The sequence below is a fragment of the Capricornis sumatraensis genome, chromosome 3, assembly GCF_032405125.1.
Source record: "Capricornis sumatraensis isolate serow.1 chromosome 3, serow.2, whole genome shotgun sequence".
NCBI lineage: Eukaryota > Metazoa > Chordata > Mammalia > Artiodactyla > Bovidae > Capricornis > Capricornis sumatraensis.
In genome coordinates, this window is record NC_091071.1 from 38,474,564 (window position 1) to 38,602,118 (window position 127,555).

A 127,555-nucleotide genomic window follows, 5' to 3' on the forward strand; every position below is an offset into this window, starting at 1 on the left:
TCTGGCTGCCGGGTATCTGGACATTCTGCTTATTAGGGGTGGGGGGACGGTGGGGGATCTCAGGACAGGTGCAGGCGAGCTGCCCCCTGCTCAGAAGCTGAAGGTCTGGGACTTCCCTGGCGGCCTGGCGATTAGGATTCAGGGCTTTCACTGCCATGGCCCAGGTTCAGCCCCTGGTAAAGGCATTGAGATCCTGCAAGTCGCAGGGTGCAGCAAAAGAAAAAAAAAAGAGCACTGGAGATTCCCCTCTGCCCACCGAGGTCTACTTTGTAGTTAGATGGGACAAATCAACAAGGCTGTCTCTGGTTCTGAATTTTGAGACCAATATTTTAATATTTACTTATTTTTTAAAATTTTTTGCTGCATTGGGTGTTCATTGCTGCCCGCAGGCTTTCTGTAGTTGCTATGCCCTGGCTTCTCACTGCCTGCGGAGCACAGGCTCTTGGTGCTGTGGGCTTCAGTAGTTGCGGTACATGGGCTTAGTTGCCCCTCAGCATGTGGAATCTTCCTGGACCAGGGACTGAACCCATGTTCCCTGCGTTGGCAGGCAGATTCTTTCCCACTGGACCACCAAGGAAGCCCGCGATCCCAATGTTTTAAAAAACCTCTTTCAATGTAAATCGGCTCTGGCCTAACCCACAGGAAGCTGTGGGCTAAGCACTGATCTGGGATGGTCTGTGGGATTGCAGTGACTCCGCCCCTCCTAACCATGTTGGGAGGCCACTCACCTCCCTGAGCCTCAGCTTTCTCATCTCCTCATCTCACCAGGATGAAGGGCCAATGGACAGGGAAAGGGATTTTATTCAGGGACACTGCATAGTAGGTGAAGGTCCAGTGGCTGGGTCACCAGGTAATGGCAAGCTGAACTTCCTCGCCAGGCTGTCTAGGGTGGCATCTTGGCCAGGCCCAGCTTCCTGGTTCTCATTCAAGCTGGGTTCCCAGCCAGGAACATGGGTTCATAAGTGACCATGACTTCCAATCAAACCTTTTTCTGCTTACATAACATGAGTCAGTTTCTATTGCCTGCAACTAAGAACCTCCAACTGGTCTGAAGTGCTCATTTGTGAGGCTGGCTGAACATAAGGAAACTACAAGTGAAACCTGGTGGTGAGGGGCAGCTGGGTGTCCAGGGGAGGCCACAGCGATCTGAGCCTGCATTTGCTGGGTCTCGCAATGCCCCCGATGCAGGAGAGCATGTCCAGTGGGGAGCAGGGGCTGCAGGGTCCATGTATCTTCTTGGGGGAGGTAAACCATGAGTGTGCATTTGCACACTGGGTCTTGGACAAGGCACAGTCCAGCTCTCTTAACAGGACCTCAGACAGAGGTTTCCTGGGACGTCAGGGAGGAGCCCAGAGGCCTTCCAGATGCAATCCCCTCCCTGCACCCCACCAGCCATCCAGCTCACACCCTTCATCAAGCCCTACTGATTTTCCTTCCTAAATATCTCCCAGTTCCATCCACTTCCCTCCTTGTCTGTGGCCAGCCCTGCGGTCCTGCGCTTCAGACAAAGACCAAAGGACTTGACATGGTCCCCTCGACCTCCAGGATCTCATGCCTGGTGATCTGAGGTGGAGCTGAAGTAATAATGACATAAATAAAGTGAAAAATAAATGTAATGCGCTTGAATCAGCCCCAAACCATCCCTGACCTACTACCCCGTCCATGGAAAAATTGTCTTCCATGAAACTGGTCCCTGGTGCTAAAAAGGTTGGGGACCACTGGTCCACAGGGTTCAAGGCTGGATTCAAGGTTCTTTCCTTTTTTGCCACACCACGTGGCATGAAGGATCTTAGTTTCCCCACCAGGGATCAAACCTGTGCCCCCTGCAATAGAAGCGTGGTTAGTCCTAATCACTAAACCACCAGGGAATTCTCCCCCACCCTTACCTCTTTGGCCTCCACACATAGCAGCTCTCTCTGTTCTCTGATTACAGCACATTAATTTTTTCCTTTTTTTTCAATTGTGATAAAATACACATAACATTAAACTTAGCATTTAAGTACACAGTTCCCTGGTGACTCAGCTGGTAAAGAATCTCCCTGCAATGTGGGAGACTTGGGTTCAATCCCTGGGTTGGGAAGATCCCCTGGAGAAGGGAACGGCTACGCACTCCAGTATTCTTGCCTGGAGAATTCCATGGACTATATCGTTCATGGGGGTTGCAGAGTCGGACACGACTGAATGACTTTCACTTTCAGTGGCATTAAGTAACTTCACACTGTCATGTGACCATCATTACCATCATCCGTTTCTAGAACTTTTCTCGTCCTCCCAAATGTAACTCTGTCCCCAGTAAACAATCAAGTAACTCCTCATCCTTTCTTCTCCAGGCCCTGGCAACTATCCTTTTACTTTCTGTATCTGTCAGTTAGAGGATCGAGGTACTTCATACAGTATTTGTTCTTTTGTCACTGGCTTATTTCACTAAGCATAATAAAGTCCTCAAGGTTTATCCAGACGGTAGCATGTGTCAGAATTTCCTTATTTTTAAAAAATTAACGAATCAATTAATTTCTGGCTGTGCTGGGTCTGCAGTGCTTCACAAGCTTTGCTCTAGCTGCGGCGAGCAAGGGCTGCTCTCTGTCGCCGTGGGACGTGGGCGTCTCATCGGGGTGGCTTCTCTTGCTGTGGAGCGCACGCTCCAGGTCCCACAGCCTTCAGCAGCTGATGCACGTGGGCCCAGAAGGTGTGTCTCAGGGCTCTAGAGCACGGGCTCAGTAGTTGTGGTGCACAGGCTGAGCTGCTCTGTGGCATTTGGGGTTTTCTTGGATCAGGGATCGAACCTATATCTCCTGCATTGGCAGTGGATTCTTTACCGCAGAGCCACCAGGGAACACCCTCCTTCCTTCTTAAGGCTGAATAATATTCCACCGTATATGTAAGCCACACATTGCTTATCCACCCATCCCCTGATGGACAACAGACACTTGGGCTGTTTCCATATTTTGGCTATAGTGAATAACGCTGCTGTGACCATAGGTGTATTTGAAATGCCTGTTTAAGTTTCTGCTTTCAGTTCTCTTGGGTACATACCCAAAAATGGAGGTGCTGAATCATATAGTAATTGCACGCTTAGTTTTTTGAGGGACTGCCATACTGTGGTGCACCATCCGACATCCCCAGCAGCAATACACAAAGGTTCCGATTGCTCTACATCCACACCACAACATGCCATTTTCTGCTTTTCTGATTATAACCATTCTAATGCTGCTGCTGCTGCTGAGTTGCTTCAGTCATCCCTGACTCTTTGCGACCCCATGGACTGCAGCCTGCCAGGCTCCTCTGTCCATGGGATTCTCCAGGCAGGAATACTGGAGTGGGTTACCATTTCCTTCTCCAATGCGTGAAAATGAAAAGTGAAAGTGAAGTCGCTCAATCATGCCTGACTCGTAGCGACCCCATGGACTGCAGCCTTCCAGGCTCCTCCGTCCATGGGATTCTCCAGGCAGGAATACTGGAGTGGGTTGCCATGCTCTCCCTCCAGGGCATCTTCCCAACCTAGGGATCGAAAGTGCATCTCCTGTGTCTCCTGCACTGGCAAGCGGGTTCTTTACCACTAGAGCCACCCGGGAAGCCCATTCTAATACGTGAGAGGTAATACCTCATTGTGTTTTTGACTTTATTTCCCTAATGAGCAAACTCAGGGAGATAGTGAAGGACAGGGAAGCCTGGCATGCTGCTGTTCATGGGGTCACAGAGAGTCAGACAGGACTTGGCAACTGAACGACAACAATTAGGGATGTTGAGCATCTGTCCACGTGCATGTTGTTAGCCATCTGTATGCCTTCTTTTACAATATATTTTATTTATTTATTTGGCTGCGGCGGGTCTTAGTTGGGGCACTTAGGCTGTTTGTTGTGTCATGCGGGATCTTTCAAGCGGCGCAGACTTTCTAGTTCTGGTGCAAGGGCTCAGTAGCTGTGGCGCATGACTTAGCTGCTCTGCAGCCTGTGGGATCTTGCTGGGCCAGGGATCAAACCTTTGTCCCCTGCATTGGCAGGCGGACTCCAAACACTGGAAAATGAACTGGTATCTGAAAAGAAACAGACACTTGAACACCTTATTGCCAAATTCAGACTGAAATTGAAGAAAGTGGAGAAAACCACTAGACCATTCAGGTATGACCTAAATCAAAACACTTATGATTATACAGTGGAAGTGAGAAATAGATTTAAGGGACTAGATCTGATAGATAAGAGTACCTGATGAACTATGGTCTGAGGTTCATGACATTGTACAGGAGACAGGGATCAAGACCATCCCCATGGAAAAGAAATGCAAAAAAGCAAAATGGCTGTCTGGAGAGGCCTTACAAATAGCTGTGAAAAGAAGAGAAGCAAAAAGCAAAGGAGAAAAGGAAAGATATAAGCATCTGAATGCAGAGTTCCAAAGAATAGGAAGAAGAGATAAGAAAGCCTTCCTCAGTGATCAATGCAAACAAATAGAGGAAAACAACAGAATGGGAAAGACTAGAGATCTCTTCAAGAAAATTAGAGATACCAAGGGAACATTTTGTGCAAAGATGGGCTTGATAAAGGACAGAAATGGTATGGACCTAACAGAAGTAGAAGATATTAAGAAGAGGTGGCAAGAATACACGGAAGAACTGTACAAAAAAGATCTTCACGACCAAGATAATCACAATGGTATGATCACTCACCTAGAGCCAGATATCCTGGAATGTGAAGTCAAGTGGGCCTTAGAAAGCATCACTACGAACAAAGCTAGTGGAGGTGATGGAATTCCAGTTGAGCTCTTTCAAATCCTGAAAGATGATGCTGTGAAGGTGCTGCACTCAATATGCCAGCAAATTTGGAAAACTCAGCAGTGGCCACAGGACTGGAAAAGGTCAGTTTTCATTCCAATCCCAAAGAAAGGCAATCAAAGAATGCTCAAACTACCGCACAATTGCACTCATCTCACATGCTAGCAAAGTAATGCTCAAAATTCTCCAAGCCAGGCTTCAGCAATACGTGAACTGTGAACTTCCAGATGTTCAAGCTGGTTTTAGAAAAGGCAGAGGAACCAGAGATCAAATTGCCAACATCCGCTGGATCATGGAAAAAGCAAGAGTTCCAGAAAAACATCTATTTCCACTTTATTGACTATGCCAAAGCCTTTGACTGTGTGGATCACAATAAACTGAAAAATTCTGAAACAGATGGGAATACTAGACCACCTGACCTGCCTCTTGAGAAACCTATATGCAGGTCAGGAAGCAACAGAACTGGACATGGAACAACAGACTGGTTCCAAATAGGAAAAGGAGTATGTCAAGGCTGTATATTGTCACCCTGCTTATTTAACTTATATGCAGAGTACATCATGAGAAATGCTGGGCTGGAAGAAGCACAAGCTGGAATCAAGATTGCCGGGAGAAATATCAATAACCTCAGATATGCAGATGACACCACCCTTATGGCAGAAAGTGAAGAGGAACTCAAAAGCCTCTTGATGAAAGTGAAAGAGGAGAGTGAAAAAGTTGGCTTAAAGCTCAACATTCAGAAAACAAAGATCATGGCATCTGGTCCCATCACTTCATGGGAAATAGATGGGGAAACAGTGGAAACAGTGTCAGAGTTCATATTTTTGGGCTCCAAAATCACTGCAGATGGTTACTGCAGCCATGAAATTAAAAGACACTTACTCCTTGGAAGGAAATTTATGACCAACCTAGATAGTATATTGAAAAGCAGAGACATTACTTCGCCAACAAAGGTCCATCTAGTCAAGGCTATAGTTTTTACAATAGTCATTTATGGATGTGAGAGTTGGACTGTGAAGAAAGCTGAGCGCCGAAGAATTGACGCTTTTGAACTGTGGTGTTGGAGAAGACTCTTTAGAGTCCCTTGGACTGCAAGGAGATCCAACCAGTCCATTCTGAAGGCGATCAGTCCTGGGTGTTCTTTGGAAGGAATGATCCTGAAGCTGAAACTCCTGTAATTTGGCCACCTCATGCAAAGAGCTGACTTACTGGAAAAGACTCTGATGCTGGGAGGGATTGGGGGCAAGAGGAGAAGGGGGACGACAGAGGATGAGATGGCTGGATGGCATCACCGACTCGATGGACATGAGTTTGGGTGAACTCTGGGAGTTGGTGATGGACAGGGAGGCCTGGCGTGCTGCGATTCATGGGGTCGCAAAGAGTCGGACACGACTGAGCGACTGAACTGAACTGAACTGAGTCTGTAGTCTACCAGGCTCCTCCGTCCATGGCATCCTCTAGGCAAGAGTACTGGAGTGGGTTGCCATTTCTTCCTTCAAGTAAAACCAGCTCTTGTCCCCTTTAATCAAGCATCAGTAATTTGCTGTCATCTTCTTTAGGCTTCTATTCTTCCTCTCCCATCTCTCTGCATTGCCAGAGACCCAACCCTTGAGGAGAGGGACTGGGACACAGTGTGATAGAGGAGCCACTGGATCAGAAGGTTGGCAATCAGAGGACTGAAGTCTAGATCTGCCCTGTGAGCTTCCCTCGTCATAAAAATGAGCAGTCACTTCCTTGCACCAGGGCCTGTTCTCTGTGTCCTAGCTTGGGATCAGCACAGGGGATGAAGCAGGGAGTCAGATGTCCAGGTGAACTTGGGTGAGTCTTTAATTTCCCTCTGGGTTTGAGCCTTGATTTCCTCATCTGTCCAGTGGATGGGGTTGGGGGTGGGCAGTGGAAAGGCAATATAAAAGAAGGGTTACTAAAGGAGTCAAATGGTATTTATTAAATGCCTGGCATGGTTTTCGACAAATGGCCAGCTAGCTATTCGACAGATAGAGAAACTGAGGCCCAGAGTGCTAGTGGTAAAGAGTTTGCCTGCCAGTTCAAGAGACATAAGAGATATGAGTCGATCCCTGGGTCAGGAAGATCCCCTGGAGGGGGTAATGGCAATTTGCTCCATATTCTTGTCTGGGAAATTCCATGGACGGAGGAGCCTGATGGGGTATAGTCCATGGGGTGGCAAAGAGTGGGACACAACTGAGCATACACGCACACCCACTACCAGAGTAGGCAGTGGGTGCTTGCTAAACTGGATGATAGGTGCAAAGTGGATGACATGTGAAAGAGAGCTGTTAACTCCCATGGGCCGTATTAATGACAGAAATGCAACAAAATAGATGTCAACATTGAAATCATTCATGTGTCCATTTAGAATCTTTAGCAGTTAGGTTCAAAGGTCTGGCAATACCAAGTGTTCTCGAGGATGTGACCAGCAGAACCCTGATGCTCTGGGGGAGTGTATGTTGGCAGAAGGACTTTGGGAAACCTTGTGTCGGGATCTACAAAGCTGAACAAAGGAGCACCCTGTGACCCAGCCTCTCCCCCTCACTGGGCACCTGACAGTTATGCTCACGCCATGCACTGGAAAGCTTGTGACAGCACGATGAGAATAGCCAAAAATTCCCACCTGGGAATAACCTGGATGCCCATGAGCAGCAAAACAGACAAACTTCGGTCTGTTCATACAATGGACTATCACACGACTGTGAGAATGAACGCTGACAACTGTGTAGAGTACTATGGATGACTCATAGGTGCAAGACTGAGCCAAAGAAGCCACAGTCAAGAGCTCATACCACGAGAATCCATCTCTATAAAAATTACAGAAAGGAAGAAAGCTAATCTTTGCTGCTACAAATCAGGAGCATGGTGACCCCAGGGTGACCTCGTGCTTGGAAGGCAGTTCAAGTCAGGTCGCTGGGAGGTGGGCCCACGGGCATGCTTGGTTTGTGGAAGCACATCATGCTGCTCCTGTTCTTATCTGTGCCAAAGGGCTGGGAACCTGCAACAATTCAAACAAATCGATCACCCAACAGTGTGGGTCCCGCAGGGGTGGCGGGTTCCCCTCCTGTCCCATGCAAAGTGAGGGCCTGTGTCCAATGGCTTCCTTTCTCGCCCTTTCGTGCTGGCTCTCGTTACTTGTGGAGGGCGGCAAGGGTGCTGGGGGATCAGCCTAGAGCCACAGGAGCTGGCTCTGCCGGTCAGTGGCTCCGAAACTCTGAGCACACCACCTCTCTGCTCAACTTAGGTAAACTTGCACAGGATCCTTGAGAGGATGGAGGGAGGAATGTGCATAAAGAGCTTAGCCTGGGGACTTTCCTGGTGGTCTGGTGGCTAAGAATCCGCCTTGCAACGCAAGGAACATCAGTTCGATCCCTGGTCTGGGAAGAACCCACATGCCGTGCAGCAACAAAACCAGTGTGCCACAGCTACTCAGCCAGCACTCCTGAGTCAGAAAGCTGCAGCCTGCATGCCTAGAGCCCGTGCTCCACGACAAAAGAAGCACCACAATGAACAGTAGCCCCCATTCACCAAAACTGGAGAAATTTTGTGCACGAAGACCCACCACAGCCAAAAAATTTACCAAAAAAATAAATACATCTTAAAAAAAAAAAAAAAAGACTCTGATCTTCCAATGCAGGGGGCCCAGGTTCGATCCCTAGTCAGGCAACTAAGATCCCACAAGCCGTGTGTTGTGGCCAAAAGAGCTTAGTGCAAAGTACCTGGTGCAAAGGAAGTCCTCAGTGCTGTTAGTTGTGTCTCTGAGAATGATCACAAGATTGTATTTGAGGCTTTCAAGCCAGTGCGCATCAGCCTGGTGGGTGGAGGCGGGGTGGTAAGGAGGACGCGGAGGATTGTGGGAGGAGAGAGGCACCCACAGGGGCTCAGGCTCTGTTCCAACGAGCCGAACCCTCCAGGTAACCCTCCTTATCTGGAGTGTTAGATTACACAGCTGTACTCAATTCACTCCAGTTGCCTCCAACCTGTAACAGAAGATACAAAAACAGGTTGCTGCTGCTGCTGCTAAGTCGCTTCAGTCGTGTCCGACTCTGTGCGACCCCATAGACGGCAGCCCACCAGGCTCCCCCATCCCTGGGATTCTCCAGGCAAGAACACTGGAGTGGGTTGCCATTTCCTTCTCCAACGCATGAAAGTGAAAAGGGAAAGTGAAGTCGCTCAGTCGTGTCTGACTCTTAGCGACCCCATGGACTGCAGCCTACCAGGCTCCTCCGTCCATGGGATTTTCCAGGCGAGAGTACTGGAGTGGGGTGCCATCGCCTTATCCGACAAAAACAGGCAAGATGAATCTATTCATAGAAGCTTGGCTGGTGGCTTCCTCCTGCGGGGTGACAGTGAATGGACGAGGGGACAGGGAGCCTGCTGGGCTGGGGAGAAGAGGTCACGTTCTGTGTCTTGAGTGAGGTTCATGAAAATGCATCAAGCTCGATACTTAAGATGTTCACCTTTCCTTTGGGTCTCAATGTCAGAATCAGGCCCAATTTTAGCTCTGGCCTAAGAGAACTAAACAAAGAAGGCCAAACACTACCCTGGCCCCCTTGTTCTATAATGCGGGCTCCAAGTCAGGAAGGACAGGCCACAGAGGAAGCCACTTCCCCACGTGTGTCATCGTTTTGCCAGCAGAGGGTGCTAGTTCAGAGAGGATGGAGGCACTCTGATTTTCCCCACTATGGGCTATTTTCTGCACAACCTGGGAAGCAAACAGGAAAGTTATCTGGAAGCCCATGGGCCGCTCAGTTGAAGGCCAACAGGAGTTCATCTAGAGGCAGGATGACCTAACGGCAGGGGCTGAAAGCACCCGTTGGCCAAAGGCGTGCTGGCCCTAAGGCACTCCAGCTGCCCCAGTTCACTCCAGTTCAGTCGCTCAGCTGTGTCCAACTCTTTGCAAACCCATGGATTGAAGCACACCAGGCTTCCCTATCCATCACCAACTCCCAGAGCTTACTCAAACTCATGTCCATCGAGTTGGTGATGCCATCCAACCATCTCATCCTCTGTTGTCCCCTTCTCCTGCCTTCAATCTTTCCCAGCATCAGGGTCTTTTCAAATGAGCCAGTTCTTCACGTGAGGGGGCCAAAGTATTGGAGTATCAGCTTCAGAATTATCCTTCTGATGAAATTCAGGACTGAGTTCTTTTAGGATCCCAGCTGCCTCAGTTAGGGTAAAATCAGGACTAAAAATAAAGGGCAGATGGCTTCGAAGTTCAGGTGTGAGGTCGGTGGCAGGTAGAGAAGAAGGTAGGTTTGGGTGCGTTAGGGAGGAGGGAGTGGTCTGCAGAAAGTGAATGCGCCCCAGGAATGGGTGAGACAGGCAGATATCACGCAGGACAGCTAATGACAGCTCTTGCCACTTCCTGGGAGGGTCGGATGTAGCAACGTGTTAAGAATGAATAAATCTACACGGTGGGTATATCAGGATTCATGATTCTCGTCTTGTCACTTCTCTACGTGTCTGAATTTTTTTTCCTGGCTGAAAGCTTTTTTGCTGTTTGTTGGTTTAAGTGATCCTGTCCTCATTGCTCTTTCTTCGTATATTAAAAAAAATTTTATTTACTTATTTGGCTGCACTGGATCTTAATTGCACCATGTAAACTCTTTAGCTGAGGCATGTGGGATCTAGTTCCCTGACCAGGGACAGAACCCAGGTCCCCTGCACTGGGAGCACAGAGTCTTAGCCATTGGACCATCAGTGAAACCCTCTATTAGTTGACGGGTTGTTTCCATTCTTTTGTCTACAGTGAACATTCATGCTATGAGTATGAATGCTATGGACATTAGTGTATGGGTTTTCGTGTGGACATATTTTTCATTTCTCTTGGGTATATTCTTAGGGGTATAATTGCGAGTGACCCTATATTTAATCTTTTGATGAACATTTGCCTTTAGTTTTAAGTCAGATATAATTCAATCATCTCATTTATTCCTTGATTCCTTTAATAGCAAGGGGGAAATGGCAACTTCATTTTTGTGAGTGAAGGAATGGAGGCCCAGGGCATTGAAAGGACAGCAGATACTAACACTTCCATTTGTATAGAGTGTCAGTAAGTGCCAAGATCCATGCAAAGTGACCTAACTGCAGTAAGCCAGTCCATCCTCACAACAGCCCCATGAGGCTGGTCTTATATTCAATCCCATCTTGTGGTTGGGAAAATTAAGTACTTTGAACGAGGCCACACAGCCGTATGGTCCAAGACTTAAACCCAGTTCCATCTTAATAAACTTAGGCTTTCAGTGGTGCTCAAGGCGAAAGTGAAAGTGTTAGTTGCTCAGTTGTGTCAGACTCTGTGGTGCCATGAATTGTAGCCCGCCAGCCTTCTCTGTCCATGGAATTCTCCAGGGAAGAATACTGGAGTGGGTTGCCATTTCCTGCTCCAGGGTATCTTCCCGACCCAGGGATCGAACCTGGGTCTCCCTCTGCCGTTTGGTGGACTCTGGAGGATCAGCAAATCCCCACCAGCCTCTGGCATGGTAAGGTTTGCCTGTACTCTTCTACTGCGCAGGACACTCTGGACCACCCTTGACCTCCCTCCTCTCGGACCCTTCTGTCTCCACAATTCTTCCCTCTGGATCCATCCTAGAGCCCACTCCCTTCCTAATGGGTCTTCCTGCCTCCAGTCTCTGCCCCTTCCTCACTGCCAGAATGCTCTGTCTAAAGCACAGATCTGGTCACATCACTCAGCTTAAAATCCTCACCATTCCCCACTATGACCAAACAGGGTCAGTGCTACTTGCCATAGACTGGTCCAGAAGACCAGTCTTTCCTTGACCAGCACCCTCCCATTTAATATCCTATGCAGAACTGCTGGCATCTTCCCAGAGATTCTTGGCGTCACTTCTCCGGGACTTTGTGCGAGCAGTTCTCACTGCCTGAGCGCCCTTCCCCACTTCTTCCACCTGGGGATCTGTCACACATCTGTCAAGTCCCAACTTCAATGTCTATCTCCTCTCAGAAGCTCTCTCCACTGGAGTGCTTCCTCCCTGACTTCGCAAAGCACTTGGTCTTGCAGTCTTCAACACAAGCTACTATATTAGCATCCCTAGCTGGACTGTGCAGTTTGAGAACAGACTGGGCTATATTCCATTCTGTGTATTTCCAGGCCTGGAACAAGATCCTGCTTGGTTGAATGAGTAAATGAATAAATGTTTGATATCTACACTGTCTCATACAATAGCTACAAGCTGCATGTGGCTATTAAGCCTATGAGATGCAGCTGAACCAATCTGAGATGTGTAAAATAACTATAAAATACACTGGATTTTGAAGACTTGGTGTGAGAAAAATAAGAATGCAAAATATCTCACTGATAATTTTTTATGTTAATTAAATATTGAAACAATAATATTTTGCATTGTGTTGTGTGTGTGTGTGCTCAGTTGTGTCCAACTCTTTGTGACCCCATGGCCTGTAACCCACCAGGCTCCTCTGTCCATAGAATTTTCCAGGCAAGGATACTGGAGTGGGTTGCTATTTCCTCCTACTCCAGGGGATCTTCCTGACCCAGGGATGGAACCCGAATTTCTTGTGTCTCCTTCATTGGCAGGATTCTTTACCACTGAGCTACCTGGGAAGCCCAATATTTTGCATATATTAAGTTAAACAGAGTTAATCTCATCTGTTTCTTTTTACCTTTTAAACATAATTAGTAGAGACTTTTAAAACTACATGTGTGCTGGTCTCCCCACTTCCTAATTGCTTCTTGGTCTAAACCGTGCTCCGCACAGCAATCAGAATAATTTTTTTTAAGTCAATCAAATCATATTCAGTTGAGTTTCATTGTTAGTGGTATTTATGTTCTATAAAGCTGTTGCAACTCCCCAGCCATAAAAAGGAATGAAATAAATAATGCCATTTGCAGAAACATGGAGAGACCTAGGGATGGTCATATTAAGTAAGTTAGAAAAACAAATATCAGGGACTTCCCTGGTGGTCCAGTGTCTAAGACTCCCCATTCCCAATGCAGGGGGCCTGGGTTTGATCCCTGGTCAGGGAACTAGATCCTATGTGTTACAATGAAGATCGAAGATCCCACATGCCACACAAGACCTGGACAAATAAATTAATAAATATTTTTTTAAAAAAGAAAAACAAATATCATATGATATTACTTATATGTGGAATCTAAAATACGACACAAATTGGGAATTCCTTGGCGGTCCAGAGAATTAGGACTCCGTGCTTTCACTGCCAATGATGTGCATTCAATCCCTGGTCAGTGAACTAAGATCCAGCAAGTTGTGAGGCAGAGTCATAAACAAAAAATTTAAAAGTAAAATAAACATAGAAAACTCGCAGGCTCATGGTTACTAAAGGGGAAAGAGGGTGGGGAAGTATAAATTAGGAAGTTGGGATTAGCAGAAACAAAGTACTATATATCAGTTCATTTCAGTTCAGTTCAGTTGCTCAGTCGTGTCAGACTCTGCGACCCCATGAATCCCAGCACGCCAGGCCTCCCTGTCCATCACCAGCTCCCGGAGTTCACTCAAACTCACGTCCATCGAGTCAGTGATGCCATCCAGCTATCTCATCCTCTGTCATCCTCTTCTCCTCCTGCCCCCAATCCCTCCCAGCATCAGAGTCTTTTCCAATGAGTCAACTCTTTCCATGAGGTGGCCAAAGTACTGGAGTTTCAGCTTCAGCATCATTCCTTCCAAAGAAATCCCAGGGCTGATCTCCTTCAGAATGGACTGGTTGGATCTTGCAGTCCAAGGGACTCTCAAGAGTCTTCTCCAACACCACAGTTCAAAAGCATCAATTCTTCAGCACTCAGCTTTCTTCACAGTCCAACTCTCACATCCATACATGACCACTGGAAAAACCATAGCCATGACTAGATGGACCTTTGTTGGCAAAGTAATGTCTCTGTTTTCAATATGCTATCTAGATTTGGTCATAACTTTTCTTCCAAGGAGTAAGCGTCTTTTAATTTCATGGCTACAGTAACCATCTGCAGTGATTTTGGAGCCCAGAAAAATAAACTCTGACACTGTGTCCACTGTTTCCCCATCTATTTCCCATGAAGGGATAGGACCAGATGCCATGATCTTCGTTTTCTGAATGTTGAGCTTTAAGCCAACTTTTTCACTCTCCTCTTTCACTTTCATCAAGAGGCTTTTGAGTTCCTCTTCACTTTCTGCCATAAGGCTGGTGTCATCTGCATATCTGAGGTTATTGATATTTCTCCCGGCAATCTTGATTCCAGCTTGTGCTTCTTCCAGCCCAGTGTTTCTCATGATGTACTCTGCATATAAGTTAAATAAGCAGGGTGACAATATACAGCCTCGACATACTCCTTTTCCTATTTGGAACCAGTCTGTTGTTCCATGTCCAGTTCTAACTGTTGCTTCCTGACCTGCATATAGGTTTCTCAAGAGGTAGGTCAGGTGGTCTGGTATTTCCCATCTCTTTCAGAATTTTCCACAGTTTATTGTGATCCACACAGTCAAAGGCTTTGGCATAGTCAATAAGGCAGAAATAGATGTTTTTCTGGAACTCTCTTGCTTTTTCCATGATCCAGCGGATGTTGGAAATTTGATCTCTGGTTCCTCTGCCTTTTCTAAAACCAGCTTGAACACTCGGAAGTTCACAGTTCACGTATTGCTGAAGCCTGGCTTGGACAATTTTGAGCATTACTTTGCTAGCATGTGAGATGAGTGCAATTGTGCGGGAGTTTGAGCATTCTTTAGCATTGCCTTTCTTTGGGATTGGAATGAAAACTGACCTTTTCCAGTCCTGTGGCCATTGCTGAGTTTTCCAAATTTGCTGGCATATTGAGTGCAGCACTTTCACAGCATCATCTTTCAGGATTTGAAAGAGCTCAACTGGAATTCCATCACCTCCACTAGCTTTGTTCGTAGTGATGCTTTCTAAGGGCCACTTGACTTCACATTCCAGGATGTCTGGCTCTAGGTGAATGACCACACCATCGTGATTATCTTGGTCGTGAAGATCTTTTTTGTACAGTTCTTCTGTGTACTCTTGCCACCTTTTCTTAATATCTTCTGCTTCTGTTAGGAGGTCCATACCATTTCTATCCTTTATCGAGCCCATCTTTGCATGAAACGTTTCCTTGGTATCTCTAATTTTCTTGAAGAGATCTCTAGTCTTTCCCATTCTGTTGTTTTCCTCTATTTCTTTGCATTGATCGCTGAGGAAGGCTTTCTTATCTCTTCTTCCTATTCTTTGGAACTCTGCATTCAGATGCTTATATCTTTTCTTTTCTCCTTTGCTTTTCACTTCTCTTCTTTTCACAGCTATTTGTAAGGCCTCCCCAGACAGCCATTTTGCCTTTTTGCATTTCTTTTCCATGGGGATGGTCTTGATCCCTGTCTCCTGTACAATGTCACGAACCTCAGACCATAGTTCATCAGGTACTCTTATCTATCAGATCTAGTCCCTTAAATCTATTTCTCACTTTAGGTCATTCCTGAATGGTCTAGTGGTTTTCCCTACTTTCTTCAGTTTAAGTCTGAATTTGGCAATAAGGAGCTCATGATCTGAGCCACAGTCAGCTCCTGGTCTTGTTTTTGCTGACTGTATAGAGCTTCTCCATCTTTGGCTGCAAAGAATATAATCAATCTGATTTTGGTGTTGACCATCTGGTGATGTCCATGTGTAGAGTCTTCTCTTGTGTTGTTGGAAGAGGGTGTTTGCTATGACCAGTGCAGTCTCTTAGCAAAACTCTATTAAGCCTTTGCCCTGCTTCATTCTGTATTCCAGGGCCAAATTTGCCTGTTACTCCAGGTGTTTCTTGACTTCCTACTTTTGCATTCCAGTCCTCTATAATGAAAAGAACATCTTTTGGGGGTGTTTGTTAGTTCTAAGGTCTTGTAGGTCTTCATAGAACCATTCAACTTCAGCTTCTTCAGCATTACTGGTTGGGGCATAGACTTGTATTACTGTGATACTGAATGGTTTGCCTTGGAAACTAACAGAGATCATTCTGTTGTGTTTGAGATTGCATCCAAGTACTGTGTTTCGGACCTTTGTTGACCATGATGGCTACTCCATCTCTTCTAAGGGATTCCTGCCCGCAGTAGTAGATATAATGGTCATCCGAGTTAAATTCACCCATTCCAGTCCATTTTAGTTCGCTGATTCCTAGAATGTCGACATTCACTCTTGTTGTCTCCTGTTTGACCACTTCCAATTTGCCTTAATTCATGGATGTAACATTCTAGGTTCCTACGCAATATTGTTCTTTATAGCATCAGACCTTGCTTCTATCACCAGTCACATCCACAGTTGGGTATTGTTTTTACTTTGGCTCCATTCCTTCATTCTTTCTGGAGTTATTTCTCCACTGATCTCCAGTAGCATGTTGGGCACCTACTGACCTGGGGAGTTCCTCTTTCAGTATCCTATCATTTTGCCTTTTCATACTGTTCATGGGGTTCTCAAGACAAGAATACTGAAGTGGTTTGCCATTCCCTTCTCCCGTAGACCACATTCTGTCAGACCTCTCCACCATGACCCGCCGGTCTTGGGTGGCCCCACACGGCATGGCTTAGTTTCATTGAGTTACACAAGGCTGTGGTCCTAGTGTGATTAGATTGACTAGTTTTCTGTGATTATGGTTTCAGTCTTACTTGGGTTTCTCTAACCATGGGGTATCTCTTCATGGCTGCTCCAGCAAAGCGCAGCCGCTGCTCCTTACCTTGGACGATGGGTTATCTCCTCACCACTGCCCCTCCTGACCTTGAACGTGGAGTAGCTCCTCTAGGCCCTCCTGCGCAGCCACTCCTCCTCGGGCGTCGGGTAGCTCCTCCCTGCCGCCAACCCTGACCTCGGTTGTCGGGTAGCTCCTCTCGGAGTTCCTGAGCCGTCGCAGCCTGGCACTCTGGGCCGCTGCCCCTGATCTCGGACATAGGGTAGCTCCTCTCGGCTGCGCTTGTGTGCCATCGCAGCTGCCAGCGACGACGCACAAGTACTATATATAAAACATATAAATAACAAGGTCCTATGGTATAGCACAGGAGAAGGCAATGGCACCCCACTCCAGTACTCTTGTCTGGAAAATCCCATGGACAGAGGAGCCTGGAAGGCTGCAGTCCTTGGGGTCGATAAGGGTTGGACACGACTGAGCGACTTCACTTTCACTTTTCACTTTTATGCATTGGAGAAGGAAATGGCAACCCACTCCAGTGTTCTTGCCTGGAGAATCCCAGGGACGGAAGAGCCTTGTGGGCTGCCGTCTATGGGGTCACACAGAGTCGGACACGACTGAAGCGACTTAGCAGCATGGTATAGCATAGGGAACTATATTCAATATCTTATAGTAAACCATAATGGAAAAGAATATGAAAAAGAATATATTGTATAACTGAATCACTTTGCTGTACATCAGAAATGAAAACAACATTGTAAATCAACTATATTTCAATTTTTTAAAAAAGTGGTGGGAATTCCCTCACCAGGGAATTGTGGTTAGGATCAGTGCTTTCTCTGTCAGAGTCCCGGTTCAATCCCTGGTCAAGGAAGTAAGATTCTGCAAGCCATTCGGAGTGGGAAAAAAAGAAAAAAAGAAAGCAGGAACATTATCTGGGTATATTAAAAATGACCAAAGACTTAGATATTAACAATAAACTATATCTAAATCCCTAATTACCTGATTAAGAAAAAAGGAAAATAAAAATTATTCTTAAAAAAGTCACTGTAAATACTGAAGTAGTGAATACAGTAAGCCCCCTACATATGAAAATTCAAGTTTTGAACTTTCAAAGATGTGAATGTGTGTTTGCACGTTCAGTCATGTACGTCAGTTCACGTGTCTGGCAAATATTGTCACATGCCTGCATCCTCTACAAGTGGCTGTGCTTTACTGTACAGTACTGTGTGGCGCACAGTAGTACAGCATCTTTATCTCAAGCCCAGGATGTCCAAAAGCAAGTGCAAAAGTAGCAGTGATGTAGCTGTTACTGCTAAGAAGCACCAAGTGATAACAATCGAAGCAAAAGTGAAGATAATTGAGTGGAGCGACAAGAGGAAGAAGTAACTGAAGAACAGAAGAGGGTCACGATGCAGGAAATGGTATGGGGATTTTCTTATTTGAGGAAGCACTGTTAGGGTTTGAGGCACAGGACCTGAACACAGAAAGGTACACAAAGGTTGCAGCAGCCATTCAGAATGCAATCCAGTGCTACCTGACATCTGTGATGACAAAAAAAGTTACTACCCAGACATCACTGGATTGTGTTCTCAGGAGGGTAGATAGAATTGAATCCAGCAAGGAACCAGAACTTGTGCCATCTGTGTCAGGTGTGAGTGAAACTGCAGCTTGCCCTCCGTCTCCTATTGCTGATGATCCATCAGCTCTGCTATCTCCCACCCCCTCCTTTCTCCAGTCAGTTACTCTTCTTGCCTCTTCACTCGATGCCGGTCCCTGTATACCAGCTGTTAAATAGTATACTACAGTACTTTTCAAGCTACTGTCCTGTAAGATTAAAAATGTGTTCTTTATTTTTGTGTTTCTCATCTATTATTTGAATGTAAGTATTATAAACCTATTAGAGTACAGTACTGTATAGCCAATCGTGTCAGATTGGTACCTAGGCTAACTTTGTTGGACTTAAGGAACAAATTGGACTTACAAACTCATTCTCAGAATGAACTTGTTTGTATGTAGGGGAATTACTGTACTGAACCACTGCTCCCAGGGAAATGTAGGGTAAGATTCCTGTCAGCTACCTGTCACAATATTTGCATCAACTAATTAACACATAACCATGTTTTGAGTCTTTCTGTTTAAAAATACTTTATTTAATATATATTTCAGTCAATAACATTGACCTCAAGACCAACAACACTATAACTGATGTCTGCATAGCTGACCTAACATAAGTATTTTCTGTGTAAGATCTTCTGGTACTCAGAAAAACTGAACAGCACGTCAACACCATGCTCGGGGGCCATTTTAAACAGCAGAACCAATCAAAAGCACAAAAATGGGAATATGGCATTAACTATGCCCTCTAGAACTTCCCTGGCGGTCCAGTGGTTGGGACTCCACACTTCCAATGCAGGGGTACCAGTTGGATCCCTGGTCAGGGAACTAAGATCCCACATGCCTCACAGGGCCACACACACACAAAAATTAATTTTAAAAATGCCTACTAACACGCTGAACAATAACAAAACACTTAACGGTATGAGAGCTGAAAGAAGACGGTGTGTTGTCTCATTTAAGCTCTGCTTGGAATCTCTATATCACGCAACCACCATCGTTCCCACCTGGGTTTGTCCACATAACGCCTATGTGCCTATAAAATAAATACTTGTGGAATAAAGGAACAAACGTGCCTGGAAGGACAGCAGGTGCGTTTTGCTCTGGCAGATACGGGAGTTGGGGGGGCAGTGTAGGGACGGGGACTGGTGCACCGGGAGGTAAACCTCCCATGATTTTCCAGTCACCTCACCTGACAAAGTCACCTCATCTGACAACCCCCAGGTCCCGCTATGTGCCTCGCCTGGGCCGAAACGCTCGCGCTCGCCTGAGGCCCGCAGGGATAGTCACGTGCGGCCTTGAGGCCACGCCCCCGAGCTGACCTCACGGTCCCGCCCCTCGCAGTGACGCCGCGGGCCTCGGCCCTGCTCCAAAGCCTACCCGCCTCCTTCTGACAGACGCCCGACTACGAGCTTCGGAGGTGGTCGTTCTTGATATTGCGGCCGCCGCCGGTGCCGCGGCGACGGTGAGTCGCCCCGACCATTCTAGACGGCTTCCCGTGGAGTCCCTCGTGAGCAGGGCTGGGCGCTCGTGGCCCTCGCAGGGAGAGGGACGATCTCCGGCTGCGAAGCCCCCTCTCCGCCCCCGCCCGCGGCAGCCGCGCGGTGCACGCCGGGCACTGTGGTCCCCCCTGGCCCGCAGAGCGCGTCTCAAGGGCCTGGAACGGACTGCATCTCCCAGAGGCCTTTGGGCGGGAGGTGGGGTACGTTGTGCGCGTAAAGCCCCGCGGGGCTGAGGGTCTTGTCCTCCGAGACAGACAATCTGGACTCGGGCTGTCTCTGCGTTCTCTCGGCCTGGGGCGGCCGGCTTGTCGAGGTAAAGGGACCCCGGGGGCGGCGCAGCAGGCCAGTAGCCTCCTCCCAGGACGCCGATACGATCCAGAACGGCTTTGGGGTTTTGACGTCGTACCGTCGTTAGGCTGGCCGGCCACCCGCGGGACTGCGGTGACACCTTAGCCAGGCCCGGACGGGCGGCGGGCTCGAAGCATCACGGGCTGCCGGCCCGACCCTGGGGTCCCGCCATCATGCCTCCCACATCCTTGCAGGCAAGCTTGGGGAAGTACCACCCCCAGTTTTCTGCAGGGGCTGTTCCCTCAAGGAGAGGGGCTCGGGCGGAGGGTCTCGGTGACAAAGAAGCCTTTGCTGGGCTCCGTGGTGACCTTGGCAGGCCCTCCGGGCCTCGCGCGTCTCTGCCTCCCCCGCCCTCCCCGGCCCGCCTACATCTGTAAATCTCTGTGCCCGCTTTCGGCCACACATGCTAGAGCTAGGGGCGGGGAGGTAGGGGGATGGAGGCAGTGACCTGGCTTGGCTTTGGGCCCAGCCTCATGCCATTGAAGACGTTGTAGTTGAACTCACAGCATCATGCGAGTCCGGGTTTGGACCCTTGAGTTAAGGGTAGGCATGTTTTTGCTTTCTTATAAATGTTCCCAGGTATCCTCTCAAGAGGTGTCAGGTAAGGAGCAAGGGGCTGTAAGTTTCTCCACTGTGGGCCTAAAGTCCTCTGCGTCAGTCACTGGGGCCCTTGTTCAAAAGGCTGATTAGGGGGATCCACCCGCAGAGGTTCAGATACAGCAGTTATGAGATGTGCCCCAGGACTTTACTTAATAAGTTCCCCAGATAATTCTCGGGCTCCTTTGGGGTTGAGAACCTTTGTCTTAGAGTGAGGAGGGTGGAGGACCTTGAGGATAGTGTCTTCACCAGTTTTGTGTTTACCGTGGGCTGCTGGGCAGGGCAGTGCCTGGCAAGTGTGACCTCGCTTCTACTGCTTTGTTCCTTTCCCTCAGGGCTGATTCTAAGATAAGAGTTGGATGGGGAGAGGCCCACCAGCTCTGCCTTGGCAGATGTTTAATTTTGAAGAATTCCAAATGTACAGGAAAGTTGAAGAAATTTTACCGTGACCGCCCGTAGAACACCATCTAGAATGTCCAATATTTTATTATACTTTATCACCATTCTGACCATCCCGCCTCATCAGGGTGAGCTGAGGATATCTGTCTGTTTCCCTCCCAGATGGTTAAACATGCATAGCAATCAGTAGTCTAGAGTTCTTCCCCTTGTTTTTTAACTGTCCGCATACTTGAAAGTCCTTCTGTTTCCCATCGCTGAGGACCTGAGGAATCTGGATGGGCCTCTGGAACCAGGAAAGAACTTCATATGTGCTCTTGAAAAGATTTGAAAAAAACAACAGGCAGTGGTGATTCTAGAATCACCCTAAGGGCGAACGCATGAACTGTGTGAATGCTACTTCAGGGAACAGAACTGTTTTGAAGGGGAGCTAATGGAAGGTGTCCTTATGGCCAGGTTGTCCCTCAGATAGAGTTGTTAGGAACTGATGCAGGTGGTCAGCTTGGAAGCCATTCCTGCTTTCTTGCTCTGTTTGAACCTGCTGGTTCGGTGTGTTTCCTAATGCTCGAGGGGCACAGGGCTGCATAGCCCAGTTAAGCTATGAGTCCCTTGGGCCCAGGTACTTTATTCCACAGCCATCGACACTAATGCTAACCCTCCCTCTTCAGTGATCTGAGGGGAGAGAAGAGACAGGGCCTGGGAAAATTCATCTCCACTCTCAGAAACACTACTGAAAGGGCACAGACATAGTTCTACTCCTATAGGACACAGGGAGGCATGCCAGTTAAAGTCATGGCATCGTATTTTAATGTCTCTGCCCTAATGAGGAGGGAGGCAGCTGTGCCAGTGAGCAGCCAGCATGCCGTGGGAGCACCGCAAAGGACACTGGCCCTCAGTGGGGAGGAGAGAGGAGGAGAGCCAGGCTGGCAGTGGTGGCGCGAGGCTTACTGTGCTCCCACAAAGAGACTTGGAAGTGGAGTGCACAGCATGGAAATGGGCCAGTTTCTAGGATCCCCCAAACACCTGCAGTCTCCTCCCTGCATAGACTGGATCCTCCAAGACACATCTCCCCTGAAGGTGGTAGAGGCTGTGGTGCAACTTAGTGCTGCAGAGGGCAGGGGGCACCTGGCCGGGGACCTCTGGTAGGCAGAGCCTCTCCCCCTGGGAGGGGCCACCCACATGAGGAGATGCAGGATCCATCAGCTCCTGAACCTGTGGACCTACTCCCTCTCCTTCTCTGGGTCATCAGTCTCTGGTGACAATGCTGGGGTCCTGGGACCAGCACTGCGTGGACTCCATAGCCCACACTGGAGGCCTTTTTGTCACTTCTAAGCTGTGCAGCAAAGCATCTGCCTTTCCAGAGCTTCATTTTTCCAGAAAACATATCTTATCACTTTTTTCTGGTACTCCTGATCTGTGGGTGCTATGAGGTCTCACGTGGTCTATCCACTGGGTGGTCCAGACCATCCATCATGACACCCAAGGACGTGTCATGAGGGGCCAGGAAAAGCTGTGAACGTGCTGGGTCCATGTTGTGTCTGTTGACTAAAAAATAAGATGTACAACTTGAGAATTGTGAGTTAAGTTTTATTTGGGGCAGAATGAGGACTGAAGCCTGGGAGGCAGCATCTCAGATAGCTCTGAGAGACTGCTCCAAAGTGGCAGTGGGGGAAGGTCAATATATAAGGTTTTGGTGAAGGGGGAGTTCAACACCATGAAGCACTCAATTTACAAAAGGCTTTTTGTTGGCCATGAGAGTCTGATGTCACCAGGAGGGGATTCAGTGCTTCTCTAGATATGAGGAGATGCAAGGATTGAGGTCATAAAATCTGTCCCTAAAAACAAGCAACTATCTAAAGACCTGTCCCCCCAGATTCCCTGGAGCACAGAGTGCCTCACTCCGCCCTGAACTCCCTCAGGGGTTGTTGAAGGTCAGTAGCCATAGCAGCATGGGCTTCAGTCTCAGTGGAGGCAGATGGCAAAGGCCTTTGTTGGTCCCTCGTTGGCAATGGTCTTGGTAAGTGCCAGTTTGTAGTTGACATGTCTAGTGAGTTTTGATTCAGTCCAGACTCAAATTTGCTCTGTTGTCTGTGTTTCCTTCAAGGAGAAAACAGGCCAGGGAAAGTGGAAGTAGGTAGGGAAGGGTGGAAGAGTGGCCCTGGGTGGGGTTTGAGGAGAGTCCCAGCCCGTTATCACTTCAGGAGGAAGTAAAGAGGGTTGTCACAGCTGAAGTTAACAGTATGAGCAGCAGCCTTGCCTGCTGGGGAGGCAACAGGAGGGAGGTTCCATCTGCAGTGTGTGCTTTGTATGCGCCCTGTGCCCATCTGGTTGAACCCTCACCTGTGTGTGGTCATCGTACTCAGTGCCAGGGCTGCAGACCTAGCTCGAGCACCTCTGCGTCCCCCAGCCGAGGATGCAGCCAGAGGACCAAGTGACTTGCCCAGGGTTGGCACGTAATGGCAGAGCAGGGTCCCAAACCCAGCAGTCCTGAGATGGCAGGCCTGAAGGGAAATGGGGGCTCCCCTGTGAAAATGGCTCTGTGGACCTGACTGTGACTCAAAAAAAGCGTTTCTTTTCTTGTCTGAATATTTGACACACTCGTTGGAGAGCCAGCGTGGACCTTCTCGAGGGAGGCTGTGTTCTGGCCCTGTTGGGGGGGTTAGGTTGGTGGGAAGCCTTCCCTCACTGACTTGCTTGTTCAGCACCGCTGTGCCAGGGACCGAGTTGTTCCCCCGGGCAATGAGGTGTTCTCCAATGGGGCCCCGAGAGTGAGGGACAGGGGATCCCTCCACAAGGAGGTATAGGAGAAGCTCGATTTTCTGGAAAGAGGGTTTGGAGCCTGAGGGATGGGTCTTTGGTGGGGGCAGGGTTTGGTTTGTTTGCAAGAGAGTGCGCTACAGTCGGGTGTCTGGAGTGTAGTATGGTAAAGAGGTCTGGAACATACGGCCAAGTCCAGACTTTTCCCTTTGAACCTTGACCTTAAACCTTGACCAGCAGATAAGATCTGAGAGCTCTTTGAACCATGGTGTTCACTTGGCTTGTCTACAGATCAGGGTTTAGGGGCAGAGACAGCTCTGGGACACCTCCCAGACATCCATCTTGGGGCCTGGGGTGCTGCTCCCTGACGCAGGGCCCATGGGCTGCGGGCAGAGCTCCCACCTGGAGTATCAGTTTGTCAGCTGAAACTTGATGTGCTGCCTGGGGCCGTGGAGAGACTAACCCTCGGCACTACCCCTGCCTTCAGGAGCTGCCGGCCTGCCTGGGGCAGCTGGGCCCTTGACCACAGTTCTTTCCTCCTAGTGATTCTTAGTTCCAGTCCTGGATCCCCAGCCCACTTCCTTACAGGGCCTACCTAGGGCTCACCCGGTCCTCGAAGCCTTCCCAGGGCGCCCCCCCACCTCCCGCCAATAGACTGACCCTTCTCTCACCCACAGCACCTGCCGTCACAGGTCTCCTTGGGTTTTGCTGAGTATCTTTTGTAAGTTTTTCTCAAGCGCAAGCCTCGCCTCCATCTGCAGCTCCCTGAGGGCTGGGACCAGGGCAGTGAGTGGCCTCCATGGAGAGGCCTGTGAAGTGTTGGCTGAATTAAAGGGTAAAGAATGTTAAGTCTTTTCAAGTAGGTAGTCACTTGAAAGAAAGAATAAACTTGGGTAGTAATGGCTCTGCTGAATACAGTTGGCTAATCCCAGAACCAGAGGAATTCCGTGTTGTTCACGTGACCACTTCTCAGCTCTGGCACTTGGGGCAGGCCTTGGTTTCTAAGCTCAGGTCATCTGTCTATCTGCTCCTCCTGGAGAGCGTGGGGTCCCCACTGGGACCCATTTCTCTGTGGTCCCAGTCACACTGGCTGGGACCTGTGCCTACTAGAGGTGGGGTAGGGTTCAGGACTCGGGGACCCACGTTAGCATCCCAGACAGTGCAGGGATCCCTCCGCCTCACTCGCCTTGCGCGGGTGTATAGGCACGCTCCAGTCCTCTGGGTGGGACCGCTCTGGTGCTTAGTGTCTCAGTCGCGTCTGACTGTTTGCAACCCCATGGACTGTAGCTCGCCAGGCTCCTCTGTCCATGGGATTCTTCAGGCAAGTATACTGGGGTGGATTGCCATGCCTTCCTCCAGGGGATCTTCCCAACCCCGGGATCAAACCCAGGTCTCCCATATGGCAGGCAGGTTTCTTTACCAGCCCTGGGGGAGTCTCTCTCCTCACCTCAGTCCTGTCTTTTTGAAGATTCGCCTCAGAAAAGCCCTCCCTTCCCTGCTTGTCCTTCTACCGCGGCAGGCCTCACCAGCTGACCTACTAATGTATTTTACCAGTTTCTGTGTTTCATGGCCCCTCCCCCACTAGTTTGTGGACAGCTGTTTCCTCATCTTCAGGGCTTAGAAAAGAGCCTGATGAGTAGTCCAGGCCTGCCTTTGTGGGCTCTTAGTAATGTCTGAAGACCAGATGTATGTCAGCTGACACCTTGGACTTGGTGATCCCTAGAGACACTTCCTGCCTGAAAGGTGACCTCTAGATGCATGAATACACACATGGCCAAAAATAAGGCAACCCCAGATATAACATGGGTTCCCACTTCCTCAAAGAGGAGATCCAGAATAATTCTGTTCCAAATGGCTTGGGTCAACTCTTCAGGTCAGATGTCCATTTAGAGTGACAGGAATTTAGTTAAGCTTCCATGTACTATTTCATGGAGTGTAATTTCAAATGCCGGTTATATTTGCTCCCCACTGACGTTTCCCAGAGCGCTTTTCCCGCTCTCCCCTTCACCTCTGTGGACATCGTGTCCTTGTACTGGACACCAGCCCCTGGGGATTGTCAGTGCCGGTCATGTGGGCACCCCTTGTTGCATGTAGGGACGTTTCCTCTGGAGAGTGTGTCCCTGGACTGCTGTGTGTCAGCCTGTACACGCCTTCTTACCGCACTCCCTTTCAAAGGCTGTTTACCATTGGAATGGTAAGGTCCCACCCCGGGAATAATTACTAGTCTGCTGGCTTTGGGCTTTTTTCTTTTCACTGACTCCATCCCGGTGACCTCTAGAAGCATGCCATGCTGGACTGACCGAGGCAGACATTCTCCTCCCGGCAGTGCCTAGTGTGAGAAATGAGACTGCCTGCAACACAGGGACTTTTGTGATGCAGAGACGCTCCCTCCACGTGCTCCCGAGGGGTGCATATAGGACCTTAGAGCTCATGAGGGCAGAAAGGCAAAGCCTTCTCTCGGGAGTATAGAGATCCACTCCTCCCCGACGGAATTGGGGGACCTGGGCAAGGCCTGGCTGAGCTCCTCGCCTGGGCTGGTGAGCCCAGCAGGCGTTTGTGTCCAAAATAAGACTCTTATAGCCGGGGGACCTTGTAGTGGCCATGTGGCTGGGGTGCACTTCAGGGCCTAGAACCTTTTTCCTGGATTGGGCTGGGTGTCTTGATCTGAGGTAACCAATTAAACTAGAGTCAACTGCAAGGCTGTCCATTTTGCGTCAGCTCACCGTGGTGGTATAGTGGGGCACAGAGCTGCCTTCCATTTCGTGTCGGCTCAACAAAGGCAGAGGTAAGGACTTCGTCTTTTCAGGGTTCCACTCTGATTGCCTAAGCGTTGGTTCTTCAGACTCATCGCATTTCTAAAATTAGTCCGCTTTCTGGTTACCAAGCCCTGCCTGTCCAGCAGGTGCGGCTGTCCTGTTTATTCAGTCGTGGTTGCAGCTGCATCTGTTTTTGGCCCTAGCTTCTTGTTCTCTCCTGTCTGTACTTCCTCCTCTGTGCCAGCGGTAGAAGCAGAAACCAAGCTCCTGAGCCTGGTCCTGCTGGGGTCTCCAGCTCGTGTCTCGGGCAAGCCCTGTCTCAGTTTGCTCATGCATCTGTCTGTTGGGATTTTCTCATCCACCGCCTCTGCCAGGTGACCTGCTGGCTCTCCAGGAGGGGTATCCAAGGCTGGAACTAGCTGTAGCCCGCCAGGCTCCTCTGACTGGGGATTCTGCAGGCAGGAATACTGGAGTGGGTTGCCACGCCCTCCTCCAGGGGACCTTCCCCACCCAGGATCAAATGCACATCTCTTACGTCTTCTGCGTTGGGAGGCAGGTGCTTGGCCTCACTGTGCACCATGTGGGATCTTAGTTCCCAGACCATGGATCGAACTCGTGTTGCCTACATTGGGAGCGCAGAGTCTTAACCCTTGGGTTGCCAGGAAAGTCCCTTGGCAGGCGGATTCTTTACCGCCAGTGCCACCTGGAACTACCCTGGTGGTCTTCATGTCCCAGCTTCATGGGTCTGGATCCCCTCGGTTTTACTAGAGCAGTGTGAAGGGACTTGGCACAGAGAACTGACCGGTGTTACCAAATCCCTACAAAACTGACATAGAGACTCCAGCGCATGAGTAGGGGACAGCCCCTCCGTGCGTGTGCCTCGAGGACAAGTGCCTCGAAATGGACTGAATGTGGGAGAAGGTACAGGCAGTGGGGTTGTCCTCCAGAAAAGCTATGTGCACCCGCCCAATCTGCGTGGCCCAGGTGCCCGTGCCTCTGTCCTGTGGGGTCAGACTTGTTTGCCTCGGCTCCAGCCAGCTTCAGTGTGGCGGACACCCTGTGCTCGTTATTGTCGTCATCATGACGGTTCCTTGAAGTCTTACAGCTGTTTTAGCCCAGACCATTCTTGGAGTCCTGTCTGCCGTTTGATTTTCCTTCCGATGAAAAGCAACCAGCATAATCTCTCTTTTCTGTTTCATTGTATACTTCCTTTCCCACGCTCTGTTGAGTCTCCATAAATACAGCTGTTTGTATGTATGTAAACCATTGTCTGTGTTTGTGGAACACAGTACTGCCTGCTCTTCTCATCACGACCTCACTGACACAACCCTGTGGGTCTGGGGCGGCTGCTGCCATTTCACAGATGGGAAGACTGAGACTCTGAAGTATCAGGTGGCTAGACGCCTGGGCACTAGCAGGCGAGGTGTCTCCACTTTCAGCCTGACCTGTGCCATCAGGGCTCCAGCCTCCCCGGGGAAGGGCCCAGGCTGTGGTATTTGGGGCCATTGGCTTAGGCTGATGTATCAGTTCCATGGAGCTGTGATATTCATCCCAGAGGAGCGTGTGGGGCTGGTGAGAGGAGCACAGCCAGATGGGAAAACAGGATCTGCTTTCTGGTCCTTTCCGTGTCTTTAGCTCATTTTGAAGTGTTTAGAATTCCCAAGGCATCAGATACACCCATGTTCACGTGTAAAGATGAAGAAATGGTTCGCAGCCACCAGTGGTGCTGTCTGGGCTCCTGCCTCTAGCAGGAAGGACAGTGGAAAAGGGGCAGAGACCAGGACTTCCAGCCCACCGGTGCTGAACTTGTGGGCTAGAGGAAGCCAAGGCCTCCGAAAGTCCTTGTGGGAGCTTTTCAGGGAGGGACCTCTTGTTTACAAAGCCTCAGGCCCAGTGAGCACTGTTTATTGTTAATAGTACTTGTTTTCCTTCCTTGTTAAAATAATCAACTGGAAATGTACCAATCAGAATCAGTAGATTCTGGCTGCTGTGGGTTGAGAATTGCTGTAAACCAGCTTCTCTGTTTCCCTTAGATACTGAGGTTGGGTCTGGCTGCATTTACTCAGAAACCCAAAATAACTGGTGAAAACAAGTGAGCTTGTTTCTCACTGCAGGGTAGGGGAGGTGGTCAGCGCTGGGAGGGTGTCTCCATGGTCATCCGGGGCCCGGGCGCCTTCAGTTGTCCTCTGCACAGCTTCCATTCCCGAGGTCGTCTCGTGGTCAGCGTGGCTGTGGGGCTGTAGCCTTCAGCCTCCTGGCGGCAGGCAGGAGGAGGGCCCGAGGACACGGGGTCCCTCTCCAGGTGAGGTGGCTCCCTTTTGGCACCTTCCAAGAATGTCTGTCACCTGTGTGACTCATTGGCTAGAACCGAGTCATGTGGGCACCCGTTGTTAGAAGGGCTGAGAGCATCTTCACACAGGTACCACTGCCCTGGTCCTCCGGGGGCTCCCAGGTCTGAGCGCTGCAGGGAAGCCCCCGGCCCTGTGCCTCTGAGGCCGCCCTGAGACTCGACGGCTCCAGGCTGCTGTCTGGCTGTCCACCCCGGGCACAGCCTCCTTACTGAGGCCTGTGACTCTGTCCTGCTGCTGTCCCTGCCCTCCCCCTCAGCCTGCATTGACCCCACCTCCTCCCCCCGCCTGGCTCGTTTGGAGAGATGTCCCCTGACCCCTGGAACGGGTCTGTTTGCCTGTACTTTGACGGCGTACTTTCTCATGTACCACTGGTCTCGCTGTGTCCTTGGGGTTGGGGTTTGGGGTGTGTCTTTGACTCTGGTCTCCCCAACTCAGTTGTGAGCTTCTGGAAGGCAGGACCAAGCCTCTCACTCCCTGCCACTTCCCAGCCTGTGCCCAGCACGAAGTAGGTGCTACACAGCAGTCAGCACCAACAGACGCTGGTTATTCCCAAAAGAAGGACCGTCCACTCCACGGGCTTCTGTTAAGTGGCCATCACACAGACTGTCCTTCAGCCCGCCCCTGGGGACTTGCGAGGACAGGAGGGTTACGTGGCGTTGCCCAGGGAGCCAGTGGCCATCCCTGGTGAGCAGCCCTCGGGCAGAGGGATGCCTCCAAGAGGGTGGGGGGTGTGGGCGGTGGAGGTCAGGCCTCCAGGAAGTTCTGCTTGCTCACAGGGCCTGAGTGCTTCCGTCCTCTGGTGGACCCCGGGACCCCCCACCCTTCCCAGAGCAGTGGGCGCCTCCTTGGTTCAGCAGACAGGAGCTGAAGACAAGGCGAAAGGCTGCCTTTCTGTTTTCCCGGCAAAGCCCCAAGCCCTTCTGGCCAGCCGCCTAGAACCTGCTTCCTGGGGACAGAGGAGCCCCCCTGGGGCCAGCTGGCATCATGGTGCCATGGCTGCGGGAGCTGGGGGGTGAGTTCCTGGAGCAGCGGGCAGGCTGGCCCAGCTCTGGGAAACTCGGCCCTGCAGCTGCTGCCTCCAGGGCCCCAGGTGGACACCAGGGTCCAGGCCCAGTACCCTTCCCCAGGCACTGCAGCCATGGAGTGCCAGGGCAAATCCTGGGAAAGAGAGCTGGCCCTTCAGGAGGACTGCTGGGCTGTCTTCCTTTCCAGAAGGTGTCTCAGGGGCCCCCAGGTCGGCCTCCACTTGCCGGGCCTGGGTGACCTCTGCAGGCCGGGCGCTCAGGCCGGACTGGGTCACCGGTCCCCAAGATCCTGAGGGACCAGAGCCTGCTGTGGCAGAGGCGGCAGTGCCAGTGTTGTTTTCCTTCCTGTTGGATGTTGTTCATAATAATCAACCCCAATAACTGGGGCCATTTATTCAGTGTTCTCATGAGCGAGGCCGCAAGCTACTGCTCTGGGCAGTTTGCACACACTCTTTATTATAAAACTTGCTCCAGCCCTGAGTGGTAGGTGTGATTACCGACGAGGAAACAGGCTCAGTGAGGTCACACAACTGCAGAGTGGGAGAGCTGGGTCTGAACTAGTCTGGCGCGTGTGGCAGCACGTACATCCCTGGAGTGACAGCAGTCCGCTCGGAGGCCCCCTGGGACGGTCCCCTCTCTGTCCCTCTGGCTGTGGAGCCCTGACCTGCTCTGCCTGCAGGTACCCTCTTACCAGCTTGGGGCTCCTCTCGCCCAGCAGCTCTTGAAGAGTGACTTGCAGTCGCCTGGAGGCTTCCTGAGATCTTCCAGGGGCTGAAGGTCAGAACTGTGTTTATAAGGACACTCGGAGGTTATTAGTTATTCTGCCTGTTACCATCACGTTGGCATTTGAAGGGGTGGTACAGCAGCAGTGGGACTTAGCTCAAGGTGTGGTACCCGCTGTGCCAGTGATTGTCGTGGTTGTGTCCCTCCCTGCAGGCGTCACTGAAGAAAAAGCAATAAAAATGACTGAGTGTGTTAGCTGGACCCTTGGGTGCACGCTGTTAATGTTTTGTGTGGTGAAATGAGAGGAGGTGCGTGCAGCATGCTGGGTCCCTCAGGGAAAGCACGTGAGCAGCTGTTGGAGCTGTGAGCCCAGCTACTCAGCTGGCGTTCTCATGGAGCTCCACATTTACTTAAAATAAGAGCTGACACACAGACTATAGTTATTTGGACTTGGGGATTCAGGCGACAAAGAGCCTGCAAGGAAAACAACTGACCTTTTGTTTTTGTATGTGTTGCCAGTGATAAAATTTGAGCTTTCAAGTGAAAATGTTAAAATCTTGGAAAACTTGTTTTTGCTGCTGTGAGCTTGACAACTTCCCAGTAGTAAAGACTTTTCTGATGGGATTGGTGGTGATACTAACAATGTGATTTTTTTTTTTTTTTTTGAGAGGGGCATATCATATGAGATGCCTTGACATTGCCAGATCTACATAATCAGGCTCATAAATGTGGGCCAGAATTTTCCAAATGGCCCAGGCGTGCTCTTATAAAACCAGCCATGTGTGAAAGAGCCATTCCAAATACAAGGTAGCCCAGTGATGTTTTCAGTGTAAAAGGGAAAATTTTGTTGTGAAAGATTCGTATTCCATATTAAAGATAACTTTTAAGAACTGTCAAGTTTGGGTGTGGTGTTGAAGAATATCCACAATCAGCTGAAAAGACTATTCAGTCCCTCCCTCCTTTCCAGCTGCTTACTGTAGGAGGCTGGCTTTTCTCATACTTCATCCAAAACATCACAACAGATTGGATGGAGAAGCAGCAGATACAGGCATTCAGCTGTCCTCTCTTAAGCCAGACTTTCTCATTTTATAGAAGTATAGTTGATTGATAACACTGTGTTAATTTCTGCTGTACAGCAGTGATTCGGTTATACATACATATTCATTGTTTTCATATTCTTCTCTGGCTCTCACAGGCTGTTGAATATAGTCCCTCTGCTGTACAGTGGGCCCTTGTTGTTTATCCCTTCTGCAGAGTCTGCATCTGCTAATCCCGAGCTCTCAGTCCTTCCTGCCCCTCCCCTGCCCCGCTGGGCACCACAGGCTGCTCTCTGTCTGTACGTCTGCTTGTGCTTCATAGGTAAGTTCCTTTGTGTCACGTTTTAGATTCCTCGGTGGCTCAGCAGGTAAAGAATCCACCTGCAGTGCGGGAGACCTGGGTTCGATCCCTGGGTTGGGAAGATCCCCTGGAGAAGGGAAAGGCCACCCACTCCAGGATTCTGGCCTGGAGAACTCCGTGGACTGTATAGCCCATGGCGTCACAAAGAGTTTGGACACGACTGAGCGAGTCTCACTTAGATTCCACATGTAAGAGATGCCACATGGTGTCCATCTCTCTCACTTCCACACTTAGGGTGACCATGTCATTCCGTCCACCTTGCTGCACGTCGCACCACTTGGTTCTTTCTTGTGGCCGAGTAGTATTCCTTGTGCATATGCACCGCATCCTGTCCATCCATCTGTCGATGGACATTTAGGGTGTTTCCACGTCTTGACTGTTGTGAATAGTGCTGCTGTGAACATGGGGGAGCGTGCATCTTTTTGAATTAGAGTTTTGTCCAGAAAAGAAAGAAAGAGGCATTCCCTGGTGGCTCAGACTGTAAAGTGTCTGCCCCCAATGCAGGAGACCTGGGTTCAATCCCCAGATCCCCTGGAGAAGGAAATGGCAACCCACTCCAGTACTGCTGCCTAGAATTTCCATGGATGGAGGAACCTGGTGGGCTACAGTCCATGGGGTCCCAAAGAGTCAGACGCGACTGAGCGACTTCACTTTCTTTGTCCACATATATGTCTAGGAGTTGGATTGCTGGGTCATTTAGCAACTTTGTTTTTCACTTTTTGAGGACCCTGCCTGCTGTTCTGTAGGGCTGCTCCAATCTACATTCCCACCAGCAGTGTGGGAGGGTTCCCTTTTCTTCACATCCTTTCCAGTATTTGTTATTTGTAGACTTTTAAATGATGTTAAGCCAGACTTGTAAAGGGTTTGTGGAAATGTAAAACAATGCCAGTCTTATTAAATCTTGTTTTGGAAAGTAGTTAAGTTTTTGTTAACATGCAATGAGTTAATTTTTTTAATGAACAAATACTTCTAACAGTTCTTCATTTTTGGTTTCTAGTAAGGTAAGTATTGATAGGTATAACCTACAAAAACAAAATCTTTTTGGTGTCCTTAATAATTGAGGGTTAAGGGGTCCTGAGACCAAAAACCTTGAGAACGGCTGTTGTAGACGGCCCTGGCGGAGCTGATGTCAGAACGTCCTCCGTCTGGCCGCCGCCGTCCTCCCACTTGTCTCTGTCTCACCCCACACCCTTCCTCGTCCTCCAGGAACCTGCGTGTGTGTGCTCACGGGGCTCAGCCCCACGCTGCCCTCCCAGCCTTCCTCCAGAAGATGGTGTTGGTGTTTCCTCAGCAGGTGCTGTGTGGGGTGGGGACCCTGGAGGCAGGGTTGGCACCCTCCCCACACAGGGTGCGTGTCCTGACGGCTGAGACTACGGAGTGGAGTTTCCAGCAGGCGATGGAGCCAGGGAGGAGCGCATCCTGCTGGCCCGGGCCCAGGCCCTCCCGGCTTCCTCAGGGAGACCCCAGCCTGCCTCTGGCTGCTGCCAGTTGGCCAGGCCCTGGCCCTGGCTCAACAGCCGCGTGCTCTGCAGTGAACGAGGAGGAGCTGGAGCAGAGGACGCCAGGGCTGCCTCCCGGGGCCAGAAGTCTTGTGCTTTTAACTCCACGCAGGGGCGTGGGGAGACTGGGCTCTGTAGAAAGTGCCTGGCCCTGTGTCCCACCCCAGAGGCCCCCAGCACCTGCGGTTCTGGGGAAGGCGAGATGAGATATACCAGGAAACAGGTCCAGAGACAGACAGATTTGGAGATGGGCTCCATCCCACTGTGTGTGCGTGTGCTCAGTCGTGTCCAGCCCTTTTGGACCCCATGCGCTGTAGCCCGCCAAGCTCCTCTGTCCATGGGATTTCCCAGACAAGAATACGGAAGCCGGTTACCATATCCTTCTCCAGGGGATCTTCTTGACTCATGGGTCGAACATGCGTCCCCAGCATCGCAGGCAGATTTTTTACCTGCTGAGCCACTGGGGAATCTCACTTTAGGGTGACTGAAATATTCTGTGCTAGACTGTGTTGGTCATAGGTGCAGAGGGGCCTGCCCCCCCAGGCTCTGTGCTAGGCTGTGTTGGTCATAGGTGCAGAGGGGCCTGCCCCCCAGGCTCTGCCGTGGCTTCAAAAGGCAGCTGCAGGGTGGGTGTGGAGGGGAGAGGAGACAGGAGCCGGCGGGGCCTGGGGGAAAGCGGAGCCCTGTGGCAGCGCCTGCCCCAGGTTCAGTGTTGGGTGACGCCGGGGGTGCTGCGACGAAACCAAGTGTCATCTTAACATTACAAATCAGTGATTAACAGTATTCAAAGTGTGCGCTGTAAGTCAGCATCATCCTTCACAGGTGTAAAATGTCTATATTTTTTGACCTAATAATCTCACTTCTGGCGTGTTTAGGCCAAGGAAATAATCCAAGACAGGGAAACAGCATTAGTCAAAGGTGTTGCATTGTTTTATGACAGTAACAAGGAGCCTTCTAAATTATTTAATAGGGATTGGTCAAGCAAACAGGGATGGGCCCCTTTTTGGAAATACTAAAATCTATGATCATGGACTGTTACAGGATAGAGGAAATATATGTGACACAATGTTAAAAGGATTTAACTTTATCACAACAGCAACTATATAAAAACCTGGCTGCCTGTGCAGACTGGCAGGGACATGCAGAGACTGGCTGCATTAGGATGATATGGTTGGGCAATTGTGTTTTCCTTCAGTTTAATAAGTTTTATTGACGTACAGTAATCTGCATACCACATGATTTCCCCATTTAAAGTGTGCAATTCAGGGACTTCCCTGGTGGTTCAGTGGTTAAAACTCTGTACTCCAAGTGCAGGGGGGAACAGGTTCAACCCCTGGTCCGAGAATTAAGATCATGGCTCAGCTGAAAAATTTTTAAGTGTGCAATTCAGTGGTTTTTAGTATAGTCACAGAATCATGCAACTATCATTCCAGTTTTAGAACATCTACAGCGTCCCAAAAGGAATTCCATACTGGCCATAGACCAGCCCCCCAAACCCCTGGAAACCACTAATCTGGTTTCTGCCTCTGTGGATTATCTGGATTTACCTCATGTACGAAATCATACAATATATGGTCCTTTGTGTCTGGCTTCTGTCACTGAGCATCACGTTTTCAAGGGTCATCTAGGTTGTAGCTGTGTCCGTACTTCATCCCTTTTCGTGGCTGAATAATATTCCACTGTATAGATATGGCCAGTTTGTTTATCCACTTATCAGTTGATAGACACTTGAGTTGTTTACACATTTTGGCTATTATGAGTAATTCTGCTATGAACATCCTTGCACAGGTTTTTGTGTGGACATGAGTTTTCAGTTCTTTGGGGTATATACCTAGGAGCGGGATTGCTGGGTGGCTCCTGAAGAACTGCCGGACGGTTTTCCAGAGCAGCTACACCAGCAGTGAGGGGAGGAGAGTTTCCAGTTTCTCTACATGATACTCATTATTGTCCTTTTCATCTTAGCCATCCCATAGGTAGGAAATGGTACCTTGTAGTTTTGATTTGCAGTCCCCTTTTGACTCACAATGTTCAGGTTCTTTTCATGTGCTTATTGAGCATTTGCTCATCTTTGGAGAAATGTCTGTTCCCATCCTTTCGCCCATTTTAAAAAACTGACTCATCTTTTCTGTTAATGAGTTAGAAAAGTTCTTTATGTATCCTAAATGGTGCAGGTCCCTAAGATACTTGATTTGAAAGAATTTTCCTATATTGTGTGGGCTGTCTTCCCACTTTCTTGATGGTGTCCTTAGAAGCACAAGTCTTACATTTTGATGAAATTGATTTTATCTTTTTTCACTTTTGTTGCTTGGACTCAGTCCTTCTGGCCCTGCCACTGGTTTGTTACATTTAATATTTAAACTGACTGACTCCAGGCTCCTCCCTCAGCAGGCTTGTTGGGGACCCCCTGTAGCTCTTCTTCCTAGTTCACATTATTTCAGTTAAAAAAAAAAAAAGTCTCATTTTAAAATGCTACTAATTTAGGGGCTTTCATGCTGTTGGGGAGTTGAAGGAAGTGTCTTACTAAAGGAGACAGAGAGCAGACCTGGGGTGGGAAGGTGGCCTGCTTCTCCAGCACCAGGTGCTTTTAGTGAGCTTTGCGGAGGAAATGAGGGAGAGTACATCCCAAGACCAACAACGCCTCCTTCCTTCTCAACGTCCACTCCCTGACCACACCACTGCGCCGCTGCTGGGGGAGATGCCCTCGGTTTTGATTGTTTCCCGCAGGGCATGTGGACGTATGGGGGCTGCTCCGGGCTGGTGGGGAAAGGATGGAGGACTGGCTGTGGTCCTGGGGGGACAGCAGCTGTTGGGAGGGGAGGGGGAGCTTGGGCGTGGGTAGGGACACAGGATGGCACCACGGCTGCGTGGGGCCAGGTGCCCGGGGCCAGCTCTGCCCTGGTGCTGAGGGCGCTGCCTGTGGGTCTCCCCCCGAAACAGCTCCCAGAGCCCTGCGTGTTCGCCCAGGCCGGCGGTGGAAGGAGCCTCACCTGCCTGTCTCCTCTGAGTACCTGGGATCAGAGGTACAGCATCGCCCGACCCTCCACAGGCAGTCCCTGGCGCTGAGGTCAGCCTGGTGCCCCCTCAGGGAGGGGGCGGACAGGACCCAGTTGGACTGCCCTTGAGATGCCCTAGATGAGGTTCCTGAGCTGCTGGGTTCCGCCCCCTTCACCGGGCCACCCCCCTGCCCTCGGCTCCCACACAGAAGTGTGGGTGACCCCTGAGGCTCGTGTTTCTGGAGATTGTAGGATGGTGGCTCTAGTCTGGGTTACCTTGGCAATGGTGGGGCATCTCCAGGGCCTGGAGGCAGCCGAGTCTGTGCTCCCAAAGGATTGGCCCCGGCCCATACCAAGCAATGAGACCTGTGTGCGGAGACAGTGAAGGTGACCTGAGGCCAAGAGCAAGGGACACCCATGGGAGGAGCCACGGAAGGCCCTGTGTCGGGGGCGGGTGGGGGTAGCTGGGAGCACAGCCTGCACCCTGGTTTCTCCTCCAGGCCCAGGAGAAGCAGCAAAGATGTCGAATGATCCACCCCCTCCTTATCCTGGGGGTCCCACAGCCCCCCTTCTGGAGGAGAAAAGTGGCGCTCCACCCACGCCAGGTAGGTCCCATGCCCTTCGCAGCTGCTGGGAGCTGCACCCCTCCAACAACTAAGCCTCTGCGCTTCCTCCCCCGCTCCATCCAGGCCGCACCTCCCCAGCTGTGATGCAGCCCCCACCGGGCATGTCGCTGCCCCCTGCAGACATCGGCCCCCCACCCTATGAGCCGCCCGGTCACCCGATGCCCCAGCCCGGCTTCATCCCCCCACATGTGAACGCGGATGGCACCTACATGCCTCCAGGTAAGACTGAAAGGAACCTGTCCAGCCCAGCATCCCACGTTGGCAGCTGGGCCAGCCTCTGCTGCCAGCCGGCAATCTGTGTGGGTGTTTAACATAAGGGCAGAGGGCTGACCGTGCGGGTGGACAGCAGACACGGGAAGGTGCCCAAGAGCACAGCACAGGGAGCTTCTCTGTCCTCTGGGACAGAGACCAGGAAAGGCTGGGAGAAGGACGATGGTGGCTTGGGCCCCGGGCCTGTGTCCTGGGGTGCTGGAGGCTCGGGGATTTGTGCTCACCTTTCCTGGGGGCCAGTGGGCGGCCTGCCAGTGACCCGCCTTTGCTCCGTCTTCTGTTTCCAGGTTTCTACCCTCCTCCGGGTCCCCATCCACCCATGGGCTACTACCCACCGGGGCCCTACCCGCCAGGGCCCTACGCTGGCCCCGGGGGCCACACGGCCACGGTGCTGGTCCCCTCAGGGGCTGCTACCACCGTGACCGTGCTGCAGGGAGAGATCTTCGAGGGCGCGCCCGTGCAGACAGTGTGCCCCCACTGCCAGCAGGCCATCACCACCAAGATCTCCTATGAGATCGGCCTGATGAACTTCGTGCTGGGCTTCTTCTGCTGCTTCATGGGGTAGGTGGTGCAGGCACCCACGGGGTGGCGCTGTGCCCACCTCTGCTGCCCTGCAGGGGGCTGGGCTCTCGGCCCCTGCTCTTCAGGCCCCTGTCTCTCCTGATGCAGGTGTGACCTGGGCTGCTGCCTGATCCCCTGCCTCATCAACGACTTCAAGGATGTGACGCACACGTGCCCCAGCTGCAAGGCCTACATCTACACGTACAAGCGCCTGTGCTGACGGGCTGGGCCTGGACTCCCCGCTGTCCGTCTGGTCCCCCGTGCTTCGCCCCCTGCTCTCAGTGGCTCACCTCCCTGCTCCCACTGGGGGTTGGAAGCCGTTCCACTGGTCCGTCCCCTGGAAGTCTTGTCCTCTTCGCCTTGCCCTTCCCTGAGCATCTGACTCTTGTGGCAAAAATTCTGTTGGATTTCAGGCCAAGGGCCAGCGAGTGGTGGGGGATGGCGCTGAGCTTGCGTGCTGCTGGCATGCTAGGCATTTGTGATCAAGAAGATGAGAGGGAGTGGTCTTCTCACATGGTCCTCCCTGCTGGGGTCTCTTCTCCATTTCTGTACCAGGTACAGGTTTGGTCCAGAGTCTCCCTGGGACCAGAAGCAGCCAGAGCCGTGGCTGGTTCCCCTGACCAGGGCCTGCAGTGGGGCCAAGCCCATAGCCACCGTCATTTCTGATCTGCTGGGCTGAAAGTGGCGGATGGACCCAGGCAGGCCTGAGTTTGTGAATGCTAGAGGCAGGCATGATGGTCAGAAGCAATGACTCTGGCCCTCAGAACTCAGGAATTCTTAACTGCGCCCAGGAATCACCTGGGGTATATAGAGGTCAGCACACCTGCAGGCTACGGGGTGAGGGACTGGACACTAGCTTGCCAAGAAGCGATTCTCCATGGCCCCTGCCCAGCTCCCTTTCAGCCACACCTCTGTGAAGCCCAGCCTTTGCTGGGGCCAGAAGGAATGCCCAGGAGCTGGGCCATCTGGCTATACCGTGTCCTCGCAGTGTGTGGGCACAGCCTCTGCCTGGAACGTCCCAGGTGGGACCAGAGGTGACAGAGTGGGGCTTCCTTGCGGGCACTCTGGGCTCTGCAGTGCACTCTCCATGGGCCCTCCTCCCGGTGCCCACAGGGCCCTGCACCCCGGCTGGAGCAGCCATGGCGCTGGACTGGAGACAGGCTTGGGACAAGGAAGGAGCAGCCACAAGTGGCAGAGGTGCCCCGGTGGCCACCAGCCCTGCCCTGGGCCTGAGCACACACCGTTTCCTGAAGGGTTTGTCTGTGAACTTGCTCCTGTGGACCGCTGTATCCTGCCGCCCCCTGCTGGTCCTGCACAGCCACTGCATGGCCTCCTGTCCCTGTGAACCGTGGCCAGTCTCAGTTGATAGTTCCTCATTAAATTGGCCCTTTCACTCCCCTGCCCGAGGCCTCTGCTCTCTTGCCTGGCTTCCTTCTTTTGTGAGGGAAAGAGGGTGGGGGGGCCTGCAGGTAGTTGGAAGGCAGCGGGGGTCAAGACCTCAGTGTCTCAGTGCTTCTGCTGAACCCACTACCCAGGGACAATGCTGGTGTCTCAGTCCCTGGTTAAACCCACTGGAGCCCAGCCGTGACTGCACCATCAAGCTTCCTTACTGATAATACCACTTGTCTCCACACCACACACCTGCCCATGGGGTCTGCAACCTGGAGACCCCCGCCAGCCAGAGCTCGGGGTCATCAACCCTGTGGGGAGGTACCCTCGCTGCCTTGAGCAGGACAGAGCCACCGGGGCTGAGGCGTCGGGTCTGCGGGCTGCTGGGGTGGGCAAGCAGCTGGGCCCCCACCCCAAGGTGGGTGGGCTTGGTCAGTTACTGGAAAGTGTCCCCACCATTTAATTCTTTTCTGAGTAACACTTCCACAGATTCTCAGTATACAGAACAGATAATAAACTCCTATTTAAATAAATATTTAAGTTCATTTCTATTTTAGACAATTATTATATAATACAAGTACATGCTCTTTTAGGTATTAAAAAAAAAAAGGAAAACTAAAGCACTCCTGAGAACTAGAAAAACTGAGGGACCACATGGACATCCATGTCCCTGAGAGGTGGCTCACTGACTGCCCTGAGGCGGGTGCTGGGCAGGGACCGGCAGTGTTGGGAGAGCGAGGGGCTGCCGGGCACCAACAAGGATGGTGTCACACCAGAAAGGAGGGAGGCGACTAGCAGAATCCACTTTATTGAGTGCAGAAGCATTTTCACAGGTCAGAGGAGACAGGCCATGGCCAAACTGACCCTGACTTGGGTGTCTGCTTGAGGTGTGAGGACTGGCTGCCCAGGACGGAGCTCCAGGACCCCTGAGGTGAGGCAAAAGCCCAACTTCTGGCTCCTGCCCCCGGAAGTCCAGAAAAGGAGCAGCCCCATCTGGGGAGGCCCCCACCCTCCCATAGCTCTGGGGCCTGAACTTGCTGGCGATCTACTCCCAGCACAGGAAAGATACCCACCTAGGTGCGGATGCATCAAGGAAAAGGGGAGCGAGCGAGCCTTGGGTCAGAGGTGCAGGGGCCCCGGTAGCAGCGCTGGTCTCAGAGGCCTAGGCCAGCCTGCGACTGCTCCTGCTGCCAGGGCCGGGGGGCTCGGGGGGGCGGGCCTGCACCCAGCTCAGCATTTGGCCCACAGGCAGGATGCTGACAGGCAAAGGCTTCAGTCTCTGGCTTTTATTGGTTGCTTGTTTTCTCAAGGCCAGCATTAGAAATGTCACCTGAGGTGGCAGTTTGGTCGTGGGTAGAGGCGGGGCGGGCCGGTGGACGGGAGGCGGTGCAGCGTGGAACGGTCGGTCCTTCACATGGAGTACCAGGCCAGGAGGCCGGCAGCCAGGGCCACGCTGGCAGCCAGCAGGAACTGGAGGCCGGGCCTTCGCAGCACGGCCAGGGCTGCTCCGAAGGGGCAGCTACTGCCTTCTAGGGCACCTGCGTGGCAGCACCCAGGGGACACACCGTGAGTGGGGGCCAACACACCTGACCCAGGCACGCAGGACACGCGAGGCCTACCTTTGTCTAGCTGAGCAGCGTAGTACGGGCACTTCTGCAAGTCTCCCTTCCCGTCGTGCACAGGAAGCCCGTCCTGTGTGGGCAGTCTGCTGTGCGCGGGAAGCCCGTCGTGCGCAGGGAGCCCGTCCTCCAGGGTCTCTTTGGCTAGCAAGGAGCCAGCCTGGTCCAGTTCATTGAATACCTGCAGATACAAAGGATCAACAGCCATCACCAGCCTGTGTCCCCAGACAGGCCGAGCAGGCAGGGACAGGAGTGTACAGGGTGGACACCTTCCTGAGGGGGCGCTCTGGGAGGTGTGGCTGCACACGTGCTGCCCAGGCTGAGACCCCACGGCGGACATCCCCAGGGGGCAGACAGAGCAGAAAGCACTGGCCCCCCACGCCGTGGGATTCCCCAGCACGTCCCTGTTTGTGGGTGCTGGGTATTTCTAGCAAGAAACAGGAAGGTGGGAGGAGGCAGCCCTGGCAGGGCTGGCTGGTCCTGAGGGGCCCTCAGGCCTATGCTCAGGCCGGCACTTCCTTGGAGCGGAGGGCAGGGCCTGGGCTCTGGACACAGAACTGGCCTGCCAGACTAGGGCCTGTCTAACAGCTACTTGTAAACTGAATCATTCTCTCTTTGGTTCTCCCCAAACTTACCAAGCAGGACTTTTCACAGCAACCTTTGCTACAAATGGGGAACTCCACTTCCTTCAGACCAGAAGCCTGGGGTGAGAGGGAGGGAGATAGCTCCCACCTTCCCGACCCTTCAACATGCCGGGGTGTCACCTTCCCAAAGCACCACACACAGGCTGTTCATCAAGCAGGTTGGAACCCTGACTGGCCTGTCTAGTTGCTAGACTTGCTCTCAGGCAGCCTATCCGTCTGAGGGCACTGATGCCCCTCAAGCGGCTCTGGGGCAGCCCTGCCGGCAGACACCCTCCCTGGCAGTACCTGCATGTTGAACTCGAAGGCCTTGTTGGCCTCCTTCACGATCTTCTCTTTGGTCTCTAGGTTCAGGTCAAGGGCGTTCATCCTGGCCCGGTACAACTGCTTGAACTGCTGTGCGTTGTCCACATTCTCAAACAGGTAGAACTGGGTCCCTTCCCCCGTACTGGGGAGTTTCAGGGCCCGCTGAGCCACCTTCTTCAGCACCTGGCCCCCCGAGAGGTCCCCCATGTAGCGGGTGTAGGCGTGGGCCACCAGCAGCTCTGGTTCGTTCTGCCCCACCTCGTGGATCCGCTGCACATACTTCCGGGTGGCCTCGGAGCACTGCGCCTGCTCCTCCCAGTGCTCGCCATAGAGATACTCCATGTCCCTGATCAGCGCCTTCTTCCGGTGTAGCTCCATGGGGAAGTACAAGGGGGCAAAGGCTGGGTGGTCCTTGTTCCGGTCGATCTCCTCCTCCAAGGCCGAGTACGTGAAGTACAGCGCGGTGGTGGCCAGCTGCCAGGGGTGATGGGGAGACCATGGGAGAGGGCCAGGGCCTGGGCCAGCAACTCCCAAGCCCACTGCCCACACTCCTGAGCACCCCCTCCACTCCCCACTTTCATACAGTGAGATGTTTCATGTGCGCGGGAAGCGTTTGTTTCTTAAAGGAATGACACAGTGAATTCTCTGGAACACGGACCACTTCCCTTTACATTACTACCTTATTCCTTTTAAGACATGAAACCACAGCCTGATGCTGAGAAAACATGGCATGTGGAGGAAGGCTGGGGGGGTAGGCCCTGTGGGACTAAGGGCCCCCAGCCCGACCCAGTTCACAACTGAGGGCACAAACCTTAAATAGCTCCTTCCTGATGTTGCCTTTCAAGAAGTCCTTGACAAACTGGGTGTTTTCCGCCCGGTCATGTGATTCCTTGGTCCCTTCCTTCAGGAGCTCGGAAAGGTCTGCCATGCTATGGAGAGACCATGTGTGAGTTAGCCTTCCAACTCCAGGCTGACCACTTGCCAAGCTCGAGGCAGAGGCTGCTCAGAAACGTGATTCCAGCCTCTCAGCAGGGAGCAAAGCACAGACAGATGTGGGTCTGCTCCAGGACTCGGGCGACACTCTGGATGACTCTGACCCACTCCTCCATCGTGCCCAGGTCTCTCTGAAGCACCCAAATGAGTGACGCTTGGCTTCTGTGCCCGCCTGAAGAAACACACACCGCTAACCCTACCACAGTGTATGACTTCAGGGAACAGATTACTTTGGGGAACGTGTCTCCCAGGATCCACACCCCTGAGAAGAACTGACCATGCAGCTCCTAGGGTGGCCCAGCTGCCTTCCTCCCACCTTGGACCCACAGCCCCTGAAGAGGACATGAGCCTGGGACCCGGGACAGGAGGAGGGAGTGAGAGCAAGGCTGGGGAGGCACGAGCCAGGACCAAGGCCTGTGCTGCTGAACAAAATTACGTGACAGATGCCAGTCCCAGACAAGGCAGAGCAGGTGCTGGGCAGGGGCTCCTGCGCCATCCACAGCCGTCGACCAGAGCGAGGAAAGCTTGGCCTCTCACGGCCAGTCTCTGCTGGCCTCTTTAGGAGACTGGCTCGTACCACTCACGTGCTGAAAGCTTGGCCTCTTTAGGAGACTGGCTCGTACCACTCACGTGCTGCCAACAGTTTATTTTCAGCAATTATTCCAAGATGTAAAAAGAGAACTTTGCCAATGACAGGGCTATAAGGAGAGGCTGAGAATGATGAAGAGCAGGCCTGGGTGACTGGAGGCTTCAGGTGAATTGCCCCCAACCCAGTAAGGAAAGCCCTGGAGTTAAGAGCTGCTCCCACATCTGAGGGGTGGGAGACACTGGAAAGGTGCCAGCTTTGCCTCTGATTACCCTTTCCCAACCCAGATGACAAAATGCTCAGAATTCCAGGAAGAAGAAACGGCCAGGAGCACCATCAAATCCCACCACTAGGCGCTCGGAGCAGTGCCTGTCCTGCCTCCCTACGTGGGGCAGGGGCGAGGGCGAGGAGGCGGCGGGCGCGGAGCATCCCGGGGCCCTGCAGCGCGACCTGACTGCACCACGGCCGCCACCGCTCACCTGGTGTGGATCTCCTCCTCTGGGGCCCCGGAGATCCTTCTCTCCGGCTCATCCAACCCCTCTGAGGCCTCCAGCTCCGCTGACATGGCGGCTGCTCTCACGCCTCTGGTCCTGCAGAGACACGGGAGCAAGGGATGTGGCACCCGGGGCAGGCACTCCCCAGGTGCCCGCCGGCTCTGCTCTCCCCGAGCACCACCACCAGGAGGTGCCACAGGCCTCAGGGAAGTTCTCATAAAAATGAAGCTCTGCTGTCACGCGGACCATATCTGCTTTGGACAGAATGTGAATATGGACAGTGGTAACAGCACTGTACTGATGCTGAACTTACTGATTTTTATAACTGCACCGTGGTTATTTACGAGAATGTCCTTGTTTTAGGAAACACACACTCGCGTAGTCGCAAGTAATGGGGCATATTACCTGCAACGTGTTGTCAAATGGCTCAGAGACAGAGTGTGTGCGCGTGTCTGTGTGTGTACAGGCACATACACTGTGGCGGGGGGATACACAAGTGAAGCACTTGAGTCAGTGCTGACAGTGAACCTGGATGAAACATACACAAGGATTCTATGTACCATTCTTACGACTTTTCTGTATTTTTGAGATTATATCAAAATTAAAAGTTTCCTAAAACATAAAATAACAAAGGAATATGACTTAAAGCAGCTGTGCGGGAGCTCTCAGTGTGGCAGTGAGCGGATTGGAACCAGCCAGCCTGCCTGTTAGAGGCGGGTGCCTTGCGCAGAGAGCATCCCCTCAGGGCAGCTCCTAAGGCCCTTGACGAGCTGCGCTGAGTCACCACGTGAGCAGACTGCCTCCAGCCCACTCCAGACTCTGCCGAGCTAGAGAAAGTGACTCGCGTAGGCCAGTCGATGCCCACTGCCTCTGCGTTCATCAGCCCGGGAGATCTGGTCCTGGAAGACTCCAAGTTCACCCTCCATCTGACGGTGCGATGGGGGAAGCCCATCTGGGAACAGCAGCACCGCTGCCCCAACACCAGCAGTAACACAGGACCAGAGCTACTATCACTGGGGCCAAATCACGCCAAAGAGAGAGAGACCTGAACTTTCTACCTCACCCAGTGTCTTCTTACTGAGCATTACTGAGCTCTGCCCAGAAACAGGTGTCTAGGGGGACAAAGTATCATGATCCCTGAAAGGATAAAAAACCACTTCTATCTCAGCCCACAGATAACCACCATTAAGTATGTTGCTACATTTCCTTTCTGAGTTTTCTCTAGATAACATCTCCTTTGTTATCTTTGGAGATATTACAAGGCCTGGTTTTGCTCAGCAGTCTTTCTGAAACTTCTCTCAACTTTAGAATTAGCATTTATACAATGGAACTAATGACAGGAAGGATTAAGTAAGAACACAGAAGCACAGTGCCTGCCACGTGTTAAGCACTCAGTAAATATCATGGGACACTTGTCCCAGGAACGCTTAGAAAATAGCAGAGAGTAAAATAAGCCAGACAAGACATGATACTATTTCTGTGTGCAATCTTTTTTTAAAAAGGTTCAATTCAGAGAAAACAATGGAATGGGGATTGCCTAGGAGTGGAAGCAAAATGGTTAAATGGTACAAATTTTCAGTTATTTTGTGAATAAGGTCTGAGAATCTAATGAAAATGTGGTGACTATAGTTGATAATTGTTGTTCAGTCACTAAGTCAGGCCCTACTCTTTGCGACCCCATGGAATGCAAGACTCCAGGCTCCTCTGTCCTTCACTATCTTCCAGAATTTGCTCAGATTCATGTTCATTGAGTCATTGATGCTATCTAACCATCTCACCCTCTTCTACCCCTGTCCTTTGCCTTCAATATTTCCCAGCATCAGGGTCTTTTCAAATGAGTCAGCTCTTCGCATGAAGTGGCCAAAGTACTAGCGCTTCAAGCATCAGTCCTTCCAATGAATATTCAGGGTTGATTTCCTTTAGGATTGACTGGTTTGATCTCCTTGCTGTCCAAGGGACTCTCAAGAGTCTTCTCTAGCAGCACAGTCCAAAAGCATCAATTCTTCGGCACTCAGTCTTCTTTATGGTCCAATTCTCACATCTGTATATGACCACTGCAAAAACCCTAGCTTTGACTATATGGACCATAGTTGATAATACTGAACTGCATAACTGAAATCTGCTAAGAGAACAGATCTCGAATGGTTCTCACTTCTTTAAAAGGGTAAATATGTGAGGTGATGGATATGCTTTTTTTTAAGCAATTAAAATTTTTTAATTTTAAATATATTACAATTTTATTGTCAATGATACTTCACTAAAGCTGGAAAAAAGGGAAAAATAGCAAAATATAGAAAATGGGACCTTCTCCTGACAAATCAAATATATTCTCCTCTATAAAAGTACTGGTGAACAGTGTGGTGCAGACTGTCAACGACAGACAGGAGCGGGGGTTGGGGAGAGGAAGTGCCTCTAGATGGCGGAACAGTATGAACGATGCTAGAAACGGGACAGCCACAGAAATGGTGAAAGGCTGCCTCCTATGTGTCCTCTTTCCTAGGGGTCAAGGTAGACTTTGCCAACCCTGAAGTAAGCTCCACATAGCTTCCCCCAGGTCATTCATACTGACCTGATTTTTTGCCCACACCTCGAAGCTTGTGGGATCTTAGCTCTAACTGGTCAGAGATCAAACCCAGGCCCTAGGTGAAAGCTCAGAGTCCTAACCACTGGACTGCTAGGGAATTCCCCAGACTTTTAAGAAAGAACATCTGCGCTCCACTCCCTTAGGGACACTAGGAGCCACAGTTTTTCTCTAACTGCTCACGAATCAGACTGCAGAGAGGAGTGAGTGCTGTGAAGAAAGTTCTGGGCTTCCCAGAGGAGAGAAGGCTGCAATAAAGCCCCAGAGGCTCTAGGCAGGTATGTGGCTATGCTGAGGACACCCCAGGCACCGGAGGCCTGCAGCCCTAGGCTGCTTACAGGAAAAACTAGTATTGGGCAAAGACAGAACAACTGTCATCCAGTTGCCTAGGTTACCAATTGTGGCAACTTAGGTAAACTTCCTGCACCTGATCACCATGGTGCACACAGGGATGGTGTGAGTGACTCAATCTGACCATTAACTGGCCTACTCGATGATACTGCACTCTGGAAGGTGTAGTCACTCGAGCAACAAGGCTTCTGCTTCTCTTCAAAACAGAGGAAGGGAAAGCTGGCTTCCACCAGTGCCCACCTTGGCATTTTTTCCCACAGCAGCACTTTATTTGTGCCAGTACCTCCTCAGGTACACCCTCCACCCACCCTCTTCCACTGGTCCTGCCCAACAGCCCCGAACTCCTGCCTCCCCACTCCCAGGAGGCCAGACTCTAGCCCCTGGGAGAGGGCCGCAGCTGTCGGCTTCACTGCTATAGCTCCAGGGCCTGGGGAATAACAGGCTCTCCATAAACACTCACTGAAAACAAATCAAAGGAAAGAAGGCACACGGGAAATGCTGTAAAGCGTACCACCAACAGCAGGCGCCAGTAGACAGCAAGGCACACTCTGTGGTCCACCACCTCAACAGGTTCTAAACTCAGAACAGGGTTAAAAATTTTTGCTTTGAAGGAAGGGTAGATACCAGTTTATCCCATTCCAGCAGCAATTATACTGAGTCCCCAACGCAGGCTGAGGACTTCCCTGCTGGCTCAGTGGTAAAGAGCCCACCTGCAATGCAGGAGCCACAGGAGATGTGGGTTCGATCCCTGGGTCAGGAAAATCCCCGGAGAAGGGAGGGCAACCCACTTCCAGTATTCTTGCCTGGAGAACCCCATGGACAAAGGAGCCTGGAGGGCTACAGTCCATGGTGTGGCAGAGTCAGACATGACTGAAGCAACTTAGCAAGCACGCACACAATGCAGGCTGAAAGTGCCATCTGGCAGGAAGGAAAACATTCTCAGGAAGGCTCACTTAGCATATTCACCCCACACGGGCTGAGTTTCAGAAAGTGGGCCGCCTGGAGGCCTGGCCACTATTCCTCACGGGAGTGGCTGGGGGGTTGGGTGGGGCAGGGGCCGGGTGGCAGCATTCAGGAGCCACCTTGTATGTCAGAAACAGAATTCACTTCATTCTCTGAAAAGCTACATGGTCAAACTTGGTCAGGCTGACTTCTACACTCCAATCCTTTCTCTTTGCAGGAACCACTATAATCCTAGAAAATCAAAGGCCAAATCATGAACATGGAACCTTTCTAGACTGCAATCTCTTGTAATCCGTAAGAAGCTGCCCCACCCTGCACCCGACAAAAACAAAAAGATCCCAAAATAGTCCACTGTGGGAAATATACTTCAAGAAGTATTAACAATAAGTAATCTGTACCAAAATGATAAATAGCTATACTATAACATTTGAAAAAAGTCCCTCAGCCTAACAATACAGGGCAGGGCTACTTAAACAGCAGCAAACAATGGAATCCTGGCACCGAGGCAACAAGTTGATGGGCAGTACCCAGGCATGAAAACGTCTGCATCAACTTCTTTGTTTAAAATAAGGGGCTGAGACTTCGCTTTCCAATGCAAGAGGTGTGGGCTCAATCCCTAATCGGGAAGCTAAGATTCCACATACTTCCCAGGCAAAAACCAAAACATAAAACAGAAGCAATTGTTAACAAATTCAATAAAGACTAAAAATGGTCCACATCAAAACAAAAAAAATCTTAACCAAAAAAAGACCCCTAACAGTGACTAGGACTATGGATAACTACATATACCAGTAATGGCGGGAAGGGACTTTGGAAAACTATAAATATTTGTTGTTTGTTGGACATTTTAGCCGATTGGCTCCTTCTATGCAAAGTGGCTCAATTCTTTTCAAAGGGGGAGGGGGACACAGAGACAAACAGGAACAGGACTGGGCGAGCCGTAAGTCTCTGTGCTGCACCAGCCAGTCACCAGCAGTCCCCAGGCCCTTCACTGTGCTCCTACTAATTCCAGAAACGTCTATCTCTAGAGGTCAGGCCCTCTTCTTCTACTTCCCGACAACACCGTGACCCTCTGTTTATAAAATCTGCTTCCACGGCCCCGTAACTCCTGTACTCCTAGCCGTTCACTGATCATGACTGGTTTTCACTCCCACACCTGCTCTGAGAGAAACGGCAACACTGTCCTGATTACCAGTGCTCTCTGGTGCGCCTGGCCCAGCAGATCCAGAACACTCATTTCAAAGCCTCTGCCGTGGTGAATGACAGGCTCAAGGCTCTAGGGCGTTTTAAAGAACAGACAAGTTCAAAGATGTTAAGTCCTCCTCTACAAACTCATATCAGCAAACCTCAGGTCAGACAGCCTGACTGCCAGACAGAAATGTGATCCCCAATCCCTCCCTCAAAGGCACAATGGGGACTTCAGCTGTCACAATTCTTTTCTTCATGCCCATTCTTTTCCTTTGTCCTGGGAAACCACAACTGGGGAAAGGGGCATGCTGCGGAATTGGCCAGCACGAGAGAGGGAGGAGGGGGAAGTGAGGCGGCTGGAAACAGCATAGCTCTCCCGCCTACTGGAATCCACGGACACCAACTGCCACAGCGCGTAGGATGGAGGCCCATGACCTGAGGGGGTGCTGGTCTCCTGTGCACAGAGAAGACGGTGCCAGAGGGAAGGTGAGGGGCTGCTCCCTCCCTGCACAAAGGCCTCCACTGGACACGGCAGGCCCTGCCTGCCTTGAGAGGGCTGTGTGAAGCTCAGGGTCCACTCCAGTCTAGAACTGGCATCACAGCCACAAGGGCCATTGTCCTCTTTTCCCTGTTAAGCTGGAAGCATATCCTACAAGACAGAGCAAGACTCCCTCAGACTGAGCTGCTCAGAATCCAACACCATGTTCCAAATCACGTGCAGCCCAGCACCCTGGGGGCCTCCAGCCTGAGCTGTAATGGATGCTGTTGCATAAATGAAATGCCTACTGATCAGGCTAGCTAAATGAAGAGGGTGGTGAGATAGTGACAATAAGTTATGGATTAAATTCTAAAATACCAAACAATAAAAATTTTAATTGGGTACTACACCTCTGAGTTAAATGGTGTGAAATTTAGGTTTACTTTTCTTCAGCTATGACTCCATACCTTCCTCCTCTCCTTCTCCCCACCTCCACCCCTCTCTCTGGTGGTCTGTTTTTTTCTAACTACAGACTTGTTTGTAATTCCCGTGCCTCTGAGCTGGCCAAGGCCATTCTCACTCACAGGCCCCAACGGGGCTGGCACCCTCATTGAGTGGCCAGTGCTGTGTTTTCTCCTGCGGCTCCCCCAGAGTTCACTGCTCCCCTCCCAGGGTCTGCCCCGGAATCCCTGCCCCCGGCTGCTCTCCCCGTATCAGGGCTGGGCACTGGCTCCTGACCTCTCCACCAGGCCCTTCAGGGGCTCTGGCTGCTTTTCGTAGCCAGCACCGCAGGTAAGGGGGCCTTTGGCTCCTTCTGTCTTAGGCCTGCCTCTAGTCACTGGTGCAGCTTTCTTCCCACAGCCCATGGATGTGGGGGGTGTGTGTGCGCGTGCGTGTTTTCCACTCTTCTGGCTGAACTAATAGCTTCCATTACATCCACCTCTGTTTATGATCTCACCCCACCTACTTACACTGTGATATTCAGGAGGGTCACGGGTAAAAATGATGCCTGACCGCTCACAAAGATCACGTACAACACACATGTCTTCAGCACATAAATATGAGCATGCGCCCCATAAATGTCTTCAGATGATAAACACAGAACAGGAGTCCAAGGTCCTCCCTTTCCTGGGCTATAGGAGCTGTTCCTGCTCTATATCCCCTGAAGGCTTTTCACCCCTCTGTTCCTGTTGAACAATCCCATAAACCAGGCCAAGTCAGTTCTTAATGGTGCCACATACTCTTATCAGGCAGGCCTCAGCAGCTATGAAGAAACGGGTTGTTTACCCATCACACACATTCCTTTCTGAGTATCTATGAAAGAAGAGTAAATTCTAACATGCTACTTATAAGCCTAACATGATCTGGGGGACAAGCAACGCCAGGGCTCCTGTGGAGGCAGCAGGAGGGAGGAAGCCGGGGGCGGGACCATGCAGCTCTCAGCCTCCCAACCTCGGGCTCTCTCCACGTTTCACCTGTGAAATGGGATGAACACCTACCCAGCACTCAGTACAAGACTAATGCTACTGCTGCTGCTAAGTCGCTTCAGTCGTGTCCGACTCTGTGCGACCCCAGAGACAGCAGCCCACCAGGCTCCCCCGTCCCTGGGATTCTCCAGGCAAGAACACTGGAGTGGGTTGCCATTTCCTTCTCCAAGACTACTATGAAGATCAAATAGATGATGACCATGAAGCCACTTTACAACAGGTGTCAATGTGACAGAAGAGACTGAGAATGAGCTGTTTATTAGCTTGTCTACCCTGGGAGACGAGACACTTTGGTGAGCTTTTTTCAGACCTTGCTACGACACCAGGCAACTCAACAAGTGGAAGAAGCCCTATTTCTGGATGCACCGTGGAAACAGACTTGCTCTCCTGAGCACTGTTTAAAATCCAGTACTGAGAGGGGTAAGCCTCACACTGAGGGCCAGTTTTGCAACCCATCTGGCAAATGGATGTGAAGAGGGGTGCAGCCTGCTTCCTGCACTAAACGGCCACTTGACCGTCCCTGCGCTGCTCCCAGACCTCAGGGAGGGCTGGAAGTTGGGGGATAGGAGGGAGCTCAGTGAACCTGTCAGTTTACAGAGGTCACTTCCAGCCTCCCACCTGCTGCTGATTACTGCTAGACCCAGCTTGCCTTCAGGAAGGGAAAGAAGATGGGCCCTGTCCAAAGGATGAGGTCTTTAGAGTTAGAAAGGTTTGCGCTGGAGTTTCAACGTTTAGTAGTTCCATGGCTAGCGGTAAGGCGTACCATTCTGAAAGCTGTTTCCACATGCATGAAACTGGGTAACAAAACTCTCTTTGCTCCACATTTTCAAGTGTGCTATGAAGACTAAGGGAGCTAACATGTGTAGAAGTGCTTCATGAAACTAACGAGGCTGAAAAGTGCTGATGATCTCTTGAGAAGTTGCTGGAGAAAGCGAACAGGTGAGTGATTCTGAAACACTGAGGAAGAATGTGAAACCTGATGCGTCCACAGGTAGTTCTGGGTAGTCAGTTACACGTGAGGACTTGTGACTCAGGCCTTTTCCTCTGCCAGTGTCAGGAAAAGGGAATTCTGTTCTTTCTGAGGTGAGACCTGTGACCGCTGTAGCTGGAAAATTCTCACTGCAGATGCTGCCGGACGCTGGCTGAGCTGGGTGTTGGGAGCAGTGCACAGGGCCGACTCAGCTCTAATCCAACAAAGCAGCTGAGAAGAGGGGCCTCCCAAACCCCTGAGGAGACCACATCCTATAGGTCACTGCCTTCTGAGTCTATAGAATGAATGACACAAGGTCTCTGAACTCTGGTGCTGCCACACCTCAGGAATTCTTATACACAAACTTCACCCCTTTCATTTTGGTTACTGGGTGAATTCAATCCCACAGTTGATTGAATGGATGACTATTAACCTCTTGACAAAGAGCAAGTTCAGACAAGCCATTTTGGAAAAGTGAGGAGTCTAAGGACACAAAGCTCTTGCGTCACATTTACTCAACACACACATGCATATCTGGCAACAAGCAACCAGAAAGCAACTAAGGGCACTAGTTTCTTAGTAGCTTCAAAAACTGGACTCAGGAAGTCTAAGACTTCTCAGGCAGGTTGTGCCCACTGGGGAGTGGTGGGCTCATCTCTAGCATGTTCAAATACAGCTGAGCAAGAATTCAGACACTGCGACGACACCTGAAACACGGAAAAGAGCAGAGAAGGGGCCGCAAGTCCACTGGCTGCGGGCACCAAAGACGCCACTTCCTACTACAAGACCCACTCTGTTTCCTGAGTGTCACTGGGTCTTGGGGCTGAGAAGACAAGGCTTTTTAGTCCCATGGGAAGCACCTGAGGGGTAGGGGCTGAAGCCGTGACTGAATTCTAGAACGGTCAGGCTCGGATTTTATAAGAACAAAGCTTAGGCACCAGACATCCACAAGGCTGGTTGTAACAGCATAAGTTCTGACGAGACTGTGGGTCACCCCTAGGTACAATCAAGCAAAAATCCTTCCAACTTTGGAACAATCTAGAAAGCATATGTCCTATGTATTAAGTGGTCAGCCACATTTTCTTTCACTCAGGTGCAACAACTGTTACCTGTGACCTTGGCTTCTCTCACAAATGATGACATAAACAGTGTTGGGAGTGGTGGGAAACCGTGGGGGCTTAGGATGTTTCTGCTGAATTTCCACCTTGGAAAACCTAGAAGTGCTATGGCCTTCCAGGTGGTTTTCTCTTTACATGCGTGTGTCCTCTCTACATGCATCATGTCTTACTCCTTTGGGACCCCATGAACTGTAGCCTGCCAGGCTCCTTTGTCCATAGGATTCTGCCGGCAAGGATACTTGAGTGGGTTGCCATTTCCTCCTCCAGGGGATCTTCCCGACCCAAGGATCAAACTGTCATTTCAGGTGTCTAGTGCTTTGGCAGACAGATTCTTTTGCCACTGAGCCACCTGGGAAGCCCTTTCCTCTCTACAGACAGACTCAATGGAGCCTCCCAGCAGGGACCAAAGGCCCTCAGATTCACCCAGAAGAGGGCGGTGCAGAGGAAGACCACCGGACTAAAGTCTAACAGATGTGGACACGCCATGTTAAGTCACTTCTGAGCAGGGTCCCATGACTATGAAGGAACTAAGATCAAGAGAATTAAGTAATACAGCCAATGTCACTCAGAGTGAACAGTCGAGCTGGAACCAAACTCGAGTCCTTCTGAATGCAAGGTGATGCCTCCTGTGTCCACAGCCAATCCTCAGTGGTACACAGAGGTGAAATCAGTATGGTGTCTACTGACAAGACTACTAGCCACATGGAAACTGAGGTTATGTTACAGTGCACTTATGCTCACAGTGGAGGGGTTGGCTAAACCACTGAGTGACACTTGTTTCTTAGTAAGAAAAGTGAGCTCAATCCTATGGTTTCTGAGAAGTAAATGCTCAGGTTCCTATTTGAAGACTATACCGCCCACCCCTAACACACTCACCTTGGCTCACTCAGATTACAGGGCAACCCGAGAAGGCTGTCCTCTGGCAGGCCCTGCTTTTGTTGACTAGCAGGGCAGGCCAAGGCTGGAGACGGCTGGTCCCAAGGGGGAGGATGGCACCCACTGCCCTGCTTCAGTGCCTGGAGGGAAGCAGTCAGATCTGCCAGCTCCTGGCGGACACTAAAGCCGAGGCTCTAGGCATCCTGACCCCATGGGGAGGTCACAATAGGTAAGGCCCTCAGATTTCTATAGTACCTATTACCATAGAAACTACAGAGAATCAGAAGAGCTGGTTTTAAGAATCTGAAAGCGTGTTCTCCACATGTTGAGATCTATTCAGTCCAATCTTCCTGTCTACTGAAAACATACTCTGCCTTGGTAGCGGGAGTATGATGGACAGAAAATATATCAACATAAAGGTCTTATAAAATCAGCAACTCCACAGGCCAAGGCACTGGTCAATCTAATGAGGTGGCTCCTCTGGCTCACCTTGGACCTGTTTGGGACCCTAACATGCTTCCACAAGCCTCTGAGTTAGGTATTATTCTCAGGCATTTTCACAACTGCCTAGACTCTGGCAGTAGAGGGGAGGGGTGGGTGAAGTGGGTGCAAAGAAACAAGCCCTCACCAGGAACTGGTAACTCCCAAGAGGCTGCCCTGTCCTCACAGACTTGCGTCTACGGTGGCAGCGGACCAGCAGCAACAGCTACCGGCCTCTCCGAGAGCAGAGGCTTCTCAGCTTCCCCTGGCTCCCCGTAGGCCCAGCCTCCTGGGGGGAGCAGTCAGGGCCCCAGAGCAGGCAGCCCGCTGCCACTCTGCTCTCTGGTTCCCTGTACTAATAACAAGGCAACAGCTCAAGGAATAGGGGTGCACAACTGTCCTCCTCCCTCAGTGTATCGGGGCTGATTCGTACATGGATGAAAATGTCCCTGAAGAGTAGCCAGGAGCGGAAAGGTAGAGAAAATATATTACAGGTGATGTGAAAGTATCAGCAGTCAGGTGTGTCAGCAGCCCTCTCTTCCACTCTAAAAAGCCTCTCAGAGTGAGAGCTGACTTACAAGGATAATCTTTAACTCAATAAAATTTTTCTGAAAAGACAACACATTCAGAGACTTCATTGTTAGTAAAACTCAGGGGGACAGTGAGGACAGGGAAGCCTGGTGTGCTGTTTATGGGGTCACAAAGAGTCAGACAAGACTCAGCGACTGAACAACAACAATCCACCTGCAACAATCCTCAAAACCACACTTGAAAGGCAGAAAAATCAAGGTGGCAGAGTGATTACTTAACAAAACACCCTTAAACTCCCTTTCTAGACACTCCAGCTGTTCACTAAAATCTTCTAGGATCCAAGGTCAGAGATAACAGGTCAGCACATACCACATCAATAACCTCAGATACACAGATGACACCACTCTTATGGCAGAAAGTGAAGAAGAACTAAAGAGCCTCTTGATGAAAGTGAAAGAGGAGAGTGAAAAAGTTGGCTTAAAGCTCAACATTCAGAAAACGAAGATCATGGCATCTAGTCCCATCACTTCATGGCAAATAGATGGGGAAACAGTGGACACAGTGGCTGACTTTATTTTTTGGGGCTCCAAAATCACTGTCAATGGTGACTGCAGCCATGAAATTGAAAGACACTTACTCCTTGGAAGGAAAGTTATGACCAACCCAGACAGCATATTCAAAAGCAGAGACATTACTTTGTCAACAAAGGTCCGTCTAGTCAAGGCTATGGTTTTTCCAGTGGTCATGTATGGATGTGAGAGTTGGACTATAAAGAAAACTGAGCGCTGAAGAATTGATGCTTTTGAGCTGTGGTGTTGGAGAAGACTCTTGAGAGTCCCTTGGATTGCAAGGAGATCCAACCAGTCCATCCTAAGGGAGATCAGTCCTGCATGTTCATTGGAAGGACTGATGTTGAAGCTAAAACGCCACTATTTTGGCCACCTGATGCAAAGAGCTGACTCATTGGAAAAGACCCTGATGCTGGGAAAGATTGAAGGCAGGAGAAGGGGACGACAGAGGATGAAATGGTTGGATGGCATCACTGACTTGATGGATATGGGTTTGGGTGGACCCCAGGAGTTGGTGATGGACAGGGAGGCCTGGAGTGCTGTGGTTCACGGGGTCGCAGAGTTGGACGACTGAGCGCCTGACCTGACGTGACCACGCCGCTCTGTCTGGCCTAGCGTCCTCACCAGTGCAAGCTGCCCAGATCTCAGTCTCCCTGTGCAGCAGCTGCCGGCAGTAGCTCGGCATCTGTGTAAACGTGACCAGTATCTAGGTACAGACACAAGCATCTCTATTTCAGTGTACATCCAAGGACATGGAGACCAAATACTTCCATCTCAAAGTTTCTGGAACATGGGCTCAACAAGGCCAACAGCAGCCACACACACACAAGTCCCACCTGCACAGCACAATGCTAATGTGCTGACCAGACACCAGAGGGACTGAGGCAATGACTGAATTGCGTGATGGTCTTTAGAGCTGGCCTACAGTTCAGTTCAGTTGCTCAGTCATTTCTGACTCTTTGTGACCCTATGGGGTGCAGCACACCAGGCTTCCCTGTCCATCACAAACTCCTGGAGCTTACTCAAACTCATGTCCATTGAGTTGGTGATGCCATCCAGCCATCTCAGCCTCTGTCGTCCCCTTCTCCTCCCGCCTTCAATCTTTCCCAGCATCAGGGTCTTTTCCGATGAGTCAGTTCTTTGCATCAGGTGGCCAAAGTATTGGAGTTTCAGCTTCAGCATCAGTCCTTCCAATAATATTCAGGACTGATTTCCTTTAGGATGGACTGGTTGGATCTCCTTGCAGTCCAAGGGACTCTCAAGAGTCTTCTCCAACACCACAGCTCAAAAACATCAATCCTTCGGTGCTCAGTTTTCTTTATAGTCCAACTCTCACATCCATACATTACCACTGGAAAAACCACAGCATTGACTAGATGGGCCTTTGTTGGCAAAGTAATATCTCTGCTTTTTAATATGCTGTCTGGGTTGGTCATAACTTTCCTTCTAAGGAGAAAGCATCTTTTAATTTCATGGCTGCAGTCACCATTGACAGTGATTTTGGAGCCCCCAAAAATAAAGTCAGCCACTGTGTCCATTGTTTCCCCATCTATTTGCCACGAAGTGATGGGACCAGATGCCATGATCTTCGTCTTCTGAATGTTGAGCTTTAAGCCAACTTTTTCACTCTCCTCTTTCACTTTCATCAAGAGGCTCTTTAGTTCCTCTTCACTTTCTGCCATAAGGCTGATGTCATCTGCATATCTGATGTTATTGATATTTCTCCCGGCAATCTTGATTCCAGCTTGTGCTTCATCCAGTCCAGCATTTCTCATGATGTACTCTGCATATAAGTTAAATAAACAGGGTGACAATATATAGCTTTGATGTACTCTTTTCCCAATTTGGCACCAGTCTGTTGTTCCATGTCCAGTTCTAACTGTTGTTTCTTGACCTGCATACAGATTTCTCAGGAGGCAGGTCAGGTGGTCTGATATTCCCATCTCTTTAAGAATTTTCCAGTTTGTTGTGATCCACACAGTCAAAGGCTTTGGCATAGTCAATAAAGCAGACGTTTTTCTGGAACTCTCTTGCTTTTTCTATGAGCCAGAGGATGTTGGCAATTTGATCTTTGGTTCCTCTGCCTTTTCTAAATCCAGTTTGAACATCTGGAAGTTCACGTACTATTGAAGCCTGGCTTGGAGAATTTTGAGCATTACTTTGCTAGCATGTGTAGGAGCCCAACAAACCCGACCTCAACTATGACTGGCCAAGAGTCCACTGCCACACAGGCCGAGAGGCAGCACAGGCATGTGGTCAAGGTACAGGCTCACGTCATGCACCGCAGGGCAGGCCCGGGTTCTGCTGCACACCCACTGGGGACCTCAGACCAGTTACTCTCAGAATCTCAGTTTCTCCATCTGTAAGGGTAGTGATAACAGCTCTGCATGGCAGATGTGAAAATTCAGTGAGATAACCATAAAACTGCTGTTTTAGTCTATTATTTAGTTTACTTATAAAACCGCTGTTTTCATTTATTTATTATTTTTAGCTTGCCGTATGATGCTGAATAGTAAACTAAAGCAAGTGTCACTTAAAGTTAACTAATGTTTCTGAATATTTTTAGTCAAGAAATGGAAAAACCCCTTTCTCTATGAAAGGTCCTGTAAGTAGCATCAAATCTATTCCAGGGTCACAAGCTGAGATGAATGCTCACTATAAAGAGCCTGTTTTCATTCTGGTAACATTTCTAATACCAAAAAAGGAACAGAAAAACCTGGGCATATCTAGCAAAATAAGTTTTGCAAAGAACCCAAAGGAAGATGATTTCCAGAGTTCAAATTCTATTCAGGGGACTCTGAACCTGAGTTAGGTGAAGGCCCCTCCATGCTATAGATGGGTCAGGATCCAGGATGAGACATGTTCTTGTTTCGTTTCTTCAGAGCACCTCATCACTATAAATCAAGGTTTAGGTAAATGAAAACTTGACTTTATATAAATATCATAACTCTCATTTGCAGTTAGTTCTCTTGACAATCAATCCCCACCCAGTGGTTCTCAAGGGGACATCGGTCACGCCCAGAGGGATGTCTGCTTGCGAAAACTGGAGGGTGGGCTGTGGTACCGGCATCTAGTGTATAGAGGCCAGGAATGCTGTTCAACATCCCACAACGCACAGAAAGCAAAAGCACACGTGTGGCACACACACATAATACACACACCAGACCACCACCACCACCAATTATCCAGCCTAAAATGTCAAGGGCACCAAGGTTGAGAAACCCTGCTCTAACCTCTCATCCCTTCATCAGTTTAGAGAGAGACAAGAAGAGGTTTGTTTTCACAGTAACCTTCATGCCGTCCATCACACCTTCATCAAATATCCTTTACAGCGATTTCTGGGAAACTGAATTTCCACCAGAAAAGAGAAGAGGCGGTAAGTGGGGCAACGTGGCACTCACTGCCCACAGATGACAGGGAAAAGGGTCACAGTATCTTCCTGGGAAGAGGACTGATTTGTATTTAGCCCACAAGGAGGCAAAACCTTTCAAGCAGGCTCAGTTAACAAAGCCGGGAAGAGGAGAAGCCCCTGACAGAAATGTGTTCACTGACTTCTTGAAAGAACAGAACACAGAACTGGGAGAAAATTGAATCATCATTTATCAGTCTGGTGTCTGACTGACATGTAGGCTAAAAAGCTCTAATACCAGGTCTGTGCCAGCGAGCTGTCACAAACACTACTGCTCTGGAACTCCAACAGCCTCATAAAATAAGAGGCACGTCTCAGAGAGCTGCAGGGAGGATGGCATTTAACAGAAGGTAAAGGCAGGAAAGACCATGGGCTTCCCCCACCTGTTTCAGACACAGCAGCTCGCATACTCCTCCGAAAATGGACTTGAGCCGCTTCTAAAAATGTCAGATGACAATGAGCTGGATGATCTTGGAGGCCTGATATCACATTAAGAGCCACCTAACAAGCTTTTCATCATCTATTATAGCACTCGTATCCTGCTGCAGCATTTCTTTGTACCTATGTCTTTTTTCCAAATTACAGCTCATTTATCTTTGTGTCTTACTTCAACACAGGGTACCTACCTAATCAGGGTTTGCTGAGTGACTGGATGATTTCCAGAATGTGAGGTATTCTCAAAATCGAGGTATTCTCAAAAGCAGATGACAAAGAGAACATTTAAAAGTGAATCCCAGACATGAGAAAATTGGCTGGCTAGTGAGCAAGTATCTTTGAGCACCATATTTACCACAAAAATTTCTACTGATGAACAATTGCGGGTTGGGGAGAGGAGGTGACACGGGCCTCGTAGGGGGCCTGAAAGAGAAAGGTTGCTCACATTCCACAGATACAGCTATTAAGAACATACCTTTTAGATTTTAAGGACTCTGAAAGCCTGGTTAAGAACAGAAAACTGCCTCACTTTAAAAAAAAAAAAAGAAAGAAATGGAGGGCTTCTCTTGTGGCTCAGTGGTAAAGAATCTTCCTGCCAGTGTCAGAGACACAGATTTGATCCCTGATCCGGGAGAATCCCACATGCCTGGGAGCAACTTAGCCCGTACATTACAACTACTGAGCCTGTGCCCTAGAGCCCATGCGCAGCAACAACTGAAGCCCAACTGCCTGAGAGCCTGTGCTCAGCAACCAGGGAAGCCCCTGCAGTGAGAAGCCAAGGCACCGCAACTAGAGGGCAGGCCCTGCTCACCGCAACTGGCGAAATGCCCGAGCAGCAGTGAAGACAGCACAGCCAAAGTGAACAGATTTTTAAAATTATTTTTAAAAAAGAAAAGGAGGCTAGCAGTGTAGGGTGAGGCAGCAGACATAGCTGTACTTAAAAAAAAAAAAAAGAGGTTCTGGGCTGGGAGGTGAGGGAGGGAGAAAAAGAAGGGGGGGAGAAAAGGAAATGGATAGGCAAAATTTGAATAGTCTAGGTAACAAATGCTTGCCAGCACTGCTCCACCGATGCAGGCATAAAGCACCGCCCTTCCAGCTGTCCACCTTTGAGAACCCTTTATTCCCCCAGCTGGCTTTAGGGAAGGGGTTTCACAGCACTTTTCTTCTCAGGTCTGTTACTCCAGGGAAGGGGGAGGGGGGTCAAGCTTCTCTTAACAAGCCCACATTATTAGAACATTTTGGAGGAAATACATCAAGGCATTACGTTGTTATGGTTACTGCAGGGGAGAAAGCAAAATGCTACAAAAATACCAATTTACCAAAAAGAAAATTAAAAAAAACAAACAGCAGTTTGCCACTGTATAACTGAGCAGCTTCCTGTTGTATGAGGCAGCCCCCACGAAATACATGAAGATACATGAAGTGGGTGCCTGTAATTCCCAAGAGGTCTCTAGAACTGGTCAAACATCATTGTAAGCGCTAATCATTACTGAGAAGAAATTCAAACGGCCCGGAATATCTACTGCTGACTAAGGACCTGATTAGGCAATACTGGATGAATAACTAGGGGAAAAGGTAGACAAGATAGGGAGAGCAACTGACAAGAAAGGCAGAAAATCATGTGCTCCAGGGCTTGCTCTGAGGCGTGCTAACGCCTTTTCCCAACCCAACCCTACACTGAAGGCTGATACAGGAAGCACAGACAGTGGAGCATCCACAGTTACAGCAGGGTGGTGGTGGGGAGGTGTGGGGTGTGGGTCGGGGGTACAAGCTTGGCCTACTTGGCTGGCTGAGCTCTGGGGAGCTAAGGCACTCACTCTGAAACAGATGGTTGGCATGTCCCACTGCGTGTGCTACGTGACGGCAGTTCTAGGACAGTCTTTTCAGGCTATATGTCCAAAGCAGCAGAGGGAAGCTGGTTCTGAATCAGTCACTGCTCCCGAACCTGCCCAGGGCTCCCTCCCTCTTTCATATCTTGTTTCCAATAGGCCAGTCATTTCTGAAAAAATGGCCTGACCTTCCAAAAAGCATGTGATTTCTCACCCCATTCCCAACATTCCTACTTGGCTCTAACTCTATTGTGGACAGGCACATACTCTAAACAGCTGCACTTGACTATAAGGTCCCCGAGGGCAGAGCTGAGCATCACTCCCACTAGTTAGTAAGTGCATTTTAGCTGTGCCAGGCCTGGCAACCAGATTAGACCACTGTGTGTGTGGGAACATGCTGTCCTTTGCACAAGCACTCAGGTATGTCTCATGACACCTGGTGCTGGGTAGAAGGTTGTTTACAAAGGAATCCTTGGGTTTCTCTCTCTAATCTTCCACCCAGTTACCTCCTCATCTGAAGATACAAATTCAGAGATGTGAAGATGGGTAGCAAAGCTATTTGTCAGATTATAATAATCATTACTCTTTGGGGGTTGCAAACCCTTCTGAGAATCAGAGGAAGGCTTCTGACTTTCTCTCCAGGACAATCACAAGTTAAAAAAAAGTTGCCTCATGTGCCTAATGCCTCCTGTGTTGAACTTATGCAGATACAAAAGAGATAAATTTGGAGAGAACAGACTCCTTAATAAATAAATACATGTTACCTATGCCATTCCAGAGCACCTGTAGGCCCCTCAAGTTCAGGAATCCCTGTTCTAGACGAGCCATTTATAAAAGACATTCTTTTTGTGGGTGACATGTTTCCAGTAACTCCCTGAATGCTCATTCACTAATGCTCATTCATTCTCTTCTGTTCCTGCTGTCTTTTAGGCAACCCAGTGGATTCAGTTCAAATGACTGTCTTTTCCATTTCTCAGTTCTTCACTTCCCTGACCTCCCAAAATATTGAGTGTCAAAACAACAATCACAAACCATACAAAGTGAATTTTGTCTGGCGCCTCCTCAAGGTGACTGCCAACTCTTGGTGAACAAGGACCATGGGTTTGTTGTTTTTGTAACCCTCTCAGTGCACACTACAGAGGCAACACAAGTGTGCCAAGTGGGCAGAGTGCGCTGCTTCTCTGTCCTTCTACCTGTAGGCATTTGAACTTGAACGTATTGACTTTAAATCTGGGCATGTGTCCCAGAAAAGTCACATGCAAAAGGGAAGAAAGCATAACCCAGAGCAGCCAATCATCTCACTGTTCCTTTTGGGTGCACCAGTAACACTTTCTGCAAACACAAAAAGTGTTACAAAGCAAGACAAACATGACACTAAGCAAAGACACTTAAGAGATTTCTCTGAGGCTGACAAAAACCCAAGTGTGGAAGAGGAATCAGTTCAGTCGCTCAGTCGTGTCCGACTCTCTGCGACCCCATGAATCACAGCACGCCAGGCCTCCCTGTCCATCACCAACTCCCGGAGTTTACCCAAACTCATGTCCATTGAGTCGGCGATGCCATCCAGCCATCTCATCCTCTGTCGTCCCCTTCTCCTCCTGCCCCCAATCCCTCCCAGCATCAGGGTCTTTTCCAATGAGTCAACTCTTAGCATGAGGTGGCCAAAGTTATTTTCTAATTAGTAGGACACCTGCGATTACTAAGCAAAGAGAAAGACTGACCCTCCCCTTGTCTCCTAGAGAACTGAAGGAGCAAAGGTGTAATGTCACTTCACTATCTTTGCTTTTCTAATCACCTTCAAACATTGCTACCCAGAACCCCCTCACACTCTAACTCAGTTCTGCTCACTGATCCTTCCCCTTCCTCTGCCAGCCCTCCCTCAAGCTGCTCTGGAAATAGTTTCAGATGACAACAGTTCCTCTGCAGCAGCTCCAAGTGGTCTTGCCAGAAAGAACAGCAGATGCAGTACTAAGGAAGGGATGAGCACGCTTGGGCATGTGACATGCCATGTTATCATCCACAAACACTTATAATACTCATGGGGCTCCTTGACTACAAAGAGGCCTAAGAGCTTGTTGGGGATTTTAAGCAGCTTTCAATAGAGAGAGAGAAAAGAGAAACAGAAAGACAACTAATAGAACAGGTGTATTATACTATAAATGCTAATTGTGCAGTACAGACAATGGTGTTAAAGATAGAGCTTTATGTTCCAGATTTTCCAGGACTGTTCTGACTCAAATATCCTATCTCACTAACTCCTTCAGTACACCTGTATGTTCAGACTATGGGTCCCAGTGTTTGTCATAATAAACAGGATCACCTCAGTGACTGATGAGGCAGGCCAGCCAATTAGATTAAATAAAAGCATGATGGCAGATTGTTCTAATCATCCCAGCAGCTTCCCACAGCCCTCAGGTAATCGTGGAATTGAATATAATACAAGACAGTGAAATGTGAGGCTTCCAAGACTGAGAGAGCTCGCTGGGAGAAAGGTTGGAAGCTGAGGGTATTTAGCAGAAGTCAGGCTGGCAGGGTGCTAGACACTTGTCTCTTTAGGCCATTCTTCCCCAAAGCCCTTTTAAATTTACTGAGAACTATGTCAATAATTAGACTTACCGATATTCCTGGGAAGGAACAAATCTATTCGTGTGTTGCTCTTGTTGTCCCCTGGAGAAGGAAATCCAGTATTCATGCCTGGGAAATCCCACAGACAGAGGAGCCTGGCAGGCTACCATCCATCGGGTCGCAAAAAGTTGTAAACAGCTTAGCAACTAAACAACAACAACAGAGAGGAGACAGTATCCACTTGCTGGGCCTCTGGCAGAACAGCAGATGGCAGGCACTGTGTGCAGCAATCCATCCTTTCCTGTCACTACTTCTCTGCCTTCCTGCCAGTCTGCTTTCTCTTATGTCCAGGGAGGCCCCAAACAATAAGCACGAGGGAAATTTTAAAAACACAACTTCCCAACCCCTAACTTAGTGAAACAGAAAGGTTTGGAAACCCCTTAGATTGAAGAGCAGCATTCTAGGCAACCAAGACTTGAAGGCTCATCAAGTATTAACTTCATTTTTCAGACACAGAAACTGCAAATCAAGGGGTTTAAACGTTTTTCTCATGATCAAAAATACTCCACAGTTTCCTTTGGGGGAGAAATGAACCATTTATTTGTCACTCTTTCTAATATAAATTAGTCAGTCAGCCAGTCAGTTCAGTCGCTCAGTCGTGTCCAACTCTTTGCAACCCCATGAATTGCAGCACGCCAGGCCTCCCTGTCCATCACCATCTCCCGGAGTTCACTCAGACTCACGTCCATCGAGTCGGTGATGCCATCCAGCCATCTCATCCTCTGTTGCCCCCTTCTCCTCCTGCCCCCAATCCCTCCCAGCATCAGTCTTTATGTAAATTAACATGTATGTATATTAATTTAATATAAATTAACATGTATGTATTTGGAAAACATACATGCATATGTAAAACATTATCTAGTGCTGAATAGCTGTTTATGAGTGAAAACAATGGTTACAAACTGATTAATCAGCTCAGTTTTGTACTTAACAATTCAATCATTTTGAAGTACAAACAAAAAGTCAGTGTATCTGTAGACTTTCACAGAGAGATACTTAAGCACATATTTGAAAAAAGAACCCTCCTCAATGAATGCAAGAAGACACGCAATTCTGATGCAATTCCTATTCCATAAGCCAACTATTCACTGGAAGGACTGATGCTGAAGCTCCAATACTCTGGCCACCCTGATGCAAGGCTGATTCACTGGCAAAGACCCTGATGCTGAGAAAGTCTGAGGGAAGGAGGAGAAGAGGGCAACAGAGGATGAGATGGTTGGATGGCATCACCAACTTGATCGACATGAGTTTGAGCAAATTCTAGGAGATAGTGAAGAACAGGGAAGCCTGGCGTGTTGCAATCCATGGGGTCCCAAAGAGTCAGACACGACTTAGTGACTGAACAACAAACTGACAAAGCAGCCTTTGAATTACTATTAAAATATTTGCTTGAAAAAACTATCACATAGGGAAATGCATGTTTGCTAAAAGCCTTCTAAAATTACATCAAAGTGACATTAAAACCTGCTCACTGAAAAGAGCCTCATGAATTTAACTGCTGTTTTGAAACGCCTAGTTAAGGTTCAGAATGTTATCTTGTAAGGAAGGTCTGACTATAGATGTGGTTGATATGATGACCCAGAAAGCGTCCTTTGCTCCACTGCAGTCAGCCAAGATCACAATTAAGATGCAGTCCTCTAATGGACTGATTGTAAATGAATTCCCTTTACAATAGCTATGCACCTCTAAGGTATCTACAGTGAATTCCAAAACCATTATTATTCTTAAATAGAAAGAAGCTGGTCATATAGAAAGGATTTATGAATAAATGTAATGCATATTCTGTAAACATATATAACATTGTTAGACCAGACCATCAACAATACTGCTAAATTTCACTGGCTTTACAATGTGTAATATAATGGGAGACATTTTATGGTAAATAAATGAAGTCAATATGAAAAAGTAAACCAAACTGGAGTCAACAGCATCAGAGAGCACCTAAATCGTCACCAGAGTGAAATATCTTCACTATAAGAAACAGAAAGATCCCAGTATAAGCAGTTATATTAACTGTTCCAATTAAAGATATGCACCCCTCCTTCACTGTTGGCAAGAATTAATTGGTAATGGCACTGCTTCTCAGCAGGGCAAAAATATCCTGAGAGATTATTCAGGTTACAACAAAAGACAGTTTTCATCCTCTGCTTTTACACAGACAAACCTAACAGATATAATAAAGTTAAAAAGCAAATAACCTTCACTGTGTTCAATACAAAAGTAGATGTGACTCAGATCTCTCAATTCTCCCATTAAGTACTATCAGAATAAGAGACTGAATTAAGTGTGTACTTAAAATTTTTTAGTTAACTATGGCCAGTAATAAACAAGGAGGTAATTTATGGTTCAAAGTTTTCATCTTTTCTCTCCAAGGAGTTATAGCTAAATTCTAAATTTTATACTGGAAAATTTCCTGGTGGTCCAATGATTAGGACACCACAATTTCACAGTTGAGGGCATGGGTTCCAATCCTGGTCAGGGAACTATGCTGAAATATATAATTCCAATATTCAAAATGTCTTCCTCCTAGAAGGATGATATTTTGGTTTTTGCTGCAAACCTGATACACAGCCCAGCTGTTCTCTGAAGAGAGTCAGCTTTTCCAAAGAAACCAAAAAATCAAGGTAGCCAAAGGCCCTGGCTGTTTTGCTTTTTGACAGACTCAACGAGCGTAAACCAATGGTGATGAATACTTTACTTTCTGTATTTCATCTTATCCTTGGCATTGTCATTTCTGGAGTAGCTCATACTCCTGACTCTGGAGACCCACAGGCTATCATCTTACTGGCCCAGGCAAAGGAAAAAAGGAAATCCAGTCAGACAATGGGGAAATCACAGATTCTTCCTCTTCACATCCCCAGTCAGATGAAGTCACTCAACGAGTGTGTCCTTCAAATCCCCACACCCTCACCAGTGTTTTGGCTTATCTGTGTGAGTGCTCATTTGCTCATTCGAGTCTGACTCTTTGCAACTCCATGGTCTATGGCCAGCCAACGCTCCTCTGTCCACCGTCTTTCCCAGGCAAAAATACTGGAGTGCGTTGCCATTTCCTTCTCCAGGGAATCTTCCCGAACTAGGGACAGAACCTGCATCTGCTGCCTTAGCAGACAGACTGTTTATTTACCACAGAGCCACTTGGGAAGCCTTTGGCTTACCTACTGTATTTGAAAACTTTTCCCAATTTCACCAAGTAAACTTGGAAATGACCAACTGAACTGTCAGCTTGTGATGTTTTTGTCTTGTGATGTTTCTCTAAAAAAAAAAAAAAAAAAAAAACTAAAGAATAAAGCACAGAATTACTCATTTATATTCCTTATCCCCCTCCTCACAAAAGAAAAACTAAAAATGTTAATGTGGCAGTTAAAATTTTAATCAAAATACCCTAGTTAATGCCATAACAGAAATTCAAATACATAAAAACAGTGAGTTCCTGTTTCCTTCTACTTGGGAGGACAGTTTAGGGGGAGAGAGAAGACTGTCTAGTTTAAATAACATAAATCCATTTCCACTCTAGGAAAAAGCATGGGATCTGGGGGCAGACAACTGGGTACAAGACCACCTATGCCCTTTTTCTGATTGTGGGAGGCAAGTTAAGCTTCTTAATTCCATTCATCGTTAACCCCATTTCACAAGTGGGAAAACTATCAACTCACAAGGTTTTGTTAGGGGCTGAGAGTGAGAAGGGGACGACAGAGGATGAGATGGCTGGATGGCATCACCGACTCGATAGACATGAGCGTGGGTGAACTCCGGGAGTTGGTGATGGACAGGGAGGCCTGGCCTGCTGCGATTCATGGGGTCGCAAAGAGTCGGACACGACTGAGTGACTGAACTGAACTGAGAGTGAGAGTGAGAGGGCTTCCTGAGCTCTAGAGCACTATAGGATGTCTCTCTTTTTTCAACCATGCTCCACCTGGTGCGGGTCATGGGAGCCAATGATACAATATAATAAGGATGAACAGCCACAGGCCACAGCAACCAGTTCACCAGAAGTCATTAAAATGACAAGACGCTGACAGGCCTTGTGCTAAGACTGTGCAAGGCAGTCCTGGCAGCTTTTACACGGCAATTAACACACCGAGGGCACCGCGCTTGTGAGGTGACAGGTAGACTCGCTGCCAGACCAACCAGCTGCCCCTGACGTTGGTCCCTTGCAACCTGGAGGCCGCGGGTCATTAGGGAAGTCACGACAGTGACTCAAAGGGCCTTTCAGACAGAGGTGAGTCAGGAGGAGGAAGGTCAGAGCCCGGGCGCCCCAACAGCCCGGGTACGACTCTCGACTCTCGGACGCCAGGCTAGGTCTGGGTCCTCGCCGGCCCAAAGTGGACCGACGTGCTGGCTGGGCGGCCAGAGGCTGCAGGCCCGGCGGGAACGCCAAGTCCTCCCGCGGCGACCCGGGGGTCGGGTCACCTCCTGTGGGGCGCAGGAGACGCCGGCAGGGGGTGTGCCCCAGGCGGACCGACGCGAACGAGCGGCTCAGGCCTCCCCGGGCCTCTGAAACGCTGTCTGGGAAGCGAGGTCCTCCCTCCTGGTCCCCGGCAGCCCCGCTCGCCGCCTCCCAGCCGCCCCTCGCCCCGGCCCGTCCGGGCTGCCTCAGGCGGGAGCCGGGGAGCAGCGGGCCGTGTCGGCCGAGCCGAGTTCCCGAGAGTCGGAGGGGGCCAGGCTCGCGGAGAAGCCCCGAGAGAGGCCCGGCAGGGCACCGACACTCACCCGCCGCGGGTCCGCTCCGGCGTCCGTCAGCACCGCGTCCGCGCGTCAGTAGGCGACTCGCTCGGGCGCCGCGACCGCCGCAGACTAGCAAGCAGTCCGACGTGCGCACGCAGCGGGGGGCGGGGCCTGCGCAGGACACGCCCCTGCGGCGGGCACGCGGCAGCCGTCCTCGCGCGCTGGTTTGCGGCGGAAGTCGAAGTGTGGGCGGGTGAGTTGTTCCCTTCGTGAGAAGGGGTGTTCATGAACGCCTCTCCGGGCTCTTCTTGCAATTTATCACCACCGCTTCAGGCTTATCTCGTGCGTTCTCCTCCTGTCCCATCTGTCATTTCTTTAACCATCCAACTGGCTTCAGGACTGATACTGTCTGGTATTGGCAAAGGTGTAGGGAATGTTATAATCGGCAATAGGCATTCTCTTTGATCTAGTACTTCCATTTATGGGTAGCTTTTTCTAGAGAAACGCAAGAATCCAAAAAGACACAAACAAGCAAGTTCACTGCAACAGCATTTCGGTGCAAACCTTGAAAGAGCCTGAACGTCTAGTGGGATGGTTGGTGAAGAGGGGCACATCTCCCTATTCAAGAGAGTTGTGCTGGATAAAAAGAAATGGAAGGGTATTCCCTGACAGTCCAGTAGGAACTAGGATCCCGGAAAAAATAAAAGGGCGGCGGGGTGAGGGCAGACACCACCTTAAGGGAGGCAATCAAGTAGAAGGGGATTAGAAAATCAAGTTGTAGGAGAATATAAAAATACATTCAGAGGACTTCCCTGGTGGTCCTCTAGTATGCATTATGTATCTGCATTATGCATTAACCAGACCTCCTCAGGGGCAGAAATACCTGCTCAACCATAAAGATCAATTTTTCTGCCACTGGCCATGAAACTCCTGAGATAATAACATTCCTTTCTCAATCCGTAAGGAGTCAGGATGTAGATATCTTAGGGTGGTACTGGGCTGCACCTTATTAATGTTACTAGATATATTACTTCTATTCTGCCTATTTTATGAGATTGAGGTTTCTTGCATTACCAGACCTGTGACTGAACCTCGGATAAAATTAATGACAATTAAACAGCTTGAGGTTTCTTGCATTACCGGATGTGAGACTGTGCCTCAGATAAAATTAATTACAACAACAGACTGGTTCCAAATAGGAAAAGGAGTACATCAAGGCTGTATATTGTCACCCTGCTTATTTAACTTATATGCAGAGTACATCATGAGAAACGCTGGGCTGGAAGAAACACAAGCTGTAATCAAGATTGCCGGGAGAAATATCAATAACCTCAGATATGCAGATGACACCAGCCTTATGGCAGAAAGTGAAGAGGAACTAAAAAGCCTCTTGATGAAAGTGAAAGAGGAGAGTGAAAAAGTTGGCTTAAAGCTCAACATTCAGAAAACGAAGGTCATGGCATCTGGTCCCATCACTTCATGGGAAATAGATGGGGAAACAGTGTCAGACTATTTTTTTGGGCTCCAAAATCACTGCAGATGGTGATTGCAGCCATGAAATTAAAAGACGCTTACTCCTTGGAAGAAAAGTTATGACCAACTTAGATAGCACATTGAAAAGCAGAGACATTACTTTGCCAACAAAGGTCCATCTAGTCAAGGCTATGGTTTTTCCAGTGGTCATATATGGATGTGAGAGTTGGACTGTGAAGAAGGCTGAGTGCCGAAGAATTGATGCTTTTGAACTGTGGTGTTGGAGAAGACTCTTGAGAGTCCCTTGGACTGCAAGGAGATCCAACCAGTCCATCCTAAAGGAGATCAGCCCTGGGATTTCTTTGGAGGGAATGATGCTAAAGCTGAAACTCCAGTACTTTGGCCACCTCATGCGAAGAGCTGACTCATTGGAAAAGATTGATGCTGGGAGGGGTTGGAGGCAGGAGGAGAAGGGGACGACAGAGAGTGAGATGGCTGGATGGCATCACCGACTCAATCCACGTGAGTCTGAGTGAACTCCGGGAGTTGGTGATGGAGAGGGAGGCCTGGCGTGCTGCGATTCATGGGGTCGCAGAGAGTTGGCACCACTGAGCGACTGAACTGGACTGAACTGAAACAACTTGAAACAATTGATCTTATAGATGATTCTAAAAGATTAGTGAATCGCTTCTCAGCCTTTTGGCTAAGATCAAGTGTAAAAGATCAGTGATTGTAACAGTGTAACTTTAGATATGGAAAGAAGCAGCAAGCGAGAGCCATTTCCCTGACCATGACCAACGGTAAGACAGGTGGTCCAGAGGCTTATGGCTATTCTTAACAGGGCCCTTTGTCAGCCCACAAAGGGCCCTGTTGCTGCTGCTGCTAAGTCGCTTCAGTCGTGTCCAACTCTGTGCAACCCAATAGACGGCAGCCCACCAGGCTCCCCCGTCCCTGGGATTCTCCAGGCAAGAACACTGGAGTGGGTTGCCATTTCCTTCTCCAATGCATGAAAGTGAAAAGTGAAAGTGAAGTCGTTCAATTGTGTCCGACTCTTAGCAACCCCATGGACTGGCCCTATTCAGTTCAGTTCACTTCAGTCGCTCAGTTGTCTCTGACTCTTTGCGACCCCATGAATTGCAGCACGCCAGGCCTCCCTGTCCATCACCAACTCCTGGAGTTAACTCAAACCCACGTCCATCGAGTCGGTAATGCCATCCAGCCATCTCATCCTCTGTCGTCACCTTTTCCTGCCCCCAATCCCTCCTAGCATCAGAGTCTTTTCCAACGAGTCAACTCTTCGCATCAGGTGGCCAAAGTACTGGAGTTTCAGCTTTAGCATCATTCCTTCCAAAGAAATCCCAGGGCTGATCTCCTTTAGAATGGAATGGTTGGATCTCCTTGCAGTCCAAGGGACCCTCAGGAGTCTTCTCCAACACCACAGTTCAAAAATATCAATTCTTCGGCACTCAGCTTTCTTCACAGTCCAACTCTCACATCCATACATGACCACTGGAAAAACCGTGGCCTTGACTAGATGGACCTTTGTGGGCAAAGTAATGTCTCTGCTTTTGAATATGCGTCTAGGTTGGTCATAACTTTCCTTCTAAGGAGTAAGCGTCTTTTAATTTCATGGCTGCAATCACCATCTGCAATGATTTTGGAGCCCAAAAAAATATGAACTCTGACACTGTTTCCACTGTTTCCCCATCTATTTCCCATGAAGTGATGGGACCAGATGCCATGACCTTCGTTTTCTGAATGTTGAGCTTTAAGCCAACTTTTTCACTCTCCTCTTTCACTTTCATCAAGAGGCTTTTGAGTTCCTCTTCACTTTCTGCCATAAGGCTGGTGTCATCTGCATATCTGAGGTTATTGATATTTCTCCCGGCAATCTTGATTACAGCTTGTGCTTCTTCCAGCCCAGCGTTTCTCATGATGTATTCTGCATATAAGTTAAATAAGCAGGGTGACAATATACAGCCTTGATGTACTCCTTTTCCTATTTGGAACCAGTCTGTTGTTCCATGTCCAGTTCTAACTGTTGCTTCCTGACTTGCATATAGGTTTCTCAAGAAGCAGGTCAGGTAGTCTGGTATTCCCATCTCTTTCAGAATTTTCCACAGTTTATTGTGATCCACACAGTCAAAGGCTTTGGCGTAGTCAATAAAGCAGAAATAGATGTTTTTCTGGAACTCTCTTGCTTTTTCGATGATCCAGTGGATGTTGGAAATTTGATCTCTGGTTCCTCTGCCTTTTCTAAAACCAGCTTGAACATCTGGAAGTTCACGGTTCACGTATTGCTGAAGCCTAGCTTGGACAATTTTGAGCATTACTTTACTAGCGTGTGAGATGAGTGCAATTGTGCGGTAGTTTGAGCATTCTTTGGCTTTGCCTTTCTTTGGGATTGGAATGAAAACTGACCTTTTCCAGTCCTGTGGCCATTGCTGAGTTTTCCAAATTTGCTGGCATATTGAGTGCAGCACTTTCACAGCATCATCTTTCAGGATTTGAAAGAGCTCAACTGGAATTCCATCACCTCCACTAGCTTTGTTCATAGTGATGCTTTCTAAGGGCCACTTGACTTCACATTCCAGGATGTCTGGCTCTAGGTGAGTGATCACACCATTGTGATTATCTTGGTTGTGAAGATCTTTTTTGTACAGTTCTTCTGTGTATTCCTGCCACCTCTTTTTAATATCTTCTGGTTCTGTTAGGAGGTCCATAACATTTCTGTCCTTTATCGAGCCCATCTTTGCACAAAATGTTCCCTTGGTATCTCTAATTTTCTTGAAGAGATCTCTAGTCCTTCCCATTCTGTTGTTTTCTTCTATTTCTTTGCATTGATCTCTGAGGAAGGCTTTCTCATCTCTTCTTGCTATTGTTTGGAACTCTGCATTCAGATGCTTATATCTTTTTTTTTCTCCTTTGCTTTTCGCTTCTCTTCTTTTCACAGCTATTTGTTAAGGCCTCCCCAGACAGCCATTTTGCTTTTTTGCATTTGTTTTCCATGGGGATGGTTTGATCCCTGTCTCCTGTACAATGTCACGAATGTCTGTCCATAGTTCATCAGGCACTCTATCTATCAGATCTTGCCCCTTAAATCTATTTCTCACTTCCACTGTGTAATCATAAGGGATTTGACTTAGGTCATATGTGAAAGGTCTAGTGGTTTTCCCTACTTTCTTCAGTTTAAGTCTGAATTTGGCAATAAGGAGCTCATGATCTGAGCTACAGTCAGCTCCCGGTCTTGTTTTTGCTGACCGTATAGAGCTTCTCCATCTTTGGCTGCAAACACTATAATCAATCTGATTTTGGTGTTGACCATCTGGTGATGTCCATGTGTAGAGTCTTCTTTTGTGTTGTTGGAAGAGAGTGTTTGCTATGACCAGTGCGTTCTCTTGGCAAAACTCTATTAGCCTTTGCCCTGCTTCATTCCGTATTCTAAGGCCAAATTTGCCTGTTACTACAGGTGTTTCTTGACTTCCTACTTTTGCATTCCAGTCCCCTATAATGAAAAGGACATCTTTTGGGGGTGTTAATTCTAAAAGGTCTGGTAGGTCTTCACAGATCCATTCAACTTCAGCTTCTTCAGCATTACTGGTTGGGGCATAGACTTGGATTACTGTGATATTGAATGGTTTGCCTTGGAAACGAACAGAAGTCATTTTGTCATTTTTGAGATTGCATCCAAGTACTGCATTTCGGACTCTTTTGTTGACCATGATGGCTATTCCATCTCTTCTAAGGGATTCCTGCCCGCAGTAGTAGATATAATGGTCATCTGAGTTAAATTTACCCATTCCAGTCCATTTTAGTTCGCTGATTCCTAGAATGTTGACGTTCACCCTTGCCATCTCCTGTTTGACCACTTCCAATTTGCCTTGATTCATGGACCTAACATTCCAGGTTCCTATGCAATATTGCTCTTTACAGCAACAGACCTTGCTCCTATCACCAGTCACATCCACAACTGGGTATTGTTTTTGCTTTGGCTCCATCCCTTCATTCTTGAGTTATTTCTCCACTGATCTCCAGTAGCATATTGGGCACCTACTGACCTGGGGAGTTCCTCTTTCAGTATCCTATCATTTTGCCTTTTCATACTGTTCATGGGGTTCTCAAGGCAAGAATACTGAAGTAGCTTGCCATTCCCTTCTCCAGTGGACCACATTCTGTCACACCACTCCACCATGATCCGCCCGTCTTGGGTGGCCCCACAGGGCATGGCTTAGTTTCATTGAGTTAGATCAGGCTGTGGTCCATGTGATTAGACTGACTAGTTTTCTGTGATTATGGTTTCAGTGTGTCTGCCCTCTGATGCCCTCTCACAACACTTACCGTCTTTCTTGGGTTTCTCTTACCTTGGACGTGGGGTATCTCCCTGTTAAGAGTAGCCAAACAAAGGTCCAGATAGTCAAGGCTATGGTCTTACTAGTGGTCACATGCAGTTGTGCGCGCTGGACTGTAAAGAAGGCAGAGCACCAAAGAATTGATGCCTTCAAACTGTGGTGCTGGAGAAGACTCCTGAGAGTCCCCTGGACAGCAAGGAGATCAAACTAGTTAATCTTAAGGGAAATTAACCCTGAATATTCATTGGAAGGACTGATGCCAAAGCTGAAGTTGCAGTATTTTAGTCACTTGATGTGAACAGCCAGCTCATTGGGAAAGTCCCTGAAGCTGGGAAAGATTGAGGACAGAAGGAGAAGAGGGCATCTGAGGATGAGATGGTTGGATGGCATCACCGATGCAATGGACCTGAACTTGGGCAAACTTTGGGAAATGGTGAAGGACTGGGAGAACTGGCGTGCTACAATCTGTGGGGTCACAAAGAGTCGTACACGACTGGGCGACTGAACAACACCAATAGGGCCTAGTCCAGTAATAGTGCATTTAATGGCCTATCAATGAAATTCTGACCTGAGAATGAGCATTCCTAGTACCAGGGGACAAACTATTCACGAAATGCCTCCTGACTTTGGTTGAAGCTGAGATCAAAAGGGAAGGAACTGTAAAATAAAGAATGTTGCCCACCATCCAGTTCTACAGGAATTGAGTCATTAGTCACAATAGTCACTGACCTACAACACACCCTGAAATGGGGAAGATTGGGATGAGGCACTTTGTGCTCTAGGAAAACTGGCAGAAATGGCCCTCAGGTAGATATTTCCAGGAGAAATTTTTATGAACCGTTTCTTGTATCTTCCCATACTTGGAAATGCACTAAAACCATTAACTAAGATATCTGTTCCTCACGAATAGCAGTAACTTTCTCCCAAGGTGTGTGCTTGATTGCCTGTGCATGTGTGCCAAGTCCCTTCAGTTGTGTCTGACCCTTTTTGAAGCTATGGACTGCAGCCCACCAGGCTCCTCTGTCCATGGGATTCTCCAGGCAAGAATACTGGAGTGGGTTTCTGTGCCCTCCTCCAGGGGATCCCAGTCCAGGGACTGAACCTGCTTCTCTTGTGTCTCCTGCATTGGCAGGTGGGTTCTTTACCACTAGCGCCGTGTAAGAAGCCTGTAACCTGTAAACTTTTCTCAAAATCACACCCTCATCTCTTCAGAACAGTTCTCAGCGCTCAGGTTGACTGGAATAAAATTTTCCATTTCTTTCTTAGATTGGCCATTGTTTAATTTTTTAGTCAACAATCCCTTTTTTTAAATATTTAAAAATTTTTCTGTGTTTTTTTTTAACTACAAAACATTATCTTTGGGGCTTCTTGGTGGTCCAGTGGCTAAGACTCCACCCTCCCAGTGCAGAGGGCCCAGGTTAGATCCCTAATCAGGGAACTAGATCCCACATGCTAAGACCCTGTGCAGCTAAATAACATTCTTGAAAAACAAACAAACAAATGTTATCTTTCTACACATTTGTGTTTACGTGTGTAAATGCATCCAAAAGAGGGAAGGTTTACACACTAGAATGACAAGAGGGATGGGAAAGCTCATTTGTGCTATGTATCTGTACCATTTAAATTTTTTATGAAAATGAATAATTGAGTCATGCAAAATCAGATTTAAAAGGATGAATCTTGGGAGTTTGCTGGTAGTCCAGTGATTGAGATTCTGAGCTTCCACTGCAGGTGATGTGGGTTCGATCCCTGGTTGGGGAACCAAGATCCCACATGCAGTGGAGCAACTAAGCCTGCATATGCAACTCCTGAACCTGCGTGCCTCAACTAGAGAGTCCTTGCAAAAGATCCTATATGCTGCAACTAAGACCCGACACAGCCAAACAAATATTTTAAAATAGATAAGTAAAAGAATGAATTTTAAGACTGCCTGCTGTCCCAAATACGCATACATAAAATTGAACTAAACCAAGTGGCAGTGATTGGAGGAGGGGTTGCCTCAAGGTTCCAATGAGATAACATGGTCCTAAGTCTGTGTCTGACACGTAAGAGAAGCCCAGAGAAGAGTTTTCACTGTTATCATCATTAATACATGGGCTGGCTGGACTGACAAGTGCTTTGCAGGAAGTCCTTTGTCAGATATAAGGTCCCACAGGAGGTGCTGAGTCATGGCTGAGCTAATGCCAGTCAGTTGCCAAATCTTTCCCCTTAGGCCTCAGGGAACCTCCTGAGGTGGGTAGCTGGGGCTTGAAGAAACAAGACCTTTGCCCAGGCTGCCTATCTGCCCACCCACTTCGGGACAGCTCCCTAGTACCAGCACCACTGATCAGAAGCCGGGGGCAGAGATGCTCTTCTCTGCCACTCACTGTCTGCACTGATTTCCAAGCTTTGGGTTCAGTGATACCAAAGGGCATTGGAGTTACTCAAGTCCCAGTGTGGGAGGCTCCTCTCAAACCCAGCGACCAGGACCGATCAGCTTCATGGGCTTGTAACTAGAGCAGTCATACTGGGTCCCCGGGCTCAGAAGGATCTTGGGCTTGGTTTAGGTTCTGCTACCACAGTCTTGAAATTCTCGGTAATTTTAAAACAATGGGTCCTGCATTTTCTTTTTGCAATGTGCCTTACACAATATGCAGCTGGTCCTGAGACTTTCCTGATGGTCCAGTGGTTAAGACACACCCTTCCACTGCATGTGAAATGGGTTTGATCCCTGGTCTGGGAAATTAAGATTCCAGATACCATGGGGTAAAGCTGAAAAAAAAAAAAAAAAGATTTCTGCAGTTGGTCCCATTGAGGATCTTCTTGTTTGGATTTATTTCCTTAAAGTGGAGACCTCAGAATATCGAGTTTTGTGGCTTAACCCACACAGTTGAAGAAAAGTCCCATCTTTTATCAGAATAATAGGCACTTGGATTCCATTCAGTAAGTTACTGAGTTCCTACTAAATGCTGGACATTGTGCCAGGAAGGAGAGAGATAGAGATAAAAAAAGACATGGGGCCAACTCTTAGGAAGCCCACAGTCTAATATGGTAGAGACCATGTTGCCAGTGGAATAGAAATGGGAATGAATTAGTAGCTATCCTAGCCTAGGAGTCAGAGAGGGCTTCCTGGAGGAAGTGATGGTTATGTGATGTGTTAAGGAATGAGTAGGAGTTAGCCCTATCTAAGATGAGAAACACTGGACTGGAAGAAACACAAGCTGGAATCAAGATTGCCAGGAGAAATATCAATAACCTCAGATATGCAGATGACACCAGCCTTATGGCAGAAAGTAAAGAGGAACTAAAAAGCCTCTTGATGAAAGTGAAAGAGGAGAGTGAAAAAGTTGGCTTAAAGCTCAACATTCAGAAAACGAAGATCATGGCATCTGGTTCCATCACTTCATGGGAAATAGACGGGGAAACAGTGGACACAGTGTCAGACTTTATTTTTTTGGGCTCCAGAATCACTGCAGATGGTGATTGCAGCCATGAAATTAAAAGACAATTATTCCTTGGAAGAAAAGTTATGACCAACCTAGATAGCATATTCAAAAGCAGAGACGTTACTTCATCGACTAAGGTCCGTCTAGTCAAGGCTACGGTTTTTCCAGTGGTCACGTATGGATGTGAGAGCTGGACTGTGAAGAAAGCTGAGCGCCGAAGAATTGATGCTTTTGAACTGTGGTGTTGGAGAAGACTCTTAAGAGTCCCTTGGACTGCAAGGAAATCCAACCAGTCCATTCTGAAGGAGATCAGCCCTGGGATTTCTTTGGAAGGAATGATGCTAAAGCTGAAACTCCAGTACTTTGGTCACCTCACGCAAAGAGTTGACTCATTGGAAAAGACTCTGATGCTGGGAGGGATTGGAGGCAGGAGGAGAAGGGGATGACCGAGGATGAGATGGCTGGATGGCATCACTGACTCGATGGGCGTGTCTGAGTGAACTCAGGGAGTTGGTGATGGACAGGGAGGCCTGGCATGCTGCAATTCATGGGGTCGCAAAGAGTCGGACACGACTGAGTGACTGAACTGAAGGTGGTCAGAGGAGGCCTTACAAATAGCTGTGAAGAGAAGAGAAGCGAAAAGCAAAGGAGAAAAGAAAAGATAAAAGCATCTGAATGCAGAGTTCCAAAGAATAGCAAGGAGAGATAAGAAACCCTTCCTCAGCAATCAGTGCAAAGAAATAGAGGAAAACAACAGAATGGGAAAGACTAGAGATCTCTTCAAGAAAATTAGAGATACCAAGGAAATATTTCATGCAAAGATGGGCTCGATAAAGGACAGAAATGGTATGGACCTCCTAACAGAACCAGAAGATATTAAGAAAAGGTGGCAAGAATACACAGAAGAACTGTACAAAAAAGATCTTCACGACCAAGATAATCACAATGGTGTGATCACTCACCTAGAGCCAGACATCCTGGAATGTGAAGTCAAGTGGCCCTTAGAAAGCATCACTATGAACAAAGCTAGTGGAGGTGATGGAATTCCAGTTGAGCTCTTTCAAATCCTGAAAGATGATGCTGTGAAAGTGCTGCACTCAATATGCCAGCAAATTTGGAAAACTCAGCAATGGCCACAGGACTGGAAAAGGTCAGTTTTCATTCCAATCCCAAAGAAAGGCAAAGCCAAAGAATGCTCAAACTACCGCACAATTGCACTCATCTCACACGCTAGTAAAGTAATGCTCAAAATTGTCCAAGCTAGGCTTCAGCAATACGTGAACCGTGAACTTCCAGATGTTCAAGCTGGTTTTAGAAAAGGCAGAGGAACCAGAGATCAAATTTCCAACATCCACTGGATCATCGAAAAAGCAAGAGAGTTCCAGAAAAACATCTATTTCTGCTTTATTGACTATGCCAAAGCCTTTGACTGTGTGGATCACAATAAACTGTGGAAAATTCTGAAAGAGATGGGAATACCAGACCACCTGACCTGCTTCTTGAGAAACCTATATGCAAGTCAGGAAGCAACAGTTAGAATTGGACATGGAACAACAAACTAGTTCCAAATAGGAAAAGGAGTACGTCAAGGCTGTATATTGTCACCTTGCTTATTTAACTTATATGCAGAGTACATCATGAGAAACGCTGGGCTGGAAGAAGCACAAGCTAGAATCAAGACTGCCGGAAGAAACATCAGTAACCTCAGATATGCAGATAACACCAGCCTATGGCAGAAAGTGAAGAGGAACTAAAAAGCCTCTTGATGAAAGTGAAAGAGGAGAGTGAAAAAGTTGGCTTAAAGCTCAATATTCAGAAAACTAAGATCATGGCATCTGGCCCCATCACTTTATTTCCCATGAAGAAACATTGTCAGAGTTTATTTTGGGGGGCTCCAAAATCACTGCAGATGGTGACTGTAGCCATGAAATTAAAAGACGCTTTTCCCTTGGAAGGAAAGTTATGACCAACCTAGATAGCATATTAAAAAGCAGAGATATTACTTTGCCAACAAAGGTCCGTCTAGTCAAGGCTATGGTTTTTCCAGTGGTCATGTATGGATGTGAGAGTTGGACTGTGAAGAAAGTTGAGTGCCGAAGAATTGATGCTTTTGAACTGTGGTGTTGGAGAAGACTCTTGAGAGTCCCTTGGACTGCAAGGAGAGCCAACTAGTCCATTCTAAAGGAGATCAGTCCTGGGTGTTCTTTGGAAGGACTGATGCTAAAGCTGAAACTCCAGTACTTTGACCACCTGATGTGAAGAATTGACTCATTGGAAAAGACCCTGATGCTAGAAGGGATTGGGGGCAGGAGGAGAAGGGAATGACCGAGGATGAGATGGCTGGATGGCATCACTGACTTAATGGACGTGAGTCTGAGTGAACTCCAGGAGTTGGTGATGAACAGGGAGGCCTGGCGTGCTGCGATTCGTGGGGTCGCAGAGAGTCAGAGACGACTGAGCGACTGAACTGAACTTAACTGAAGGTGGTGGGAGGATGGTATACAGTCTGAGCTCCGAGAATAGCATAATAGGCTGTGGAGGAGGCGATGCAAGGTTTATGCAAGATAAACATTCTATTTAGATGACACCTTCACTTATAGACACAAAGGTGTATTTATTAAAATAAATAAACACATCTTACATATTTTACATATATAAAGTACACATTACTTCGTAGGTTATTTCCACCAATGAATTCGGGAAAATAACACCAGTTTTAGTTTGATTTCCCTGTAACTCCAGTTCCTAGTAAATGTTTATACAACCAGTCAATCAGCAAATATTTATTGAGTGACTACTTGTACCAGGTACTATTTTAGGTGCTGGGAAATCAGCCATGAATGGAGACAAGTGCATACTGTCATGAAACTGACATTCCTGGAGCGGTTAGTACACATTTTGGAATGAAAGGAGGGGAAAAAAATGCTTTTATCCTAGTCAGCAACAACATTTCAGAAGAGGAGTGAGAGGGTCATTTTTGAGTTTTAGTTGAACAAGGAAATATATACATATATATGTGTGTGTATGTATATATATATATATATATATATATATAATTTGTAGAGTTCCCTAGTTGTCCAGTAGTTAGGACTCCGCTTCCACTGCAGGGGGACACCTGTTCTATTCTTGGTCGGGGAGCTATCCCACATGCCTTGGGACGTGGCCAAAAAAAAAAAGAGAGAGAGAGCTCTTTTCTGTTAAAAAGAATTGAAATCTGGGCAAGTAGCAACCTCAAGTATGAGTCAGGCATACAAGAACTGGGACAGAGCCTTGGGTGTTAAGAGTCACGAATACAGATTTGTCTGTGGGCGACACCCATATCTCAAAGATCAGATATTCATACAAAATAAAAAGTATTTACTTATTCGTTTTTGTTTGGCGCAGTCGTCACCACCAGCATTCGCCTATGCAGTCCTCCTCTGCAAGTGCATTTCGCTCAGACCCGATTTACGCAAAAGCGGTTTACGTAGGCCTCGGGCCAGCGGCTCCCGACCTTCGGCCGAGTTCGCCCGAGTCGGGACGAACCATCTGTGCCCGCGGAGGGGGGTGGCGTGTCCGCTTCGCGCAGTCAGGGCCGAGACGGCGAGGATTCGGAAGCCACCTAGCCTGGGGTCCCTTCATGCAGGATGAATGGGAAAGCATGGCTTTGCCAGGTTGCAACTGGACCTGAGGGCGAGGGTCGGCCCCACATGTAGGGTTGCATTCCCCCTCCGCGGTGGACTCGCCTGCAGCCCCGCAAGTCCCCAGTTCCCGGACCGGTTCACACCTAGGCCTTCACTGGGAGGTACAGCCGGTCTGGGGGACCCGGCAACGGGTTGCGGTAGGACCCGGAGCCGGCCCGAGGGGACGGGGGTGGCGGGGTCCCTGTATTTCCCGGCCGGAACGCCCCCTAGGGCCTACGCGACGCGTGCCCCCCTTCGCCCACTCTGCGCCTCTCACTGCCCCTAGACCTCTCGGGACCACACCTTCCGCTCCCGCTCCCGCTCCCATGGCAGACAAGAAGCTGGTGGTGGTGTTTGGAGCCACAGGTAAACGAAACCCCTAAAGGAGGCGCTGGACCCCTTACCCAGGACAGCCCAGGGGTCCGGCCGGCCCCGTCCCCCAGCGCTAGGGGCACCACCCTCGGCAGGCCTCTCATGCAGGTTCCACCCTGCAGGTCTTTCTGATTCTCCGCAGGTGCCCAGGGAGGCTCAGTGGCCCGGACGCTCCTGGAAGATGGGACATTTAGAGTCCGAGTGGTGACCCGGGATCCTGGGCAGAGGGCAGCGAAGCAGCTGAGGCTGCAAGGTGCAGAGGTAGTGAAGGGAGACCAGGATGACGAGGCCAGCATGGAGCTGGCCCTGAGCGGGGCTCACGCCACCTTCATTGTGACCAACTACTGGGAAAACTGTAGCCAGGAGCGGGAGGTCAAGCAGGTGAGGGCAGGTCGCAGGGCATCTGGAGGCCAGGGCAAGAGCCGGCCATCTTCAAAGAGTTCCCAGGTCTCTGCTGGTCCTTGCAGGGCAGCTCTGACTTGTCAGAGAGGGGCTGCCCTCTGCCTGTGACGATGGACACTGCAGCCATTCCCCTCCTCTTCCATGCAGCCCTCCTAGACTTTGATAAGGGCAGGAGGTGGCTTCTTCACCCAATGACTTAAGATCACCATACTGTTCACCCTTTTGACGTGTACAGTTCAGTGTTTTTTCACGTTTGCAAAATTGTGCCACCATCACCACTACTAATTCTAGAACATTTCATCACCCCCAAAAGAAAACACCACAGCTGGTGGCAGCCCCTCCCCATTCCTCCCTCCCCAGGCCCAGGCAACCACAATCTGCTTTATGTCATCCAGTGACTTCACATTTTCCTAAACAACTCTGCTGACCCATAATTTTCTTAAAAGGTACACATTTTAATTGTACAATTTGTTGAAATTTGAAGATAAAATATACCCATATAACTGACTTCCCAGTTGGTGCTAGTGGTAAAGAACCCACCTGTCAATGCAGGACACGTAAGAGACATGGGTTCAGTCCCTGAGTCAGGAAGACCCCCTGGAGGAGGGCATGGCAACTCACTCCAGTATTCTTGCCTGGAGAATCCCATGGACAGAGGAGACTGGCGGGCTACAGTCTATAGGGTCGCAAAGAGTCGGACCCAGTTGAAGCCACTTAGCACACACACAGCACACATACCCATGCAACTAACATTCTCATCAAAATATGGTGAGGGGCAGGGAAGTCTGGCGTGCTGCAGTTCACGGGGTCGCAAAGAGTCAGACACAGCTTGGCGACTGAACAACAGCAAGAATCAAAGCATAACCCATCACCATTGTTCCCCAAATCTGCCATGTCCCTTTTTAGATGTTTCATGTTTCCCTTTATTCTGTTTTCCACCCAGCTTCTCTCTGGTCCGTGGCTGTTGAGCCCAGGCTGCTGTGGGAGGGATGTGAGACAAACATGCATCTTTTTTAAATCTCCTGGAAGGTGGAGACACTTGCAGTGGGCCTGTCACATAGCAGGCGCTTGGGTATTTGTCGAAGGTATGACTGGTGCAGCCAAGGTTCCAGGGCTGAGACCCCTGGCCATCGGCTTTCAGTCCACAGCTCCCCACTGCCTTGGCTGTGGATGTGACTTCCCTGAGCTGGTCTGTGTTTCCTCCCATGTAAAGGGGAGCTTTACTGGACCACTTTGGTCCATAAAGGGAAGCTGGACTGGACCACTGGTCTCTTCGTTTTTAACCTTGAGCCTTCAGTTGCTGTCTTACCTGGAAGCCCATCTCAGAGAGTAGACAAAGACAGCTTTTCTGGTTCATGCAGATCCCGTCAACCTGACCGCCTGCACCATGACAAATGACGACAAGCCAGGTAGCTTAAAACAACAGGAATTCATTCTCTCCCAGCTCTGAAGTCTAGGAGTCCAACAGCAAGGTGTTTGCCCTGCCCTGTCTGGAGGCTTGCCTCTTCCGGTGTCTGGTGGTGTCGGCTCTCCATGTGGTCACGTCACTCTGGGCTCTGCCTCTGTCTTCACGCGGCCTCTCCTCCCTATCTCCTCTTCCATGTCTCATAAGGACACTTGTCATTGGGTTGATGCCCCACCAGGGTAATCCAGGATGATCTCAAGGGTTTTAACTTAAAAAATCTCTTCGGAGACCCTTTCCCAAACGATGTGACATTCACAGGTTCTGGCAGATGGGAGGTGGACATATCTCTTGGCCACCATCCAGCGCCCTACACAGCCTTGTGAAGCAGGTGGTCTGTCCCCATTTAACTGACAAGGCCAGAGCAGTTAGACCCTTTGTCCTGGAAGGCACAGCCAGGGCGCTGCAGAGCCAGTCTGGATCCCAGGTGGCGTGTTTTGTGTGCTGAACAGCTGAGCCATAGCGCTTCTTTAGGGGATGGCTGGGACTCTCCAAGGAAGACGGCACAGCACGGGGACAAGATGCCGTCTGAGCACAGGCAGAGACGGGAAGCCTCTGTGCACCCCCTCCCAGGTGGCACATGGTGGGCCCACCCTGGAAGGTGGGACAACCTGGATGATCTGGGGAAGGGGTGCTAAGGCTGTGTGGCTGGTGGGAGGCTTATAACCCTGGGGTAGAGGATGTGATGCTGAAGGAGCTGCACAGGAAAGGGGGAACCTTATCAGAGGGGTTAGTAGCCTGTGGCTCTTGGCACAGTGGCCTCTCGGGTGGGAGAGCCAGGGCCGTGATAGGGACACACCCTTCCTCTGAGCTTTGTGGCTACTCCCTTCCCGCCTGCCCGCCAACCAGGGAAAGCTGCTGGCCGATCTGGCCAAACGCCTGGGCCTGCGCTACGTGGTCTACAGCGGCCTGGAGAACATCAAGAAGCTAACGGCGGGGAGACTGACAGCGGGACACTTTGACGGCAAAGGGGAGGTGGAGGAGTATTTCCGGGACATCGGTGTCCCCATGACCAGTGTGCGGCTGCCCTGCTATTTTGAGAACCTCCTCTCCTACTTCCTGCCCCAGAAAGCTCCGGATGGAAGGAGCTACTTGCTGAGTGAGTGTGCTCCCTCGGGCGTCTGCTGGCACCGTGCGGAGCCACAGTGGCCCAGAGAGCGGGCTTGTCCTCCAAGGGCTCCGGGTCTGAGCCCCGGCCCGCTCACAATAGACCCATGACCCTGCTGGGCGTCCATGTCCTGTCCCATGAGACGGGCATGGCCCAGACTTCCCCAGGGAGGATCTGCCCAGTGTGGGGACACCATGCTGCGTCTGCCGGAGAGCTTTGCAGAAACGAGCGTGGTTCTTTTCATCAGTGAGGAAAGGGTTTGGAGGGCTAGGTCCAGTTGTAGATTTCCCAGGGGTAGGAAAGCACTTTCTTCTCAGTGCCCGTCTGCAAATCTACAAGCAGCTTGGAGGGCACTGTGTCCGACCTGTGTCCTGCCGCCAGCAGGGCAGCGCAGGAGGCTCGGCAGGCAGAGCGGGAAAGGTCAGTACCCTCCCCTGGCTCCTCACCTCTGCATGACTCTCCCTTGGGCAGAGTCTGGGCCTGGCACCCCACCACCACCCTTTACAGTTTGCAGAGCCATCGTCATTCACCTGTGTTCCATCGCTGAGCTGGAGTTCATCCCCACAGGTTCCTGGGTAGTCTGAATGGGCAGCTGTGGAAACTTTACAGGCAGGGCCTGAGGGCTCCAGGTGCCTCATCTAGACAGCTCTGCCTCTCTCCCCCGAAGCCACACCGCGGCCGGTAGAGTCACTCATTAACACGTTTATCAGCACCCACCCACCATGCAGCTCTGGGCTTGGCCCCGGCCTTGGCCAACCGAGCTTTCTTGCTGGTGTTTGGAGCACCCTCCGTGGGCGTCCACGTCAGGAACTGGGGTTTGCATCCATTCTTGGGCAGAGTGCCTTTCAAAGCCCCTTGCTCTCCTTCTGCTTGTTCCCATCTCAGGCCTGATGAGTGGCAGGCCTGGAGTTCTCCCCGGCCCGGCTCCCAGGATTTGAACGGCCTGCCAGCGGCAGAGCTCCGTCGTGTCCTGTTTCCTGACTCAGTTCTGCTGCTGACCCTGAGGTGTCTGAGTTAGGCCAGGTGCTGACCTGTGCGCTGGTGGAGACCGACCCCTCAAGAGACACAGGCCAGCACATCCCTCTCCCCCTCCCAGGCTTGCCCATGGGTGATGTGCCCATAGATGGCATGTCCGTGGCTGACCTGGGTCCCGTGGTGCTCAGCTTGCTAAAGACACCAGAGGAGTATGTCGGCAGGAACATCGGGCTCAGCACCTGCAGGCACACGGTGGAGGAGTACGCCGCCCTGCTCACCAAACACATAGGCAAGGTGGTGCACAACGCCAAGGTGAGAGGCCTGGCGGGAATGCGGTAGCCCCATCCAGGGGCTTTGCGGGTAGCAGGGGAGTGGCATCCTGGGCTGCCCCACGCTCTGAGCATCACAAAGCCAAGTTCATCCTCAGAGAATGCTGATGTGCTGTTCTCAGGAGGGAAGTGTGGCTGCCGAATGAGATGTCTGGCTCTGGCAGAGGGCCAAGTGGCAAGAAAAGGCTCCAGGAAGAGGGCCCAGGAGGGGCCAAAGCAAGGAGGGAGAGCACGGGGTGTCTTGGACTGCTTGGTGGAGGGGATGGAGGCTGCAGTAGGCCCCATCCGGCCCCTTTCCTTGGCCTGGCACAGTCCCCTCCTTCCCTCACCTACCCTGTCCTGTCCAGACCCCTGGGTTTGTTGTTTCTAATCATTTTGAGAGTCTGGGATATTCAGAGTCATTAAATGACAGAAACCACCCACAGAACCCCCCAGACACAAGCAGAGGAGTAAAGGGGGGAGAGACCAGGGCAGGACACGTTTTGGGCTCAGATTTTGCTCCCAGCCCTTAACACCCACCTGTGTGTTACCAGAGGCCCAGCCCCTGGCCCTTCTCTGCCTCGGTTTCTTCATCTGTGAAGTGGGTGTACAGAGCGTATCCTGTCCTTGGGCTGCTGTGAAGAGTGAATGGAATAACTGATGTAGACACTCCCTTGGCACAATGAATGTTCTACAAAACATGCACTAAAGGGTTGTGTATTACTCTCTAAACAAAGAAAGCCTGAGGCAGTCATGGAGGGTTTGGGAGCCAAGGAGTTAAGGTTCAGTTTGGTCAGGAAAGGGGAACAGCTTTGCTTTGGTGTTTTGAGCAAGAAAGTGACAAAAGCAGAGTCCTGATATGGAAGGGACTGAGATGTTTGCACCTCATGATCTTGGAAGAACTGGATATAAATTGCCCTGGAACAGTGGTTTTTGAAGTTTCATCTTTTCAGTATCAATGGTTTTCAGATGGATTCAGGGGGACAGAGTGGGTACTGAGGTACCGATGCCCCTCTGCTTGCAGACAAGCCCTGAGGACTATGAGAAGCTTGGCTTCCCTGATGCCCAGGATCTGGCCAACATGTTCCGTTTCTATGCCCTGAAACCTGACCGCAACATCGAACTGACCCTGAAGCTCAACCCCAAGGCCAGGACGCTGGACCAGTGGCTAGAGCAGCACAAAGAAGACTTCGCAGGGCTGTAACCCTGCCCACCTCTCAACCCTGTCTGGGGGGACTGGGGGTGCAGTCACAGTGACCCTCTCTTGTGTTACAAGAAAGTTTATTCTTTAAATAAAGGCCATTGTTCTCACAGATGGCTTCCAAGAGAAAGGCACTTTGTTTCATGGTTTGGGGTTGGGATGGCAGATGCTGGGGCACCAAGGCCATGAAAATTCCAATAGGAAGCGTCAAGTGCCCAGCCAAGTGTGGGGGGCCAAGAGCACCCCCCTCCCAGCCCTGCAGCCAGGGGCGACGTCTGACACCCCTACACACACACCCTCCCACCCCAGAACATCTGGTCATCCGCGTCTTCCGAGTTTCAGGGTGGGAAGACCAGCCCCTTCTTCCTCTCCCTTTACCTGCCTCCTGGGCCCCTGGGTGCAGCAGCCTAGAGATGTGGTGATCTCAAAACATGCTGGTAAGAAAGAAACCCCTGAGGGATGTGAGAGAGCTGTGGACCCCAGGCCACGAGAACTGAGCACTGTGGAGAACAGGGGATGCCGTCCACAGCACAGGCAGGGAGGGGAAACCAGGGATGTGACCACCCAGCCCTGCTCGGTGGGCAGAGCCCCCCAGGCATTTGGATGGCTTCCCTTTCCTGTTCACTATAGAGATGAGAACCGAAGACCCAGAGGACACAGCCAGTGGGGAGACTGGTGTCTCTGTGAGCTTGCAGGACGTCCACTGCGGTCTCTACCCTGCTGTGGCCTTGGGACCCGCAGAGGCACTGAAAGGATAGCAGGGCTGCCAAATTCATTCAATCTGTTGATTCATAAGCACTTCTTCGACAACTTATCAAGTGTGCTAGACCCTAAACACAATGTTAACCAGGAAAGTTATGCACCGTGTCCTGAGTCTGGTTTAGCAGGAGAGCCAGACGCCAATGTGCAGGACGACTGCGGACCGACATTAGGCTGCAGAGAGCAGGGGGGATGAACACTGGAGGAGGGCCCACTTCAGGGGCACAGGGACAGCCCGAGGGAGCGGCCTCCCAGGACGGTAGGAGAGAGCAGATGTGCTGACACAGGCTTCCAAGCCCACCCGTATCAGCAGGAGAACCTGACAGGTCATCCATGTCCAGCCCTGTGACGCCCAAGTGCCGTGGGCCCTCTGGAGGGGAGACTCACCTGCTGGAACCCTGACTCATGATGTCGGGATCCAGGAGTAGCCCTCGGCCAGCACCAAGCCTAAGGAAAGCCCGCCTCGCCGGCTCCAGGGTGAGCCGCAGGGAGCTGAGGGCAGGCTCCGGCCGGTGCTGGCCATTTCACACCAGGCCTCTTGGGGTAGGTTGCTCACTTGGTACCCCCTGGCCGGGCTGCTATGAAGACTACATGGGGGAACTGGGGAGAAGCAGCATCTAACTCCCTGGGCCCCTCGTGGTCAGGCCTCATAAGCCTCCAGTGCCTTCCCCGTCTGCCCTCCTCCCAGGCACTTCAGCAAGTGCTCGCCTCCCAGCCACAATGGCCCAGCGCCCTAGGGACACTCTCTTGTGTTTCTAAATGGCTCCTCTCATGCTCCAGCCCCACCTCAGGCTGCAGAGGGGTCAGGAGACTGATCTCAGGAGCCAGCTGTGGGAATGAGCCAAACTCAGTCCAGCCAAGCCTCGAGGGGGACCTGAACCTACAGATGCTGCCCTGCCACCTTCTGACCACCGGAGGGAAGAATGCCTTGGCACAGCCGTGAAGATGTCTCACTGGAAAGAAAATCCACTTTCCCCTTTCCAAGTCTAGACTGCTAGTTTCAAAAAACATGGCTTTGGTTGACTTCTCTAGGAAGAAGACCTGAGGTGCCAAGAGAGACGTGATTGAGCCCTCCACCACCATACCCTGGGGTCTCAGATCCTGCCGAGCCCACGCTGAGTCCACAGTAGGTGCTTGGCAAACTTCTGTTCAACGGAGGAAGAGTTTGGAGACTGGCAGGAAGTCTCTGAGCCTCCTTCTTGCCCACTAGGTCTTCCCAGCCTCTTCACCCAATCCAGCAAGTGCCCACCCCCACCTCCACTACAGCCTGCTCAGCCCAGAACCCCGGGGCAGGGCAGTCATGTGCTTGGGGACCACTCCAGCCACCATAGCCCAGACAAAGACCACAATACACACAAAATACCTTAATATTCCTCTGAAAACAATGGAGGAAACAAAAAGTGTCTAGTGATGGTGGCAGTGACACTTAGGGACCTGAGGAGGCCACACTGCAGGTGTTTCGAGGCGCGGGCTCCCAGAGTAAAAGCGACACGCTGGATATCACTGCAGGATAAGCTCCCTGCTTCAGGTTGGGAGGGTCCACACCTGTCAGAGTGATACCTGTCCCTCGGTGGGGTTGATGCTGAGGAAAGCCACCTCCAGTCACCCCCAGGAAGGCCAGCAGATGTGAGGTGGCCTGACGGGCAGGTGAGCACCTGCTGCTGGGCCACCTGCAGAGAGCTGTCCAAACTCTTTCAAAGAAGAGATGACCACAATTCAGGTTTTAAATATCTCTTTGCAGTAGATAATCTTATTTACATTGATACAGAATCATTTTACATTCTTAGAGCACACACTAGCAGATGCTTTATTTCAGTAAATTATGGGGGGGAAACAGAAAGGACACTAATCAGAAGGGTTCTCCATTAGCCTGTCTTGCCAGAGCGGGGGAATCTGGAAACAGAGGGGAACCTGTGCGTCCCAGGAGCCAAGGCTGGGAAATGGTGCTTGGTCTGGCTGGATGCTGGAGAATCTTCGATTGCTGAAACTGCGCTCTCCTCTAAACAAACACTCGTACGGGAAAAGTCAATGATTCTCAGCACTGAGTAATTTAAACACACGTCTGAACACAAGTCAGAAGTGAGTGGTGAGACCCAAGGCCCTGATAGCAGCGGGGCAGGGCTGGGGTTGAGAGGCCCTCAGTCAGCCCCAGGCCACATTGGCTGTGGTCCGGCAGAAGGGCAAGAGCCCCACTCATGCCTGCCTTAGAAAAACACAACTCAACTCTCGGGGGACAGGGCCACCCTGTCCTCCTGACGGAGGTCACAGCCCATGTGATCAAGAGTGAACTCTCCAGGGACTGTCCTCTAGGTGTCAACCCAGGCCCTCCAGGCCCCAGGTTCCAGCTGCTCAGTACCTTTGGGAATTAAAACCAACTCCAGCTGAAGGGTGGGTGACACCAGTGGGGTGTGTGCCCCAGGTTCCTGGAAAGGATAACCTGTCAGGAAAGACTCATTCTGGAACGTCCCGGAGGTTTGCTGAGAAGGAAATCAATCACGTCACAACTCGGTGCAACTTAAGGCTTCATTTTCAAGCTGTAAGCATGGCCTTTAATTCTTTAACCACATTCAGTTCCAAATTAAGAGTTTCAGCTCTGCAGGAAGTGTCCAGCCGTCTGACTGCCAGAGCCTGAAGAGGCCAAGTTACCTACCCACGGAAAGGAAACTACCAGCCCTGAGGCTGGCCATGCCTGACTGCCCAGAGTCTGTCCCATATGCCGCAACCTTCCGTGAAGAGCTGTGTGGCCACGTGAGTTCACTGTTGCTAAGGCGGTCCGGAGGCCTCTGCAGGCAGGGGCTCGGTGCTGCCGTAGGGAATCCTCCTGCGTCCAAGGTGCCCTGGCCATGAGGAGGTGCTGCTGTTCCCTGCCTAGTTCCCGGTGGACCGTTTTCCTGAGCCAAGACACAAACGGGTACAGTTCACTGGCCTCGCAGGAAGGACACGCCCTGTTGGTGAACTTCTGCAGTCCCTGGGAAGGAGCCCCCGCCATCAGGGACCAGCACAAATGAAAGGTGTGTCCTAAGACACCATGGTGAGCAAGCAGGACTCCCATCACTGCCCCACCCCACTCCACACTAAAGCTGACATTGCCCTAGACATCCCAGGCAGGACAGGGTGGGGCTGGGGAGATCTGAGTTCTAGGCCTGGCTCTGCTGTGACCTGCCCTCTGTGACTATGGGCAACCTGGTTCCCACCATGGCGGGATGCAATGCCCCCGGGAGATGGTGGAAGGAGGGCTGGGGGCTCCAGGAGGTGGTTCAGCCCTGCATTACTGGCCAGCTCCCCTTGGGCTGAGGCTGGGTTCACACCATGCCTGAGATGAGAACCTCTTCACCTCTGGGGGTCGGGGGATGATACTGGCTAAAATGAGGGAAAACAGGGATTCATTAGTTCAGAGGGGCATGAAGGGGAGGAACCTCAGGGGTTTTCCTACCTCGGCTGGGATATCAGGAGGTAAACATTCTCTTAAGTTTGGAAAGGAATCCCTCCTTGTCCTCCCCAGCCTCAGGCCTAGCCTTGCCTCCCGCGGAGCTATCCATGGTGCTGCCACCTGGGCATAAACAGCAGAGAGAACTGGGGTCAAGGGTGCAGACCTCCTCGCAGCCCGCCCCAGGCCCCGCCTGGCCACCCAGGGCTCGCGCTCCAAGAGCCACCAAGCGCCAACCCGAGAGGAGAGGTGGCCGTATCAGGTTGTCCAGGGTTGTCCCGTTCATCAGATGACTCAGCACTTAGAGCATCCCAACTGTTCCCCAAGTCACTGGCCCTCAAGAGGAAAACAAGGAACAGAAAGGGACATCAGGCAGCTGTCCCACCTTAACAACCATAACAGAAAAACAGCCAGCGCCGATGCCTTCCAGGCCAGGCTACATGGCGTCCGTACCTCAGTCAATCCTTACGATAACCTTACAGGTAAATTCCAGATGAAAGAAACAAATACCAGAGGCACAAAGGGGTTAGGTGGCATGACTAAGGTCACAGACCAAATAAGCGAGCAGGAGGTCTGAGTTCAGACCCAAGCAGTCAGACACCAAAGCCCAGGCTCTGAGAAGGTGAAGAGCGTGTGCCGAGAGCCACTGACCAGCTTCCACACCCAGCTAGTGCACACAGACCATCTCCAGGGCACCGGGGACCCCAGGACATGTGCACTGCTCATCTGGGACGGGGCAGCCAAGGGCCCCGTGTGTCACCAGGCAAGCACCCGGCTCCAAATGCTCCAAGACGGGGTGGCCGCCCTTCTGTTTTCAGAGGGGCCGTGAGACCCCTCTGCACAAACACGTCACGTTAAAGATCGGCCACCCACGAGGCAAGAGGACCAACGCACTACGAGCTGGACTGGACTCAATGATTTTCATTGTGCCAGGAGAATTAGCGCATGTCAGTGTGGGGGGGATATATGTCAAGGGCAATGTGTAGGACAAATGCCCATGTCCCCGAGATCTCAGTCTGAGACGCCTTTGTCGGTGAGAGGCCCACAGCTTTGAGCAGCAGGCCTCCAGAAGAGGTGGGGAAGGTAATCCATGGCTCTTTACAAGGTGATGAATAACCAGGTAACGCTCATTCCATGAATCTGTACCACCTTTTTCTCCACAGGTACAAGCTCCTAGTGTCATGAGCAAGGTCTGGCACTCACCTGGGGGTTCAGTGCCTGTTGGCCTTCCCCCCTCACACTGTAAGCTGGGCGGGGCAGGGACCCCATCTCTCTGGTCATCGCTTCTGAGCATATGGCAAGTGCTCGGTGACCATCAGTGCGAGAAACAGAAGCCAACAGGACTCCAGGGTGACATCTGAGGACCGGACCCACCCTACAGGCAGAGGTGCGGGGTCTACATGCACAGTCTGACTACGTGAGCTGACTACACACTCAGACTGAGCCAGCAGAGTGCCTCTTGTTCCACTAAAATGTCTTTTTCCTCATCTTCCTCTTGCCTCCACCCTGCCTAAATAAAGGGGCTCAACAGTCAATGCCGTCAGCTCATCAGAGAAGAGACCGCAGGTGGATCCAAGCTCTGGAAGAGGTTCCTGCACGACAGCTAAATGGACGTACAGAGGTCGTCACAGGAGTTAATGACAATCCACAAACACAAACAATGAGCCATGCTGTCTCTAAACCCAAAAGGTCACTCAGTAACCTCAGAGTGCCCCAGGCCCCCAGCTCGGTGAGGTTTTTCTGCTTCTCAGACTGGGAACAAAGCCAGGGCCAGCCATTATTAAGGTTTTCAGCAGGGGCTACAGAGAACAAAAATAAACAAGCGATACTAAACCCACCAAAAACGTTTAGGTTGTTTTCCTACATAATGGTAACTTTTCCAAATGCCTTCCCGATACCTTTCCCGTGGTGAAAGCAAAGACACCCAGGACTCAGTCTGCATCTGCAGTGACTATCTCCACGGGCACTTGGGGGCTATTAAGAGACACACTAGCCTAAGAATCACTGATGACTGCAGGCAAATGCTTCCAGTGTAACTTTAATAGCAGAGATTCAGGCTCTACTTGAATAAGTAGGATGCATCTTAGTACAGACGTCGGGAAAGGTTACTGTGTGCACCATGTCCTCACACATGGATGGCAAAAGTAACTTTCTTCACAGTAACAAGAGGCTTAACCACACCCAGGCTGCAGACTGACCAACAGTGCATTCCAGTGCTAAGATTCTTAAAAGCCATTTAAATAATTATGTCTGGGAGCCATATTTCCCACTGAATACAATTCTGAAATGACAATGGGAGTGGAAAAAAAAATAATTCAGGACACTCATTTCACTTTATGAACTCTTCACAAACACATGCAACACATATGTTAACATCATGATATATTCAGCAAAATTACGTCAATAGAAATTTAAAACGAAGAACTGGCAAAGTGTCTGGCCACATAAGAGCCTTTCAATAAATCTCGGCTAAACGAGGGGAGAGGGAATGAGCTAACAGGATGAGAACCGAGGACATTACTCAGAAACTGACTGCAGGATCAACTTCCAATCTGAGCTCTCAGGAAGGGGCTTGATAACAACTGGTGGATAATACCCGACATGCAAACAGTGAACAAGGCCCAGGGTCTCACTCAGAGCTCAGTCAGGAAGACCTAAAGTTCCCCTGGGGGAGGGGCACATGGCTGAAAGCTGGTTGCAGAGCAAATCTCGCATGCTCTATGACTGTGGGACTATTTGGGACTCAGGAAAAAAACCTAGAGGTGCATAAGAAGAGTTATGTGGAAGAATCATCCCCACTTCTTTTTAGTCCAAGGGACAGTAACAAGAAAATATGAAAAAGTCTATGAACCAAACCACTAAAGTAAGTGCTCACTTTATGCCCAGTTGGCCACAGACAGAATCTGTGGCAGCTGTTTTTTCACAGAGGACTTGGTCCCCTGGATTTAGGGGAGCTCGGCCAACTCCATGCAAAGGGTGCTGCCACTGGGACTCCCAGCCCTGCCCCAGGGCTCCAAGACCAAGACCTCACCCCCAGCTCTGATCACCTGCTCTGACTGTACACTAATCTAATACCACTCAAGTTCTGAGAAGGTGACAGAAAATTCAGGACCCAGACAAAAACAACGTGGTACAACCAGGAGGCAATACATCGGGCAGCAGAAGCCAACTCACCCTCAGCACGGCCTGTCCCAGCCCAGCAGGAGGCCCAACTGACAGGGAACAGCATTTCCTTGGCAGAGCACCCCATCCCAGCAGAGCACCTCATCAGGGCAGAGCACCCCCATCCAGAGGGAGGAGGGCTGCAGCCAAGGTGCCTGTAGCCAAAGCTTCTGCCTGAGGTCAAGAGTGGGGGGCATGGCTACTCACCAATCACCAATAATTAACTGCACTCTACAGATGTTTAAGCTCAGAGTAAACAAGGCGGTTTGTTCACGGCCCTAGAAGCTCAGAGTTTAGACCTGCTGCACACAGGCAGACCTGGGGTCGTTAAGCCTGCTGCAGCTGCTGTTTACAGGACACTCTGAAATCCAGGGGAAGACTTCTGGGCGAGGAAGACATACATCTCCTCCTTTAGTGGCTACAAGCTGATCTCATGCAGGAATGAGCCCAAGGTCACAGGGCAAGTGGCAGAACCAAGGCTAGAACTCAGGAGAGCAGCCCTAAGACACAGAGCTGATCCCTGGAGGGAAGCGTCACAGAACTCACGGACCTCGGTCAGCAGCACGTGCACAGAGGATGAGGGCCGGGGCGGGGGGCCCTGCTGGCCAGCTTTCCCCAGAGTGTGGCTGCCCTGTGCCACTCTGCCCAACGCTCAGCCCCTCTCTTACTACTGGGCCCTCTGGAGACTCCAGGAAGATTCCCCAGTGGAAACCCCAACATGCTTCCAAACCGTCTGCCCTCCCAGGTACTGGGGGGCTCCCACGGGCCGCGGGGCTGTCTCACCAGTACTTGTGTTGGTGACACCGTTCACTGTCCCCTCCACGTCGGTCTCGTCCTCAGCATAGCTCAGGATTAGGCTCTGCTGCCGGCTTGTCAGTCTCCTGTGGACCGAGCGCAGTCAGTGTCCGAGTGGCTCCTCTGGGCAGCACTTCAAAAGGACGTGGACGTGGCCAGTCCCCATGCAGCATGTGGGAAAGGCAGGACCCTCGACCCAGGCACCAGGCACACCCTGAACCCAAGAGCCCACACCCTTAAAGCTTCTGTAATGTAAACCTCTTCAACTACCCTGAGTTGTTCTAAACAACTGCCACTGTGGCCATGGTAAACAGTTTACCAGAGGAATGAAAAGCTGTTACAAGTGTGTGCAGGAAATTATCTAACTAAAGAGAGTGCTGGAAACCCAGCCCTCTGAGAGGAGTCGGCAAGCCCCGTTCCAGATGTCCACAGCTCCCCCTTGGACTTTTCTCCTGAAGGCCAGACATGATACCTGCCGCCAGCTGGTTCTAGATCATCTCTCAGATGGAGAGCGACCCGAGAGTGATAATAAAACCAAGAGCAGCAATAATAGCTAACTGCTCCCTATGGGTTATTCATTTCATCTCCCAGCAACTCAGCAAGGTCAAACTTTTATATCACGTCCACTTTCAGAAGGAGCACCTGGGCAGGACAGACTTAGAGGGAGAAGTAACCTGCCTAAGCCTCAGTGCTTATAGCAGAAGTGCCACACAGGCTGGCGGTCGGGCTCAGCACCTGCCCAGGAGGTGAGAAGTCCTCGACCGGCTCCTGCTGGTGCTGGAAGCTACAGAGAGTGGGTGGGCTTCGCCACACCAGGTGGCACTTACTTTGGAACTCTGATCTTGATGTGAATGTAGTGGTCTCCGTAGCCATAGCTGTTAATCCTCGGGATGCCCTTCCCACTCATCCGAATCTTCTGGTCTGACTGAGTCCCAGGGGGGATCTACAAAGAAAGGAACCTCAGGTTTTCCTCCACCTCCAGCTGCCCAAATGAAAACATCTCACGACATGAAGACAATCTTACTCCCGAAAAGAACTCCATTCAGGTTTCTAGACCAAACCCACCAAACACCACACAGAAACTGGCTAGGCTGAGTCTACCCTGAGCAGAGCCTGTGACGAGCTTGGGGCCAGGAGTCTGGGGTGGAGAGCCCACAGCAGGAGGGAGGGAGCTCAGGGATTAGGACCTGGGAGGAGGCAGAGCCAACCCGGGGCGCCACTGAGGCCGCTGCCCAGCCCAGCAGGATGGACATGGCCCAGGAGCTGCTTCCCGGCCGAATCACACCCAAGGCATGGCCCACACTCCTCCTGCCTTCCGCCAGGTTGTTCCCAGGTTTCAGCCATTTCCCGTTTTAGAAAAACAAAAAGAGCAGTGAGAACGTGCTTGCACTCTTACCGTCACGCTGATGGTCTCGTACAGGCCCTGCGTTCTGGCGGTGCCCCCGAGGATGGCCTGAGCTATGGAGATGAAGAGGTCTGAGTGGATGTCTGCGCCATCCCTCCGGAACACAGGGCTTTTCTGCACCTAGGGTCAAGCACGGGAGGGTTATTAACGCTCAGAGAAGTCCTTCTGGAGAGCAGACCACAGCCGCGGCTCAGTGTGCAGCATCCAGGGAGACAGTGTACTTTCACCAAAGTGCCCACCTCCCCAGGCTCCGGGAGTTACAGGGCAGCTTCTTCCTTCACTGCAATGCCACAGTGTCCTCTCAGATGAAGCCGTTCAAGTCTTGAGGGAAATAAAACTAAATTTTGAAAACTTAAAAAATATAAAAATCTTACTTTATTAGAAACACAGATGAAATATTTCACACATATGTAAATCAGCACAAGTAATTACCACACGCTGTACACACAACCCTGCTTAGGTCACAGAAGACCAGGACACAGGTGACTTCTCCCCCTCCTGCTTACCCCTCCACAGTAGCCGCTACGTTTAGTCTGTATCTTTCCTAGGAGCGTCTGTTTACCTTTTCTACATGTTTGCATGTCCCTAAACAATACATGACACCACCTCACGTGGTTTGAAACTACACAGATGACCTCGTTCCTCGGCCTGCAACCTGCTCGCTCCCTGTCCGTAACTGAGAGCTATCAGGGCGTCTCACAAAAACCTGTGCATCTCCAGCTTCTGCTCCGAGGTGCCCACAGTGCGGCCCCCTCGCCAACTCCTCCCGAAGGACAGCAGGCCGTTGGCAGTGTCTCACCGTTGTAGACGAGGCTGGCACACACCTTGCCTCTGCCCGCCGCACCTCCTTAGGGACATGCCTGGTAGAATCAGTGGCAGAGGTGCCACTTCCTCTGTTATCCTTGCCTCAGAAAACTCTGCCTGCACGTCACACGTAAATCTGTAGCTCTGGCACTTACTGTCCCCATGAACAATTCAATACACCAATAAAAAATAAAAGATGTTTTCTGTATTTTTATGAGTGCTTTGTGGCCAACTTGTAAACACCTTGGGGTAACTTTGTTCTCTCCACATTTAGCACAAAAGCTTAATGTAACACATGTTTAATCATCCTGCTGAGCTGGCCACTACTTGACTAGAAACTTGAACAGCCAGGCACATTCTGTGAAGCTCTCACCTCACCCCTAAGAAGCCTGGGCTGCACCCTCTCCACGAGACCATGGGCCTAAGAGGCTGCGCAAACAGAGCACCTACCCTAAATGTGATGAAAATTTCTCGTTTTCCTACAGGCATCCTCACAGTCTGGCCATCCTCGACTCCTGTAAGCAAGAGAACAATTATTTTGGGATGTCTGAAGGCATTTTCTACGCTGGATCTATTTACAACCCACCCACTTACTCATTCCTGTTTCCTGTTAACAAGGAACAACACAGTTACCCAATACAGCAACAAGTAAAACAAGTGTAACTTTTCAAAGGTGTGGCATATAGTAATTGATAACCAAATGAAAGCACCTTCTATTCACTTATTCAAGTTTACCAGCAGGTCCACCTAGTATCCCAGTGAGTTTAGAGTCTAGTGGGGCACAGAGCTAAAGAATCCGCCTGCCAATGCAGGAGATGGAGAAGCAGGTTCGCTCCTTGGGTGGGGAAGATCCCCTGGAAAAGGCAATGGCAACCCACTGCAGTATTCCTGCCTGGAGAGCCCATGGGCAGAGGAGCCTGGTGGGCTGCAGTCCCTGCAATGAGTTGGATGCCACTGAGCACATCCACAGGGGAGACAGTTATTAGCTGAATAACAACACCATGTATCACTACAAACAGAGATAATTGCTTAGAAGGAAAAGATCACAGCTCCAAAGGAACATCTAAGGAAATGCTTCCAGAAGGCTCCCCTGGGGATGAGGAAGCTGCAGGCAGCAAGGCAACAAGGGGGAGACTAAGAAGATAGGAGGCTGAGACCAGGAGGGCCTGGAAGAGGAGGCCAATTTTTGGCCCCTGAGAACTGCCACAGGGTCTTCAACAGTGTGAGATGTAATCAGACCACCCTGTGCAAAGACCACTCCAGGAATAGGATTAGTTTGGGGTGGGGGGTGGGGGTCATAGGCCGGCCCTGGGGGCAGAGAGGGTGGCTTGGCCAGCTGGGCGGACAGTGGGTACAATGTTGGCCTTGGGACAGAAAGAGGTGGAGGAGCTGCTTCTTGCAGGAGCAGGGCAGGCAAGCGAGGTGCCATTTCCTTATGACACACGCAGATCTTAAGTGTAACTGGTGCAGAGGAAAATGCATGAGACTCTGGTTTCTCCCTGAGTTTCAGCTCCAGAAACAAGGGCAGGTGGCCTCAGCTCCCAGCCCCCATGCGTGGAGGAGCCCAGACCCACCGGCAGGCACGGGGATCACCACCTTCTTCTTCTGCTTAGCCTGTCCTGCTCCTCTGCACACCACACAGGGAGACGTGATGATGGAGCCCCGGCCACCACACCTCCGACACGTGGAGCGCATCACAAAAGGGCCTGTGTTTATGGTTTCCTACAAAGACAAAAAAAATGAGACCCTTAGACACCAGTGCACCCTGACAGCAAGGCCCTGGGACCACAACGAGCATGAGAAACGTCTCACCGAAGACCCATATGTGTGGTGTATGCCTGCACTACAACACACTGCCTGAGCACAAGCTGCAGGAGCTCACAGTTAACCTGACCTAGAGCACACTGCTTCCTGAATCCCGAACCACACCTGACTGTATAAGACTGAAAAATGAGACACTGCCTCTCTACTGAAGGTCCTCAAGCCCCCAGAGCTGAGCAAATCGCTTTAAAGAGAACCCTCTCTTCCCTTTACAAAAGGGACAGCTGGGAAAGAAAGAGGAAAGTGACAACTGGAAGCAACTCCCACCCAGAGTTGCCCCTGCCTGCCCCAAGGGAGGAGCAGCATAGGCCTCTGTCCCCCACAGCCCCCCACAGCACCCCCTTGTCACAGATGCCCATTGCAAGGAGGCAAGCAGCTCCTCTTGCAGCCACCCTCAGCCCAGTCCTCCAGGAGCCTCCTCAGCTCCCAGCCCCTTGCACAAGTGGGGCCTTATGGTCTGTGGCCACTCCCATCAGCTCTTCACTGGGCAATGGAACTCAGTTACCATTTTCTTTAACTCAACATCCTTGGGTTTTTTTAGGGGGTGAGGGTAAATTATCAACACGCTGTTGTAGCAAATCAAAGGATACAGAGATATATAAAAAATTAATCTCCCCCTCACCTTGACTCCCAGGGTGACCTGCTCATAGGAGCTCAGTTTGAGGTGTTCTTCCCATGACTCACTCACTCTCTTTCTCACCACAAAGAAGTTTTTAAGTAAAAATTTTACAAGAAGAGTGTATTGCATTATCACTCTGCAACATGCCTTTCCCTCTCACCTTTATGATGCATCATGACCAATGTACACAGACCTCAATTTCTATTTTAATATTTTTGTTTCAATGTTGAAGAAAAAAAATCTCTGCACATAGACACCCTTCAGTTTTACCGTATTATCTCAATGTTCACTAAAGAAATAGAAAAAAGAAAGTCACAACAATTCAGGACCTTGGAGAGAAAGGACCTCAGGTGTGAGAGGGAACTGGGATCAATAAAAAGTATCTGTAACAAGAGGCAGTGACTCGATGGTAAAACGATAGCCACAGCAATCTTCATCCTCTCCAACGGCGCACTCTAGAGGAAAGCAGGCACAATTTTACTTTTTCAGACTAAGCTATAGGATTGTGTACAGGTAACTGCGGACTCCCATCAGTGGACTATTTTTTTTTTTAAGAAACTTATTTTTATTTATTTATTTGGCTGCTCCTGGTCTTAGTTGCAGCACATGGGATTTGCAGTTGCTACATGTGGGATCTAGTTCCCTGACCAGGGATCGAAGCCAGGCTCCCCGCATTGGGAGCTCTGAGTCTCAATCACTGGACCACCAGGGAAGCCCCCATCAGTGGACTATTATTCAGTCAACAAAGAGAATGTTTAAAAGTATTCAAAGATACAGAAAAATGCCTTCATTATAATAAACGAAAAATAGGAAAAATTTCACTATGATGAAATCCACACACAAATAGGCAAAAATACATTCAAAGTCAAAAGACAAATACAACTAAAATCAATGACAAACACTGGTGATCCAGTGGTAAGGGTTCTGCTCTCACTGCCAAGGGTCTGGGTTCAATCCCTGATCTGGGAACTAAGATCCTGCAAACTGTTCAGCTTAGCCAAAAAAAAAAATGAAAAGATGAGAACCCAGGCATCCAGCAACAGGGTCTGGCTAAACAAAAGGGGATTTATCCATATGGAGGAATACGGTGGCCACAGAACTGAGGCAGCTATAAACGTAGACTATTTCCCAAACACAGTGAGAACCAGAAACAAAACAAAACCATCAAGGTACAGCTGGGGCTAACAGTTGTGTTCTATCTTTGGTGTGAAAACAAGGCACACACAGACACACATGTCTACACAGACTTGCATCTAGAAAGACAGAAAGGATGCTTCTGGAGAGTGGAATTCAATGGGTAAAAGTCTAGAATGAGAGGGAGATTCATTGTACAACAGCTTTCGATTTGTACCCACTGAATTTCAATGATTTGCATATACAACCTGTTCCAAAACTAGTTAATATAAAACAAAAATGATATTCCTCATCAACAACTGATAGGAGACACATCAAAAGTGAGATTATCAGGGACTTGTTTCCTTTTTTATGCTTTTCTTCTATGCACTCAAAGATAACTTCTGTGCCACCATATACACTTGGCGGTGGTTTAGTCACTCAGTCGTATCCGGCTCTTGTGACCCCACGGACTGTAGCCTGCCAGGCTCCTCTGTCAATGAGATTCTCCAGGCAACAATACCGGGGTGGGTTGCCATTTCCTTCTCCAGAGGATCTTCCTGACCCAGGAATTGAACCCAGGTCTCCTGCATTGCAGGTAGACAAGGATTTTATTTTAAAGGTGGGCAGTAGAGAATCTCCCAACCCCCTTCAAAAAAGAAACCATATAAATGGAATACAAACATATTCAGTGGAAACCTACCTGCATTTTAAGCAGATAATATAATCACAGTGAAGGGGGAGAAAAAGAAGTGATCTGAGTAAGCTGAGCACAGTATTTTGGCCATATACCCAAATGCCAGTTAAGCAGGATTGCTTTTTGCAGTGGTATGAGTGACAGTTCTCAAATTACTTTTTGTATGTTATAGGATTGAGCAAATGAGTAAATACACAGGGTAACCAGAGCCAGATTTCTCTTTGTTAGAAATTAATAATCTCTCTTTATTATTTAGTTTCAAATATGGACAGGCAGGCAGAAGACTAGATAAGCCTTGCGGTGTTGGGCTGAAAGTGGAACTATCAGTTTGAAATCACTGGTTTGTTAAATGGATACATCAGTGTACACATGTATGTATATATATATATACTCTATCACATGAAAAATATGGAAAGACAGATAGGTATCGAACATATGTCTATAAGTGCACATGTGTGCGTGTGCTAAGTCGCTTCAGTCATGTCTGATTCGGCAACCCTATGGACTGTAGCCTGCCAGGCTCCTCTGTCCATGCGGATTCTCCAGGCAAGAATACTGGAGCAGATTGCCATGCCCTCCTCCAGGGGATCTTCCTGACCCAGGAATGTGCACTCATACACACTCACATACACACATTTATTTCCTGTCTCAGTCAGCTGAGAGGACTTGGAAGCAGTGACACTTCAGATACAATGAGTACACCGAGAGCACAGATCTTGGTTCCTAAATCCTACTAGACAGTTGAAAGGAATCAGGACTCCCTGGAGAAATGGCTGGTTCCAGGATGTGGCTAGGAAAGTGTACAGAAGCTGTGACACAAAGTGAAGAAGTGCCAAAAGAATGATGGGGCACGCCAGAAGAATACAGGAGCAGCCAGAAGAGACTTCCACAAGCACAGTCAGGGGCAGCTTGTGCATCAGAGTAACAGTGATGATGGTTTGGTGAATGAAATAAGAATCCGTGAGTTCATACTGATACAAATGAAAGAATAAATACATGGAGAAGAAAAGAAAGCTCTTCCTTTCAGTAGAATGCCAACTAATAAACGGAGAAAGGGGATTTCTCTGCTGGTCCAGTGGCTAAGACTGTGCTCCCAATGGAGGGGCACAGGATCAATCCCTGGTCAGGGAAATAGATTCCACATGTTACAACTAAAACTCAGCACAGCCAAATAAATTAATTAAAAAAAACAAAAAAAACAGAAGGGACATTGGAATCAGAAAAATCATCATTTTTCAAGTCACAGTAATAACTGATTTAAGCAAAGACTGATTAATGGATGCTGTAAGTACTGGGTATAAGTTTGATGGGACAGGACGTTTATATAGTGTCAAAGTAAGTCACAAATTCCTTGTTAATTTCAAAGGAAAAAATAATAACTTTATAATGAAGAAACCCGGTGGACAGTTCCTTAACTGACTGGGATCAAATATAATTATCATCGCTAATGGGACAAACTGACACCTCATGACTCCTGACGTGATCCATGCAAAGGGCACTGTATCTCTGTGCTGTTTCTGTCAAAAAATGCATGATCTGAATCTTATCATGAGGAAATATCAGATGACCCAACTGAGGGACATCCTACAAAGCAGCTGGTCTGCAATCCTAAAAAATGTCAAGGTCATAAAAGAAAGACTGAGAAATCGTTACTGATTAAAGGAGACTAAAGCTATGACAACCAGACACTATGCAAGGTCCTAGACTGGCACCCTGAGTCTGGGGTCAAAAGAACATGATAAGGACAGATGAAAAACTCTGAGTAAGTACAGATAACAGTATTGTTTGGACATTAAATTTCTTGATTTTGAGAACATAGTTACATAAAAGAATGTTCTTGCTCTTAGAAAATATACACTATAAATGATAAACCAAATGGGATAAAATGTTAACAACTGTTGAGGCTTGGTAAAAGGAATAAGGGAGTGGTTACTTATACTAGTCTTACAAGTTTCAATTATATCTAAAACTTACCAAAAAGAAAAAGAAAAAACGATTACACTTCAAGCAAAATTTAAGTTCCCCTCCCCCAATTTTAAATTACCAACATACTCCAAAACGTATTTTCAGAGGAGACAGCAGAATTTCCTTGCTCCTTCTGTACAGAGCACTCCTGGGACAATGTGGAAGGTTCTAGATCACAGAGTCCCACCTATTAAAGAGCTCTCAAAGCCCTAGGTACACTGGCACACAGAGAAGAGGAGTGGTGGGGAAGCACAGGGAGGCGGCAGAGACAGGAGCCCCTGGGGAAGCACAGGGAGGTGGCAGAGACAGGAGCCCCAGGGGGAGGCAAGCCCACCAGGCTCACCATGCCGGAGCCACCGCAGTAGTGGCAGTGCTGAACTTTGGTGCCCGGCTCGTTCCCTTTGCCATCACACCGCTCACAGGTGTCAGTGATGTTCACGGTGAACTCCTTGTTGACGCCCTTGGCAGCTTGATTGAACGTCAACTCCATGATGTACTAGAGAAATCAAGGGACCACTGTTATCGCTCTGAAAGTAAGGGAGAGCGCTGGCTAAAAGTTTACAGTTACTGTTTCTTTTAAAGACTCTATTTTTTAAAGCAGTTTTAAGTTTAAAAAACTGAGAGGGAGGTAGAGATTTCTCTCACACCTTTGCCCCCACACGTGCACAGCCTGCCTACCGTGTAATCAACATCACTCACCAGAATGATATATATATATTTTTTTTAATCAAGGATGAACCCACATTGACACAGCATGACCATCCAGAGCCCACAGTTTACATTAGGGTTCACTCCTGGTGCTGGCTATTCTATGGGTCTGAACAAGTGTATAATAACACAGAGTTTCCTCATAGAATCATGCAAAGTATTTTCACTGTCCTAAAAATCTTATTCATGGCTCCACCAACTCATCTGTTCCCCTAGCCACTTTTTACTTTGTAACTTGTACTCTGTCAAGTCAAGAACAGATGGGACTCAACTGATTCTGCTCTACTCACGATTTTCAACAGATACCTGTTATGTAAAGGAAAATGTGCTTTTCAACAAGCTGAAAATGTTCACAAATAATATCAGCACGTGGTCCTAACAGTTCAAATGATCCACAATCATAACTTACATTGTAAAACGCTTCCCCCCACCCTTGGGTTCTCTTCTGATAATGCCTGAAACAAGACATAAACATGGAAGAAGCAGGACTGGCAGTGCCTCCCTATGGACCGAGTCTCCTAGAATAATGAGACGGGCTCTACATAAATTAACTACTCTAACTATGGACTCTCAGAGCCACGGGGCTGCCCTGATTAAGCAACTGTAAGAATACAGGAGAACTGAATGTACACATTATTAATGGTTTTTCAAATACTGGAACCACTTGCTACAAAGATGGCTGCCTCCCAATCACCCCATTTAAGCTACTTTATCTTTTTTCTTTGAGAAAGAGAAACTGGTAAAAAATCTGTTTGTGTCACACTTAGCAGCTGAAATTTGAACAATTCTTCAAAATGAGGGGCTTACCTCCTGAGGCTGATTGAACACACTCTGGAAATCACCAAAAGAGGAGGATGAGAACTCCCCAAAGATCTTCCTGAAGAGCTCCTCTGGGTCAACTGTGGGACCTCCTTTCCAGTAGCTCTGCCCAGAGCTGCCGGCCCCGGGATCGAAGCCAGCAGAGCCGTAGGTGTCATACTGCTTCCTCTTCACTTCATCGCTCAGGACCTGCCGAGAAAGCCCGGCAGTCAGTGCCCCCGAGGCTCCTGGGGCCCAGGGCACGGACACCAAGTACAGACGGTGGCGGTGGCCTATCGACATTAAACGTCTTGATCCTGTCAACTGTACTGCGGCTATGGAAATAGCCTGCCCTTAGAGAACACACACAGAAGCACTTAGGAAGAAACAGAACACATCTGTGACTTACCCTCAAATGGTAAAGGCAGGGCGGGGGATGCACACACATGTGCATGGACACACATACACAGCAGATATGCAACACCCTACACACCCCCAACCCCTTCAGCACAGCTGAGTCTGAGAAGGAGGTCTGCACTCATTTAACTCTGCCCTTGTTCAGCTGCTGTTTCACACCCTCTTTGCTCTCAGATGACATTCGACACTCCTCCAGGGCAATGGTGGTTTCTGCTTTTCCAACATCCACCATCCCACCAGCCCTACGAGGAGGAGGTCACCAAACAGGCACGGAACTGGTTAATCTGACAAGAAGGTCCCAGACCCAGCTAAAGTCCCAGTGACTGGGACTGGGAATACAGATTACTGGGTTCTGTTCTTTGTTGAGATCCCTAGTGAGATCTCATGTGAGCATTTTGGAACTGCAAAGTTTGTTTTTTTTCCCCCTTCAACAAGGTGGTCTGGAGGGGGACATGGCCTTCCCACTGAACCTTCTCACGCATCAGGTTTCCAGTGCAGCACGCTCTGACCCACCCACACAGCTGAATGACAGGGACTGCACACACTGGGGGGGGCCACGTTACCTCATAGGCCTCTGCCAGCTGGGAGAACTTCTCCTTGGCTTTGGGATCATCCTTATTCGTGTCTGGGTGATATTTCTTGGCAAGCTAAGGGAGGAAATGGTTAATTAGTATGGACACAAGATGATCACTAAAACTGAACCCCAGACACCAGTCACAGCTCACCTCCTTTGCAGCAGTTGTCAGATTTCACAACTGACAGCAATTCTTAAAACAAGATTTAAGACTAAATCATCTCTAACTAGACTTATCATGATGATCATTTCATAGTGTATACAAATGTTGAATCATTATATTGTACACCTGATACTAATGTCAACTACACCTCAATAAACACAAACTAAAAGCAAAACACACATAGCCAGAATTAAGAACATACACTCCATGAACTGTGTTCAGTTTTCATTTCTGATCACAAGTTTATTACAAAACGGCAAAGTGAGTTTTGGGAAAGGGAAAGAAAGAAAGAAAACTATCTCTTCAACTCTGAGATGTGTATATGTTTTTCAACTGCAACAAATCTCTCAACAGAAATAAAAATTCTTTAGAACTTAGGGTCCTTTGTGAGAGATGCCAAAGAGTAAATCTGATTAGACTACCATCTGTGTAAAAAGAGGGAAATGACTGGATAGATAAGTAGATCTATCTGCTGTATAAATTAGTTTTGGAAGAGCAGAGACTAAGCTGGAAAGGCTGACTGCTACAGGGGGGAGGGGATGGATGGGAAAGAGAGGTCTTCTCACTGCACACTTCTCTGTACTTTCTGAATTCAGAACAACACAGATTAAAATATTAAAAATCCAAACACAATCCTAACTTGGCTGTCCTGGGTACACAGGAGAGCTGAGCAGCTCTAACACAAAGGTTTCCTCCTGGCCACGCTGAGCAGTGCTGTGCGACACCTGTGCAGGCGCTGACTGTCTGCTGCAGCTTACTGACGCCTTCCCAGTCTGGGTTTCCCTGGTGCTAGGGCAAGGAGGGCTCAGAGTCCTGAAGCTGAAAGGAACTGTGGGGACGGCCGGCCCCATCCCTGCCCGCAGCTGGCTGCTCACTCTGCACCCAAGACACTGGCCCTCACACCAGCATGTGATGGAAGCACGGCAGAGGCTTGGCCCAAAGGGAGCTCGCAAGGCAAGAAAGTAGATCACGGTGGGTCGCGAGGCTGGTTCCAGGCCAAGGTAAGAAATGCTGATGAGCTTGTGAGATCAAAGAACGGCCCTTTGCACTCAGAAAGACCTGAGTTTTAGTCTCCTAAATGCCACTGATTGGCTGTGTGGCCTCGGCAGCATGTCATAACCTAGCCAAGTCTTCTGCCTTGGGGATTAAATGATGTAAACATGAAAAGTTTTTATCAAGGTCCAACCCCAGCAATTGTTCCATAAAGCCTACTTTCTAAATTTTCAGTTTCAAATTACACAACTTTACCCAATTTTTAAATTTTCACACCTAAAAACTTGGATGGTTTCTACTCTCTCTCAAACGAAATCTCTAGTACGTGCTAAGGGCCTCACATGCCCCAATAACTTGGTCCCAGTCTCCATCTCGCCAGTCTTCACCTGCCTTTGCACCAGGTACCTTACCTTCCAGCTCAAAAGGACAGACAAGCTATTTACTCTCCCAAGATGGAAAAGCTAATCAAAACCACAGTAGTTATCACTTCACACCTGCTAAGGTGGCTTGAATCAAAAAGACAGGCTCTTTGAGGAAGACACAGTCGCCTCTGCAGTGGAGCTCAGTGCCACCTGCTCCTGCTCCTGACTCACCGCTGTACACTCTCGCCGAGGAACAAGGCAGTCAGGAAGCCGCGCCACACCATGGCCTTTAAAGATACCGGCACGACTCCTGTGGAGCCAGTGGTGGCCATTCACCGGATTAGGATCACCCTCACCAGCCGCAACGTGAAGTCTCTGGAGAAGGTGTGTGCTGACCTGATCAGAGGCACGAAGGAAAAGAATCTCAAAGTGAAAGGACCTGTTCAGATACCCACCAAGACTCTGAGAATAACTACAAGAAAAACTCCTTGCAGTGAAGGTTCTAAGACTTGGGATCGATTCCAGATGAGGATCCACAAGCGACTCATTGACCTGCAGAGCCCTTCTGAAATTGTCAAGCAGATCACTTCCATCAGCATTGAGCCAGGAGTCAAGGTGGAAATCACCACTACTGATGCCTGTTACAACCTTTTTAATAAACCGATAATCAGTTGTTAAAAAAAAAAAAAGGTAAGTATTGGCGAGGATGCAGAAAAATCAGAACGCTCACACACTATGGGTGAAAATCCAGAATGGTGCAGCTAGTCTAAAACAGTCTGGCACCAGAAACAAGTCCACACACCAATGGTCAATTAACATACAACAAAGGAGGCAAGACTATACAATGGAGAAAGGACAGTCTCTTCAATAAGTGGTGCTGAGAAAACTGGACAGCTATATATAAAAGAATAAAATAAAAAGAACCCTCTGTAACAGCATGAGTGATAGTCGCTCAGCCACGTCCGACTCTTTGCAACCTCATGAACTACAGCCCGCCAGGCTCCTCTGCCTATGGAATTCTCCAGGCAAGAACACTGGAATGGGTTGCCATTTCCTTCTCCCTCTAATACCATATACAAAAATAAACTCAAAATAGATTAAAGACCTAAATATAAGACTGGATACTATAAAACTCCTAGAGGAAAACATAAGTAGAACACTTTTGACATAAATCACAGCAATATCATATTGGATCCGTATCCCAGAGTAATGGAAATAACAACAAAATACATTAATGGGACCAAATTATACTTAAAAGCTTTTGCACAGCAAAGGAAGCTAAACAAAATGAAAAGACAACCTACAGAATGGGGGAAAGAGATTAATTCCCAAAATATACAAACAGTTCATATAGCTAGCTCAATATTAGAAAGAAAAAAAAAATCCAATCAAAAAATGGGCAGAAGATCCAAATAAACATTTCTCCAAGAAGACAAACAGATGGCCAAAGGGCACATGAAAAGATGCTCAATGTGGCTAATTATTACAGAAATGCAAATCAAAACTACAATAAGGGCTTTGGTCTCGGCAGCAGAAGCAAGATGACCAAGGGAAGGTCATCGTTTGGAAAGCGACGGAGTAAGATGCACACGCGGTGCTGCCGCTGGGCCTCTAAGGCCTACCACCTTCAGAAGTCGACTTCCGCCAAGTGTGGCTACCCTGCCAAGTGAAGAGAAAGTATAATTGGAATGCTAAAGATAAAAGACCAAATACCACCAGGTCTGGTCGAATGAGGCACCTAAAAACTGTATACCCCAGAATCAGGCATGGATTCTGTGAAGGAATTGCACCTAAACCCAAGGGAGCAGCTGTTGTAGCATCCAGTTCATCTTAAGGATTTCAAAGATTAGTCGCACAATAAATGTTCTGGCTTTAAAAACAAATTTAAAAAACTACAATAAGGTATGACACACTGGTCAGCATGGCCATCATCAAAAAGTCTACAAATAAATGTTTGAGAGGGTGTGGAGAATCAATATCCATCAACTGATGAACAGATAAATAAAATGTAATATACCCATGCAACGGAATATTTGACCATTAAAAGGAATTAAGTACTGCTACCTGTTACAGCGTGGATGAACCTGGTAAATATTATTCTGAAGTTAAAAAAAAAGTCACAAAAGTCTACATATTACTTTTCATTTCTATTTCATTTCTATGAAGTGTCCAGAATAGGCAAATCCCTAAAGACAGGAAGTAGGTTAGTGATTTCAAAGGCAAGAGAGAGAGGAGAATGGGGAATAAGGGCTTATGGCGTGAGGTTTCTTTTCGAGGTGCTGAAAATGTTCTCAAATTGATCGCAGTGATGCTTACACAACTCTTTGAATAAACTAAAGACCAGTGAGTTCTACCCATTAAAAAAAAGAGAAAGAGAGAGAGAGGAGAGAATAGCTACTCAAGCCATAAGCTGTTAGGTCTGGTCTTGATCAGTCCTTGGTTCACAAATATTAGGCTTAGCCAAAGTATTTATTTCCCCACCAAAAAAATTTAAAAAAGAAAGAAAGAAAAAAAAAATCAAGACTCATAGCAAATTTACATAAAAGTAATTTAAAAAACTTCTCTTCTTTCTGGCCACACTGTGTACAGCTTGTAGGATCTCAGATCCCCGAGCAGGGACTGAACCCAGGCCACAGCAGTGAAAGCTTGGAATCCCAGCCACCAGACCACCAAGGAACTCCAAGTAACTTTTAAAATTTAAATTCTATTCATTAACCTTACTAAACTGCTTCTGCTGCTAAGTCACTTCAGTCGTGTCCGACTCTGTAGTGTGTCCGACTCTGTGCGATCCCAGAGATGGCAGCTCCCCCATCCCTGGGATTCTCCAGGCAAGAACACTGGAGTGGGTTGCCATTTCCTTCTCCAATGCATGAAAGTGAAAAGTGAAAGTGAAGTCGCTCAGTCATGTCTGACTGTTTGCGACGCCATGGACTGCAGCCTACCAGGCTTTTCCGTCCATGGGATTTTCCAGACAAGAGTACTGGAGTGGGGTGCCATTGCCTTCTCCGAACCTTATTAAACTAATCTTCTTTATTCTGACATTATGGCTTCCCTACGTTTTATGGTATTAAGGTGCTCTTTCTTCCAACAAATGATATTAACAGATTGCACCTAATTATTTCTAACATCTGTATTAGGCAAAATAAAAAAGATAGCATTCTACATTGGCACCCTTGCTCTTTATTTTTTTTTTAATTTTTATTGTGCTGATCAGAGCAAAAGTCTGGATCCACAGGTTGAGATAACTTACAGGCCACTTCACAATCAGCCCAACACATTCTGGGATATGATAATGGGAGTTTCACACTTTTTGAGTTAAAAAATAATAATAATTCTAAATTCATAAACTTTTATCTGAATGCAAAGAATGAGTACCTAAAACTTAGACCACCACATCTACCGATTCAGAAGACTCGGTAGATTCAGAAGAATAGACTTAAATACAAAAACAGCCATGGAAAAAGATTAAAAGAAAATCTCTGGTTCTGAGTCTGCGTTTCCTGAAGCATTAACCAGCGTGGCCTCAGGCATTGAGGAACATGCTCCAACAAAGCCAGCTTTGTCAGCCCACGCTGTCGGCTGCACACAACCCACACGTATAGGCGCATGCACTGCACGGCTCAAGGTCACCCTAGATTCACACCATCCTTTCTACAGTCTCGCCTCTAAAATCTGGCTTGCACACAGACCTGGTAATAGGCTTTCTTGATCTCCTTCTGGCTGGCGCTCCGGGGCACTCCTAATATCTGGTAATAATCTTCTTTAGCCAAATGGGTGCTCGTGTGGAAGGAGGCAGTACAAACAAAAGGGTACCGTTTTACTCCTGAAAAAGAAAAAAGGAAAGAAAATCACTCTGGGAACGTACTCAACAAATGGAAATTGCGAGTAAGTGACCAGCCAGGCCACACCTATGAAGGAGCAGAGGTAGGTCATAGCTTTTGGAGGCTGTTCTCCCCCAAGCCTTCTGGAGATCAAACTCACTGCACCTCAGAAATGGCTAAAGGGACTTCCCTGGTGGTCCAGTGGGTAAGAATCCACCTACCAACGCAGGCGACATGGGCTTGATACCTGGTCCGGGAAGATCCCACACACTGGGGCAACTAAGCCCGTGAGCCACAACTACTGAGCCCACATGCTCTAGGGTCTGTGCTCCACAAGGAGAAGCCACTGCAAGAAGCCTGCGTGCAGCAACGGAGACCCGGTGCAGCCAAAAACAAAACCAAAAACGGCTAAACCCAGAGTATATGGAAAATACAAAAATCAAGAGTGCAGGGTGTGGCTAGTCCTGCTGGACTACACGAGGGCTGCAGCCTCATTACCTCTCTAGAGATGGGGGCTGCACCTGGGGATGACTGAAAATCAACTTCACTCTCCTGTTACACAGCCGGCAGGCCACTTACCACATGCCAGGTGCTGGCAGAGACCTCATCTCACTTAAAGCTCAGCAGCTCCCCAGGTTCTCTCCCGCCACCGTGCAACCCTGAACATCTGCTTATGGGGTGGTTTTTAGAGTGTGGTCCCTGAACCAGCAGCATCATTGGCCTCCTGGCAATGTACATTTTTCAGGCGCCACCCAAACCTGAATCCAAAACTCTGGACGTAGGGTCCAACAAGCCGTGTCTAACAAGCCCTCCAAGGGACGATTCCGCTGCACACTGTTGAGAACTGCTGGGCTAAAGAAATGGTTCTTGGTCTTCAGCGTCACACATCTCTTTGAGAGCATCTGATAAAAGCACTGACCCCTCCCCTAGAAACAATACATATATACAGACACACAAGGTTAAACAACCCTGTGCCAGAACCTGTGTTGATCCCAGAGCACGTCAGAGCACATGGCAACTCCACCTCCATGCCCTGCCTTCCTTTCAGGCCTCTTGCATCAGCAGCAGGGAGGCAGCTGATGGGACACAGCTACTCAACCTCCCTCTACTCTACCGACCTGTCACCAAGTGAAGGTGGGGGAGCCGCTCTACAAGCTGCCTGCTAACCCCCAACCCATCCTGTGACAGCTGAAGATGGGGAAGGTGGGACTGGGGGGGTGCGGAACAGGCCAAGTTAAGGCGGAGGGGAGTGGGGGGCCAAGAAAAAGAATGAAGACCAGGAGGCAGATCAGGTTTTTTAGTCAAAGTTTCCCCTGCCAGAGAGATTCACCACTCATTCATTCAGCAAACATGCCTGCCAGGCACTGGGCTCCTTGCAGCAGACAGCAGCAAATCATGCCAAAGGTCTTGCCCTCCAGGAGTTTGCATTCATTCATGATCTCAACACTGGACTAGGCACTGAGGACACAGACTGAATAAAAGACTCAAAACCAGTGCCCTCAAGGAGCTTCCAACCCAGCAAGGGCATGTGGGAAACAGTGTGAGAAGGGATGTTAGTGCACAGGAACGCAGAGTGAGAACATACAGCAGTATCCCCTAACCAGGGCCTCTCAACCCCCACACTGCTGAAGACGGGAGGATCCGATTCCCTGCTGGGGGGTAGGGGGGCTGTTAGGGGCTGAATTGTGTTCCCCGCCCAAATTCATATGCTGAAGTCTTAACCCTCGTGCCTCAGAACATGACTGTATTTGGAAATGGGGATCTTTAAAGAGGACCCTAACAAAAGTCTCAGACTACAGCCTTCAGAACTGTGAAAAAAGTAATCTGTCTTTTTAAGCCACTTATTCTCTGGTACTTTCTTATTGCAGCCTGTGTATTTATTTATATCCTAACATACCTATGTGCTTACTGGAGGATGTGTTAGCAGGATCCCCAGCTACCTAGTTATCAGGAGCACCTCCCACTCTCAAACAGGTAACTAAAACTCCAGACACTGCCAGTTGCCCCCTGGAGGGCAGAATCACCTGCAGCTGAAAACCAGCACAACCCAGTCTCAGAAGTTTCAGTGAAGGTCTTCTAAGGCAGCTGCTGTTAAGCTGCAGAAATTAATTTGGCTAAGGAGGGTTGGAATCCATCCAGATTTTCGCCTGCAGTCCTGGTGTTGTTTGCAATAGCATTCTCATTCGCTTTCAAAAGTTCTCCCTTGGCAGTTACATCATATGATCACCTTTGCTTTGGAGGGAGAAAGTCCTTGTTCAACTGTAGGTGCTATGACATAACTAGAGACTCAAGTAAGTGTGTATGGAGGTGGGGTAGGGTAAAGGGGTGGTTAGAGATGATGATGACGACAATGACAGGTGCTGGGAATAAACAGAAGGGCCTCGGAGTATGTTAGTTGTTGCTGTTGTTCAGTAGCTAAATCGTGTCCAACTTTTTGTGACCCCCATGGACTGCAGCACACCAGTCTTCCCTATCCTTCACTATCTCCCCAAATTTCCTCAAACTCATATCCATCAACTCAGTGATGCTAAAGTTGGATTTTATCCTGAGGACAACAGGGAGCTACTGCAAGTCTTAAACAGAGACTTGATCAGATTTGCATGAAAAAGAACTCTCAAACCATTAACAAGGACTAGGAAACTACTTAAAATCTGTCTAGGCACAAAAGACAGCCAAGGGTATTGAGCATATCCAGGAAGGGTACCGAGATTAAGGATAATCAGACATGAGAACAAGTAGGAAACAGTCAGTTCAGTTGTTCAGTCATGTCCGACTCTTTGCGACTCCATGGACTGCAGCACACCAGGCCTCCCTGTCCATCCCCAACTTTCAGAGTTTCCTCAAACTCATATCCATTGAGTTGGTGATGCCATCCAACTATCTTATCCTCTGTCGTCCCCTTCTCTTCCGGCCTTCAATCTTTCCCAGCATCAGGGTCTTATCAAATGAGTCAGCTCTTTGCATCAGGTGGCCAAAGTATTGGCGTTTCAGTATCAGTCCTTCCAATGAATATTCAGGACTGATCTCCTTTAGGATGGACTGGTTGGATCTCCTTGCAGTCCAAGGGACTCTCAAGAGTCTTCTCCAACACCACAGCTCAAAAGCATCAATTCTTCGGCACTCAGCTTTCTTCATAGTTCAACTCTCACATCCATAGACGACTACTGGAAAAACCAAAGCTTTGACTAGATGGACCTCTGCTGGCACAGTAATGTCTCTGCTTTTTAATATGCTGTCTAGGTTGGTCATAACTTTTATTCCAAGAAGCAAGCGTCTTTTAATTTCATGGCTGCAGTCACCATCTGCAGTGATTTTGGAGCCCAAGAAAATAAAGTCTGTCACTGTTTCCATTGTTTCCCCATCTATTTGCCATGAAGTAATGAGACCAGATGCCGTGATCTTCGTTTTCTGAATGTTGAGTTTCAAGCCAACTTTTTCACTCTCCTCTTTCACTTTCATCAAGAGGCTCTTTAGTTCTTCACATTCTGCCACAAGGGTGGTGTCATCTGCATACCTGAGGTTACTGATATTTCTCCCGGCAATCTTTATTCCAGCTTGTGCTTCATCCAGTCCAGCATTTCTCATGACATATTCTGCATATAAGTTAAATAAGCAGGGTGACAATATAGAGCCTTGACGTACTCCTTTCCTGATTTGGAACCAGTCTGTTGATCCATGTCCAGTTCTAACTGTTGTTTCCTGACCTGCATACATATTTCTTAGGAGGAAAGTAAGGTGGTCTGGTATTTCCATCTCTTTCAGAATTTTCCACAGTTTGTTGTGATCCACACTGTCAAAGGCTTTGGCATAGTCAATAAAGCAGAAGTAGATGTTTCTCTGGAACTCTCCCACTTTTTCAATGATCCAATGGATGTTGGCAATTTGATTTCTGGTTCCTCTGCCTTTTCTAAAACCAGCTTGTACATCTGGAAGTTCACGGTTCACATACAGCTGAAGCCTGGCTTGGAGAATTTTGAGCATTATTTTACTAGCGTGTGAGATGAGTGCAATTGTGCAGTAGTTTGAGCATTCTTTGGCATTGCTTTTTTTGGGGATTGGAATGAAAACTGACCTTTTCCAGTCCTGTGGCCACTGCTGAGTTTCCCAAATTTGCTGGCACATTGAGTGCAACACTTTCACAGCATTATCTTTTAGGACTTGAAATAGTTCAACTGGAATTCCATCACCACCACTAGCTTTGTTCGTAGCGATGCTTTCTAAGGCCACTTGATTTCACATTCCAGGATGAAGGCTCTAGATGAGTGACCACACCATCATTATTATCTTGGTCGTGAAGATCTTTTTTGTATAGTTCTGTGTATTCTTGCCACCTCTTCTTAGTATCTTCTGCTTCTATTAGGTCCATACCATTTCTGTCCTTTATTAAGCCCATCTTTGCATGAAATGTTCTCTTGGTATCTCTAATTTTCTTGAAGAGATCTCTAGTCTTTCCCATTCTATGGTTTTCCTCTATTTCTTTGCACTGATCACTGAAGGTTTTCTTAAATCTCTCCTTGCTATTCTTTGGAACTCTGCATTCAAATGGGTATATATTTCCTTTACTCCTTTGCTTTTCACTTCTCTTCTTTTCACAGCTATTTGTAAGGCCTCCTCAGACAACCATTTTGTCTTTTTGTATTTCTTTTTTGGGGGATGGTCTTGATCCCTGCCTCCTGTACAATGTCATGGACTTCCGTCCATAGTTCTTCAGGCACTCTATCAGATCTAATCCCTTGTATCTATTTCTCACTTCCACTGTATAGTTGTAAGGGATTTGACTTAGGTCATACATGAAAGGTCTAGTGCTTTTCCCTACTTTCTTCAATTTAAGTCTGAATTTGGCACTAAGTTCATGATCTGAGCCACAGTCGCTCCTGGTCTTGTTTTTGCTGACTGTATAGAGCTTCTCCATCTTTGGCTGCAAGAATATAATCAATCTGATTTTCGTATCAACCATCTGGTGATGTCCATGGGTAAAGTTGTCTCTCGTGTGTTGGAAGAGTGTGCTACGACTACTGTGTTCTCTTGGCAAAACTCCACTAGCCTTTGCCCTGCTTCATTCTGTACTCCAAGGCCAAATTTGCCTGTTACTCCAGGTATTTCTTGACTTCCTACTTTTGCATTCCAGTCCTCTATAATGAAAAGGACATCTTTTGAGGGTGTTAGTTCTAGAAGGTCTTGTAGGTCTTCATAGAACCGTTCAACTTCAGCTCCTTCAGCATTACTGGTCAAGGTATAGACTTGGATTACTGTGATACTGAATGGTTTGCCTTGGAAACAGAGATCTTTCTGTTGTTTTTCAGATTGCATCCAAGAACTGCATTTCAGACTCTTTTTTTGACTATGATGGCTACTCCATTTCTTCTAAGGGATTCTTGCCCACCGTAGTAGATATAATGGTCATCTGAGTTAAATTCACCCATTTCAGTCCATTTTAGTTTGCTGATTCCTAAAATATTGATGTTCACTCTTGCCATCTCCTATTTTGACCATTTCCAATTTGCCTTGATTTATGGACCTAACATTCCGGGTTCCTACGCAACATTGCTCTTTACAGCATTGGACTTTACTTCCATCACCAGTCACATCCACAACTGAGTGGTGTTGTTGCTTTGGCTCCATCTCTTCATTCTTTTTGGAGCTATTTCTCCACTGATCTCCAGCAGCATATTGGGCACCTACTGACCTGGGGAGTTCATCTTTCAGTGTCCTACGTTTTTGCCTTTTCATACTGTTCATGGGGTTCTCAAGGCAAGAATACTGGTTTGCCATTACAAATGAGAAGCAGGAAGCAGATCCATATTTTCTGGATCCCCCACACTGACTGACCCTAGATTTCCTGCAAATATGAAAAGCAGACAGTGTGGGAGCAGCAGGGACCACTTTCTTTGGTCATATTTGAGAAAAAACAGCAGAGCTAGTGTCTGAGCGCTTCACTGCAGGAGTGAGGGGTTACCTTGACCCACCCTGCCTCTTCCCCTCATCCCCCTTTAATCCAGAAGGCAGAGGTCAGTAGTGGCAAAGGTTCTGAAGCTGCAGGTTCAACATCATGAGGAGACAACTTGGGCTTGGGTTAAGCACAGGAGACAGTAATGTGTAAAACTGAATATAAAGACAAGTCACATTGAACTAGTAGAAGTTTGATGGCTTCTGACACCATCCCAAAAGCATCAGTGATTAGCAAATGGCAACCCACTCCAGTGTTCTTGTCTGGAGAATCCCAAGGGACGGGGGAGCCTGGTGGGCTGCCATCTCTGGGGTCGCACAGAGTCGGACACGACTGAAGCGACTTAGCAGCAGCAGCAGCAGCAAGAGTTCACTTAATAGATATATTCCCCACCACCCAAGATAAGACCAATAAATGTCTGGACCATTTCAGAACAAGCCAGAACAGGATGAGCCTCCAAGTCATTCCAAGAATAGCCAACCTTCCACTTTGGGAGAAGGTGGGGGTGAAATAACTACCTTCCACTCTGGGAGAAAAAGTCAGATTTAAAGTGTTGTTTTAACATCAGCTAATTGTAGTACTGGATTTGCGATGAGATCGCAGACCAACGTTTGGGAGCTGAGTTGATGCCCTAAGATGTGATAGGTAACAGAGCACCATGAAGGACGCTGCCTCTCACACATGTTCAGTACCTGATACAAAACATGCCCACTGTGGGCACTGGGCTCACTTGGAGAAAAGGACAGGTCTCCGCGTAGTTCCTCAGTAATGACCCCATGCCAGGCTCAGTGTTTAGCGCTTGTCTGTCTCCTTTCACACATACACAATCACTAAAAAACGTTCCCCAAATGTGTGTACGTGATATGAACAAATTTACCTTCATAGATATCTAAAGTCAATTCGCTCAGTCATGTCTGACTCTTAAGATATTTAAGGAATTATATTTCAGCATAAAGATGCATGCAAATGCTATTCACAACAACCTTGATATTAGAAAATGTTGGCAAAACCTAAAAATGACCACTTTTGCTCATATTGAGAAATACAGCATGACATCATTTCCAAATCCTGAGGAAACCAGGGCAGACTACTGTGAGGAAATATAGGTAGCAGGAACAGAATAAACAAATGGGATCACCTGACCAAAATCATATCCCATCTCTTTGTTCTCTGCTGTATCCCCAGTACCTAGAACAGACCCTGGCATATGACAAGTCCTCAATAAATACCTGTAAATTAAAATATTTTCAATTAAGGATGAGAAACACAAAAGGATTTAAATAATCCACCCAGGTCTCTCTCTTTCTCTCTCTCTCTCACACACACACACACACACACACACTACTGGAACCAGTGTTCACTGTACAAGGCAATCACAATTACTGATACATAATGACTGGCTTTTATGTAAGCATTACAAAACTGGATCTTATTAGGACATTATCTTAAGTAAATTACCTTGTCAGGACCCTCTAATTAATCATCTCTGTAAGTTTATAGATAAAATAGCATTTGCACAAATTCTAGGGGGGACACAAACATCTAGCACAACTCAGGCACATAATTAGTGGTTCAATGTTTCCTCCTTCCTTATCTCACTATAAGGGAAATTGCCCAAACACACAGCGTAAGAAACCACCATGGCTAAGCTAAAAAGCTTAATATATGCTAATTCACCATCACCCCCATCAATTACAGAAGCAGCAGGCAAAGAGCAATCACTTTTTAGTTTTGTGACATTCTACAGATTAACATCTAAGACTCAGTTTCTTAACCTATAAAACAGAAGAACAGTGGGAATTCCCTGGCAGTCCAGTGGTTAGGAGTTCTCACTTTCACTGCAGGAGCCCAGCTCTACTCCTGGTTGGGGGACTAACATCCCACAAGACCACCAGCTTGGCCAAATAGTAGTACTCGTCTACCTCATGGAAGCAATCCATGCCTCATACATAGGAAGTGCTTAGTAAATATTAGTTTGCATTTTTATTGCAATAACCAACACACAGTGCTCAGTCCCTAAAGTGTTCAACTCTTCCCGACTCCAAGGACTGTAGCCCGCCAGGCTCTGCCTGTGGGATTTCCCACGTATCAATAATGGAGTGGGGTGCCATTTCCTTCTCCAGGCGATCTCCCCGACCCAGGGATAGAACCTGCGTCTCCTGCACTGGCAGGCCAGATTCTCTACCGCACTGAGCCACCAGGGAAGCCCAATAACCAACATAAGGACCTCTAAAAAACAGTGTGCCGTTCGATTTACACCGTGTGGCAGAAAGAGACTAAGCTCTGAAAGAATAACTCTAGACTCGGGACAACTCTCTTTATCTAACTTTATGACCTTGGGCGGGTCAACTCTGCTAGAACCTCAGTTTCCCATTCTTTAAAATGGGGATCATTATCCCCACCTTGTAGGACTGTCACCGTGAAGTGAAATGAGGTACACAGTGCCCACCGAGCCCAAGAGCCGGTGCTCACCGAATGGCAGTTACCTCTGCCCCGCCGCTACAGGTTAGGAAGTAGAGGGATGAGAAAGGAATTGGGCACGGGAGCACTAGATGGCGGGAAAGAGGCCTCCAGAAATGTTGCCAGAGAGGTGAAGGTTCACGGCCTCGGAGCGTTTCGTCCCCTCCGCTCGAGGCTCCACGCAGCTCTTCCTCCTTCACCGCTTCTGAGCAGCCATCAGGGCCTCTCTGCCTCCTGCCGGCCCACCTCCCCCGAGCGGTTCCGCAAGTAGGTCAGAAGACACACTCCATCCCGCTACCCCCGTAGCTGGAGCGAAACAAGTCACTCCTTCCCAGGCCTTGGGCGCTAGAGCCTGCCCTCACCTGTGAAGCTGACACCGGGTCTCAATGTCAGCAGCGCCCCGGGACCGCGACCTCCCAGGGAAGGCGGGAAGGTGGTGACGCTCAAATTGCGGCCCAGCGACGCCCCCACCACGCCCCCCATGGGCGGCCGGGCCCCTCTCCCCGCAGCCGCCGGCAGCGGCGGGGTCCCCACAGCCACCAGCAACCAGCGTGTGGAGCGCCGCGCCGCCATCTTGGCCCGGGGACACTGCGCCTGCGCCACCCGGCTCAAGGCGGCCTCACGAGGACGACGCACGCGCGCGGAGCCGGCGTTTCCGGGGGCGGGGCCTGCTGCGGGCACTCGAGCGGGGGGGGGGGGACTACGAGCGTTGCGCGTGCGCATCCGCACCCAGTGCGCTTTCTCGGTCGCTGACTCCGAAAAGGTATTTACTCTAAAAAGTGCTAATTGGTAACTTGGCTTAAGAAGACCCTTCATTCTGTGCTAGACGATCAAAAGTGCATCTTATCTGTGTAAAGACGTGGTTGAATGTAGCCGAATGTAACGGGTCTGAGGGGCCTGGCCGGGGCGCGGGGAGGGGGGGAGGCGGACTACAAGTCCCGGCGTGCAATGCGGCCGTACACCCGCAGATCCTAGCATGGCGTGCGGCTTCCTTCCTCTTGACCGTGAGTTTCAGGTCTTGCCGGGGTTACTCACTCGTGTGCGCAAGCGGTTGCCTTGGTTAACGTATTCCCAGAGCCAGGCTTCACGCTCACTGTTCCTCTGGCTGATTCACCACGAAAAGGACTTGGATCGCTCGGCTCTCTGCTAAGCGTATTTGTTTTCTCCAAACCTGTAGTGAACTTGCCGATCGCGGACTGTGAGCCGAGCTACCCAAAAACGAGTTTAATAAACGTTGTGGGTACCTACACGGTGCCACGCGCGTTCTAGAACGTCGAGGATACAGTGATGACTGACACACCCTCCCTGCTTGGTAGGAGCACACAGTGAGGCGAGAGGCATCTTAGCCACTAAGATAACGTGGTAACAATGTTACAGGCACACAGGCGAGGGAGTTTCTCCGACAGATTGAGGGTATTGCGGTGTCAGGGAAGGCATCTAAGAGGCAACAGACTTTGGTGAAAACCGCGCCAGGTTGGAGTGGAGGGGAAGAGTGTTCTAAGTAGCAAGAACTTGAAAAGCAGATGCGAAAATACTTGCCCTTGTACGCGCTAGCTAAACTTAGGATATATGACTGGAGATAAGTCTAGAAAGAAGAACCTGGCCTGGTTAGTCCTGCAGAGGGGTTTCCGCTTTCACAATCCCACCACCACCACCACCCCACCCCCACCCCCCCCCCCCCAACAATAGAAAGGGAACCTGAGGGCTCCTGGATGGATTTAAGGTGATGTGTGCTCCTTGCCCCTCCCCCATTACACATGACATTTTTGTGTATGTGGTTATTAATCTGGGGAAATATCCATAGCTTTCATCAGTCAAATTCTCCACAGGCGCTAAGATTGAAAGAAGGTTAAAAACCACTGGTCCAGTGAAGAACAGTTAGGAGGCTGCTGTAAACTGCAAGGAATACTTGGGAGTTTGGGCTAGGGAATTCAGAGAACTGAGGTGAGCAAGGGATGTTATAGAGAAACAGGAAAAGGTTGATATGGGATGGGAAGTGGGTATAAGTTTGTTTGATATATTCAACAAATATTTAAATGTCTCCAGCATAGTGCTTTTGGGCTTCCCTGGTGGCCCAGACCGTAAAGAATCCGTCTGCAATTGGGGAGACCTGGGTTCAATCTGTTGGTTGGGAAGATCCCCTGGAGAAGGGTGCGGCAACTCATTCTAGTATTCTTGTCTGGAGAATTCCCATAGGCAGAGAAGCCTGGCAGGCTACAGTCCTTGGGGTTGCAAAGAGTCAGACGCGACTAAGCGACTAAGCACAGCACAGCATAGTGCTTTAAGAGTGTGAGCTCTGGAGTCAGACTGCCTGGGAACGAATCCCAGCTCTGCCAGTTAACAGTGGTGTGTCCTTTGACAACGTACTTTACCTCTCTGTGCCCGTTTCCCTTCTCTAAAATGGGCATAGTAGTACCAGGGCATAGTCATACCTCAAGGGATCATCTGAGGAGAGAGTGAGATAATCCGTGTAAAGCCTTCATACTGTACTTGGCATGTAGTACGTGTTCAGTATGTGCTGAGGCTCTGTGCTAAGCACTGGGACACCAGAGAGAATGCTGACAGTTACTTGCCCACAGGGATCCCAAAACCTAAGGGGAGGTGGGAGGGTGCTGGTTGAGAGAAGTACAGCTTTCAGGAAAAAAAGCTGAGAACAAGAGCCAAAGAGATTTTCATTTACCACCTCAGAGTAAGTTAGGAATGAGGGCTCACTAGTATGAAACCTTTGTCAGCCTTGTAACCCTCATTTTTTGGTATTTTAGTCCCCCTCCTCCATCTATTTCCCCATAGTGATTAACAGCAAAGATCCTTCATACAGAAAATGGGTACGTATTCTTGTTTTAGTGGGTAGCAGGAAGGCTATTTGTCAGGGAGCCTATATCTCCTCTTATGAAGCAGAGTGCCCCAGGGTAGTGGAGTAGGTGAGGGTGGATACTAAAGGAGGGAAGAAAGGCCCTGAACAGAACACAGAAAGCCTCTGGCAAGATTCCCTGGTGAGGGGACCTCCCTGTGATCCAGTGATTAAGAATCCACCTTCTAATGCAGGGGACATGGGTTCAATCCCTGGCCGGGAACTAAGATCCCAGATGCCACAGGCAACTATACCCGCATGCCTCAACTAGGGGCAACTATACCTGCATGCCTCAACTAGGGGCAACTATACCCGCATGCCTCAACTAGGGGCAACTATACCTGCATGCCTCAACTAGAGACACAGCCAGAAAAAAAAAAAAAAGACTCCCTGGAGAGAATAGCCTAGGCCTGCTCCTGGTTTCTCTCACTGCTGATCACCATAGAAAAACAGGAGATGATACAATTATTAAGTATGAGTATGGTACAAAGCTTAGGAAGTCTCCACAGAAGTGGTCCTTGGTTTGTGCTTCCTGAATCAGCCTGAGTCATGGTTGTTTGGAGACAATGAATATGCTCTTTTTATGTTCTTTAAGCAGTGGTCATGCCAAACTAAAAATCCTGGGAAAGGAGCGGTTTGGGGGAAAAAGATAATGAAGTTCTTTTTTTTTTCTTTTGGCCACGTTGGGTCTTCACTGCAGTGCTTGGGTTTTCTTGGTGTGGAGCACAGGCATTAGGCACATGAGCTCAGTGGTTTTGGCTTGCTGGCTGTAGGGTGCGTGGGCTTCAGTAGTTGCGGCACAAGGCTCACTAGTCGTGGCTCTTGGGCCCTGGAGCATACAGGCTTCAGTAGTTGTGGTGCACTGGCTTAGTTGCTCCGCAGCAGGTGGAATCTTCCCGGACCAGGGATCAAACCCTGTCTCCTGCATTGGCAGGCAGGTTCCCATCCACTGTGCCACCAGCAAAGTCTGATAATGAATTATCTTTATTTGGACGTAACAACCTTGAGACATCTACAGGACCAATTTCAGGCAGTCTCTTTCCGGTTCACAAAGAACTTCCTCATGTTTTCTCTCCTGATACAATCACAGCCCTCTAGGTTAAGTAGGGCAGAGGCTAGCCCCATTTTTAGGAATGGACCCTCTCCCCAGCGTCCTGCAAAACAACACCAAACTAAGCCCTGAAAAGTGGAAAGACTTCTCTAACGTCACACAGCTTGTGGGTCGGTGAACCAAGATCTTGTAACAGCCAAACCAGAGCTCTTTCCTTTAAACCATGTGCCTTCATAGATTATGATCAATAGTTCCCAGTCATACAGCTCTGGATGGCTTACAAAGCACTTCCTCATGCAGAATATCATTTGCTTTTCACAAGGAAAGGAAGCAGGGCTAATATTTACTACCACCCTCACCTACAGACTATTTCACTGCCATGCAAGTCTTTCAGCTGTGATGAAACACAAACAGATCCTCCCCAGGCTTGTGATTAAAAACTGGGATGAGCACACAAGACAGAGCTACCCACACTGTCGGGCAGAATATGTCCTGGGTCTGTTTCCTCCACCACTTACCCCCAACTCCCGCTGCCCCCTTCTCCAGTCTAAAGCCAAAAACTTGAGCTCTAAGGAGAAACAAACGTTTTGCAAGAGGCAGACAAGTTGCGCAAGCCTCTCCCCGTCTTCACTTCTCATTTTACTATTCCACTGGGCCCTCTCCGGCTCCCCCGAGTTGAGGAGGTCTGTGAGTGCTAGCAGGGAATTGAAGCATGGTCCACCAGGACATGCAGGACTGAAGGCCAAGGGAGACCAGAGGGGCTACCCCATGATTTCCAGTGGATACTGGCCACCTGAGGTACAAGGGACCTCCCAAGTCCTTGGCTCTGTGATGGAGTAGCTGGTTCTTCTCTACTGTGAGTGAGGAGCCCTTCCAGGGAGGGCAGAAGGGCCTAAGCCTTCAAGGGCAATACAAGCCAGCTCACCATTCCTCTAGTAGTGTTTTCTTTCCTCCCCAAGACTGTGTGTGTTAGCTGCTCTGTCGTGTCTGACTTTGTGGCCCTGTGGACTCTAGCCCGCCAGGTTCCTCTGTCCGTGAGGATTCTCCAGGCAAGCATACTGGAATGGGGTACTGATCCCTTCTCCAGGGTATCTTCTGGAGCCAGAAATGGAACCCAGGTCTCCTGCATTGCGGGCAGATTTTTTAACCATCTACCAGGAAAGCCCAAGAGAGTATGGGACAATTCTGAGGAAGTGTGGAGTGTCCTGCCCAGATGTTCCCAGGCCTGACCTCTGCAATGGGTGCAGTTCCCTGCAGCAGGAGATGAACTGTGTCCTTGCCTGGCTGACCCAGATACTTCCAATGGGACTTTCGTGGTAATGATTTCCTTGAAAGCCCTTTAAACCACAAGTGACTCCAGCTCCCAGCTGAATACCGTTCTGCCCAAACTAGGCTTAAACTTCAGCAGTGTTTTACAAACCTGAGAAATGAAAGGAACTTTTTTTTTTTAATATTTATTTAATTTGGCTTTGTGGGGTCTTAGCTGCAGCACCAGGGATCTTCTTCATGTCATGGGGCTTCTTTCGTTGTGGCTCATGGACTCTAGCTGTGACCTTTGGGCTTAGTTGTCCCGTGGTATGTGGGATCTTCGTTCCCCAACCAGGGATTGATCCCATGTCCCCCCTGCATTGCAAGGTGGATTTTTATTTATCATTTTCTTTTAATTATAGGGGGATGGTTCCCTATGCCGTGTAGCCCGCCATGCTTCTCTGTCAATGGAACTCTCCAGGCAAGAATACTGGAGTGGGTTTGCCATTCCCTTCTCCAGGGCATCTTCTCAACCAAGAGATTGAACTTGGGCCTCCCGCATTGTGGCCAGATTCTTTATGGTCTGAGCCACCAGGGAAGCCCTGCAAGGTGGATTTTTAAGCATTGGACCACTAGGAAAGTCCCTGAAAGGAACTCTGAAATGGAAAAAAAAAGGGGGGGGGAGGGGCGGATCACAGATGATGAGAATAAAACTCTGGATCCCCCAGTGATTAGCAGACTCCAAAGTGCAAAACATCACCTTGAAAATGACAGACTTTTCTATGGAAATGTCCGTTAGTTTGAATTATCACCACAAAAGTTAAAGTGTGTGTTTCTATTGAAATATTCGGGGACTTCCCTGGTGGTCCAGCGGTTAAGATTCTGGGCTTCCATTGCAGGGGGCATGGTTTAAATCCCTGGTCATGGAACTAAGATTCCCCCATGCTGCATGGTGTGGCCAAAAATAAATATACATAACTTGCAAAAATCAGAACAAATCACTAGATGTAGTAAGACTCCTGAACCCCAAGACTACATGGGTACACCTCCATAAACAAGAAAATAACAACACAAGCTGCACTATCATGTTTTTCTCCATTTTTGAAATGTGTTTTGTTGCTTAATAGTTCTTTTCCTGTGTTGACATAACTACACATGCCTTTCTATGCCAGCTCCTGAAATGAACATGGCTTATGCATAAAAAAGTGTTTTCAATGTATATTTTAATAAACAGTCATTTCAGGGGCAGGTAACTAGATCTAAATAATTTGCTGTTGGCACTGCAGCTGGCCTCATATCTCCCTCTCTTGCAAAAATTCTACTTTACAGAAACCACTGATCTTGCTGAAGATTAAGGGAACACCATGTCAGATACTTCTTTTCTTTAGCATCATAGTATAAAATAAAGATGCATCCTAAGGCTCTTTAATGCTTGTGTGTGTGTGTGTGTGTGTGTGTGTGTGTGTGTGTGTGTGTGTGTCTGTGTTTGGTTTCTTTTTGCTTGTCCCTTTTCTTTCTGCTGATATTTCTTCCTGTGGTTACATGAAGCACTTCTGATTTCTCCAGAATGAAGACCACTACAACTGGACTCCCAAATTCTTGTTCATTATTAATTACCCTTGGAAATAGGACCTGTGAAATCGACATCATCTTGCCATGCACCTAGCTAACCAGACATCCTCCCTTTGTTGAAATTTGATCCACATTTTGATAGACTGCCTTTGAGGGTGGAGAGGTGTTTTCCAGTGTCCTTATAAGCAAACAGAGAGGTTGGGATTCTAGGATTGCAGAGACAAAGCTAGTAATTTTAGCCCTGGGGGGCTAGAAAGAATCGTGCAGGCTATCAGTTGAGTTTTGCAATCCATGAAAAAATTTATTCTGCTCAAGTCTGCAGTAGTCTTCCAGGTCTGAACTCTCTACTAGAATCACTCTCTCCAGCCAGAATGGACCTGGCTACATGTGGGATGGTCACTCTCTGGGCCTTGATGATATCCCTCTGGCCCTTCCCTCTCCCCTGCTACGGCAGGCAAGTTGGTCACTATGGCAACCAAAAAGTTGACATTCTTCTAGTTTTCTTCCACCAGCCCCTAGTTTGTAGCAAGAGTCACATGACCCAGCACAGCCAGAGTCAGAACTTTAACCCCCAGAGGTAACAAATGGACGTGTTTAGTCGCTCCGCTTTGTCTGACTCTTTGCTGCCCCATGGACTGCAGCATGCTAAGTTTCCCTGTCCTTCACTATCTCCCAGAGTTGCTCAAACTCATATCCATTGAGTCGGTGATGCCATCCAACCATCTCATCCTCTATTGCCCTCTCTCCTCCTGTCCTCAATCCTCCCAGCATCAGGGTCTTTTCCAATGAGTCAGCTCTTTGCATCAGGTGGCCAGAGTATTGGAGTGTCAGCTTCAGCATCAGTCCTTCCAATGAATATTCAGGATTGATTTCCTTTAGGATTGACTGGTTAGATC

At 49.1% G+C, this 127,555-nt stretch overlaps 5 protein-coding genes and 1 pseudogene across 24 annotated transcripts; 4 read left to right on the forward strand and 2 right to left on the reverse strand.

Annotated features, from left to right (window-relative positions):
* Positions 1–19,405: 19,405 nt before the first annotated feature.
* CDIP1 (cell death inducing p53 target 1) lies at positions 19,406–39,559 on the forward strand. Of its 3 annotated transcripts, none has more exons than XM_068968146.1 (6): positions 19,406–19,470; positions 36,295–36,377; positions 36,851–36,955; positions 37,040–37,195; positions 37,534–37,807; positions 37,916–39,559. In XM_068968146.1, the coding sequence occupies exons 3-6, from the start codon at positions 36,871–36,873 to the stop codon at positions 38,025–38,027; spliced, it is 627 nt and encodes a 208-aa protein (XP_068824247.1). In that variant the 5' UTR covers positions 19,406–19,470; positions 36,295–36,377; positions 36,851–36,870; the 3' UTR covers positions 38,028–39,559. The 3 variants fall into 3 exon arrangements, with proteins under 3 accessions (XP_068824247.1, XP_068824248.1, XP_068824249.1); XM_068968147.1 differs by lacking the exon at positions 19,406–19,470 and adding an exon at positions 19,754–19,820; XM_068968148.1 differs by lacking the exons at positions 19,406–19,470; positions 36,295–36,377 and adding an exon at positions 19,792–19,820.
* A 499-nt stretch (positions 39,560–40,058) lies between these two features.
* On the reverse strand, positions 40,059–68,525 carry HMOX2 (heme oxygenase 2). Of its 4 annotated transcripts, XM_068968066.1 has the most exons (8): positions 68,436–68,525; positions 66,881–66,977; positions 63,717–63,767; positions 43,821–43,931; positions 42,574–42,691; positions 41,745–42,236; positions 40,816–40,996; positions 40,059–40,734 (listed from the first exon to the last, which is right to left on the reverse strand). In XM_068968066.1, the coding sequence occupies exons 4-8, from the start codon at positions 43,904–43,906 to the stop codon at positions 40,607–40,609; spliced, it is 1,005 nt and encodes a 334-aa protein (XP_068824167.1). In that variant the 5' UTR covers positions 43,907–43,931; positions 63,717–63,767; positions 66,881–66,977; positions 68,436–68,525; the 3' UTR covers positions 40,059–40,606. The 4 variants fall into 4 exon arrangements, with proteins under 4 accessions (XP_068824167.1, XP_068824168.1, XP_068824166.1 ...); XM_068968067.1 differs by lacking the exon at positions 63,717–63,767; XM_068968065.1 differs by lacking the exon at positions 66,881–66,977 and having other exon boundaries at positions 68,436–68,507.
* Positions 68,526–81,394: 12,869 nt separating this feature from the next.
* NMRAL1 (NmrA like redox sensor 1) lies at positions 81,395–87,229 on the forward strand. Of its 14 annotated transcripts, XM_068967802.1 has the most exons (7): positions 81,428–81,457; positions 81,586–81,665; positions 81,814–82,052; positions 84,385–84,634; positions 84,961–85,063; positions 85,151–85,210; positions 85,740–85,849. In XM_068967802.1, the coding sequence occupies exons 2-6, from the start codon at positions 81,626–81,628 to the stop codon at positions 85,188–85,190; spliced, it is 672 nt and encodes a 223-aa protein (XP_068823903.1). In that variant the 5' UTR covers positions 81,428–81,457; positions 81,586–81,625; the 3' UTR covers positions 85,191–85,210; positions 85,740–85,849. The 14 variants fall into 14 exon arrangements, 10 of the variants coding, with proteins under 10 accessions (XP_068823897.1, XP_068823903.1, XP_068823895.1 ...); XM_068967796.1 differs by lacking the exons at positions 81,428–81,457; positions 84,961–85,063; positions 85,151–85,210 and adding exons at positions 81,395–81,421; positions 86,951–87,229 and having other exon boundaries at positions 85,740–85,930; XR_011144655.1 differs by having other exon boundaries at positions 84,961–85,648; positions 85,740–85,868.
* Positions 87,230–89,630: 2,401 nt separating this feature from the next.
* DNAJA3 (DnaJ heat shock protein family (Hsp40) member A3) lies at positions 89,631–120,510 on the reverse strand. Of its 2 annotated transcripts, XM_068967467.1 has the most exons (12): positions 120,300–120,510; positions 111,399–111,532; positions 106,181–106,264; positions 105,210–105,410; positions 104,038–104,190; positions 99,054–99,201; positions 97,930–97,994; positions 96,667–96,795; positions 96,098–96,213; positions 95,259–95,356; positions 91,320–91,436; positions 89,631–90,777 (listed from the first exon to the last, which is right to left on the reverse strand). In XM_068967467.1, exons 1-11 carry the CDS (start codon positions 120,508–120,510, stop codon positions 91,333–91,335), a joined length of 1,443 nt encoding a protein of 480 aa, XP_068823568.1. In that variant the 3' UTR covers positions 89,631–90,777; positions 91,320–91,332. The 2 variants fall into 2 exon arrangements, with proteins under 2 accessions (XP_068823568.1, XP_068823569.1); XM_068967468.1 differs by lacking the exon at positions 91,320–91,436.
* On the forward strand, positions 107,992–108,387 carry LOC138075532 (small ribosomal subunit protein uS10-like). Its single transcript, XM_068967370.1, has one exon. The coding sequence runs from the start codon at positions 107,992–107,994 to the stop codon at positions 108,385–108,387; it is 396 nt and encodes a 131-aa protein (XP_068823471.1).
* On the forward strand, positions 109,251–109,543 carry LOC138076911 (large ribosomal subunit protein eL37 pseudogene; annotated as a pseudogene).
* Positions 120,511–127,555: the final 7,045 nt, after the last annotated feature.

Bases quoted from the DNA above. Each gene is read 5' to 3' on its own strand.
- NMRAL1 (XM_068967796.1), top strand. From the start codon at position 81,626: ATGGCAGACAAGAAGCTGGTGGTGGTGTTTGGAGCCACAG. The intron at 84,635-85,739 runs GTGAGTGTGCTC...TCCCCCTCCCAG, and splicing joins TGGAAGGAGCTACTTGCTGA to GCTTGCCCATGGGTGATGTG. The intron at 85,931-86,950 runs GTGAGAGGCCTG...CTCTGCTTGCAG, and splicing joins AGGTGGTGCACAACGCCAAG to ACAAGCCCTGAGGACTATGA.
- DNAJA3 (XM_068967467.1), bottom strand. From the start codon at position 120,510: ATGGCGGCGCGGCGCTCCACACGCTGGTTGCTGGTGGCTGTGGGGACC. The intron at 99,202-104,037 runs GTGAGCCTGGTG...TTGTCTTTGTAG, and splicing joins ACTGCGGTGGCTCCGGCATG to GAAACCATAAACACAGGCCC. The intron at 96,796-97,929 runs GTAGGTGCTCTG...GCTTGACCCTAG, and splicing joins AAATTTTCATCACATTTAGG to GTGCAGAAAAGCCCTGTGTT.
- CDIP1 (XM_068968146.1), top strand. From the start codon at position 36,871: ATGTCGAATGATCCACCCCCTCCTTATCCTGGGGGTCCCACAGCCCCC. The intron at 36,956-37,039 runs GTAGGTCCCATG...CGCTCCATCCAG, and splicing joins TGGCGCTCCACCCACGCCAG to GCCGCACCTCCCCAGCTGTG. The intron at 37,196-37,533 runs GTAAGACTGAAA...TTCTGTTTCCAG, and splicing joins TGGCACCTACATGCCTCCAG to GTTTCTACCCTCCTCCGGGT.
- HMOX2 (XM_068968064.1), bottom strand. From the start codon at position 43,906: ATGTCAGCGGAGCTGGAGGCCTCAGAGGGGTTGGATGAGCCGGAGAGA. The intron at 42,692-43,820 runs GTGAGCGGTGGC...GTCTCTCCATAG, and splicing joins GAGGAGGAGATCCACACCAG to CATGGCAGACCTTTCCGAGC. The intron at 42,237-42,573 runs GTTTGTGCCCTC...CACCCCTGGCAG, and splicing joins TCAGGAAGGAGCTATTTAAG to CTGGCCACCACCGCGCTGTA.
- LOC138075532 (XM_068967370.1), top strand. From the start codon at position 107,992: ATGGCCTTTAAAGATACCGGCACGACTCCTGTGGAGCCAGTGGTGGCC.